Source organism: Callithrix jacchus, chromosome 18 (assembly GCF_049354715.1).
Source record: "Callithrix jacchus isolate 240 chromosome 18, calJac240_pri, whole genome shotgun sequence".
Lineage (NCBI taxonomy): Eukaryota > Metazoa > Chordata > Mammalia > Primates > Cebidae > Callithrix > Callithrix jacchus.
The window spans coordinates 17,772,255-17,916,433 of NC_133519.1; the positions used below are offsets into that span (position 1 = coordinate 17,772,255).

At 42.6% G+C, this 144,179-nt stretch overlaps 2 protein-coding genes and 2 long non-coding RNA genes across 4 annotated transcripts in view; 1 reads left to right on the plus strand and 3 right to left on the minus strand.

Moving 5' to 3' along the window:
• Positions 1–42,629: 42,629 nt before the first annotated feature.
• On the minus strand, positions 42,630–80,974 carry FCRL5 (Fc receptor like 5). The gene is made up of 17 exons (XM_054247354.2): positions 80,821–80,974; positions 77,625–77,645; positions 76,218–76,472; positions 74,166–74,414; positions 73,620–73,904; positions 72,213–72,491; positions 68,161–68,439; positions 65,071–65,349; positions 55,324–55,602; positions 52,033–52,311; positions 48,269–48,547; positions 47,688–47,804; positions 47,019–47,046; positions 46,004–46,080; positions 45,730–45,798; positions 43,082–43,113; positions 42,630–43,004 (listed from the first exon to the last, which is right to left on the minus strand). The coding sequence occupies exons 1-17, from the start codon at positions 80,960–80,962 to the stop codon at positions 42,915–42,917; spliced, it is 3,039 nt and encodes a 1,012-aa protein (XP_054103329.2). The 5' UTR covers positions 80,963–80,974; the 3' UTR covers positions 42,630–42,914.
• Positions 52,151–80,827, plus strand: LOC118149137 (uncharacterized). The gene is made up of 3 exons (XR_008477611.2): positions 52,151–52,286; positions 77,572–77,667; positions 79,362–80,827. It is a non-coding gene; the product is annotated as an uncharacterized LOC118149137 (long non-coding RNA).
• Positions 80,975–102,520: 21,546 nt separating the features above from the next.
• On the minus strand, positions 102,521–121,234 carry FCRL4 (Fc receptor like 4). The gene is made up of 12 exons (XM_078355185.1): positions 121,136–121,234; positions 120,047–120,158; positions 119,392–119,646; positions 118,040–118,294; positions 117,449–117,733; positions 116,355–116,642; positions 110,541–110,654; positions 109,389–109,416; positions 107,784–107,866; positions 107,488–107,556; positions 104,219–104,250; positions 102,521–104,130 (listed from the first exon to the last, which is right to left on the minus strand). The coding sequence occupies exons 1-12, from the start codon at positions 121,232–121,234 to the stop codon at positions 103,951–103,953; spliced, it is 1,800 nt and encodes a 599-aa protein (XP_078211311.1). The 3' UTR covers positions 102,521–103,950.
• A 15,167-nt stretch (positions 121,235–136,401) lies between these two features.
• The window catches only part of LOC144580159 (uncharacterized), a 9,510-nt gene continuing 1,732 nt past the window's right edge, over positions 136,402–144,179 (minus strand). The window contains exon 2 of the long non-coding RNA XR_013529209.1: positions 136,402–139,804. This is a non-coding gene — a long non-coding RNA (uncharacterized LOC144580159). The remainder of the gene's footprint in view (positions 139,805–144,179) is intronic.

Consider the following 144,179-nt stretch of genomic DNA (forward strand, 5'->3'; position numbering starts at 1 on the left):
GCCTGTAATCCCAGCTACTCAGGAGGCTGAGGCAGGAGAATTGCCTGAACCCAGGAGGCGGAGGTTGCTGTGAGCCGAGATGGCGCCATTGCACTCCAGCCTGGGTAACAAGAGCAAAACTCCGTCTCAAAAAAAAAAAAGGAAATGTCAACTTGTAGTCTCAAATACATGTCACATTGTCAACTCTTAGTGAATTTTACTTTTAGTGAAAACCTTGGTAAATTTGGGATTTAATTGTGTAGCAGGTGTGGGCCCTAGGACCTGGACAGAAGTGCAGATAAGGATTGACTTCTAGCATCTAGTGCCACGTGTCCCAGGCCTCCCTTAGCTTTAAAGCAGACACGTTGTACAGTTCAGAGTCATAGTTGCATTTTATGAAGCATTTAGGAAGCCGAATTTCCTTTAAATTGTACAGTGTTTTGTATAAATTCCTTCAGGACTTTCAGCCCTCTTCCAAACATCCCTCTTTCCAAAACAACCAGTCATTTTATTCTAGGACTAAATTTACCATACAAGATTCTCTTTTATGTAAAGCCATTTTTCTTTAAGCTTTTTATAAAAAATACCTCTTTTTTATAACTTTCTTTTTATCTCTTTCATTTTCTGGTTCCCTTTACCTTGTTTTATATATAACCTTTAAGCTTTGAATTCAACAGAAAAGGACAAAATTTTTAGAAAGAATGTTTTCCTACAATATGTTTTTATTGGAAAATACCCAAAGAATAAAATATCTATTGGTTAATTTCATACAACTTTAGGTTTTAGATTATGACAGGTTTGTCTATAAGTATCCCATTACATTTACCTAATTATTCATTGTAATTGTTTACCTAGACTATTCACAAAACTGTGAGAGTTGTTATTTAATGTTGTAAAACTGCCATTGCAAAACGATCACTGAGACAGTGAAAAAGATTTCATCTCGCTTCTGACCTCCAAGCTATTCTTGTTCATTAATGTAGTTTATAGTGTAACTTTGAAACAAAGATAACAAAACAACCCTCCCTCACATCTGTGACCCAGGCTGCCTAAAGCCACAAGATTAGAAGTTATGGTCTTTTACTAAATAATTCAAGACGCAGCTATCTTCAATAAACTACTATTAATGTTTTATTTATTAAAAATCACACAAGCAAAGATCATTCCTTTTTGGACTGAGTTTATAATTCTGTATCCTCTCTGCTAAATTTTGACACCTTATAGTCTCTGTCAGGGATAAGTATGAAATTGCTTGATCAGTAAATGCAAAGAAAAATGAATCCTGGCAATTCTAGTGTTACTTTACCAATAATTTTAAGGCTTGTTTATTGAAGATTTTGCTTAAGTCACGTAAACATGAAAAAAGCATTTGAATAGTCTCCTTTTTTCTGTTAAAACAGTTAAGAACTTTTAATTTTTCTTAAGCCAATTAATTAGAGCTTTTTTATATATTTTCAGTAGTAAAACACTGTACACAAGACATAAATACATAGACATATTAAGCATGTCAATAATAGTACAACTTACAGATTCATCAAATCTCCTTTTTTCCTATCTTAGACTTGATAACCTGCTTTATTACCCTGGTAGTTGTCAGCTAAGTAGCCCTAAATCTGCATATTGGAGAAAAAAAAAAAACACCTCTTAGGTGAACAATCAAATAGCAAAATTCTGGGTTTTCAAAAAAGGGAGAATTATTATGAGGCTAGAACATGTGATGATTTTACAGTCCGCTTAAAAAAAATTCCCAAAGACATTTCTAAGTCTCTAAACTACACTTTTTCTTAAAGATCCAGGCCGACGCTGTGTTGCAATAGCTATTAATGAAGAAAACAGAATTCACTCAACTGAGAAGAAAAGACCTTTTGCTTAAAAAAAGGCAAGGTCCTAGGAGAGGAGGATAAAAAAGCATAAAGGTTTTTTAAATACAAGCACACATACGCACACGCATTTTGGGTGACGGCTTCTAATCACGCCGACTCTTAACCACTGAGCTCCTGGAAACATCTTTTTTCTTCCCACAGGGCTCCCAGCAGGAATAGACCCAGTATCTTCCATTCTTAAGCTTACATGGTATCAAAAAGGACAAGAGAGAGGCACAAACGAGTGAAGACAGATTTCGAACAAACACAAGGTTGGATGCACTCAGGCAGAGCAGACTCAAAACGAACTTAAAACCTGATTTTAACCAAAATGCAAGGTGGGTGGGCATAGGAGTGAGCCCTATGTCTTCCCTAGTGGTACCAGACAAATGGCTTAACAAGTCCAGACGGAAAAACACTAGGCCAGCATACAATCCAGTTAAGTCAACCTTTGAGCACTCCTGATCTCCATTCTCTAGTAGTGAAAGGGAATTGCAATTTCATGCACAAGGTAGCCCTCCGGAGGGTCCCCAGAAAAATCTTACCTGGCAGCTGCTGGGATGCTCCTGAAGACTGTCTCATCACAAGCTGCTAGCCACTGAATACAGCACCATCTCAGTCGCTACCGGCTGCCTCACCAAATTTGTTCCCAGACCAAACCAAGGGTCCATCTGCTTAATCTTGAGGCTTAGTAATGAGATAAAGAATTGGGAAAGGATGGTGTTTGTTTCCGAAACTGGGTAAAAGGAGCAGGCTTGGAAATTATCCCTAGACCAGCTCAAAATTACAACGTTTTCTAGAGGTTATGTACCTTCTCAGCTATATGTCTGTATGAAAGTTGCATTTATCTAAAGACATAAGTGATTAACTTCTTCTAATCTATTACTAAGATCTGAGCCCTAAAGACCATTCTCTGGTGATTCAGTAAATTACTTAATCAAAATGGCTCCAGGTGCTGGAGTGATTACTCTTAGCTTGTCTTCTGCTAAATCAGGGATGTCTGGGGAGTTTCTTCAGACTCACAATAAACTTGTTTGTGGAGACCTGGAAGTTTCTTCAGACCCTCAGTGAAACTTGTTTAATTCTAAACAGGTCCTGTTAAGAATTATTTTATTATTTCAGCATGCTTCAAGGCCCAGGAAAGGCCTAGGCAAAACACTTCATGGGCTTCTGTTATATTTCAGCCTTTGTATAAGGGTACACTGAGTCTTTCATCTTTAAATATTTCACTTAACCACTCAGGCAGTGCTGAAACAGTTGTTATGGAGGCCTGCATTAGTGACACCTGGCCTGCCACACACCTGGTAGTCAGCGCCCAACTAGCCCAGCCTCACCCAGTTGACCTCTCTTCCCAGAGACCCCACCACTCACTGAAGAGACTGATAAATCTCTAGCACTGGGAGGTCCAGCAGAGGGGCCAGTCCTCAGAGCAAGACCTCAAGGCAGGCTGCCTGCCACCTGTTCACCTGCAGAGGAAACAGCAGAGGGGACAGGTAAGAAAAAAAGAAACCCTTGAACATTGGAGTCCTTACTCATTCTTCTAGGGTGAAACTAGCAGTTGTTGACCAAAAAAGCCAGACTCTGTAGAATATTTGAAAAACTTTATTCTAAGTCAAATGTGAAGACCATGACCCATGACATGGCCTCAGGCAGTCCTGAAAACAATGTCCAAGGTGTTTGGATTATAGCTTGTTTTATACATTTTAGGGGAACAGAAGTTACAGGCAGACACCAATCAATACATTTGAGGTAGACATTGGTTTGGTCCAGAAAGGTGGGACAACTCAAAGCAAGAGCTTGCAGGTCATAGATAGGTTCAAAGATTTTCTGATTGACAGTTGGTTGAAAGAATTAAATTATTATCTGAAAACAATAAGGGAGTAGATACTTTTTAAGAAAAGAAGTTGTGGAAGCCGGGCGCGGTGGCTCACACCTGTAATCCCAGCACTTTGGGAGGACGAGGTGGGTGGATCATGAGGTCAAGAGATCAAGACCATCCTGGTCAACAAGGTGAAACCCCGTCTCTACTAAAAATACAAAAAATTAGCTGGGCATGGTGATGTGTGCCTGTAATCCCAGGTACTCAGGAGGCTGAGGCAGGAGAATTGCCTGAACCCAGGAGGCGGAGGTTTCGGTGAGCCGAGATCGCACCATTGCACTCCAGCCTGGGAGATGGCAAATGTTCCTATTCAGACCTTTAAAAGGTGATAGACTCTCTCAGCTAATCTCAACAGGACCAGCAAAACACCCAGAAAGGGAAGGGGATTCTCTACATAATTTAACTTTTCCTCACAAGGGACAGTTTTGCCGGGCCATTTCAAAGTATGTAAAATAAATGAAAATGTTTTTTGGGGTAAAATATTTTTATTTCTTTCAAGCCCTGCCATCTGTCATTTTCTGATGTTTTTTATTGCTGCAAAGAGTTTGCTTTGTCATTCTTGAGATCTCTGTTTTAATATTGATCCCTGTGCGCCTGAATTCTCAAGGGAAAGAAGTACAACAAAGCATATCTAACCCCTGCTTCCCATCATGGCCTAACCTAGTTTTTTAGGGTTTTTTTTTTGGAATCCTCTTGGCTGAAAGGAGGGTGTCTACTCACTGCTTTGGGGGCTCAGAATTTTAATTTGGCTTACACAGGTTAATTCTTGTTTGACTTCTACCTAGTAAGTTAGTTCTGTGCTGACAGCCCACCACTTTAAAGAAAGCTCTTTCTGCTTATCCCAGCACCTACATACATGCTCAGTAGGTAACTATAGAATAAATGTGGAAATAATCTCACTCCATGATGTTGCCGGCACTGCACTGAACAACCCCCTCTTTCTGGGCAGCCAGGTGCTATTCTCCAACACACTTCCCCCCATTTGCCAGCTTTCCCGGTGATATAGTCCAGCTGTTTCCCTACCCAAAATATCATCTTGAACTCGAATCCCCATAAATCCTATTCTATTGATGTATCAAGGGAGAAACCAGGTGGAGGTGATTGAATCACGGGTGGGGTGGTTTCCCCTTTGCTGTTCTGTTGATATTGAATGAGTTCTCACGAGATCTGATTGTCTTATAACTGTTTGACAAGTTCCTTCTTTAATCCTTCTCCACTTGTGAAGAAGGTGCCTCACTTCCCCTTTGTCTTCTGCCATAGTTTTAAGTTTCCTGAGGCTCCCCAGCCATGTGGAACTGTGAGTCAAGTAAACCTTTTTCCTTTATAAATTATCCAGTCTAAGGAAGTTCTTTATAGCAGTGTGAAAATGGACTAATACACCTGGGTTCACAACTCTGCCCAAAGCAGCGCTGGTCACCAATGTCAGCCTATAGTCAGGCACAAAAGTTACATTCTTATGGCAAGGCTGGGCTAGGCCTATTTATTAATTTATTTATTGTTTTCCTTTGTCTCTATGTTACTATAAGGGGTTCCATATCCAGACCCCAAGAGAGGGTTCTTGGACATCACATGAGAAAAAATTTGAGGCAAATCCATAGAGTAAAATAAAAGCATGTTCATTAAAGTAGAGGAATACAGATTGCCAGAGCAGCCACAAGTGCTGATGGTTGCCCTTTTTTTTTTTTTTTTTTTGAGACAGAGTTTCGCTCTTGTTACCCAGGCTGGAGTGCAATGGCGCGATCTCGGCTCACCGCAACCTCCGCTTCCCGGGTTCAGGCAATTCTCCTGCCTCAGCCTCCTGAGTAGCTGGGATTACAGGCACGCGCCACCATGCCCAGCTAATTTTTTGTATTTTTAGTAGAGACGGGGTTTCACCATGTTGACCAGATGGTCTCGATCTCTTGACCTCATGATCCACCCGCCTCGGCCTCCCAAAGTGCTGGGATTACAGGCGTGAGCCACCGCGCCCGGCCGCAGTTCTTTTCAGTATATTTGCAAGGCTGTACAATCATTATCACTATTTAATTTCAGAACGTTTTCATCATCCCAAAAGGAACCCCACCTCCATTAGTAGTCGCTTTCACCTTCCCTCTCCTACATCACCTGGCAACTATTCATCTCCTTTTTGTGTCTATGGATTTGCCTTTGGTGGACACTTCGTATAAACAGAATCACACAATATGTGACCTCTCACGTATCATAATATTCTTAAGATTTGTTCGTGTTGCAGCACGTATCAGTGCTTCATTCCTTTTTGTGGATGCACAGTATTTTGGGCGATGCAGCTGAAGCCATGTGCATTCAATGCTGATTTAGGAGAGTAAGCAACCTCTCAAACCAATGATCTCAGCTTCCACCTTAACAGATTAGAAAAACGAGCGAATTACACCCAAAGTAAGCTGAAGAAAAAAATACAGAAAAGGACAGAGATCAATGGAAGAGAAAGTAGAAAAATAATGGAGAAAAAATTAACATACCAAACATCAATTTTTTTTTTTTGAGATGGAGTTTCGGTCTTGTTACCCAGGCTGGAGTGCAATGGCGCGATCTCGGCTCACTGCAACCTCCGCCTCCTGGGTTCAGGCAATTCTCCTGCCTCAGCCTCCTGAGTAGCTGGGATTACAGGAAGGCGCCACTATGCCCAGCTAATTTTTTGTATTTGTAGTAGAGACGGGGCTTCACCTTGTTGACCAGGATGGTCTCGATCTCTTGACCTCGTGATCCACCCACCTTGGCCTCCCAAAGTGCTGGGATTATAGGTGTGAGCCGCCGCGCCCGGCCGATGGTTGGCCATTTTTACAATTCTTTCTTTATTATATGCTAAGCAAGGGTAGATTATTTATGCCTCCCATTTTTAGACCATGTAAGATAACCTCCTGATGTTGCCATGGCCTTTGTAAACTGTCATGGCATTGGTGGGAGTGTAGCAGTGAGGAAGAACGGAGACCACTCTCATCACCATCTTGGTTTTGGTGTGTTTTATCTGGCTTCTTTACGGCAGTCTGTTTTGTCAGCAAGGTCTTTATGACTTGTATCTTGTGCTGACCTCCAGTGACATCCTATGATTTAGAATACCTAACCTACTGGGAATGCAGCCCAGCAGGTCTCAGCGGTATTTTACCCCGCCCGTATTCAAGATGGGGTTGCTTCACGATGGAGTTGCTCTTGTTCGGATGCTTCTGACACCTGCCCCAATGAATGAGTTGAATTTCTTTTCTGGTTTTGCATAAACTTCAACAGTCAGTTGTCTAAGTCACAAGCTGTGGGCCAAGGAACAAAGCTGTTTGTGGAAAGTGTTAACTCCCCATACACCCAGGGCAAATATTGGTATTTAACTTTTGCAGGGAATCAGTAACCAAAGTCCTATAGCCTGCAGGTTTAGCTCCACTCCCACACACTCAAGGTACTCAGGGCACTACTTATGAACCCATTTTAGGGATATGAGGCTTGAGATACAGATGGATTATGCAATGTGTAAAAGGTCACACAGCTAATTAAGGGGCAGGATCTGGCTTGGAACAACAAGCTTAAGACTCACAACCCCCCCACCCCCCCACCCCCCCACCCCCCCACCCCCCCCCCGCCCCGCCGTCTCACAGCTGCTAGCCTGTTTCACTGTGTGGCTCCATGTAGGTCACCTGGAGTCCAGTCTGTGCCCTCCCCCAAACAGCTCTGCAACATCTTAGACAAGGTAACACTTCATATTGGATTCATTTCCCTCCTATCCTAGCTACTGATAGGTAAAGATCTTCCAAAGGTGATTTGTGCCTCATGGCCACAAACTTTTTCTACTGGAGCAAACAGTGAGCAGCTCATCCGCTGGTCACCTTCAAGTCTTATGTGACCCATTCCAACACGTGTCACTGCACCTCTCCTGAGAGGTCTCCTTTACGGGGAACTGTTCGCAATGGAAATCATTTCGTGAGAGTAGGGAGGAGAAGCATGGAGAGAGGGAACTGGAGACATAGCTTAGTCTGGAGACAGGAAGAGAGAGTCAGACAATATACACTCCAAGCTGGCGAAACACCAGGAACTGACAAAAAACATCCAGAAGACTGATCTGTCTTCCAGTACCCCTTCCGTTCTGTATTGAGGCATGTCAACCTAAGAGGAGGAGGCTGAGGCACAACATGTCATTGAAAGCCTGTACCTAAGACAAAGTGAGGACAGCGGCCTGAAAGACTCAGACCCAAGCAACGCTGGACGTGCACTCTGTTCAGCCTTTGTAACAAGCAGCTTTTTAAAGGCAAAAGGGTCGACAGGGATGGGCTGATCCAAAGTTACTTGTCAGAAATTCTCCATGGTTTACAGAAATACCATTGTTCAGTGATTGCTCATGCACCGTTTACCTATAAGGTATGAGTTATGGTGTCTGGTGTGGCATTGTTGGGTTAATTTATGGCTACTTGTGCCAATAACAAGCAGTTTCAAGAGATGAATACATAGCTTAAGGTGAGTGAGACGTGAATGGCATCTTATTCTAATGTTTCTCCGTGCCTGATAACGTAAAAGGACTTGCATTCCTCAGATAAGAGTTTTTTTTTCCTTTCTCAGGCATATCAAATGCACTTTCACACACACCAACCACATGTCCTGTGTAAGAGTTTACTTTGATAACTTCCTGGTGCTGTTACAGGTACTTAGAGAGGCACGAGCAGGGCAGGAGAGGGCTCTTGCCCCACCAGCTTGGAGTGTCAGGTGATGGTTCCACAATTATCACACTGCCTTTCTAAAAATAGTATTTCAGCAGCCAGGGAGAGAAAATCTGATGGTCCGTACCTGTTAACATTAAAAGTGTTGATTGAATGCAGGCCCCAGGGAGAAGCAAATTTCTGGGCTTGCTTGTTAAGAGACAAAAATGAGGGAAGGATAATATTCCAGGCCCACTGCAGCAAAAAAAGGAAGAAAGCCTCAGACGTGCATGCATATAACACCCCACACACACTGCGGTGAGCTCAGTTCCAAAGGGTAAGGAGAGCACGGCCCGCGCAGCAAGCCCGCCCTAGGGGAACAGTCATGGGAAAGAGCCCAGCCTATAAAGTCCCAGGATCGAGGTTAAAGGCCCCTTTTGTGCTCCCTTTCTCTCTCTCGGACCTTCAGGTGCCCACTCCCGTCTCTTCCAGGTGAATTTTCCTTTCTTTCCTGTTCTAAAGCCTTTTTCAGTAAACTCCCACTCTGACTCTGAAACTTGCCTCAGTCCCTTTTCCTGCGTCATGCCCCTCAGTCCAGTTCTTTCCTCTGAGGAGGTAGGGCCTGAAGTCGCTCCCACTGCTCACTCCGGGTAACTGGGCTCTCTGCCACCACGAGCAGTGCTTGCTGGTAATGTTTTGGGGAATTAAAGGAAGACAGATCTGGAGCTGCGGAAGCAGAGCGAGTGTGCAGCAGCTGGGAAGTGCCGCGTGGGAGAGAAATGTTGATCCAGATACGACAGAGTCTAGGAAGAATAAGAGGTCTGCAGGACTTAGTGACCCTGGGAACCTAAATCCCTGGAATTCAGAGAAATTCTGGGAAAGGCTCTGGATGTCTCTGTGATATGGGGTGGGTGGTCATGTCTATTTTATTTGAAACCAGAACCAAGACAAATGCCAGAAGAGTGCCGGGTTGCATGAAGAATATAATTATTTAGATTAATGTATATGTATTACTTAGATTAATCCACAATGTGCATTAAATCATTTCTCAAAATAACCTTGTCTAAGCATTACTTGAACCTTCTAGGTGACACAGCATCCTAGATATCCAGAGACATTAAATAACTCACACCTATGGTAAGTGGCAGGGTGCTCACAGCTGTCAATTAAACCGTCCTCACAGCGTTAATAAGAATGACATTAATCAGGCATACTCTGCCCCACTCCCTTGTAACTGAAAGTCACGTAGCCCTAGATAATGAACATGTGCATCCTCATTATCCCTATAGATAGAATCACTGTCGTGAGACTCATAAGGGGCTTTCCTTTGAGAATTGCTTCAGATGTTTTCCAGATCCTGAATTCCAGCTGACACAAACCAGTTTTATGACTCCCTCATAGACAGTAAATCAGCATGAGAATGCAGCTTCTTCATCTCCCCACTCCATAATTTCATCTTGCATTCTTAGAGCAATCGATGATCCCCTTGCCTCGGTCCTTTCCAATCCCCGTAAAATTCCTACCCCCAGATTCCTCAGGGAGGTGTGTTGGAGGTTTGCTCCTATCTCCTCATTTGGCAACCTTACAAGTAAAACTCTTTCTCGCTGTACCTTCAGTGTCCTGTCTTGACTTGCTGCACCTGAGGCAACAGAACTCTCACCGTCACATCGGTATCAGCACAGCCATGGACGGGCCCCAGGAGAAAAGGAGGAATTTAAGACGGAATTGGAAGATACCTTAATAAAAGAAAGAATAGCTTTTTCTTGATGTGAGGAGGGCGTTGCAGCCTAAGAGGATAACTGCTAGTTCTGCAGGTGGATAAAACTCAGGAGCAGAAGCCCGAAGTTAGGGTCCTTTCCGTGACCAAAGTGCCTTAGGTGAAAAAGAGCCACCTGCCTAGCCTTGTGGGGTTTGTAGTAGAGAGTTGGGAGTCCCAGGCTGTGCTGGGGACAGGAGCTGCAGCCGAAGGAGCAGACTGACAGATAAGAGGATGGTTTCTGAATATCCGCTCTTCTCTCTCTCCTCCTCTAGACCCAACTGCCTATTTGCTGGTAAATAATACTAATACTAATACTGATATTTAAATTGAAATATGTTACAGCAAAATTTCAGAAAATAATAACAGAATAATTGGTGGTTGCAATGAATCATTAAGGGAAGGGTATACAAAACTAACATTAGCTTTAATATAAAAAGTTTATAATTCAACATGTGTATAGAAATGATGGAGTAAACAGCTCCAAAAATTTATCTTCTGAGTGATTTTCCTACCTAAGGTCTTAATTAGTCAAAACAAAAGCTACTCCTTCAGGCAGCCTCTATCCAGTTAGAATCTTGTAAATAAGGTCCCCTGGGAGAAACTAGCGGGGGGGGGGGGGGGGGGGTGTGGAGAACCAGGATGCTGCTTTAGAAGTTCTGAGGTATTCTCCAGAAATCTACAGGTACGTCTCCCTTCTGCCTACCTGAGATTCCTCCACTAGGCAGCACCTGCACAGGTTACAACAGTGTAAATAAGCTGGGCTCTGATCCCGTGAGTTCAGTTTGGGGGAGAGAATTGAGAATTTGGACGCCTCTTTCTCAAGACCAAGAGCATACCATATCAGGGAAAGGCTGGAGTGAGGTCAGACAAAAAAGCAATGGAATTCTAGAGCAATCTCCTATTTTGAATGTGGCTTTTTCTTGATTGGGCTGTCACTTTTAGTTGCTTGAGACCTGTGACTGTTTTCCAATAAAGTTGGCTCCCACTAAAAAATAAAAAAAATCCAGGCCAGGCACGATGGCTCACGCCTATAATCCCAACACTTTGGGAAGCCGAGGTGGGTGGATCACGAGGTCAAGAGATCGAGACCATCCTGGTCAACGAGGTGAAACCCTGTCTTTACTAAAAATACAAAAATTAGCTGTGCATGGTGGTGTGCCCCTGTAGTCCCAGCTACTCAGGGGGCTGAGGCAGGAGAATTGCCTGAACCCAGGAGGCAGAGGTTGCCGTGAGCCGAGATCGTGCCGTTAAACTCCAGTCTGGGTAACAAGAGCGAAACTCTGTCTCAAAATAAATAAATAAATAAATAAAAATCCCCTCTTCCATAAAGCAATGAGGAAACTTGCTAACTTTGTAGAGAACTTTATAGAGAACCTTTTCAGAATTCTGAAAATTATTCAACAACTTGTAGCAATTCAAGAAAAACTTCTAATCTTTTTCAGTTCTCTAATAAGAACCAAGAGCTTTGTGTTGTGTAACTTTCTTCCATTCTGCATGCCACTCTCCAGTTCCGTTTTAGCCTTGAAATATATCAGTGTGCATTCATGTTGAAAAACAGCAGTCTAGTAGCCACTCGGGAGCAGAAAAGAGTTGAAGCTTGTTTAAATGTTCATTCCCAAAGAAACATCATTATTTGACCTCTCTGTTATTCCCAGGAAGACCCTACTTGAAATGTCAGTATTTGATGTATCTTGAAGGTCTCCCAGTGCAAAAAGCCCTTTAATTGGACATTTGTTGAAAGCAACTATTAGTAATTGTTTAACTGTGAGTGTGTACAGCAGTGGATGACAGTAAATGCAAACAACAGAGTAGCCAAAAAGTTTAGTAGGAAAAGCTTTGCATGAGATGTTCACTGGGGCTTTGAAAGCTCTGACATAGTTCTCAGAACCTAGAAGACCACACACATTCCTGGGCTGGGTGCATTGCAGGTACTGTGCTGAGGTTTAATGAAGGCCTGACAGAGCCCTGCACTCTCACCCTTGCTGACCCTGGGGCTCTGTGAGGCAGGGGATGCGGACTAAGGAAGATGTCTCAACTACTCAGCTGACTATTGAAAATATGCCCCAACATGCACTTGGTGTCTCTCAGCAATGACTAGTGTCAATGAAAAGAGTCAAACTCTGTAAAATAGGAGATTTATTCTGAGCCAAATAGGAGCGACCATGGCCTGTGACACAGCCCTCAGGAGCCCCTGAGAAACTTTGCCCAGTGTAGTCAGGAAGCAGCTTGGTTTTATACATTTTAGGGAGACATGAGACATCAATCAAATACTTTTAAGATATACATTGGTTGTGTCCAGAAAGGTGGCACAAATTAAAGCAGGGGCTTCCAGGTTGTAGATAGATTTCACAGTTTTCTGATTGGCAATTCGTGGAAAGAGTTGTTGTCACTAGAAAGGAATGTCTGGGTTATGATAAGAGCTTGTGGAGGCCAAAGTTTTCTCATGCAGATGAAGCTTCCAGGAAACAGGCTTCAGAGGGAATAGAGTGTAAATATTTCTCATCAGACGTAAGGTCTGTGTTGATATTAAAGGCTGGTGACATTTTCCTGAATTTCAAAACAGGAAAGCCTAATTAGCCATGTCTGACCCCTACTACTTTCTGTCATGGCCTGCACCAGTCTGTGAGGTCAACTTTGGAGTGCCCTGGCCTAGGGAAGGAAGTCCATTCAGACGGTGTGGGGTCAGGAGTTTTGACTTTTATTTTTGGTTTACGCTGGGATAATTGTTTGCAGGTATGTGCAGTGAAGGGTTTAACCTTGCCGAAAGTGAGGTCTGGCTTTGCACGTGGCTGGGACATAACCTTTCATTCCTTGGAATGTCATGCCTGATATGAGTTTTTTTGATTCACTAGAGGTTTCGGATCACTGGACCGCTTAACCATATGGTATGGGTTGGATACTAGCCACACCAGATAGTCTTAGGGAAGCTGGCCGTGCCAAAAATACCAACAATGAGATTTAGGGCGGGAGTTTTGGTTCACATGGTGTTAGGTGAGCTCCAGAATGGCTGGAGACTGAGCTTGACCATGTAGGCAATTACTCATGCCTACGTGATGGGGCCCAAACAGTGACTCTGATCAGGGAGATTCAGGTTCGTGTTGATCAAAAAAGCCAGACTCTGTAAAATATTTAAAATGGCTTATTCTGAGACAAAGATGAGTGAGTGATCATGCCCAGGGCTCAGCCTCAAGAGATCCTGAGGACATGTGTCTGAGGGGGTTGGGTTATGGCTTTGCTCTATATATTTTAGGGAGACATAAGTCACAGAGAAAGACAGAAGTCAATACATGTAAAGTGTATATTGGTTCAGCCCAGAAAGATGGGACATCTAGAAGCAGGGGAACTTACAGGTCATAGGTGGATTTTCTGATTGGCAATTAGAAAAGTTAAGCCTTGACTAAAGAATTAAAATCAGCAGAAAGAAATGCTTGAGTTAAGATAAGGGAGGGTTGTGGAAGCCAAGGTTCTTGTTATATAGATGAAGCCTCTGAATATCAGGCTTCAGAGAAAGTAAATGGTAAATGCCTCTTTTTGAACTTAAAAGGTGTCAGACTTTTAGGTTAGCCTCTCCTGGATCAGGAAAAGACCTAGAAAGAAAAGGGCATTCTCTATAGAATGCAAATCTTCCCCCTAAAAGAGGAATTTGCAGGGCCATCTTCAAAACATGTCAACGAAATATATGTTGAGGGAAAAGACTTTGATTTTCTTCAGGGCCTGCTAACTGTCATGTGAGGCTATACCAGAGTCAGGTTGGAATTTGGTATCTTGTTGCTTCAAAAGTTGGTTTGTCAGTTTTAATGTGACTGCTGGTCAGTTGCGTCAAAACACTATAGGGAGAATGTATAGTGAGGTGTGTCCGACCTCCCTTCCCCTCAGGGCCTGACTTTGTTTTTCAAGTTTCTTTGGAATCCTCTTGGTCAGGTGGGGGTGGGAAGGGTCCATTCAGTCAGTTGGGGAGCATGGAATATTATTTCTGATTTACAGTGGCAAATGGCACATATGCCATCCAACATGCCACACACTACCGACATCGAGCTGATTTGTTCTTACCTTCTTCCAATAAAAGTGGCACCCTCCCAAAGGGGAGGCACCTTCTCATCTTGGAACCATTAAACAAGCCATTTATTAAGCAAGCAGATTGTTTCTCTTTCCTTGAGACAGCGTCTCACTTTGTCACTCAGGCTGGAGTAAAGTGTTTCAATCTCAGCTCACTGCAACCTCACCCTCCTGGACTCAAACTCAAACGGTCCTTCAATCTCAGCCTCCTGAGTAGCTGGGACTATAGGTATGAACTATTATGTTCAGCTAACTTTTGTATTTTTGTGTAGAGATGGGATTTTACCAAATTTCCCCGGCTGGTCTCAAACTCTTGGGCTCAAACAATCTGCTCTCCTTAGCCTCCCAAGGTGCTGACATTAGAGGTGTGAGCCACCATGCCTGGATTTTAATGAGATCTTTGTTGAAGGATAGAGGAGTTCATATGGCATTTTTCCATGTGATCCAAGTGGTCCTAGGTTCCAGCAGCTCCTCATGTGTTTGCAAATGTGGCTTCTACGGAAAAGAACCTACTTGCACAAGAGTATGCATGATGTTACCGTAGGTAGTCAGGCAGACAGGAGAGAGCAGGGGAGGACACCCCTAACCAGGAATGTTAGGTGACCATCAGGTGATGGCGAGGCCGCTGTTACCTTGACTCACTAAAATAATAGTTGGTCACAGCTGGCACCAGAGAAAGGCAGTCTCCCAATAGCTAGGAAAAACCTATCATTGGTGATAAGCAGCTTCCCAATAAGTTCACGGGGGTTGGGTGAGTGGGCTCAAGCTTGTGCAGTAAAAGGCAAAATGATTTCAGCTGGTATATGACCTTATGGGAACATTCAGACTGGAAGGGAAGAACAGCTCAAGTGAGCATGTGTACAGCTCCAATAAACATACTGCACATGTGGCCCCTCCCACGTGCTGACAGGCTACTGGGCATGTAGAGAGCTCCCCCCCCAAAAAAAGAAGAATCAGGGGAGAAGGAACAAAAGACCCCAGAAGCATGCCACCGTATAAAACTCCAAGTCAGTCTGGATGCAGTGGCTCATGCCTGTAATCCCTTGGGGAGGCCGAGGCAGGTAGATCACAAGGTCAGGAGATTGAGACCATCCTGGCTAACACGGTGAAAACCTCTCTACTAAAAATACAAAAAATTAGCCTGGCGTGGTGGTACGTGCCTGTAGTCCCAGCTACTTGGGAGGCTGAGGCAGGAGAATTGCTTGAACCTGGGAGGCGGAGATTGCAGTGAGCCAAGATAGCACCACTGCACTCCAGCCTGGGTGACAGAGTGAGACTTCGTCTCAAAACAAACAAACAAAAAAAACCCTCCTCCGAGTCAGTGGTCAAACTGGGTGCTTGGATCTCTCAAACCACCTGCTTGGCCCCTTCCAAATGTGCTTTACATCCTTTCCTTCTGCTCTAAAGTTTTTAATAAACTTAACCTCCTGCTCTAAAACTTGCCTTGGTCACTCACTCTGCTTTCTGTCCCACAGTGAGATTTTCTTTTTAGGAGGCAGAAATTTAGGTTGTTGCAGACCTGTTTGGATTTGCCACCGCTAAGAAGGATAACTCAATCTCTAGTGCCTTTCTCCTTCCCAGAGGAGAGTTAAACTCTACTCTACCCAGAGGGTTAGAGTTAAAATTGCCAACCCTCTAATCACACGCATGGTTCCTCAAGCAACCAGTCACTATCCTGAAGCTCTGCAGAAACCTGCCAAGAGTCAACGCATGAGTATACACTCAGCTATGGTCAAAAGGGGCTCATGTGAATAATAAAGACATTCCTATTCCTCAGGAAATTCTAAAGGGTTTGGAAGCTCCTGGCAAATTATAAACCTGGGGTTGATCCAACTGTCCATCTCTGCACAGCCCTCATGCTGCCTGCCACAATCCCCAGCCTCTCAGGTGACACCATTACACAGTCACACAGTCTAGTCTCAACCAAACTTTAAGACTACTCTGCAATGTTATGTGCATGACAGCTATTGAAAGATAATATAACGGACTCAAAGAGGGCCAAATCAAGAACAAACTGCCATTCACAATTGCTACAAAGAGAATAAAATACCTAGGAATACAACTCACAAGGAACGTAAGGGACCTCTTCAAGGAAAACTACAAACCACTGCTCAACGAAATAAGAGAGGACACAAACAGATGGAGAAACATTCCATGTTCATGGTTAGGAAGAATCAATATGGTGAAAATGGCCATACTGCCCAAAGTAATTTACGGACTCAACGCTATCCCCATCAAGCTACCATTGACTTTCTTCAAGCTGGAAAAAACCACCTTGAACTTCATATGGAACTAAAAAAGAGCCAGCATAGCCAAGTCATTCTAAGCAAAAAGAACACAGTGGGAGGCATCACACTACCAGACTTCAAACTATACTACAAGGCTACAGTAATCAAAACAGCATGGTACTGGTACCAAAACAGAGATATAGACCAATGGAACAGAACAGAGGCATTGGAGGTAACACAGCATATCTACAACCATACAATCTTTGATAAACCTGACAAAAACAAGCAATGGGGAAAGGACTCCCTGTTTAATAAATGGTGTTGGGAAAACTGGCTAGCCATGTGCAGAAAGCAGAAACTGGACCCCTTCCTGACACCTTATACTAAAATTAACTCCAGATGGATTAAAGACTTAAACATAAGACCTGGCACCATAAAAACCCTAGAAGAAAATCTAGGCAAAACCATTCAGGACATAGGAGTAGGCAAGGACTTCATGACCAAAACACCAAAAGCATTGGCAACAAAAGCAAAAATAGACAAATGGGACCTAATCAAACTCCTCAGCTTCTGCACAGCAAAAGAAACAGTCACTAGAGTGAATCGGCAACCAACAGAATGGGAAAACATTTTTGCAGTTTACCCATCTGACAAAGGGCTGATATCCAGAATTTACAAAGAACTCAAACAGATTTATAGGAAAAAACAAGCCCATTCAAAAATGGGCAAAGGATATGAACAGACACTTTACAAAAGAAGACATATATGAGGCCAACAATCATATGAAAAAATGCTCATCATCACTGGTCATTAGAGAGATGCAAATCAAAACCACATTAAGATACCATCTCATGCCAGTTAGAATGACTATCATTTAAAAATATGGAGACAACAGATGCTGGAGAGAATATGGAGAAATAGGAACACTTTTACACTGTTGGTGGGAGTGTAAATTAGTTCAACCATTGTGGAAGACAGTGTGGCAATTCCTCGAGGCCTTAGAAATAGAAATCCCAATTGACCCAGCAATCCCATTACTGGGTATATATCCAAAGGACTATAAATCGTTCTACTATAAGGACACATGTACACGAATGTTCATTGCAGCACTGTTTACAATAGCAAAGACCTGGAACCAACCCAAATGCCCATCGATTATAGACTGGACTGGGAAAATGTGGCACATATACACCATGGAATATTATGCGGCAATCATAAATGATGAGTTCGTGTCCTTTGTAGGGACATGGATGAATCTGGAGAACATCATTCTCAGCAAACTGACACAAGAGCAGAAAATGAAATACCGCATATTCTCACTCATAGGCGGGTGATGAAAAATGAGAACACATGGACACAGGGAAGGGAGCACTACATACTGGGGTCTATTGGGGGGAATAGGGGAGGGACAGCGGGGGGTGGGGAGCTGGGGAGGGATAGCCTGGGGAGAAATGCCAAAAGTGGGTGAAGGGGAGGAAGGCAGCAAAACACACTGCCACGTGTGTACCTATGCAACAATCTTGCATGTTCTGCACATGTACCCCCAAACCTAAAATGCAATAAAAAGCAAAAAAAAAAAAAAAAAAAAGAAAGAAAATATAAATTAATAATAGTGCTTATTTGATGCTTCCTGTGTGCCATGACTCTTCTAATCATTCTGCAGGTTTTAACTCATTTAATCCTGATAACCACTCTATGAAATAGGTATCGTTATCCTCATTTAGAAAATAGAAACAAGAGACGTAAGGACACTAAGTCAGTTGTTCAAGTTCACACAGCTGGGAAATATCAAAACCAGGATTTAAATCCAGGTAGTTTGAATCCAGAGTCCACATTTTCATCCCTCTGCCGACTCCCTTTCACATTCTCCCACGCTTCTCCCTATACTCATCAAAACATGAAACCGCCTTTGGAAAAATCGTATCACTAGGAAAATCATCACAGTAAGGTGAACTAACGATCCCCTCTACTCCCCTACAAAACTTGCCTTTCCCTTAACTATTTCCTGACTATTAGGCTGAGATAACTTTTGAGACGTTTTGGCTATAGTCAGGGGTTTCCAATCATTTGGCTTCCCTGGGCCACATTGGAAGAATTATCTTGGGCCCCACACAAAATAACACAACAATAGCGGCTGAGCTAAAAATACGTACTCATAATGTGTTAAGAAAGTTTACCAAATTGTGTTAGGCTGCATTCAATACATCTTGGGGGCCAAGGGTTGGACAAGCTTGGAATAATAGGCCTTGCCCAAAACTTAACTGCTTTTGTAAAGCTAATGGGAGGCCATGAGGCTGAGGGAAGGAGAGGATCCTGAGCCCTGGTGAGGTGCAGACATAAATGATTCCAGAGGGTATAAGACATGCAGCTTTCCCAATTACTCCTGCCAATAACACCACGATGGTAGACTGACCTTTTGAGATATCTTTCCAGGTTTTTTTTTTGCATGTCTGACACCCACGGCTCTACCTAAACCCAATGGCTCACCTGGATCATTATAAATAACAGTGATCTGAAGCGTGGTTGACAGGATTAAATGAGATCAACTAAGCAAACAAATACCTGTCGGTATTAGGACATCATCTGGGCTGTGTGAGTTTAGTTCACGCCACAACCTTCCTTTAAGGCTTAAAAACCTCAAACAGTATTTTATTCTTAATACAAGAACCAGTGTTTAAAGCATAAAGTCTTTAATTGGAGTGTTCAGCCCAGTTGATTATCCAAAGCTATTTATATACTATTTAAATACTGATGATATTAAAACAACCAAAACGTTGTAATCACGATGGTTTGGCTTCCTGGGTTACGGTCCAAAGTCCTTGGGACTGTGCGTGCCCAGCGAGCTCCCCTGCAGATGCTCAGCCAGTGCTCCTGTTTCATTCTGAACCCCACATCTAGGAGATTCTCCTCCATTAGGAAGGTGCTGGCCTTACTACCAGACCAGAGTCCAGGGAGCCCCCTTGTGGCTCTGCATTTTCCAGTTTTTCTCTTAAAATAAAACTGTTGGGCCAGCTCGGTGGTTCATAACCTGTAATCCCAGAACTTTGAGAGGCAGAGGCGGGAGGATGGCTTGAACCTAGGAGTTTGAAACCAGCATAGGCAACACAATGCGACCTTGTCTTTACAAAAAATCTAAAAATTACCTGGGCGTAGTGGTACACACCTGTGGTCCTAGTTGCTTGGGAGGCTGAGGTAGAAGGATGATTAGAGCCAGGGAGGTGGACCCCTTCAACCATCAACCCTTTTTCTCCTTTTCCCCATCTTTCCCCAGTCCTAAGTAACCACGAATCTAATTTCTGTCTCTATAGAGTTCCCTATTCTGGACTTTCACAGAAGTGAAATCAAATACATGTTGTCTTTTGTGACTGGCTTCAATTCAGTACATTTCAAGGTTCATCAGTGTTGTGGCATATATCAGTACCAATATCCCATTGAATGGATATTTCTTTTATCCATTCATTCATCCACTGGTTTCTGGGTTGTTTCCGTAATTTGGCTATTATGAGCAATGCCGCTGTAAACACCCATGTGCAAGTTGCTGTGTGAACATGTGTTTTCATTTCTCTTGGGTATATACCTAGAAGTGGAATTGCTGGATTATATGGTAAAACTCCACGTTCAATCATTTGGGGAACTGACAGACCGCTGCACCATTTCGCATCTCACTGTCAGTGTGCGAGGGTTTCAGTTTCTCCACCTTCCGCAACAGTGTGTGAGGGTTTCAGTTTCTCCACCTTCCGCAACAGTGTGCGAGGGTTTCAGTTTCTCCGCCCTCCGCATCTCACCGTCAGTGTGTGAGGGTTTCAGTTCCTCCACCTTTCGCATCTCACCGTCAGCGTGCGAGGGTTTCAGTTTCTCCGCCCTCCGCATGTCACCGTCAGCGTGCGAGGGTTTCAGTTTCTCCGCCCTCCGCATCTCACCGTCAGCGTGTGAGGGTTTCAGTTTCTCTACCTTTCGCATCTCACTGTCAGTGTGCGAGGATTTCAGTTTCTCCACCTTTGCCAACACTTGTTGTTACGCACTTTTTGGTTGTAGCTATCCTGATGGATATGAAGTGTTTCTCATGGTTTGGGTTTGCATTTTCCTGATGACTAATGATCTTGAGCATCTTTTCATGTGTTGATTGGCCATTTGTATATCTTCTTTGGAGAAATGTCTATTAGATCATTTGCCCTCTTGTAAATTAGGTTATTTCTCATTTTATTGTTCAGTGTGAGGTGCAAATACCTCATCATACATACAAATGCAAATATTTTCTCCCATTTGTGGGTTATCTTTCCACTGCCTTTTAAAAATGATTTCAGGACTTTATTTTTACATTTCCTTTCATTAAAATAAATAATTTCAACTTTTATCTTAGATTCAGCAGGTACATGTACAGGTTTACCCAATAGTTAGTTTTTCAACTCTTTCCCCCTCCCCTTGCTCCCCACTCTAGTATTTATTGTTGCCATCTTTATGTCCATGAGTGTCACTTATAAGGACATGCATTTGGTTTATCCTGCTTGGGATAATGACCTCCACCTGTAACCATGTTGCTGCCAAAGACATGATTTCATTCTTTTTCTGGTTGCATAGTATTCCATGGAGAACGTGTACCACATTTTCTTTTACCAGTCCACCATAGATGGGCACCTAGGTTGATTCCATGTCTTTGCTCTTGTGAATTGCGCTGTGATGAATATAGATCTATTCAGGTTGTCCATTTCTTTTCGTTTCACTTTTGTAGTCTGTGTCTTTCTAGGACTTAGTTCATTTCACCAATGTCATCTAATGCATTGGTTGGTGTTCAATTATTTATAGTATCCCTTTATAACTTTTCTTATTTCTGCAAAGTCAGTAGTAATGTCCCCTCTTTCATTTCTGATTGGTGGCACTGTTTCCTCTGACACATCAGACACAGATTCCTATCAATCCCTGACTTTGCTGGGGCTCTAACCCCAATCACCTCATTTCACTGCAAGTCAGCAAACATTTCTGGGCACCTTCCAGAAACTGGCTGATAAAACCTTTTGACTTACAAAAGGTGTGTAAGACACATGCAAATAGGGCCAGGCGCGGTGACTCACGCCTGTAATCCCAGTACTTTGGGAGGCCGAGGCGGGTGGATCATGAGGTCAAGAGATCGAGACCATCCTGGTCAACATGGTGAAACCCCGTCTCTACTAAAAATACAAAAATTAGCTGGGCATGGTGGCACGTGCCTGTAATCCCAGCTACTCAGGAGGCTGAGGGAGGAGAATTGCCTGAACCCAGGAGGCAGAGGTTGCAGTGAGCCGAGATCGTGCCATTGCACTCCAGCCTGGGTAACAATGGCGAAACTCTGTCTCAAAAAAAAAAAAAAAAAAACACATGCAAATGTAAAAGACTATGTATAATTTTGGTTTTATTCTGTTGATTTATGAAAAATGCATTTGATTGTTTAAAGGAAACATAACACTGTATCCAGACTTTTGTACATTTTTGTCAGGAATTGTTAGAGTAATTAGACAAAAATCAGTTAGTAAGAATATAGATGATCTGATTGACATAATGATCCCTCTTAACCTAACTGACATTTCTAGAACTCTTACACGCAATGACTGCAGGACCTTCTTTTCAAGGGTATGTATAGAATGTTCATTCAGACAGACAATAATTGGGGTCATAAACAAGTCTCAATAGTTTTCCAAATATTGAAATACTATAGAGTATGTTTTCTCACCACAAAAAATTAAATTAGAAATGTAAACATATAAAACATCTGAATAAAATTCCATAAATATTTGGTAACTAAACAAATAACTCATAAGTCAAGAAGAAATCACAAAGAAAATTAAGCAGTATTTTTGAAGTAAGTGATAATAAACAGACAACGGTATTTTGGGGGATGCAGCTGAAGCCGTGTGGCATTCAATGCTGATTCAGGAGAGTAAGCAACCTCTCAAAGCAATGATCTCAGCTTCCACCTTAGCAGATTAGAAAAACGAGTGAATTATACCCAAAGTAAGCAGGAGAAAAAAATACAGCAAAGGACAGAGATCAATGGAAGAGAAAGTAGAAAAATAATGGAGAAAAAATTAACATACCAAACATCAAAATTTTTTTTTTTTTTTTGAGACGGAGTTTCGCTGTTGTTACCCAGGCTGGAGTGCAATGGTGCCATCTCGGCTCACTGCAACCTCCGCCTCCTGGGTTCAGGCAATTCTCCTGCCTCAGCCTCCGGAGTAGCTGGGATTACACGCGCACGCCACCATGCCCAGCTAATTTTTGTATTTTTAGTAGAGACGGGGCTTCACCTTGTTGACCAGGATGGTCTCGATCTCTTGACCTCATGATCCACCCACCTCGGCCTCCCAAAAGTGCTGGGATTATAGGCATGAGCCACCGTGCCCGGCCCCAAACATCAATTTGTTAAAGATTATTAAAGCTGTTTAACATCTAGCTAGATGATAAGTAAAAAAATGGAGAGAGTAATTACCAACATCAGAAGAGAGGACATTATTACAGACCCAACATACATTAAAATGATACTAAAACAAATGCACAATTTTATCAGTAAATTTGACTACGTTGATGATACGACAAATTCCTTGAAAGACACAAATTATCAGGGCTTACTTAGAAAAAAAGGAATAATTTGAAAAGCTCTATCTCTGGTAAAGAAATTGAATCTATGGTTTAAAAACTTCCCACAAAGAAAATCCCAGGCCCATATGGCTCACTGGTAAATTTTGCCAAACCTTGAAGGCAGAAATAACATGAACCCTGTGTAAATGCTTTCAGAAAATAGGAGAGGTGGTAAAACCTCCTGATTTACTGTACGAAGCCAGCAATACCCAGATACCTGAACCAAACAAAGACTAGACAGAAAAAAATCCTCTGACCAATATTCCTAATGAACATAAATGCAAAATCCATCATCAAAATATCATCATCAAAATGTTGCAATATATAAAAAGGATAATATATTTTGCCCAAGTGGGATTCATCCCAAGAATGCAAAGTGGGTTGAACATTCAAATCAAGGAACATAATTCACCATATTACCATGTAATCATTTCAATGGTTCCAGAAAAAGTATATGACAAAAGTCAATGCTATGATGAAAATTCCTAGTAATTTAGGCACAGAAGATAATTTCTTCAAGCCGATAAAAGACATTTATAAAAAATTATCAGGGAAGCACAAAGTTAGGTAAAATATTTGCAAAACACATTTGGATGAAAGGCTTACATATAGAATATATAGAGAACAGTTAAAACTCAATAAGATACATCAGATGAGGTGGCTCATGCCTGTAATCCCAGCACTTTGGGAGGCTGAGGTGGGTAGATCATGAGGTCAAGAGATTGAGACCATCCTGGCCAACATGGTGAGACCCTGTCTCTACTAAAAATACAAAAATTAGCTGGGCGTGGCAGCGTGTGCCTGTAATTCCAGCTACACGGGAGGCTGAGGCAGGAGAATTGCTTGAACCCGGGAGGCAAGATTGCAGTGAGCTGCGATTGTGCCACTGCACTCCAGCCTGGTGACAGAGTGAGACTGTCTCAAAAAAAAAAACAAAAACAAAAACAAACCAAACAACAATGAAAAACAAGCAAAAAACTCCAAGAAAAACAATCCATAAAAAATTAACAGTTTAAACAGACCCTTTGCCAAAGAAGATAGACAAGTTGAAAAGAAGCACATAAAAGCAATAAAAAATTGAACAGCATTAATCATTAGGAATATGCAAATTTAATTCATAAAGAGATACCACTATGAGTGCTGGAATAGCTAACATAACAAGACTGAAAATACCAAGTACTGGAGAGGATTTGGAGAAAGTGGAATTCTTACACACTGCTGGAAGTAATGTAAAAACGTTACAGTCATTTTGGGAAGTCGTTTGGCCATTTCTCATAATTTTAAATGCACACTTAACACATGACCCAGTAACAATACCCTTAGATATTGACTCAACCACCGCATTCCTAAAGAAATGAAAAGTAGGGCTGAGATTAGGTGGGGCAAGACTTGCATGACCGTGAGTGTGAGTGCCCCCTTCAATGTTGTACCCTAGGTTGCCTGCTTGCCTCACCACAGTCTAAGCCCAGAGAACGCATGTCTAACAAAGCCATGTGTGCTCACAGTGGCGTTCTTAGTAACAGCCAAAAACTGGAAACCAAATGTCTGCCAACTAAGTGGATAATCACATTTGGTGCATCCATACAATGGAGTAGTACTCAGCAATGAAAAGGGGTGGACTACCAACACACACCGTAACACGGAGGACTCTCAAAGGCATCACATGAAAATGAAACAAGTGAGACTCAATCGAGTACATGCTATATGATCCCATTTATGGAAATTTCTAGAAAATGCAAAACTCCAGTGTCAGAAAGCAGGTCAGTGTTGCCTGGATCCAGGGGAATCCAAAGAGAAGGAGACTGATGGGAAATGGGCACAAGGAAACTTTTTTGAAGTGATGAAAATATTCCATATCTTGATCGTTGTGGTTGTTTGAATGAATATATGAATGAGTGCATCTTTCAAAGCCAAACAGAGCTTATCAGATCTCTAAGAGGCCTGGGGGCCTTGGAGGCTCAAGGACAATATAGACCCTGGTGGGGACTGACCACAGATGCCAAAAAAGGATTTGCTCAGAATCTTCTTAGAGAGATCTTCTGTTTTTCAGAATCCGAGGATGGGGAACAGGTGGTAGTTTCACTCCGCATTCCCTCCTGGGCTCATCTGTTGATGAGAAAACAGCCCTTCGTGGGGCATATGTATGCAGAGAGAACCACACGTTCAAAGCAACAGGCACACCTAATCTTTCATTACAAATAACAGATGCTTCGGAAGCAGAAGCACTGCAAACCAGATGTAGTATGAAAGAGCTGGGAGCTGGGAGGAAATGGACGTGACGTTCCAGGCAGAGGGAGTGGTGTGCGAAAAGCTCCGAGGTAGGAGGGAGCAAGTCTGCTTCAGGGGCTGATGACTTCTATTGAGGTCCAGTTTACATCCAGTATCATTCATCAGTTTAAAGTATATTAACACACTTTCCTTGTGTTTCTTAGAGAAAAATTTTAAGTTTTCTACAGCTGCATGTTAGATCCACGTACTATTTTTCTTCCAATATGGGAATGAGTGACAGCCTGGTCTGTCATTTTTCTGACGATAGCATGAGTCAAACTGTCCTCCTGGAACGTAAGTGAGAGAGTCACAGGTTGATGTTTTCTGCTTAGCTACTGTATTGACACAGGGGCGTTAGAGACTGGACTGTGGGTAGCTACATTCTGAGAGCTTCCAGTGGGTGTAGTGCCCAGTGATGTTCAATCTGTGAGTGTGCACGTGTATTTTAATTTCTGCAAGGTCCACCGCCTCAGTAAACAGTATCGTTTCTCTTACTATCTCTAGGAGCAGAGCCTAATGCAAACAGCATGCTCATTGCAGATGCTTCTAGAAGAATTACTTGGGTGAGGATGAAGAACTTTCCAGAAGCTACAAAGTTTGTTTCTTGGGAAAAAAGGCAGAGTGGGATATCTGGGCTGTCGTAGGGCTGAGATGTGGGTTTACTTGGAATTGAGCAATTCTTCACTCTTGAGCTCTTACTCAGTGCAGATCAGCTCCCACTGCAGGTGTTAGAGAGACTTGTAGTTACAAAAGAATATTTGGGAATTTTTCTAAAAGATGTCTAGCCTTATCTTCACATTTCTTTTTGTGTGCAGCACCCTGTGGGAAATACCTGGTAGCTTGGGTGAATTAATGGAACTCTTCTCCTTATATGTTAATTTGCAGAGGCTAGGGATGGGTGGAATCCTCATATGGATTCCCAGCTTCCTGGTTGTGCTCCCAGGATATGGTGCTGTTCTGCTTAAGACTCCATTCAGAGCTTGCACCCAAAGGCCCAGAACTGTGATGGTTGAGCTGAGCTGAGCTGAGCAGGGAAGGGAGGGTAACCCACGTATTTGGCCTCATAGTGGAGACCCAGTGTCAGCAGCTCATGGTTCTGGGGTATGTTGCCTCTAATGACAAAGCTGCTGGAGGCAGGTGTGTTGGGGCCTTATCACAAGGACCTCCAGGATAGGGGTGAAGCAGCTGCACCTTTTGACCCAAGTGGCATCTGGTGGTGGTGTCAGGAAGGATGGAGCAAACCTGGTAGTTTCTGCTCCGCAAGGTCTGGCTAGCTCTCATTCACTGAAGGACACAAAGAAAATATTAATAGCTACTGTAATAGTTTGTATTTATATGTAACTCTTTTAGGGAAATAATTCAAAGGTAATTAGCATTATTATGAATCAGTTCAGCAAGGGATTGTGTAAAATGGGGTAAGTGAATTGAATGATTGGAGTTGTATTCTTCAGTTTATTGGCCCATGAAAAGGATGATTTGATAGTTAAGAAATTAGTGAATTTTTAAGTAGGAGTTTAAAAAATGACTTAAACGATGGTCCATCATATGTACAGTAAATAGGGGTTAAGTCCATCATGTACAGTAAATAGGCGTAAGTCCAATTCAGCAAAAAGTGTGAATGCTCATTTGTGATGTTAAAAACTCCACATCACCCATATAGTTACAGTAGAATAGCATTACTTCCCACATTAAATTAACTTGGATTTTATTGCTTTGTTTCTATTTCTATACTTTTAATTTTGTTGTTTGGAGATAAGCATACAGCGTATAGATTTTGTGTTTGTATGCCTTTGAGTAATGTGGTACTAAAACAATTTAAGTTGAAATTGGGGTTCAAAGTGCATGTTTCACTTTTAAAAGGGGTCTCATTCTCAGCCCGCACAGTAGTGTCTGCCACGCATAGTGTCAGTGCCACCTAGTGGTTCAAAGCAGAACTGCAGCTTCATTGAACGGTGACCGATTTCAATGAAAAACAGATTCTCCCTTAGATAAGCCTCTGGATTCCTCTAATGAGGTGTTGAAATGAGGGACTACCAGTCCCTGGTGTCTCCCATATTGGCCTGATTCCACACTGTGGCTCTTTAGCTATTTGAAACACCTGTTTGGAGTAGGGAATAAAATTTCCTATACTGGGAACAGAATGCAGATATAAATGATGACTTTAAGAGTGACAAAGTTGGCCAGGCGCGGTGGCTCAAGCCTGTAATCCCAGCACTTTGGGAGGCCGAGGCGGGTGGATCACGAGGTCAAGAGATCGAGACCATCCTGGTCAACATGGTGAAACCCCGTCTCTACTAAAAATACAAAAATTAGCTGGGCATGGTGGCGCGTGCCTGTAATCCCAGCTACTCAGGAGGCTGAGGCAGGAGAATTGCCTGAACCCAGGAGGTGGAGGTTGCGGTGAGCCGAGATCGCGCCATTGCACTCCAGCCTGGGTAACAAGGGTGAAACTCCATCTCAAAAAAAAAAAAAAAAAAAAAAAAAAAAAGAGTGGCAAAGTTTTCAGAAAGACATTTCTAACAATTAGAGTGGTTCAACACTGTGCCCCACTCGAGAGCCACTAAGCCATGGTTTTAGGGTCACTTGACAGTCTGCTAGTGTCACTCACTAGCTAAGCCATTTGCAATACACCGACCTCAGGGAACTGCAAGATTCAATATTTTGTATCTGTAAATTTATGAATTGCTACATGCTAGAGAACTTCAGGCCATCCATGAATGGTCAAATCCACTGATCACAGAATTCTAAAGGTCATCACGGCCTTTACAATGCTCTCTCCTCAGCAGCCGGTGCCCGACCCATTCCCATCACCAGGCCAGCTTTACCACCCAAGTTCAAGGCCATCCTGAAAAGGTTGCTTGCAGTATCACAAAGGCACCAACACCTCTAGATTGTCATGATTGCCTTTCTGCAGCCTGGGACTGGGGACAGGGAAAAGAAGGCAGTGGTCTCCATTGCCTTCCTATATTTTAAATATCTCAACAATTTTTATATTCCAAACAATTTAACAACATTTATAGCGTAAGCCCCTCCCATGAAATCCCTGTACAGCCAAGTGGTCCACTCACCCTTGTCTGTCTCACCCACAGGAGTCACAGTCACTGTAGCTCACCAGTGTGGAGGTCCCAACATGCACCTGGACCTGAACCAGGTCTCCATTATTCCATTCAGTTCAATGGGGTAGTGAAAACTTCTCTATCAATTTTATAAAAGCGGTCAGGGAAGAAGGAAAAAGGGAGGGAAAGAGGCCAAAACGAACGGAGCTTGCAGCACCTGTGGCACTAATCATGCGATCAGCTTGCTCTCTGACTGCTTCCCCACAGCTGTTTGGTGACTATTGCCTCAGAATCACGTAGACCCTCTTATCAGATTACAGTTCCCCTTAACTGTTCTATAAAGTTTAAGTTCTCCCTTTGAGATAATCCCTAAGGTCCTGCAGGCTGAGGGACTTTATCAATAGCGGACTCACTAAAATATGCATTTTCCAAATGTTGATGATTTTCCACCTTCCCCTGACCAATCAACATCCCCAATTTTCCATCCCCTCGCCCTCCACAATCCCCTTGAAACCTCCGCCCAGAACGCTTCTGGGAGACGGATTTGAGGGTCTTCTATCTCCTCACTCAGTGCCGCTGTGACCATGAAGCCCTTTCTGGGCTGCAAGCCCTGCTCACCTGCTGTAATTGGTGTGTTACTGCACAGCGGGCACAGGAGCCTACTGGTCCTACAAGAGTAGGCACCATGAATATATTCATATTCCCATTTTAGAAAGATGTGAAACTAGGTTTCATCACTTGTCCAGACTCACCCAGCTAGAAAGTAACAGCTGGATATCTGTCTGCAGAGCCTGCACACTCAACTTCTGTTCTTAGAGTGTGTCTCTAGATGGTGCTCACAGTTGGGACCCACAAACCTGTCATTATCCCCAGGCCACACAAAACCCTTCCCAGTCCTTGGAAGTACATCGGCCCACTTGTGTCTCCAGAGGGACCATCCCTGCCTCCAAATGGAATGCCTGGGATTTCATTCAATTGTACTGCCATGTTGTCGGAGGCTCCTCAAATGGACCCAAACGTTAGCATGCTCCCGGGAAAAAGGGCGCAGTGTCACTTGATTCCAAGGAAGGCTCTTGTCAAGTTTAGCAGGTCGCACACCGGCAGGAAATCAAACATGAAGAGGATGGTCAGGTCCCCCAGCACAACATGTTCAGGGGGACAGCACCTGCCACAGACAGCTCAGGTCCAGGGTCTGCAGTGTGGAGACCATAAGGCCAGGTACCTGATTCTGAGGAAAGGCCTCAAATTATGGCTGAAAAGCATAAGGTAGAAACCATTTGCATCTGATCTTTTCCAATTCTGGAAAACCTGAAACCTGGAGGCCTCATGATTCTCTTAATTTATTAGACTGCTTCCTTCACTGAATGAGAACTGTCTTGTTAACCCCATGCTCAGGTCTGTAGAACCATGACGGTCATTTTTAAAGCTCTCTTTTGAACACAGGTTCTTCTTATCTCAGGATCCCCATAAATCTCCTCTTTGTAAACAGGAACTTAGTCATAGTCCTTCTCGTGATGAGTATCTCGTAACCTCCTAGCTGCGTGTTGCCCATGACCTTGCTAATCTTATCACACTGTGTGAAACAACTTTATGTTGCCATCGCTCTTCTTCCTGGACTCTGTGGCTGTTTCCCGAAGGCATCACAGTTGAAGGGCTTCACCCTTGTGAGCGTGTTTTGGGTGCTGCCCCTATGTTCTCATTGAGTTTGCTCTGTAAATCTATGGCTTGAACTCCCGAGCCTCCAACTGCACATATTGCTAAGTACACATACGTTAAGTACAAGGCCACCTTTTCCCTTTCCTCACCACAAAGGTGCGATTCTTTCCCTCTCTGTCTGCTCTTTTCTCTAGGGCAAAGACTCTCAAACTCTAGGCTCTCGGACTCACCTGGAAGACCTGTTCAACAACCAGATTCCTGGGCTCCTCCCACAGAAAAGAAGATAACAGAGAGGGGAGGAGGGCATAGGACAAGAAGGGAGGAGCTAAGGGAAAAGAAATGACTGGAGTTACCACGTGTCATAGGGTCAGGGGTGAAATATGTATTTATTGTCTGTCCATGGTAAAAGCTTTCAGGACTGTGTCTCCTCTCTGCTAAGAATTCCTCCAGCCTCTGCTTGGTTACTTCCAGGGAAGGAGAAGCCCACTGCTTCCCAGGATGGCACCTTCAGCCCTGGGGAGCCGAGAAGAGGCACACCCTGTGTGGGAGGCAGGAGTGACAACCAGGAAGACATCTACTTCTTCTGCATCCCTTGGTTGTGAACCTCTTACCCTATCCCAGTCTCTGGCAGCCGCCGATGTGTTTGCTGTCCCACAGTTTTGCCTTGTGAGAGTGTCATCAAAATGGAATCACGCAGTTTGCAGTCTTTTGAGAGGAGCTTCTTTTGCTTGGCACAGTGCCTTTGCGAGTTACCTATGTTGCTGTGTGTTCCTGGAGTTCGCTCCTCTTTTTATTGCTGAATAGGATAACGTTGTATGGAATTTGTCTAATTTGTTTATCCATTTCCCTATTCAGGGATATTTGGCTTGTCTCTGGTTCTGGGTAAACAAAGCTGTTAAAAATATACATGTATAGGTTCTTCTGTAAATCTCACATTACATTTCATTTGCGTAAAACCTGGGGGGACTTTCTGGGTCGTATAGTAAGTGTATACTTAACTTTGTAAGAAATTGACAAACTGCAAAGCAGTTTCTAAAATGTTTGTGGATATTTCAGTCCTCACAACTGCTTGGGGTGGGTACTGCTATTATCCCATTCTCAGATGAGGATGCTCAGCTCACCTGGGCTAAGCAGCTTGCCTCAGGAACAAAGTTGGCACGTGGCGGATCTAGGTAATGTGGACTCAGGCACTCTCTCTTGATGCAAGTACTCCTCTCTGCTTCAGTTTCTGTTCTCTCCTGACTGGCTTCCTTTGCTTTCTCACAGTCTCTGCCCTCCTAATGCAGGTTGGTGCGGCCCAGCCTCTCTGTGCTCCTCCTCCATCGAGACATTTTCCCCATGGTGGTGCCATCTGGGGCTGCCCTTGCACTAAGAACTGCAGCTGTGTGCAGAATGCCAGCTCTGCTGCTGGCAAGCCACCGGCCTCCAGCTACTGCCTACCTTTGCCCCATTCCCTGTCAGGGTCCCAAAGAGACAGAGCAGTCAGCTCTCCTGGCTACTCTGCTCCCAGCCTGGCACAGCCAGGGGACCTAGTGACACCTACTGGCTATCACTTAGAACTGCAGCTTCTCTGGAGTACAGCAAGAAGGCTCTGATGCTGCTCCGTCTCAAAAACGTGAGCACCTATTCTTTACCCACGTATACAAATTCAGACGGCTGGTACAGACACGCAATAAAAGGTAAAGTTTCTCCTCCCTAGAGCTTGCATTTACTCCTGTGATTAACATTTTCTGGTTTCAGTTATTCGGTCAGCACGTGAATATAAGTAACTTGATGTACATGTAAATTCTTGATTTATCCACTTTAGATAGTGTGATAGTCCATTCTCTCTGGCTACAGTGACATACCTGAGACTGGGGAATTTATAAAGAAAAGAGGTTTAATCGGCTTATGATTCTGCAGGTTGCACAGGAGGCACGATGCTGGTATCTGCTTATCTTCTGGAGAGGCCTCCGGAAACTCACCATCATGACCAAAGGCAAAGTGGGAGCAGGTACATCATGTGGCCATAGTGAGAGCAAAGGAAAGAGGGAGAGTGTAGGGGGAGTTTCCACACACTTGTAAACAACCAGATCTCACAATAACTCACTATTGTGAGGACAGTACCAAGAGGGATGGTGCTAAACCATTCATGAGAAATCTGCCCCAGAGATCCAATCACCTCCCCACTGGGCCCTGACTGCAACACTGGGGATTACATTTTAAAATGAGATTTGGGCAGAAACATAAATCTAAATTATATGAGACGGCATCTATTAACTACATTGCAGGAAAGATCAAGAATTTAGGGCATCATATGACTTTTCTTTCTTCCTGCCTCCTTTACTTCATCTTTTTACTCTGTAATATTACTAGTTTTTTAGTAGATTTATGCTTTAAAAGAATGTATGTAAATCTGAATTTCTTGATGTATTTTTTTTTTTTGAGATGGAGTTTTGCTTTGTCACCTAGGCTGGAGTGCAATGGCGCAATCTCGGCTCACTGCGACCTCTGCCTCCCGGGCTCAAGTGATTCTCATGCCTCAGCCTCCCAAGTAGCTGGGATTACAAGCACACCACCACACCTAGCTAATTTTGTAGTTTAGTACAGACAGGATTTCACCAAACTCCTGACCTCAGGTGATACACCCACCCTGACCTTCCAAAGTGCTGGGATTACAGGCGTGAGCCACCGTGCCCAGCCTCTTGATGTATTAATATTAGAAAGATTCTATATCAATTCTCCACTACATGAAAAAAGGAAATTAGTGCATGTAGGCTTTCCTTTGCTCTCCACCTCCAGATTTCTGTGAGCCATAATATCACTGTTGTTGATTATGTTTATAGAATTTAAATACTGAAGTAGCCATAATTAAGTGTTCTGTTTTTGGAGTTGATTCTAAAAATTAAAAACCCTTAAACAGTAGTTAAGGCATTATGATTATGTAAACATGACTTACTGTAGAACCAAGTACTGTGATTAGGCTCACAGAAAAAGAAATAAAATACTATGTAATTAAACCTTAGGCACTGAAAGGAGAATGTTCTATGAATGAAGGTCTCTTTTTCCACTCCATTAATTATCCACAGTCACCACACTTCAGCTGCATCAAATTTGAACTACGAGGTTTTTAGACTGTCTTGTTTTCCCTGGGTTTCTAATTGTCATTCTATTTGCTGTAATTGTTATTGAAGAATATCATAGCTCATCTGATTGTTTAGAGCCGACCTGGACCTGCTTAGAATCTTTATTTTGTGTTCTCATTTCCATAATTTCTGTAGGGGATGCGACTTGCTCTGGTGGAAGCCGCACAATCTTCACGGGGTCTTCTGAGTTTCTTTGGATGCATTGCTTTCTAGCGCTGCCGTGTAGCTGTCAGCTTGGATTTGTTTCGTTACACACCTGAGTCCTACAGTCTCATGGATCTTGTGACATTTCCCTTTTGGGTTTTGTTTTTATTGCTAAAGTTCAGGTTTGCTGGAGCACATGCTACATCAGCATAACACAGTGGTTAAGAGCTGACCTCCCGACTTTGAAACCTTGCTTCATATGAATCCTGTGGTCTTGGATAACTGGGTCTCGGCACTGTGGCATCTTCATCTGTAAAACGGGCACAATACAGCCCTCTCATAAGTTAATTTGAGATGGGGTGACACAATACATGTAGTACTGTTAGGGCAGTGACCATGAAATGATAAGCCTAACATTTTTTTTTTTTTGAGATGGAGTTTCGCTCTTGTTACCCAGGCTGGAGTGCAATGGCGTGATCTCAGCTCACCGCAACCTCCACCTCCTGGGTTCAGGCAGTTCTCCTGCCTCAGCCTTCTGAGCAGCTGGGATTACAGGCAGACGCCACCATGCCCAGCTAATTTTTTGTAGTTTTAGTAGAGATGGGGTTTCACCATGTTGACCAGGATGGTCTCAATCTCTTGACCTCATGATCCACCCGCCTCGGCCTCCCTAAATGCTGGGATTACAGGCTTGAGCCACCAAGCCCGGCCACGCCCAACGTTTTGGTGGATTTTGCAAGGGGGAGAAGTAAAGGGTGTGCTCATTTGGCCACCCTGAACTGGAAGACAAAACATGTTTCTGAAGTAGTCAAGGCCCACCCTCGATGCCCTTGTGCCATCCTCCATGCCAATGACTGACATGTATGTCTCCAGAGCTCCCTCCTGAATCCACTCTTCCATCGCTGACTGTCTCCTTGACATCTCCACGTGCATGTGCAATGCACATCTCAAGTGCAACTTACTCAAACCCAAACTCCTGATCTTCTCTGCCAACTTGTTCCACTCACAGCGTTCTCCACCTCAGGATGGAGTTGCCATTCTTTTGGAATCTCAGGCCAAATATTTTGGTGTCATGTTGATTCTTTTCTTTTTCTTGAATCTTCATTTCAACTATCAGAAAATTCTGGGTACTCTAGCTTCAAGATATGCCCAGTATCCCACCACTTCTGATGCCACCACTTTCACCCTCATCTCAACTCTCATAATCTCTCACCTGGATCATGCAGTAGTCTCCCAACTGGCCCCCCTGCCTCCACGTGGCTCCCTGCTGTCTAGCCTCAAACTTGTGGAATGTGATGCTATTTTATGCCCTCTTCCTGGAGCATCCTCCCTCTGACACCCGTAGGCTGCCCATATAGCCACGGAACCTTTCATGCCTTTGTTCACATCCCCTTCTCTGTAAGGACTTCCCCGACCACTCTCTTTATTGCTGCAGTGTCCCCTGGGCCTCCTAATCACTTATTTGGCTCTACTTCCTCTTTTTCATGGCACATGCCACCTTCTAAATTATGACATAAGTTACATATTTATCATGTTTAGTGTTCACTGTTTCTCTGCCGGAATGTCAGCTCCTTGAGGGCAAAATTATTTATAACTGCCTTGTTTACCAAGTATTTATATACCAATTTTTTTTGTGTGTGTGTGATGGAGTTTCACTCTTGTTACCCAGGCTGGAGTGCAATGGCGCCATCTCGGCTCACTGCAACCTCCGCCTCCTGGGTTCAGGCAATTCTCCCCCCTCAGCCTCCTGAGTAGCTGGGTTACAGGCACGCGCCACCATGCCCAGCTAATTTTTTGTATTTTTAGTAGAGACGGGGTTTCACCATGTTGACCAGGATGGTCTCGATCTCTTGACCTCGTGATCCACCCGCCTCGGCCTCCCAAAGTGCTGGAATTTCAGGCGTGAGCCACAGTGCCTGGCCCTATATACCAATTTTTTTATCTGCTTTGTTTACCAATTATTTATATCTGCCTTGTTTACCAATGTATTCCAAGTGCAAGCACCTGGCTCAGTCATAGGCACAGAATATGAATACATGTTTCATATGAATGTGAATTCTCAGTTGTGGGCAAAACTGAGGATGGGCATAGTGGCAAGGTGGGTCTTTCTTGATGACTTGTCACCAATCCTCAGTTGTAGGCACTGAATATGCATTCACACTAAATAAGAACACATACTTAGAGAAGGAATTTGCAAATGGTGGTGAGGAGAGTGGAGGAGCTCCCACGCTGCTTTGCCCCACAGTTTAGCTATTGACGGTGACACCTGAAGGAGGCACTGTGGCTGATAAGTACAGGGAGCACACTCTTCTTAAGGGTAAGAGTGACAGAGAGGTCGCTTTCAGAGTGCAAGAAGAGTGACAGGACACATTAGCATGCACAGGGCCTGACAGTCTCAAGGGCCCCTTCCAGTTCTAACCTTCAGGGATTTCAGGCCTGGGGAGGTGCTGAGCTCACTGGCCCAGGAGGCATTCCAGCATAGGCTGCCTGATGTCTCAGCAGGGATGCTGTGGAGGGGCCCAAGCGTGAGAAAAGTACAAGAAGTGGGTGCCCTTCAAAGTCTTTTCTAATAGTAAGACTTAAAAATTAGCCAACTCGCACCTCCCTGACCACTCCCACACCCTAAAGCCTGGAGCCTGGAGCCCCTGGGTCAGCTGAGGAGGGTCCTCCTGAGCCATTCCCTGGCCCTCCCTATACCCCTGTTACCCCACGGTTATGGCCAGAGCCCCCTCCTCCTCCCTCCCTTCCCACGCAGAGCTCATTCTATTTTTGGTGAGGCCAGGTGACAGTGACTTTGACAGAGCGCAGCCTGGACGTATGGAAGAAAGGCAAGTGAGGGGCACCTGCCTCTCAGCCTTACTCTCCCATGCCTTCCTTCTCCCAACTCTCCCCAAGTCACCAATGTAGGCACAAGGCCGGCTCTGCACCAGACCCATCCACTGGGTTTGTTCTGTGGTGCGCTCCACTTAAAGACACAGGTGGACGTGGCATTCGGAGGTGTGGGGTAAACACAAAAGATGGAGAGAGCCATGGCGGAGAGGCGGGAAGGGAGGCTGAGGCTGGGCATGGAGGGATGGCCCTGAGGTACCCGGCAGCCTGAACACTCTCACTTCATCTCTTTCCATCAGAGTCCTTCATCTCTTCAACTGCCTGATGCCAGAAATGTAGAGCTGCAGGATATCCTGGGCCCCACCCAGGAAGTTCATATTTATTCAAAGCCTGCTTGTAAGCAAACATGTTCTTTTGTCAATAAGCGACCTGGAAGAGTGTCTCTGGGGACATCACCCCTTTGCTTTTATTTCTCTGGAAAATGACTGAAGGACATTGAAATCAGAAAGATTTTATGAAGTTATGTAATCCCTGACATGCTGAATGTCTATTCCCACACCTCCCATTCCCCTCACATTAAAAAGAATACCAGATTATTTTCCATCATTTTCTCCTGCTCTTGCAATTCAGCAGCTGCTCCACTGTAATGATAGGAGAGGGGCCAAGGAAGGCAAACAGAAAGCAATGCAAACTTTGTAACAACACAGGCACCTCCTCACCTGCTTCCATGAACATCTGCGTGGTGTTTACGCAAACCTTGTCTCCTTCCAGATGTAATCCAAGCAGCTGTTATTTCTTTCCCAGTTTGACAGACCAGGTAACCAGAGCTGAGAGAGCTTAACAGCAACGGGCAGTGGCCTGTTCAGGAAGCAGGCCTTCCGGCCCCAAGTCTCATGTGCTCTTTTCCTGCTTCGCAAATGCCTCTGCCCAAACAGGACTCGGTGGCCCATGATACCCACTGAGGACATTTGGTGAATTAACTAAGCTTGGACTCTGGGATGCACAGTTCTAGCTCTGACTTGCTGTTGTGTGGCCTTAGGCTAAACTAATTCCTTTAAGTCTCACTCCCCTCATCTGTAAAATAGGAATGCGGCAGGCCAGTTCTCCCTGACAGTCACACAGACAGGCCCGCGTAGCACCCAGCTACACAGACACATTTCCACCATGCTGCCTTAACATGAGCAAAGAGATAAACCTAGGGAAATCGGCGCCCAGACCTCAAAGCTGGAAATGAAACATAAGGTGAGTAGGAGCCTTGCATGGGCTTCTCCCTAACCTGGAGCAAGCGAAAAGAAAAGGAACAGTTTTACATTCCTAGTGCCAGGACCTCTCTCTGGTCAGTGAAATCTAAGATGAGTCAAGGAAACAGAGAAAACTGTTTGAATAGATTCACTGGAGAGGCTAAGGCAGTTCTCCAGACCAAGGTGTAAAGGAGAGAAGATAGAAATATCACTCTAATACCATAGGAGACAGGCCTTGAAGGTACTGGGGTCCTTTTAATCAAACTTAGCAAGCTTTTTTTTTTGCCTCTGACCTTCTAGTTGAAACAAAATTAGTTACCAATAGATCTAGGCGAATGCTATACTGCACATAGGCACGTGACCCCAATCTATATAAGCACTAAGAAAATGATAACACTGAGTTGGTCTGGTGGAATGATCTCTGGCCTTCTCACCATATCCGGTTAAAGCAATGCATTCCCTTTTTCCTGGTTTATCTGCTTCTCGTTATAGGCCCTTGAGATAACACAGCCGGACCCAGCTTGGTTCCAGGAACAGGGACAGTAATAGATACGTATTGCATAGGCCTGTTGTGCCTATAAGATGATTTATGCAAAACGCCTAGCACAAGGTCTGACACATTCATTCTTTAATAAGTGGTGGTCATTCCTATGGCGAGCTCTCGGTTGAGCGGGCAGTATTCATCAGGGGAGACTGGAGGAGGGGAAAGACAATAAGGTTGGCTAGTTGAGGTGAACTTGGGAGACACGGAACAGGTCAGCTAGAGGTCAAAGAGACAGGTGGACTTTGCGGAACAGGTCAGCTAGAGGTCAAAGAGACAGGTGGACTTTGCGGAGTGACGAAAGACAAAACAAAAAGAGGAAGTGGGCGTAATCCTGGAATAGCTTTATTTTAACCACAAACTTGGGGGAAGCTGGGCCTCTCTTCTCTTTGAGGAGACCCTGAAAGTAACAGCTCAGAGTTCTGAACCAACACAGAAGCAACCCCCCCAAAAAATGTGTGGAGCCTAGACCACCTTTATTTATGATCGTGATGGAGAAGTTTATGTGTCAACTTGACTGGGCCACAGTGTCCAGACATTTGGCAAACGTGATTGTGAGTGTTTGTGAGGGTCTATCTCGATGAGAGGAACGTGTGAGTAATTAGACCAAATAGAGCAGATTCCCCTCCCTAATGTGGATGGGTACATCCAGTCCATTGTTGCCTGAAGAAAACAAAAGGGCTGATTCTTCCTCTAGAAAGGGAGAACTCTTCTCGCCTTGGGGTGGGACGTAAGTTTTTCTGCCTTCAGACTCAAACTGAAAAAACAGCTCTTCTTGGGTCTTGAGCTTGCTGCCATTTGGACTGAAAGAAACTACACTACTGGCTCTCTGGGATCTCCAGCTTGCTGACTGCAGATCATGGGCTGTATCAGCCTCCACAGTCACAAGAGCTGTACTGCTCTCCTAGTATGTGGGGCTCTTCCCCCAAAGAAGACATTCTGATTCTCAGCAAACTGACATAAGAAAATCAAACACCGCATGTTCTCACTCATAGGCAGGTGTTGAACAATGAGAACACATGGACACAGGGAGGGGAGCATCACACACTGGGTTCTGTGGGGGGAAACTAGGGAAGGGACAGCAGGGAGTGGGGAGTTGGGGAGGGATAACGTGGGGAGAAATGCCAGATATAGGTGATGGGGAGGAAGGCCACAAACCACATTGCCATGTGTGTACCTATGCAACAATCTTGCATGTCCTTCACAGGTACCCCAAAACCTAAAATGCAATAAAATATATATTTAAAAAAGAAGAAGACATTCTGCCTCTTGAAGCCTCCTGAGACCACTGCTTGGCAGTCGAGATTTTGTCCTTTGAGAACTCGAGTCCACTCCAGGCCACACTCTATTTGAGGCTGAGGTTTGCTCTTTGTTGTATTACCCATTCTAAATTCTAGATAGACCCATTTCACTGGGTCTGTCCTATTTCAGGCTAGAGCATGGGGAATTTGTTCACTTTCTCCTTCCTCTTCACTCAGGACCAGCACAAGGCTGCAAACTAGAAAAATGTGTCTGTCCTAAAGACTGAAGCCTTCCCTCAGGTGGGCTGTCTCAAGTCCAGCCTGGAGGGCAGACACTCAGCCGGCCCGTTTGGTTCTCACACCCTCATCAATCATTGTGTCGTCAGGGTTCTCTAGGGAAACAAAACCAACAGGATGTGTGTGCTTGTGTGTGTATATGTCTTTGTGTTTGTACACACATGCACCCATGAGGTAAGCATACAGATATATACCTCATCTGCATATACACACACATACACATACACACATAGAGAAAGACTGATCTATTAGGATAAATTGGCTCTTATGATTGTCGAGGCTGACGCAGCCCATGATCTACAGTCAGCAAGCTGGAGACCCAGGACAGCCAATAGTGTAGTTTCTTTCAGTCCAAATACCAGCAAGTTCAAGACCCAAGAAGAGCCGTTTTTCAGTTTGCATCTGAAAGCAGGAAAACTTATGTCCCAACTGAAAGCAGGAGGAGTTCCCCCTCACTAGAGGAGGAATCAGCCCTTTTGTTTTATTCAGGCCTTCAGCGGACCGGATGGGTCCACCCACATTAGGGTGGAGTTTGTTCTGCCACCGCGCAGTTTTCATTCTGCGATGGGGGTACCTTACTTTCCCAATGAGAAATTTTAAATTTCCTCTTTTGAGCCTGGAGCTTTTGCCTTCTCAGAGCTGCATGGGGTGTGAACTTTGTTGGTGATGTGGCCTCCAGCATAGACTGTGAGAAGATTTTTTTCTTTAATCCTCGAGAGAGGACACTGGTCTCGAGCTCCGAAGGGCTGGCCATGAAGCAGCATGATCTGTGCAAACTGAGTTCGGCCCTGGGCAGCCAGAGCACACACTGCCTCTCCACAGGCCTCTGCCGAGACCTACGGGGCCTCACACACACGCAGTGTGGTCCCAGGACCTACGCTTGCTGCTGTCCTCGCTTGACTTTCAACTAGGCCTAAAAAAGCGGCGTCAGTGGAAATGTGTTTTTCTTGCTCCATCTCTATGTTAGTTGCTCATCTGTGGTGAGGACAACTCAGAGCCTCGGGCCTCGTGCTCTGTGAGGCTGCACTGGGCTACAGTACCAGCTCCTGTCTCGGGTGTCTGGTTTCCTCCTTGAAACACTGGGACAGCAGACCCAGCCTGTCTATCTGGGCAAGGCCCTAACACCTGGAAGCATGAAAAGCCATGTGACAGCTGGAGTGGAGCTCTGCATGCCCTTGGAAGGATTTTATTTCAGGGCCATGGGCCTTAGAAGTGATCACTATACAATCCACTGGTGGCAAATGTAGGGATTCACTCAGGGTGGTTGGCAAAATATTAAGGGAAATATTAGGGAAAGTAATAAGATATAGTCTCAAACGTTTTGGTAGGCCAAAAGGTTTTGATAACTTGTAAAAATGGAACAGGCTGAAGGTTGCCAGTTCTTACCTTAGAGTATTAGGTCACAGGGTAAAGTTTAGGGATAACAGAAGCTGTCCCAGTTAAGTCTGTTTACCCCACATTCCTTTTTCTCTCCTCTATCTAGCTTGTTTACTCAGGTAACCTTTGAGCCGGATGGCCCTCTTGGGAGGAGGTTGACCAGGGAAATTACCCATTAATGGTGTTTGCTCTGGGCCCCAGAACCAAACCTTTTATCATTCATAAGCCAACTCTTTTAAGCATATTAATTATCCACAATTATGATGACTTAAAACCCCTGTTATTAAATCTATACTGAATAAACGTGAGGAGGAACAGCTAGTGAGGGGTGGCATAGCTGCAATTGCGCTGAGAGCAGCTGTCAACCTCCCTAGCCCACTCATTCACTGTACTCTGTGTTTGAGTGTTTTATTCATCTGTCACAGAGTCCCAGTTTGCAGGACAGACCCTCAGAGGTGGTGATCAACGTCTCAGGCAGAGGTCAAGATGAGGTGTGACGGACATCATAAAAGTGTAACAGAACATCCCATTGCTCAGAGATGGGAGAACAACTCTGAACTGAGAGGGCTAGGCTGTATTCATCTACTCTTTTCATGGGAAACTGTGAGGCCTGAGGTTGGGAAACAAAGATAGTGGCAGCTACTTTCCCCTTCCCAGGGTGGCTGAGGAAAGCCAGCATGTCACAGAGAAGCTCTCTCAGCAACAGCAGCTGATGGTGCTGTGGCCGAGGGCTGGCCAGGAAGCAGCATGATCCATGTGAATCGAGTTAGGCTCTGGGCAGCCAGAGCACACGCTGCCTCTCCACGGATCAGCAGCATCAGCATCCCCTGGGAGCATGTTAGACTCAGTCTCAGGCTCCACCAGACCCACTGAATCAGTATCTGTATTTTCACAGGATCCTTGGGTGATCCACAAGCACGTGAAAGTGTGAGAAGCCCTTCCTCTTGCTGAACAGTTTTCCTCACTCAGACTCCTTTTCTTACATTATTTCTTTTCTTTTTTTTTGAGACGGAGTTTCGCTCTTGTTACCCAGGCTGGAGTGCAATGGCGCGATCTCAGCTCATCACAACCTCCGCCTCATGGGTTCAGGCAATTCTCCTGCCTCAGCCTCCTGAGTAGCTGGGACTACAGGCACGCACCACCATGCCCAGCTAATTTTTTGTATTTTTAGTAGAGACGGGGTTTCATCATGTTGACCAGGATGGTCTCGATCTCTTGACCTCATGATCCACCTGCCTCGGCCTCCCTACATTATTTCTTACTAAGAGAAGCCAGGATACATCCTGGACTTCCTAGAGAGCACACTGGATTTTATGCCATTTTGATTACCCGCAGTTTTCTTCCTCATTCATTCAAATAGTCATTGACTACCTCCTATGTTCCAATAGTTTCCTTCCTCATTCATTCATTCATTCATTCATTCAGCCAAACAGTCATTGAGCACCTCCTATGTTCACATATGTGTTCTATCTGCACCCCGGTCCTCCTGGCCTTGACTTGCTAGGTTGCTTCTGTTAGGATGGGAGGTACCTGGGACCTGGTGTATGAAAGCCACTTACTTGGGCAGGTAGATATTGGCACGAGCAGGAGAGACGTTACCCTGGTGTCAAATGCTGACCTTACAGCGTGAGACAGGTGGAGGAGTGTAAAATGCAGCCCCTGTGGGCAGATCCATTCCAAGTCCTGTGCGCACAGGACGTGCGCTGTCTTGTTTGACAGCACACTGCAGTAGCTCCGCCAGCCTGATGACAATTGAGAAATGCAGGAATTCTGTGTCGAAGTTTAGGCCAGCCCCGCGGCTCCTCAAGGCCCCCTCTGGGGGGGTGCGATGGGAGCAGTACTCAGACTAGCAACCACAGCTGAAGCCCGCTAAGGAAGCCGGGAAACGTGCTGAGCCCTGGGATGGGAGTGCCTCGCCATTGGATGAAACAACCCGCCAGGCAGGGCCGTAACTAGGAAATAGGCGAGAGTGGGCAGGGCCCTGCGTTCTGGTCAGACTGAGAATGAGCACGTGGAAACAAAGGCCAGTGGATGTGGCCTGGGGCAGCCTAAATCTTCCCACTTCAGTGCTGCTTCTCCCACAAGGAGAACTTTGGGGTGTAGAGGCTGAGACAGCAGCTGGGGAGACATGTGGGCTCATCTGTGAGGAGCTGAGGAAGCGCAGAGCGGGGACCTGGCGGCCGGAGTTGACGCCACCTTCACTTCAGAGTAAATGACAAGGGAACCCTAGGAGACAAGAGCACCCGCGTGAGGACCAGGGCGGGCCTGGGGGTGGGGGAGGCTGGGCAGAGGGGGAGACTCACCGTGTTCCTGAGATGTCTGGGGTCAGAGGCCTCTGTGGAAAGAGGAAAGTGTTCAGCTGTGGAAGATTGGCGTGGAGCTCTCCCGTTGCGTCCGCGCCGTCAGGCCAGCCCTGAGGCTTCTGGAGACCCGCTCTCCCTCCGCGCGGTGAGTCTATCGCTGCTCTCGGTTGGTGCCCACCCTGTCCCCTGCCACTCCTAAGTCCCTCTCTTCAACACCCCTTCACACTTCATGGCCCACTTGGAGCTGCTTAGGGGCTCTCCAGAGAAAGACGTTTGTCTTTTATCTTGTTAGTTCTTTGAGCGTAATTGGTATTGTGTGTTCTGGAGAGGTGGCGTGGCAGGTGCGAGTTTTAGCACCCTCCATGTGGCTCTAGACCGCCCGAGACTGAGCTTGCAGCCCGCAGCCTGCCTTGCCACCTCTGCAGCTGGGGGACGTCACTCAACATTTCCTGCCTCGGTTGCCTCATCTCTATGATGGGAATAAAAATATTACCTGCCTGTATGGTTTTGGCGAAGCTATATGAGTTTACACCTAAGCGTATGCTCATGTGTCTGTGTGTCTGTGCATATACTATTTCTATCTATCATGTGTTGAGCAATTTTTATGTGTCAGGTACAGTCCGGATTGCTATATTCACTATTTCTCTATTATTATATGTATGTGTGCCATAGTTCTATATATGTGCTACAGGTACAGTTCTAAGAGCTATCCATACAAATATAGTGTATGTACTTATTGCACTTATAGAACTGTACCTGGCACATAATAAGAACTATTCAACACATGATAGATATTAGAAATTATTACTGTTATATTATCATCCAACTGGAGGAAAGTATGACATTCTCCAGACACGGCTCTCCCCTTTTGGGGAATGAGCCTTGGAATGGCTTGGAATGAGCATCAGGACTCCCTGGAATTGCACTGAGAAAAGCAGAGTTTGGTCCGGAGTTTGGACTCTGGAGACAGACTGCTTGGTGATTGTCTATATGATTTCAGGCAAGTCGTTTAAGGTATCTATTCCTTGGTTTCCTCATCTGTAAAAGGGGAGTAGTAACAGCATATACCTCAAAGGGGCTTGTGAGAGTGAATGAGTTGACATGTCTCAGAGGGGTGCTTTGGAACCGAGAATGAGGCACAAACACAATTCACTTGACTTTATATAAGAAAAATTGGAAAACCAGAGAGGGAAGGTCACTGGCTAAAACCACGCAGCACTTTTAATGAAGCAGAGGTAGAAAGAAAAGCCTGCCCCAGAAAACTTTGCTTCTCTTTCCTGCTCCTAGTAAGGAGGCAGCCAGGCTGGGATTCCCTCATTTCAAACCACTGACTGTGAGTGAGGGCTGATGACACAGCCAGACCTCCAGCGTGTAGTTACCATCACAGCTGCCCCACCCCTGCAGTTTCAGCAGCATTTCCACACCTATTTTCTCATAGTCCTCACGGTAACCCTAGGAAACAGCGTGGTAGCTGTAATAATGTGCCCCCAGAGATGTCACACCCTAATCACTGGAATCTGTGAATCTATTACCCTAAAAATGGAAAAGAGGACCTTTCAGACATGATGAGGATTACAGACCCTGAGATAGGGAGATTAGTCTGGGTTATCCAGGTGGGCCTAATATACTCACATTGAGAAAACCCAAGCGCTTTTCTCAGTTGAGGTCAGAGGGAGACCTGTCTATGGAAGAATGGTTAGGGAAATGTGACTTGGCTACTTGGCTGGCTTTGGGGAGAGAGGAAGGGGCTCCAGCCCAGGAAAGTGGGTGAGATCTAGAAGCTGAAAAGGCAAGAACACTTTCACCCCTGGAGCCTCCGGGGAGGAACACAGCCCTGCCAACACCCCGTGAGACATATGTCAGACTTCTGACCCACAGAGCTGTAAGATGATACATTTGTATTGCTTCATCCACCAAATTTATGGTAATTTGACACAGCAGCAATCAGAAACTAGTACAGGTAGGTAAGTGCTGTGGACTAAATATTTGTGTTGCTCTCCAAATTCATGGGTTAAAGAGCTAATCCCCAATGTGATGGCATTTGGAAGTGAGCCTAGGGTGACAATTACATCATGATCAATTACATGATCAGTTACAATTACATGATCAATTACAATTACATGATGAGATACGAGTGGTGATCTCTCCCTCTCTCTCTGCTGTATGGGGGATACAGCAAGGAGTCACCTGTCTGGAAACTGGGAATAGGGCCCTCACTAAGAACCTGACCATACTGGCACCTTCATCTTGGACTTCCAGCCTCCAGAACTGTGAGAAATAGATGTTTGTTCTTTAAGTCACCTAGTCTATGGTACTCTGTTAGAGGAGCCAGAGCTGACTAAGGCGGTAGGGAAGTAGTCACAGTTTATGGATAGAGATACTGAAGCTCTGAGAGATTAAGGGAATGCCCCAAAGGATGCTTTTGTTACTCACGTTATACTGAGGCCCTCTACAGAGAATGGAGAAAGGAGAGTGCAGGGGAGGCTTGGATTCGCCTGAAGAGGCTTAGGCGCAAATTAAGAAGCCCCATGACCCAGTGGGAGGGGCGGCTCTATGCCTGGCTGGCTCAGAGCTGCTGAGGGGGTGGAAATTGAGCTACACTATCTAAGTTGAGGGCTGGCCAGAGCAAAGACTTCCTTGGGTCTTACCGGCATGTTTCTTTTTCTTTTGGATGCTCCGTACTTCTGAGTAAACCACATCTTCTCTTCTGGGATTTACTTAGAAAGAAATTGAAGTTTCAGAGGATGCTGAGGTTCTTGCCTCTCCTTAGAGATACTTCCTCCTCCCCCAGCAAGAGTCTCTTCTCTGGAATGACTAGAGCCCTGCAGGCCTCGGCACAGTCCCTCCCCATCTCCTGCCCCACCCCGCCTTTCCCATACCAGCCCCCTGGCTTCTGCCAACTGCAGGGTCCTTGGGCCTCACCATTGCTGTACACTGGTTGCAGCTCTACCCAGGCTGGTACATTGTAGTAGGTGGGCTGTTGGGAGTCTGAAGGGCTCCTGTGAGACAGAAAAACGTGGATGTTTCTTAGGAATCCTGACAAAGTAGCTCTAATGATTACTCCTAGTAAGTGATTTCTTACTGCAACGGGGCTGCCAAGCCTGGAAACCTGGATGAGCACACAACAAGCGGCCTGTGGGCGTTTTATTATGAATCATGACCATAATAGCTGCGTTTCCAGGCTTTCTGTTCATCTAGTATGTAACAGGCATTGTGCTGATGCTTATAACAACATGATGTTAGTTCTGTTTCATCCTCATTTTGTAGCAAACAGAGGCTCCAAGAAGTGACTTATGAATATCATGTAACCAGAAAGGGGATGAGCCAAGGCTCAAAGCTGGCTTCAAAGCCTGCATGCTCAGTGATCAGAAGGCTTTGAGGCGCTCTGCATGGTTTGCATGTTGCTATCGTGGGCTTGCCCAGGTATAGCGGCGAGCCTTTGTGTCAACCTTTGGGATACAAGACAGTGACCCCTTCTTCATAGGGACTATGTCCTTCTGGCAGATTGACCTCTCTGGGTGGTCAAATCGTGTGGCTCCATCTTCTCAGTTGTTATCACAAGAGGTGCTGATGAGATCAGCATCTCTGGAGATTTCCAGGTTGACTGATCTAAAGTCATCTCAAGATATGGAACGACTTGGTGGTCATAGTGGTCACTCAGACAACCAAGCCAAGAATGGTCCAGGGATGTGGGTTAATAAATGCAAAAGCAATTAACACTTGATGAGAAAATAGCCTATACAGTTAAGGAGGTGGGTGCAAAGGTGTTGGGAATTGCCTCGAGATATCCCCAGGGAGGTACAACAGGAAGTGGGCACAGCCCATCTCAGCAGCACCTGGCAGAAACTGTGCTCTCTTGGTAGTCACCAGATTCAATTCAATTTTTCCACTCTGTGGACATTTCATTAATCACACAGGAATGCAGCTCAGGTCTTACCTGCCGGGGTCAGAGGCAGGCTTTCTCCCTGTAAAGGAAAGCAGAGGAGTATTGGATTCAGGAAGAGGAGACCCTCAGAGGGGCACAGATCAGAGAAGGCTCACTTAGAAACTGCCAGGAGTTGCTGTCACTGAAGGTTGAATCCTTCTTTGTTATGCCCCAGGGAGGCTGACCCTGCCAGAGCGGTATGTTATGATGTGAAATGCGAGTCCACAGTCTGTTATCCTTTAACCTGGTGGTGTTAAACATAATGATTGGTAGCCACAGGCAAGAAGGCACACCGATCAGCTGTAAAAAGAGTGTACATTTAAAATATCAGAAAACTACTGGATCCTATCTGGTTTCTATTTTCTATTTCTCAGAGTTTTTCTCCTCCCCTTCCCATGCCTTGGGGGTCTTGTAAGCGTCCAGAGGAAGATACTCTGCAGTTTATGATGTTAGATAAACTACATCTCCTCAAGACGTTTTCCACCTTATAGGTCTGTTTTGGAAACTTGTGTATTTGGTAAAAAGCAATTCTGGAGAACCCCGTGGAAAGGCAGAGGATTGAGGGACAGAACGGAGGAACACTTGTGAGCCTGGGGATGGCCATGAAGGCAGTATGAGGCCTAAGGGAGCATTGCTGCGAAGGGCATGAACTCAAGCCAAGGTGTACCCAGAGTCACCCACCTGCTTTTCTCGAGAGCCAGCAGTAGAGCAGCAGTACCCCAGCAGCAAGGCCTGCCATGCTGAGCAGGCCCCCGGCGATGCCTGTGGCAACAGAGCCACTTCTGTTTCCAGTTAACCCTGAGGGGGAGACCCCACACATGAGCCAGAGGAGAGGCTGTGGTCTCGAACTGCCCACCCCCAGTAGCTGCTGCCTGGGCCTGAGGGTTAACCTAGGTGAGCAGGGTCCCAGCAGCTAAGCAGGGGCTGATGTGGCACAGCAGATGGCTCCCGTCTTTGTGAGGAAGTTGTCTCTGCGCCTGAGGCAAGGGTCGAGGGTCAGGGTGGGTGGTGACTGGTGAGAGAAGAGGCAGCCAGGTAAGGAGCTCTAAAGTCAGTGGTGCTCTTTGCCCCTCTGCCACCCTGTGCTCCAAGCCCCCGCGTCATCATTCCAGAAGCACTTCACCAAATAGCAGTTTAGAGAGCTGCCAGCTGTGTTACTTGTCCCTGAGGAGTGCCATCTGGTCAAGCACCTTGAGGGTTATCAGAGGGTCCTTGGGGGAAACATTTTGTCTCCATCTGTGGCCCAGGCATGGGAAACTTACCTGTGATATAAAATGTCACCACCTCACTGCGCTGGGCCCCCAGGCCATTGTCGGCCTCACAGGAGTAGTTTCCAGAGTGTTCTGCAGTCAGAGAGAGGTTGAAGGAGGCTCCTCCTCCAGAGGGAGCCGTGCTATTCCCCAGGGTGACATCTTCATAATAAAACCAGTACAGGATCGGGGGAGAGCCTCTCAGGGCCTCACAGTGAAGCTCCAGCAGGTCCCCCACCACAGCCTGGGCCCTGGGAGCCCTGAGGGTGAGGACTGGGCGAGACACCAGAACTGAGGGAGAACAAAAAGTCAATAGCACTTTCTGCTTCTAACATATTTGTAAGAAACAAAAGGTATTAACAAATGTAAGAAGTCGTATCTCAGTCTTGGAAAGTAGATTAAAATACAGATGATAAAGCTAAGTAGTTTGACCCGTGAATAGTTTTCGGTGTACAAAAACATCCAAAAGAAAACCGTAAAAAGTATATAAATCACTGAAAGCTTCAAATAGACAATAAATATATAAAAAGATTATCATCTTCATTACTAATTAACGAAACACAACTAAAGACAACCACACAATACTATTCTTTTCTCTATTTTTTGGGTTGGCAAAGCTTACATAGACGGATCATCCTGATGAGCTTGTGGATAAACAGGCGTGTACATTTGCCCTAGGTGGTAACACAAATTTAACAAACTTCCTTGAATGACAATTTGTCAATAGCTACAAAATTTCAAGTGCCCATTAACTCTGACCCAACAAATCTGCTTGTAGCGGGCCAGGTGCAGTGGCCTAAACCTCTAATCCCAACGATTTGGGAGTCTGAGGCAGAAGGATCACTTGAGCCCAGGAGTTCAAGTCCTTCTTCTAGAGCCATCTCCTCTAAGGGATACCAGCATAAAATATGCCAATATGTTTGTACAAGAATTTCTATTGTAGCATTTTAATAAGAGCTGAAAATTAGAGGCAACCTACTGGATTGGGTAATGAAATACAAATGCTATCCAAGATGTGTTTCTTAAAAGTCGAGATATATATTTCAGTTAAAAAAATGCAACTGGCGTAACTATAGGTATAATATTATTCTAGCTTTCTAAAAATTAAATGCCTTGAGGTTGATACAGTATTCCTAGAAGCATGCACATGAAACAGTTAACAATGGTTATGTCTAGAGAGTATGTGCCTATGAATTGATTGTGAGCAGGTAGAAAGAGACTTTTACTTTTCAGTATTGGCCCTTTTGTATTATTTGATCTTTTTCATCGTGAAGATTCATGTGTTTTTTCAGAATAACAAATTGCTAAAAACTAAAAGGTTGTGTTAAAACGTTGCCACAGTGGATGAGGAAATGTCATCATGTCTCGGACTAATGTTAAGAATTAGAGAGGACCATGCTTCAACCTGGCTTTACCCTTGCTAGCTGTGTGTCTGCAAGCTAGTTACTTCACTGCTCTAAATCTCAGTTTCTTTTCTGAAAATAGGAGATAAAATGGCTTAAAATTTATCCTCACAGGTTTATTGTAATGATTAAATGAGATATTGGATATTAAGCACTAACCACAGAGTCTGGAGCCTGATGAAGGCTCAGTGAGGGTTGATGATGATGACATGGGTCATGATGACAAGAAGAAATAATATCTCCTTTTCTGGCAGTTTCTGGTCCCTACGACCTGTGTCCTAGTTCCAGAACTCAGACACAATTCATTCGGACTACACGGGAAGCCCTTTGCCTGTGATAACAGTAGCAGCAGAAATAACATGCATTTGTGACAGGGAGTTATAGAAACAAGGGAGTGAGGATGAGCAGAAAATCATGAAATCAAAAGTACAGAATGTGGGAGGTTGATGTGTTGGCTTGCTATGTTACAAGGAGAGACAGAGTAGCCCTCGGTCAGTGGAACATGCCTGGGTACTGGCTCTAAGGAACAGGTGGATGAACTGTGTGGCAAGAGTCCCTGAAAATCTCAGGAAAATTGGTTGAGGTTGGTGCTTCTGGTGGGGGAAGAATGAGCTTACCCGTTGGGAGCAAGTTGGGAGCAGGCCCTAAGCCTGGCATAAACAGGCCTTAAAGATACTGGCCATAAACAGGATATCTACAGCACTGTGACATCCTCGTGATGGCAGTGACACACATTGCTAGAGGTTGTTGGTTTACTGGAGCAAGGGAGCAAGGGAAAGAAAGACCTAACCCACTCTTGCTCGGGGACTTCTGAATCACAAACAATAGAATGAGTGACCCATGCCTTAACCACGTGTTCTAGCTGCAGTAGATAAACACACTAGAGCCTGTTTCTTGCCACTAGTAAAGAATGCTTTGTTCCTTGAGAAGAATGCTTTTAGGTAAATGATGATTATCACTTGCTTGCTGTCAATAAATGTATGGGTCAAACTCTATTTGAAGCTCTCAACTGGGAATGCTGTGGCCCCCTGTCATCCCACCTTTTGCTCTCTATCTCTGTGTCTGTTTTTTAATTCCTTCAGCTCAACCTGGGTTGGGGTCTTCATGACCAAGCTGGTCTTGGCACTTACAGAATAGGAAAATCTGAAGTCATCATCTCTTGGATGCCAATGAGATGGCTGCACTGGCTACCTTGTGAGATGCTGGATCCTAGGTTAGCATGCCCAGATCAACCTGCCTATGTGGCTCTGTCTCTATTCCTGTGATACCCAGGCATCTTGCCAAGGGGAATAAAAGCATCAATGTATGTTTTGCTTTACATGACTAGAATGGTGATTGCATACCATTGTATGGTCTCCTGTTTCTCCCGGATATATTCCAAAAGCAGGGACAACCCACTTTTACTTTTGCACATCTCCTCTAGGAACCTGTAAGTCTGCATAATCCATATTCGCTGTCTGCCAAAATCATAGAATTCTAGGATAGGGGATGATAGGATTTTCATCTAGTCTGATTTTCCCACTTTACGGGTGTGGAAACTGAGGCCAATATGGGAAAGGCATTTGGCCAATGTCACAAAGCTAGTTATCTTCAGAGCCAAGTCTAGAACATTCATCTCAACACCCCTTAGCATACTTTTGCTAAACCCCAGGTCTCTCTAAACAGGGGTTTCGAAGCTTGGCTTGTAGGAGGTAATCACCAAAATATTCAAAGCTAACTAGAAGCAGCTTTCCTTGGGTTATTACACTTAATTGCATGGGATCAAAGAACAGCTCTGAGAATGGAGGAGTTTGGTTGATAGGTGGCCGTTTCCATTCCATGTCATCCTGCTCCCCGTTTTCTGCCCTGGTCACCTGTGTCCCTTGCTTTAAAGATCACTGAGTGTGTCTCCTGAAGAGCTGTGCACATAGCTTATGTTAACATAGGATTTTTAATATGGAAATGTAAGGACCATTTACATCCCCAGTAATGCAAGAAACTCAAGAATAGAGGCTTGTTGGAAGTCAGTGAGAGAAGAATCTGGACAAGAAACAGCCTAATATTTTCTAGGGCAGAGAAACCTATATTTATAATTCTTTGGTTTCACTTTCATATAATAATTTCAGTTCAGAATATAGTTTATGTTCTAAAAAGTCTTATTTGCATTTTTAGTGAGGGGCTTTAATCACATTCAAGAAGACTTCAGGGAAACTTCAGATTCCTGGAACCATGCCACAGAGGATCCCAGACATTCACAGGGAGGTTCTGCAGGCAGAAAGTGTGCTGGGATGCCATACAAGCCAACAGCCCTGAGGAGCTCTGTGGCTCCACTGTCAGCTGCAGGAGAGCAGGCACGGTTCTGGGCTGTGTGGCTGGTGGGCTTGGCCCACTCACCTGCAACTTTCAGTGTCACCATCTCACTGCGCTGTGCCTCCAGACCATTGTCTGCCTCACAGGAGTAGATTCCAGAATGTTCTGTAGTCAGAGAGAGATTGAAGGAGGCTCCTCCTCCAGAGAGGGCCGAGATCTTTCCCAGGGTGACATCCTCATGATAAAATAGGTACAGGATCGGGGAGGAGCCTCTCAGGGCCTCACAATGAAGCTCCAGCAGGTCCCCCACCACAGCCTGGGCCCTGGGAGTCCTGATGGTGAGGATGGGGCGAGACACTGGAACTGAGGGAGGAAAAACAGTAACCATCAGCTGCTTCTGCTGAAACATATTCCTTCATGCTAAAGACATTTGAAATGGGACAATGTTTTTCTCAGTTTTTAATGCCCTTGGGATGTTACTTAAAACTCAGCAATATTTTCAGATCTCCAGAAAGAATAACATTTGTGTAGCGCTATACACAGTTTGGAATACTGAAGTACACAAACTCAGATGTGTTTGAGGACTGTGAAAACAAGGATTAAACTGACAGGTATCTTAGAAGTCAAAAGAGAGTTGGAGAAAGGAGGAATCAGTCCAACAGAAAAGGAAGGACAAGAGAGACTCGCGGCTTCTATCACCAGGGATGTAATTGCATCTGGGCTGCATCAGAAATGGGGCCCACAAGAGAAAGAGTATCGTTATGTTATTTGCTCATTTTTATATTCATTCACCCATCAAAAATTAATTGAACAAAAATTTTTATAAAATTGAGCAAAAATAAAAATTGAGCATTTCCTAAGTCCCAAGCATGGTATGATGTCCTAGGGAATCAATGGTGGGAAAGACAGTTCCTGCTCTCATAGAGCCTACAATATAGAAGGATGAGAGGCAGCAATTCAATAAAAAGGCAGTAAGTATAGAATTAAAACTGATAATTGATAAAGGACAGGGTACTATGAAATGTATGCGTTGTCAAGGAAAGCTTCCTCACAAAATGACCTTTGAAATTAGCATTGAAATTAGGCAGTTGAAAAGGGAGGTATAGAGTGCACTGGGCAGGCAAACTGTATGTGCAAAGGCCCTGAGTTGGGAATAAGACTGGCACATCTGAATTATTGAAATAAGGTAGCATCACACTGAGAAGAGTCTGCAAACTACCATGAAATAGGAGGCTGGAAATCTAGGCTGGACTTCACAAGCCATGCTAAGAATTTTGATCCTTCTTAGAGCAATGGGAAGCCTGTAAGTCCATCTATGCAGGGGTGTGAGATGATCAAATTTGTTGCTTTAAAAAGACTATTTTGACCATTGTGCACAAAATGGACTGTGGTGGAATGGAAGTGGAATTGAGGGGTAGAGCACATGAGTGGCATTGCAGTAGTCAAATGATGGTGGACTTGTCTAGATAGAGGTGGTAGAGATAAAGATTTGAGAACTATTTAGGAAGTCAAATCAGCAGGACTTAATGATTAACTGGCTATCAGCGGTGAGGAAGAGAAATGCTGAGGAAGATGCCTGTTTCTGCTTTGTGTATCTGATGAGGAGAGATGTGTTTCACAGAGGCAGGAACCTTTGAAAGAGGAGGGGAATGTCAGCAGTTAGGTTTTGGAGATACTCAGATTGATGAGCTTTTGAGATATTTGAGTAAAGATATGTCATGTGCAGATGCTCGAGTGGAAGGTCCCCTTTAGAGATAGAAGTTTTGAAATAATGATTTATAGATGCCATCCCCAGAATCATCCAGACAAAGGATTTAGATAAGAGAAGAGGGCATAAGTCAGAGTTCTGGGGCATGCCAACGCTTAAAGGTTTTCTGCAAAAGGAGAAGCCAATGAAGAAGACTGAGAAGAAGTGGCCAGGGAAAGAAGAGAAACAGAAGAAGATGGATTCCCTGAAGGGAGGGCTTCAAGAAGGAAGAAAGGTAAACAACATGGAATATATCTGAGATGTCGAGGAAGGTGAGGATTGAAAAATGGCCATTGGATTTAAAGCCTTGGAGGTCATCGATGACCTTGGTGAGAAACATTTTGGTGGAGAGGTTGGAAAAACCTAGTGGATTAGAGCCTAGTGGATAATGGGGACATGGGAGCAACCTGGGCAGCTATTTTTGGAAGTTTAGCCATGAAGCAGTAGTGTATGGAGGTATAAGTGGGATCAAGAGAGGGTTTTCCTTGGATATGGGAGAGATACAGGACATGAAATGCCAGTGGGAAGGATCCTACAGAGAGGGAGATGTCAGGGGCCATAGAGGAGAGAGGGATAATAGGTTGTATAGCTTCTGAGAATGCACAAAATGATGAAATCTGGAGTCCAGATGGCGATGTTCACCTGTAGGAAGGAGAGTCCTCTATAATTTAGGAAAAGGAGAGATGAGTTACTGGGTGGATACAGAGCTAGACACTCAATTTGTTGGTGGCAGTGGGGGAAGTTATTGTCTGATGAAGTAGGGAAGGAGTAGAGGTATTAATGACCTGGGAATTCTGTTCAGGTCTGAGAACAATAGTGACAGGAGAGGTTGATGCAAATAGAAGGATTGAGGGTTGTTGTCAGATAATAAGGGCTTAAAAATTGTCATTTTGGAGATGAAGTAGTATATGTATGTGGGAGTGGCTGACTGGTGTGGAGAGGACAGACCACGGTGTTCAGGGAGTCATACATGTGGCCATGAGAGTCATGAAATGATGACAGATTGTGGGGTAGGGAGGATGCAAACTGCAGTGCCAAAGTCTTCACTGAGAGTGGGCGTGACTAGGAGTCAGCCCATGACAATGATGCATAGAAGATCATGATGTTGTTGAATGGAACAGGAAAAGGTAATGAGGAAGGAGTAAGATGTCTTCTACAAGGGTCTTGGGTGGGAACCCAAACCACTCTGGGACAGGGGCCGGAGAGGCTAGAGAAAAATGTGTGAGCCAATAAGATAATTGTGTTGGTTTTTTTATTGATTGGCAGACAGAAAACCACAACTAAATCTCTTCTAAGATGAAGCACATGGAACTTTATAACTTTCTTTCTTACTATCACTGTTGGCAAGAATATAGTTTGTATTTTGAAAGCCTTTACTCCTATGTTAGGGGAATTTTGGTCACGGTGGCTGGACTGCTGCTAGCAGGAAAAGCACAGTAAGAGAAGGGAAGGTGCAAGTTCTTGAATGTGTAGGATACAAAACTCAGGGATGGAGGCTGTGTAGGTGCCAGGCCTAACAGGATCTCACACAGCAAATGGCTCTGGAAACCATAGCTCCGATCTTGGTTATTGGGAAATTTGGGGGACATGGTCTGTTTCTTTTTGTGCTGCTGACTGGGTCAACTTACCTATAACAGTGAGGGATACTCTGTCACTGTGCTGGGCCATCAGGCCATTGTTGGCCTCACAGGAGTAGTTTCCAGAATGTTCTGCAGTCAGAGAGAGATTGAAAGAGGCTTCTCCTCCAGAGGGGGCTGAGTTGCTCCCCAGGGTGACATCGTCATGATAAAACTGGTACAGGATCGGGGGAGAGCCTCTCAGGGCCTCACAGCGAAGCTCCAGCAGGTCCCCCACCACAGCCTGGGCCCTGGGAATCCTGAGGGTGAGGATGGGGCGAGACACTGGAACTGAGGGAGAAAATGAGTTAGGGACACATGTATTTTAAAATTAAAAACAGCTGTCTATCCTAGCCAGAACAGTCAGACAAGAGAAAGAAATAAAGGGCATCCAAATTGGTAAAGAGGAAGAAGTCAAACTGTTCCTATTCACTGATGATATGATTGTATACCTAGAAAACCCCAAAGACTCATCCAAAAAGCTCCTAGATCTGATAAATGAATTCTGTAAAGTTTTAGGATACAAAATCAATGTACACAAATCAGTAGAACTGCTATCCAGTTCTACTGATCAAGTGAGAATCAAATAAAAAAATTCAAACTTTTAAATGACATGAAAAAATAAAATAGACACTTAAGTAGGTAAAATATGTCTGTAAGAAAAACTACAGGACACTGTTGAAAAAATCATAGATTACACAATAAAATGAAAACATCCCATTCTCATGCACGGGTAGAAATAATATTGTGAAAATGGCCATTTACCAAAAGCAATCTATAAATTCAATGCAATTCCCATCAAAATACCATCACCATTCTTCACAGAACTAGAAAAACCAATCCTAATATTCACATGGAACAAAAGAGAACCCACATAGCCAAAGCAAAACTAAGGAAAAAGAGCAAATCTGGAGGCATCAAAATACCCAACTTCAAACTATACTACAAGGCTATAGTTACCAGAACAGCACGGTACTCACATAAAAACAGAAAGGAAGACCGGTGGAAGGAGAGAACCCCGAAATAAAACCAAATACTTATAGCCAACTGATTTTGACAAAGCAAACAAAAACAAAGTGAGGTAAGACACCCTGTGCAGCAAATGGTGTTAGGATCATTGGCAAGCTACATGTAGAAGAATGAAAGTGTACCCTTATCTCTCACCTTATACAAAAATCAACTCAAGATGGATCAAAGACATAAATCTAAGACCCAAAACCATAAAAACTCTAGAATATACCATCAAAAAAAGAAAAAAGTTCTTCTAGATGTTGGCTTAGGCAAAGAGTTCATGATCAACAAACCAAAGCAAATGCAACAAAAACAATAATAAATAGACGAATCTGAATTCAGCTAATAAACTTCTCCACAGGAAAAAAAAAAAAAAAGAAAAGAAAAGGAAAGAAAAAAGAAAGAAAATCAGCAGAGTAAACTGACAACCCACAGAGTGGGAGAAAATATTCACAAGCTATGCATCTGACAAGAGACCAGTATCCAGAATCAACAAGGAACTCAAACAAATCATCAAGAAATAAACAAATAATCACATCAAAGAGTGGGCAAAGGGCATGAATAGACAGTTTTCAAAAGAAGATATGCAAATTGCCAACAAACACATAAACATGTTCAACACCACTATCAAGGAAATGCAAATCAAAACCACAATGTGATACCACCTCATGCCAATTGCAATAATGGTGTATATGAGTTTCTGTTTCTTCTTTCCCTGATCATTTATGGTCATATCAGTGCACAGGTTTATTTTTATCATTTATTTATTTTGTCAGTCCTAATATCTATGGTTGCTCCACTTGAAGAATTCACTTGTTCTATCCTACAGGCTACTAGTTGGTTTTCCATGGAATTTTAGTCAAGTATAAACTATTAACAATGAGTTACTGCTGGCAAAGTATTCAGAAACAATTTACAAAATGGATATTTTGAAATCTGTCATTAATTTTTAAAAACTGTCAATTCTTTTTGAATTGTGAAATAATTCACAATTTACTCTGAAATAATAATAATCATGAGAAAATGATTGTTCCTTTACTTACTTTTCTTCCTCTCACCAACTGATTTTTCTGTTACAATTTTTTATATCTTCAGCATTTACACTAGTTACTTTCTATTCCATGACCATAATTCTCACAGTTGATTAGCCTTTGTTTCTATATCCAAATCAGTGCTTTCCAATCTTGTTCACACAATATTCTCACCCGAGGATGTGTCAAAAAATATGGATTCTGTGGCCCCATCTGTGAGATTCTGGATGAATTAGTCTGGAGAGGGGCTTAGTAATGTGTCTTTTACAAAGTTCTTGGGTGACTCTAATGTACAGCCAGGGTTGAGAACCAGTCATCTACATAGATTCAGAACTGGCTTTTCATAGCTGTTTCCTCATTATGAGTCCTATCTGTTCATTTGCATCTTGTTGGGCTGCATTTTGTCACTAGGTGATTTTTTCAAGAAGGCTTAGTGCATTCTCAGTTTCCTGAATCCCTGTATTTTTGACAATGCATTTTTGATTTGATATAAAATTCTCAGTTATTATTCCTCCCCCCCAGAGGTCCAAGTCTGGTTATCATTCTCTCTCTTTGGCATTGAGTGCTCTGCGAAGTCTAAGACTAACTTGATATTTTTCTTTCTGAGATGACTGCATTTTTCCCTATGATCACACACACACACACACACACACACACACACACACACACATGATTTTAATATATATATTTGTTGCCCTTTAGGTTCTTGGGTACATGTGAATACCATGCAAGATTGTTGCATAGGTACATACGTAGCAATGTGGTTTGCTGCCTCCATCCCCATCACCTATATCTGGCATTTCTCCTCATGTTATCCCTCCCCAACTTCCTACCCCCCACTGTCCCTCCCCTAGGCCCCCCCAACAGACCGCAGTGTGTGATGCTCCCCTTCCTGTGTCCATGTGTTCTCATTATTCAACACCTGCCTATGAGTGAGAACATGCGGTGTTTGATTTTCCGTTCTTGTGTCAGTTTGCTGAGAATGATGGTTTCCAGGTTCATCTATGTCCCTACAAAGGACACAAACTCATCATTTTTTATGGCTCCATAGTATTCCATGGTTTATATGTGCCACATTTTCCCTATCCAGTCTATCATTGATGGGCATTTGGGTTGGTTTCAAGTCTTTGCTATTGTAAACTGCTGCAATGAACATACATGTGCATGTGTCTTCATAAATAGAATGATTTATAATCCTTTGGATATATACCCAGTAATGGGATTCCTGGGTCAAATGGAATTTCTATTTCTAGGTCCTCAAGGAATTGCCACACTATTTTCTACAATGGTTAAACTAATTTATGCTCCCACTGACAGTGGGAGTAAAAGTGTTCCTGTTTCTCCACATCCTCTCCAGCATCTGTTGTCTCCAGATTTTTTAATGATCGCCATTCTAACTGGCATGAGATGGTATCTCAATGTAGTTTTGATTTGCATTTCTTTAATGACCAGTGATGATGAACATTTTTTCATATGTTTGTTGGCCTCATATATGTCTTCTTTTGAAAAGTATCTGTCCATATCCTTCACCCACTTTTGAATGGGTTTGTTTGTTTTTTTCTTGTAAATCTGTTTTAGTTTTTGTAGATTCTGGGTGTAAGTCCTTTGTCAGACAGGTAGATTGCAAAAATTTTTCCCATTCTGTTGGTTGCCAGTTCACTCTAATGATTGTTTATTTTGCTGTACAGAAGCTCTGGAGTTTAATTAGGTCCCATTTATCTATTTTAGTTTTTGTTGCCAATGCTTTTGGTGTTTTAGTCATGAAGTTCTTGCCTATGCCTATGTCCTGAATGGTTTTGCCTAGGTTTTTCTAGGGGTTTTTATGGTGTTAGGTCTTATGTTTAAATCTCTGATCCATCTGGAGTTAATTTTAGTGTAAGGTATCAGGAAGGGGTCCAGTTTCTGCTTTCTCCACATGGCTAGTCAGTTTTCCCAATACCATTTATTAAACAGGGAATCCTTTCCCCCATTGCTTGTTTTTGTCAGGTTTGTCAAAGATCAGAAGGTTGTAGATGTGTGGCATTGCTTCTGAGGCCTCTGTTCTGTTCCATTGGTCTATATCTCTGTTTTGGTACTAGTACCATGCTGTTTTGATTACTATAGCCTTGTAGTATAGTTTGAAATCAGGTAGTGTGATGCCTCCAGCTTTGTTCTTTTTGCTTAGAATTGAATTGGCTATGCGGGCTCTGTTTTGGTTCCATATGAAGTTAAAGGTGTTTTTTTTTTTTTTTCCAGTTCTGTAAAGAGGGTCATAGGTAGCTTGACGGGGATAGCATTGAATCTCTAAATTACTTTGGGAAATATGGCCATTTTCACAATATTGATTCTTCCTAACCATGGGCATGGAATATTTTTTCATCTGTTTGTGTCCTCTCTTATTAAATTGAGCAGTGGTCTGTAGGTCTCCTTGAAGAGGTCCTTTACATCCTTTGTTGGTTATATTCCTAGGTATTTTATTCTCTTTGTAGCAATTGTGAATAGCAGTTCCTTCTTGATTTGGGCCTCTTTAAGTCTGCTATTGGTGTATAGGAATGCTTGTGATTTTTGCACATTGATTTTGTATTCTGAGGCTTTGCTGAAGTTGCTTATCAGTTTCAGGAGATTTGGGGCTGAGACAATAGGGTCTTCTAAATATACTATCATGTCGTCTGCAAATAGAGACAATGTGACTTCCTCCTTTCCTAATTGAATACCCTTTATTTCTTTTTCTTGCCTGATTGCTCTGGCTAGAACCTCCAATACTATGTTGAATAGGAGTGGTGAGAGAGGGCATCCTTGTCTAGTGCCATATTTCAAAGGGAATACTTCCAGTTTTTGCCCATTCAGTATGATGTTGGCTGTAGGGTTGTCATAAATAGCTTTTATTATTTTGAGATACGTTCTGTCAATACCTAGTTTATTGAGAGTTTTTAGCATAAAGGGCTGTTGAATTTTGTCAAAGGCCTTCTCTGCATCAATTGAGATAATCATGTGGTTTTTGTTTTTGGTTCTGTTTATGTGGTGAGTTACATTTATAGTCTTGTGTATGTTGAACCAGCCTTGCATCCCTGGGATGAAGCCTACTTGATCATGATGGATAAGCTTTTTGATGTGCTGTTGCAATCAGTTTACCAGTATTTTATTGAAGATTTTTGCATTTATGTTCATCATGGATATTGGCCTGAAGTTTTCTTTTCTTGTTGAATCTCTGCTGGGTTTTGGTTTCAGGATGATGTTGGTCTCATAAAATGACTTTGGAAGGATTCCTTCTTTTTGGATTGTTTGGAATGGTTTCAGGAGTGGTAGCAGCTCCTCTTGTATGTCTGGCAGAGTTTGGTTGTGAACCCATCTGGGCCTGGGCTCTCTTTGGTTGGTAGGCTATTAATTGCTGCCTCCACTTCAGCCCTTGTTATTGGTCTATTCAGGGTTTTGACTTCTTCCTGATTTAGGCTTGGGAGGGTGTAAGTGTCCAGGAATTTATCCATTTCTTCCAGGGTTATTGGTTTATGTGCATAGAGTTGTTTGTAATAATCTCTGATGATGGTTTGTATTTCTGTGGAAACTGTGGTGATATCCCCTTTTTTGTTTTTTATTGTATCTATTTGATTCTTCTCCCTTTTCTTTTTTATTAATCTGTCTAGTGGTCTGTCTATTTTGTTGATCTTTTCACAAAACAAGCTCCTGGATTTATTGATTTTTTTTTGAAGGATATTTTGTATCTCTGTCTCCTTTAAAGTCTATTTTATCAGAGACGAGAATTGCAACTCCTGTTTTTTTTTTTTTTTTTCTCTCCATTTGCTTGGTAAATCTTCCTCCATCCCTTTATTTTGAGCCTATGTGTCCTTGCATGTGAGATGGCTTTTCTGAATACAGCACACCTATGTGTTGTAACTTTTTATCCAATTTGCCAGTCTGTGTCATTTGATTGGGGCATTTAGCCCATTCACATTTAAGGTTAATATTGTTATGTGTGAATTTGATCCTGCTGCTTTGATGCTAGCTGGTTGTTTTGCCCATTAGTTGATGCAGTCTTCATTGTGTCAATGCTCTTTACCATTTGGTTTGTTTTTGGAGTGGCTGGTACTGGTTGTTCCTTTCTATGTTTAGTGCTTCTTTCAGGAGCTCTTATAAAGCAGGCCTGGTGGTGATGAAATCTCTGAGTAATTGCTTGTTCATAAAGGATTTTATTTCTCCTTTGCTTATGAAGCTTGGTTTGGCTGGATATAAAATTCTAGGTTGAAAGTTCTTTACTTTAAGGATGTTGAATATTGGCTCCCACCCTCTTCTGGCTTGTAGGGTTTCTGTGGAGAGATCTGCTGTGAGTCTGATGGGCTTCCTTTTGTGGGTACCCCACCCTTTTTCTCTGGCAGCCCTTAGCATTTTTTCCTTCATTTCAACCCTGGTGAATCTGACTATTATATGCCTTGGGGTTGCTCTTCTCGAGGAATATCTTTGTGGTGTTCTCTCTATTTCCTGGACTTGAATATTGGCCTGCCTTGCTAGGTTAGGGAAGTTCTCCTGGACAATATCCTGAAGAGTGTTCTCCAGCTTGGATTCATTCTCTAGTTACATTCATGTACACCTATCAAACGTAGATTAGGTCTTTTCACATAGTCCCATATTTCTTGGAGGCTTTGTTCATTTCTTTTCACTCTTTTTTCTCTAATCTTGCCTTCTCATTTTATTTCATTGAGTTGATCTTCAATCTCTGATATCCTTTCTTCTGCTTAGTCGATTTGGCTATTGAAATTTGTGTATGCTTTGCGAAGTTCTTGTGTTGTGTTTTTCAGCTCCATCAAGTCATTTATATTCCTTTCTCAGCTGTTTATTCTCATTAGCATTTTCAAACCTTTTTTCAAGGTTCTTAGTTTCTTTGTATTGTGTTAAAACATGTTCTTTTAGCTCAGAGAAGTTTCTTACTACCCACTTTCTGAAGCCTGTTTCTGTCAATTCATCAGACTCATTCTCCATCCAGCCTTGTTTCCTTACTGGTAAGGAGTTGTGATTCCTTGGTGGAGGAGAGGTGTTTTGGTTTTGGGTGTTTTCATCCTTTTTGTACTGCTTTCTTCCCATCTTTGTGGATTTATCTACCTGTGGTCTTTGTAGTTGGTGACTTTTGGATGGGGTCTCTGAGTGGACGTCCTTTTTGTTGCTGATAAAGTTATTGCTTTCTGTTTTTTTAGTTTTCCTTCTAATAGTCAGGCTTCTCTGCTGTAGGGCTGTTGGACGTCCATTCCAGACCCTGCTTGCCTGGGGATCACCTGCAGCAGCTGCAGAACAGTAAGGGTTGCTGCCAGCTTCTTCTATCTTTGTCCCAGAAGGATACCCGCCAGATGTCAGCCTGAGCTCTCCTTTGTGAAGTGTCTCTTTGAACATACAGGGGTCAGGGAGCTGCTTGGGGAGACAGTCTGTCCCTTATAGGAGCTCAAATGCTGAGCTGTTAGCTCTGTTATTTCATTCAGAGCTGCTGGGCAGGTATGTTTACATCTGCTGCAGCAGAACTCATAGCCGCCTTTTCTTACCAGGTGCTCTGTCCTGGGAAGGTGGGGCTTCATTCATAAGTTCCTGATGTGCTGCTGCCTTTTGTCAGAGATGCCCTGCCCAGTGAGGAGGTAGCCTAGTCAAAGTCTGCCAGCAGAGGCATTGCTGAGCTGCTGTGGGCTCTGCCCAGCTGCTGTGTGAACTTCCTTATGGTTGTATTTATAGAGGTATGGTTAGAACTGCCTCAGTAATGGTAGTCTGCCTCAGTAATGGCAGACTGTCTCTGTAATGGCAGAATGCTTCAGCAATGGGATTGCCTTGGTAATGGCAGACTGCCTCAGTAATGGCAGACTGGCTCGGTAATGGTGGACTGCCTCAGTAATGGCAGACTGCCTTGGTAGCAGTGGACTGCCTCGGTAATGGCGGACGCCATTCCCCCCACAGAGCTGGATTGTCTTGGGTCCAGCTGTGCTTGCTGTGAAACTCTCAGTCCAGAGCTTTTCAGGTTGCTAGTCTTTGTCAGGGTGGGACTGGCTGTGCCAAATCACCTGGCTCCCTGTTTCAGCCCCCTTTTTTTCAGTTGAATGGGCGACTGTGTCTCCCAGGTGTTCCCAGTGCCAGTTGAAATGGTGCCCAGATTTGTGTGAGTTTTTGTGCAGAGACACGCTGCGCTGGCTGAAACAGCTGTGCTGGAGACTCATGGTGCTTTTCTGCCCAGGAATCTCCTGGTCTGTGGGTAGTAAAATTTCATTTGGAAATGCAGTGATCACTCACCATCTGCATTTTCACTGGGAACTGCAATCCAGAGCTGTTCCTATTCAGCCATCTTGGATTCCCATACATATATTTTTAACCTCAAAGGTCAATACTTCATCAACATACATCTTCTGATCTACATATTCAAATTTTCTTTACTTCCCAACAATGTCTACTACATCTTTGAGTTTCATTTTACTCTTCAGTTCAATTTTTCCAGGGTCTCCATTTTAATTATCCACATAACTGGATAATTGGGGGAGGCTCCAATGTCTGATTTCAATATTATAATTCTTGCCTTTATTTCTCTGCCTTTCTACTTTGCATTCTGTTTTATTTTCTCAAACTGATTTTTCATTCAATTAACTGTTTTCAAAGGTTTCCATTCTATTCTTCCTGCTTCAAATTGGTAATTCATTTCTAAAGTAGCTTGTTTTTGTTTCCTCTTGAGCTTTGCTAAATTTTTTTTAAATCCCCTCTTATCATCTTGTCGTATCATCTGTCCAGTAAATTACAGATGTTGACTGAGGATCTACTGTGTGCCAAACACTGAGTAGGCACAGGGAGGTTGTGGAGACCCAGATGGATGCAGTTCTGTTCCCATGAAGCTCACATTCCATTGGCATTAAGGGAGACAGTCAAGAAACCGAAAATAAAGAGGCTTAAGATGCTGTCAAATATGAGAAGAAAGTAAAACATGGATAAAAACATGGTAACGGGATATGCATGAAGTCCGGAAGCTTCCTAGATAGATTGTGCTCTGACTTTGGAGTAGCCCCAGAACATTTACATTTTAAAAGATTTTTCTATCATACCATTTTGCTTCTCTGTAAAGAAGATAAACTTTCACTTTCTACTAAACAAAGTTTCAATTAAAAACAGAAGCAACTTAGCCTCTAAGAAGACATCAAATCATACACATACAATTTGCACGTGTTTCTTGCATGTATGGCACACTTCAACAAAAATTTTTTAATAATGCAACAAAATGATACTGATTTGAGTGAGTTAGAAAACAAGGGATCATAAAAACTCTGGAAGTCTGAGGAGCTGGTTCCTAGGGAGCCATTTCCTCCTTTATTCGTAAGCAGCCTTCTCCAAATCTGCCATAAGAGTTCTGTTTGGAAATCCTTTGGAGAATTTAAGGCCTTGACCAATATTTATCTACAAGACTGTGCTTGTAGCTAAGTTAATATGTAAATGTCAGTAGAGAAATAGGACACGCTCTGTGCATCAAGAAAAATTGGCATATTGATAGAACATGCAAGGAATGAGAAGAAAATACAATCCATAAATTCATTTGGTAAAAGTTGGGGAATCTACTGAGCTATTTGGGGGTTCTGGCTGAGCCAGGACTGAATGAGGACTGAGAACCCCAGCTAGTTAGTTGATGAAGAAGCCAAGAAGGAGAGGAAACTGGACAGTGCAAGCAGATTTCTAAAGGAATGGGTGAGAGAGAACTCAGCCAGGGGTGGGTGATTGGCAGGAACCCAGCACTTACCAGTGACAAAGAGGCTCACCGCCTCACTGCGCTGGGGACCAAAGCCATTATCAGCTGTGCAGTAGTAGTTCCCTGAATGCCCTGAAGTCAGAGAGAAGCTGAAGGACACTCCTCCCACAGAAGGTGTTGAGCTGCTCCCTAGGGGCACATCCTCATGATAAAACTGGTATAGGATCCGGGGAGAACCTTTCTGAACTTCACAGTGAAGTGTCACAGTGGCTCCTTCAAAAGTCAGGGCCTCAGCAGAGCTGAGGGTGAGGACAGGACGAGACACAGGAACTGAGGGAGAGAAAAAATGAGCCAAGAGTTGCTTCTGCCTCTTACTGTAGATTTCAATGCTTGGCCATGCAGATGCCCAGTCTCCAGTCCAGGGTCTCCAGGCTTCACCTACTCTCAGGGCAGCCAAGCCACTTCCCAGGCTTCTCTCAGCAGCTCCCCCATCCCCCATGCTGGTCTTTCCCTGTCCGTTCATTTTCCACCAGACCTCTAGTCTCTTCTCTCATGGCTCCCCTTGTTGTGTGATCTGCCTGCCTTTTGCAGAGGAGATAATTTCAAGGAAGACATTCCTTGTCTTGCCACCACCAGACTCATGTGCACCAGCTCCTCACTCCTTCCTGCAACCATGCAGGGTGCTCTGCAACCATGGCAGAGCCATGCCTGGCCTGCCCAAGGGGGATTTTCCTATGTCTCTTGACCTCGTGCATACTGCCTCTGTCCTAGACATAAAGTCGTTACTTCTGTTGGCTTCTTCCAAACACCATTTTGATGTGTTTAACTATCTCCATGTAAGAAAAACTATCAGAAATACAAAAGCAACCCTATTTGCATTTGAAGTTCCTCAGTCTGTTTCTCCACTTTTCGGTGGTCATTCTTCTGGAAGAAGTGACTTACATTTATCACCTCTGCTTCCCTATCTCATATCTCATATGCACATTTTGTCCATTACAATTTGGTTTTTAGCCCTAATAATCTCTAAAGCTGATTTTTCATAATTACAAATGTAGTTATGAGAATAATGCTGGAAATAAAACAGACATCTGTTATAATGATACTATAGTGTCTGTAAGTTCTGGTGTGTGTATATCTGTTGGATGTAGTTCATAAATATTTGTACATATAGAGACACTAATTTAATCACCACAAGAATTCATTGAGGTAGGTGCTATTGTTGTCCCTGTTTCACAGATGCAGGTGCTGAGGTCCTAAGTGGCTGAGTCACACAGCTAGTAAGTGAAGAGGCAGCACTCAAACCCAGGTGTTCTGGTCCTAGTCTGTGTTCTTCTGCCAAAGAATACTCCTTGACTAAATTCACTGGATGTGACTCGGTTTTGATCTGTCATCATCTCTTAGCTTTGCCTTATCCAAACCAGCTCACTCTCTTCTGCTCAGAACACATTCTGCCCTTGGTGACAGTGGGACGCACTCTCATAGTGCCTCTTTTCTCGGCCAGAGTCCTTCCTTTTCATGTCCCATCTCCTCTACTGGGACTGGCCCGGGGGTTCTGTCCAACTGGACACTCTCTTGTTGGACCCTCTCCTTCACTCCTGGCTGCTCCGCAAACTGGCTGCTCTATGACCCGCTTCTCACTGTGCTGCTGGACTGGTTTTCCCCAACATTGAAACCATTCATGGAGCCCAGATTCCCCTGCAGAATATGGCCCAAGCCCCTGGTCTGCTTCTAAGTATGTTCTAACCATGTCTTCTTGCCCCACCTCATCCTGCGATTCTCCACTGTTCAGTCTACGCTGCCGTCATCAAGAACCGACCCCCACTCCGGTTCCTGGCTGGTGTCCTCCCTCCCTCACCACAATCCTCTTCTCCTGCAGGTCTCAACTCACATATGAGCTCTTCCAAAAAGTTTTTCTCACTTCCCAACTCAAATTGGCATGCCTTTCCATCTGCTCCTGCAGCCACCAGGGACTTCTATCCTCAGGTTGACGTTTTCTCTATTACTTATCTGCATTTGCTATTAGCCCCTAAGAACCATGTGGGCAGGGCCGGGTTGGCCTAGTCTTAGATGCATTCTTAGATGTCAGTACAGTCTGGCCCATGGAATATACGCAATCAGTATTTATTAGGTAAAGAAATGAGCCATTGAATAGACATCTCTGAGTCTGTTTGATCATGATGTCACTGTCTCCACTTTCCTTAGGCCTTTGGATGTCAGGGCCACTGTTGTCTTTCTCAGTCATTTAATATCTCCCTTCGGGTTCCCTGGTCCTCTCTTTTGTAATCTCACACATCCATATTGGGGGCGTCGGAGGAGGCAACTGGATTCTTGTTTGTCTCCAACCTGGTATTATTGTTTTATCAGAGAGAAAACTGAGGCTGCTTCTTTGCCCATCTAAGACCGGACACTATGTCACCAGCATAGGCCCAAATAACACTGTCTCCTTAAAACTTTGACCTGGCATTTAGCCACATATGGATGGTCCAAAACAGATCCAAGCTCAACGGAAACCTTGTTGACGTCCTATTTGACAGCTACCAGAATAGTCATGAGGGCATTAAGCCAAGCAAGCAGACACGAAGCTATCTCCTGGCCTGCCCCCAGCTCACCGCTGTCTGTGCCTTTCTTAATACTTTCCAATCAACTCTAAGGAAAGGCTTGAGCAAGAGGGATGTGCTGGGGTTATTGTGATCCAGCTACTTGTCATTGTATCTTACATGACTTTGCATGTGGTTATTCATTAATGACTGATATTAACCGGACAGGGGACATTTCTGTGCTCCTGGGAACTGAATCTGAGTCTATATCTACTAAGAACAATTTAGTGAATGAAAATCAGGCATCTGGTGGATGTAGAGGACAAGTGGAGAGCACAGGAAAAGCACTTGGCTGCTCTGAATTTGATGAGCAGGGAAGAGAAAGCTGCTGCATCATTAGGAAGGGATGGGAAGGCATCCAGAGTGCAATGGGACAAGGCTCAAAGGGGCAGACAGCTGGTTCAGTGAGCCAGAGAGTGAAGGAGGACATTAGGTTGTCCCAAGGAAGAAACCCAGGAAACTGGAAGGTACGTGCAGACTGAAGGGCTGGGTGAGACAGGACTCTTAGCCAGGGGCGGATGATTGGCAGGAACCCAGGGCTTACCAGTGATAAAGAGTTTCACAGCCTCACTGCGCTGGGGGCCACGGCCATTGTCAGCTGTGCAGTAGTAATTCCCTGAATGCTCTGCAGTCAGACAGAAATTGATGGCCACTCCTCCTGCATAGTGGGCCGACCTACTTTCCAGGATGACATCCTCGTGATAAAACTGGTACAGGATGGGGAGTGAACCTCTCTGGGCTTCACAATGAAGTGTTGCCTTGGCTCCCTCAAAATTCAGGTTCTCAGCAGAGCTGAAGGTGAAGACAGGACGAGACACGGGGACTGAGAGAGAGAAAAAAATTGGTCAAGATTTGATTCTGCCTCTTGCTATAGATTTGGTAAAAGGTAGATAAATCTTGGGAGCCCCAAATCACTAAGCCAGAGAGAAAAGTCAAGCTGGAAACTGTGTCAGGCAAATCTGCCTTTCATTTTATTCCTTAATAGGATCACCACAAAGACTTTTTAAAAAACTACATACCTCCCTCACAATTTGTCCACTAAAAAATTTCTTTGTGGACCCCAAGATCTTTACTCTAAATGGTTCTGTCTTAACTGGTCCTGTTTTACCCTAACAATGTAAATTGATAGCTGATTTTCACAGGTGCAGGACAAAGGACAGAACTCTAAGTCACCCCTGCTTACAGGAAACAAATACATACTGATCATTTCTTTGATTTTAAAATGCAGACTCACTGGGCTAGAGGAAGTCAGAAGTGACTATTCCTCTACCCTCTTCTTAAACATAAATTGTGTATTCTGCTAAAGGCTTATCAAAGACTCAAAAGAATGAACACTTTGTCTCCTATTTACCCATACCTTTAAAAATTTTTTCATCTTTCTCCAATATCTGTCATTTCCCCTTTAAATATTAAAGCCCTCAAAATCATCTTTGGAGAAGGCAGGGGGCTGAATCCGCGGCACATGTCTTTAACCGTGGCAAAATATACTTTACAAGTTGATTGAGACCTGTCTCAGATAGTTTTTGGTTCACACATTCGATGTTTGGCCAGTGCAGATGTTCAGTCTCCAGGCCACAGGCTCCACCCACCCACAGGGTGACCGAGCCACTTCCCAGGCTTCTCTCACCAGCTCTCCTGTCCTCCGTGCTGTTCTTTCCCTGTCTGTTCCTTTTCCATCAGACCTCTGTCTTTTCTCCTCTTCCAGCTCCCCTTGTTGTATGACCTGCCTATCTTTTGCAGAGGAGATGTTGCTTTCAAGGAAGAATTCCCTTGTCTTGCCACCAGCCGACCCACACCCTTACCTGCACCAGCTCCTCACTCCTTCCTGTGTCCTGAGACCACGGAACAGCCCTCCTTGCCCTGCCTGGGGGCGGGGATCTTCTTCTGTCTCTTGACCCTGTGCACACCTGCCTCTGTCCTAGATAAAACGTTCTTACCTCTACTGGCTTCTTGCAAACACCATTTGCATGTGTTTAACCCTCTCTATGAGAGAAAATAACCAGACAATAGAAAAACAACCCTATTTGCATTTGAAGTTCCTCAGTCTGTTTCTCCACTTTCCTGTTGTCATTCTTCTGGAAGAAGTGAGCTACATTTATCACCTCTACCTCCTTATCTCATATCTCATGTGCATAGTTTGTTCATTACAACTTGGTTTTTATCCCCAACAATCTACTAAAGCTGATTTTCATGTTTCTGAATATAATTATGATGATAATGATAAAAATAATAAAACAGACATCTGTTATAATGACACTATAGTGTCTGTAAGTTCTGGTGTGTGTATATCTGTTGGATGTAGTTCATAAATATTTGTACATATAGAGACACTAATTTAATCACCACAAGAATTCATTGAGGTAGGTGCTATTGTTGTCCCTGTTTCACAGATGCAGGTGCTGAGGTCCTAAGTGGCTGAGTCACACAGCTAGTAAGTGAAGAGGCAGCACTCAAACCCAGGTGTTCTGGTCCTAGTCTGTGTTCTTCTGCCAAAGAATACTCCTTGACTAAATTCACTGGATGTGACTCGGTTTTGATCTGTCATCATCTCTTAGCTTTGCCTTATCCAAACCAGCTCACTCTCTTCTGCTCAGAACACATTCTGCCCTTGGTGACAGTGGGACGCACTCTCATAGTGCCTCTTTTCTCGGCCAGAGTCCTTCCTTCTCATGTCCCATCTCCTCTACTGGGACTGGCCCGGGGGTTCTGTCCAACTGGACACTCTCTTGTTGGACCGTCTCCTTCACTCCTGGCTGCTCCGCAAACTGGCTGCTCTATGACCCGCTTCTCACTGTGCTGCTGGACTGGTTTTCCCCAACATTGAAACCATTCATGGAGCCCAGATTCCCCTGCAGAATATGGCCCAAGCCCCTGGTCTGCTTCTAAGTATGTTCTAACCATGTCTTCTTGCCCCACCTCATCCTGCGATTCTCCACTGTTCAGTCTATGCTGCCGTCATCAAGAACCGACCCCCACTCCGGTTCCTGGCTCATGTCCTCCCTCCCTCACCACGATCCTCTTCTCCTGATGTGTTTCCATTCATCCTCAGGTCTCAACTCACACATGAGCTCCTCTAAGAAATTTTTCTCACTTTCCAGTTCAGTTTGGTGTGTCTTTTCATCTGCTCCTGTAGCCACCAGGTGTTTTTATCCTCAGGTTGATGTTTTCCCTATTACTTGTCTGCATTTGATATTAGCCCCTAAGAACCATGTGGGCAGGGCCAGGTTCGTCTAGTCTTAGATGCATCCTTAGATGTTGGTACAGTCTGGTCCATGGAATATAGGCATCAGTATGTATTAGGTGAAGAAAAAAAATGAGCCATTGAATAGGACTTTGTACATCTCTGGGTGTGTTTGATCATGATGTCACTGTCTCCACTTAGGCCTCTGAATGTTAGGGGCACTGTTCTCTTTCTACATCATTTGATAACCGTCCCCACCCCCCCCACCCCGGCTTCCCTGGTCCTCTCCTTTATAATCTCATTTATTTCTGGTGGGGGGAGGGAACTGGATTCTTGCTTGTCTTCCAAGTTTGTGTTAATGTTTTACAGGAGAGGAAACTGAGGCTGCTTCCAGGCCCAGCCAAGACTGGACTCTCTGTCTTCAGTATAGGCCCAAATCATGCTGTCTCATGAAACAATGGACCTGGCATTTAGCCACCCATGGATGATTCAAAACTTAGATCCAAAGCTCAATGGAAACCTTCTTTATGTTATAACTATTTGACAGCTGCATGAATAGCCGTGAGGGCATTAAGCCAAGCAAGCAGAGGTGAAGCCCTCTCCTGGCCTGCCCCCAGCCCACTGCTGCCTGTGCTATTCTTACCTACTCCCAAATTAACTCTAAAAAAGGCTTGAGTAGCCTGTAATCCCAGCACTTTGGGAGGCCGAGGCGGGTGGATCACGAGGTCAAGAGATCGAGACCATCCTGGTCAACATGGTGAAACCCCGTCTCTACTCAAAATACAAAAAATTAGCTGGGCATGGTGGCGCGTGCCTGTAATCCCAGCTACTCGGGAGGCTGAGGCAGGAGAATTGCCTGAACCCAGGAGGCGGAGGTTGCGGTGAGCCGAGATCACGCCATTGCACTCCAGCCTGGGTAACGAGTGAAACTCCGTCTCAAAAAAAAAAGGCTTGAGTAAGAGGGACATGCTGGGGTAACTGTGATCCAGCTACTTGTCTTTGTCTTACATGTCTTTGCCTCTGGTTTATTGATTAATGTCTGATATTAACAGAACAGGAGATACTTCTGTGCTCCTGGAAATTGAGTCTGTGTCTATTGAGAATAATATAATGAGTGTAAATGGGGCCTCTGGGGAGCCACAAGACAAGTAGAGAACATGAGAAAAGGACTTGTCTTCTCAAAAATTGGGGACCAGGGGAGTGAAAGTCGCTGTACCATCAGGTAGGGGTGTGAGCAATGCAACAAGGCTCAGGAGGCAGACAGCTGGTTCAGTGAGCCAGAGAATGGAGGAGGACATTAGGTTGTCCCAAGGAAGAAGCAGAGGGAACTGGAAGGTACATGCCATCTTCTGAAGAGTTTAGTAAGAAAGAACTCTTGGCCAGGGGTGGATGATTGGCAGGAACCCAGGGCTTACCAGTGACGGAGAGTCTCACAGCCTCACTGCGCTCGGGGCCACGGCCATTGTCAGCTGTGCAGTAGTAGTTCCCCGAATGCTCTTCAGTCAGCAAGAAACTGATAGATGCTTCCTTTACAAAGTGGGCTGGCTTGTGCTTCAGTAGGACATGCTCATGATAAAACTTGTACGAAGTATCCCGAGAATATCCCTGTGTTTTACAGTGAAGTGTCACCTTGGTTCCCTCAAAATTCAGGGCCTCTTTAGGGCTGAGAGTGAGGACAGGATGAGACATGGGGACTGAGGAAGAGAAAAAATTAGTCAAGAGTTGCTTTTGCCTCTTACTGTAGATTTCAAGGTATGGTCAATGCAAATGTTCAGTCTCCAGTCTCCAGTCTCCACCCTGACCTTGCTGTCATCAGAATCACACACCCTTACTGCACCTGCTCCTTGCTCCTTCCCTCTGCCCTACGACTGTGGAAGGTTGTCCCCGGAGTGCCCAATTATTCTGAGTCCTCTTTTCCATCCCTGTTCATTTCTCCCTTGACTTGCATTGGCCTCAGGGATTTATTTGCCATTGACAGTTTTTCCTTAAAGATTAGCATAGTCCTCTAGAGCTTTTTCTTCAGCTCCTACTCTCTCCCTTGGCCCAGACTGACCTTCTTTATTTACAGGGGAGAAAACTGCATCAGAAAGAGACTAGGAGACCTGCCTGTGTAGGTTTTCAGGGCCGGCCAGGACCAGAGTTGGTGTCCTGACTCCCGGTCCGGAGATGATCACATTGTCTCCTTAGAAGTGAGCCTGGAGTTTGCCATGAGTGGAGGGGTGACACAGGGCTCCACAGAAGCTGTTTTACCCTCAGCACCGTAGTTACTACGTAGCTTTGCGGTAAGGATGGTGCTGTGTACTAGTAAGGGAGGTGATGTAATCTGGGGAGCATATTTACAACCCATAACTAGGGAATGGTACGCCTCCAGAGTAACGTATTCCAAGTAACTATGATGTTGCTGTCTGTCTTTGTATCCTACAGAAATTTTCACATTGGTTATTGCCGGTAAGCAATGTTAATTGGGACAACAGATACCTCTGTACCCCAAAGTCAGAGAGCTCTGCCACAGCCCACAGCTTATCCCTATGGGCCTAGAAGAAAAAAAAAATGATGTCACAGAAGAGAGCCCTAAGAAAGAAAAGAAAGAGTAGTGTTCAATGGCATTGAAAGAAATAACATAGACGTTTCTTTCCTTGGATTTTCCTGGGTCTAAGCTCTTTTAAGATGTCCACAAGAGTAGGGGTCTCTTTGCGTGCACAACTCCCATTCTCACAGGTAAGAGTTCTTTCTAGAGAGGCTGGTGACCCAAGCTGATGTGCAGCTCTGCCCCACTTTTCCAGCCCTATCCTCAGCAAGCCTCAGATCCCACCAACACTTACTCTGCACCTGTATCCAGGATCTCAGGCTGTCAGATATGATGCTGTGAGTCACTGTTGCTGCCTTACACGAGTAGAACCCTGAGTCTGCCCTCCACATGGCAGCAATCTGAAAGTTTGGGGATCTGCTCCAGCCTGATCCCAGGGTCTGGCCATTTCTGAAGAAGTGGTACTGGAGCTGGGCATCTGACCTCTCTAGAGAGAGCTGGGTCTCACAGGTCAGGGTCACTGGGCTCCCGCTGATGGGCTGGGTGGAGCTTGCTCTCAACACTGGGCGTGAAAACAACTCTAGAGAGAAGAACCACAATAGTCCCAGAGCAATGAATTGCTTTGGAGAAAAACACATTTCAAGCAGCAGCACATCCAGAAGTAGGGAAAGAGAGGGATGCTATCCATCTCTAGCTTCCTTTTGCCCAAAGCACTGCTGTACTTCCTCTGGTCCTTGCAGGAATGTGCCCTGTGGCACACCCTTTTTCTCCTCTTCTACCTCTGTGAACCCAGGGAGTCTCCTTTTGACCAACTCACTTCACAAAATAATGAAGGATTTACCTTGGACTTGGATTTTGACTGTGTTGGAAGAAACAGGGCAACAACTTCCCTTATGTCCAGTACAGTGATATGCACCATTGTCCTTGAGACTTGCATGATGAATATGGAAGTTGGAGCTTTTATTAAGAAGTGCTAGGGCATTACCATCCTTGTAAATAGTACTCAGTGTTACTTCTGCCTTTGCCCGGCACCTCAGAACCACGGAGTCTCCTTCAAACACAGAAAGCGGGGCCTGCAGGATCAGCGAAGCTGTGGGAAACACAACCACAGTTACTTGGTTCATCTCATTCGTTCCCTTTTTATTGTTTTTCCAAGTAGATTTTATTTTAAAAGATGGGTTGGGAAAAAGAATTCTTAAAGTAATGATCATTTCTTTATTTTTCTGATTTAAAAATGAAAGCATACACCTTGAGAAAAGTTGAAAAGCAGAAATGTAAGTAAAGTCACCTACCACCTCACCACCTGTATTTTGGCACATGTTTTTCCAGTTTTCTCTTCCACTTTCAAGTATTGAGAGTCCCTGTGTACTTTTTTATTAAATATCAAATCGTACTTTTAGATTTGATGACCGTCCTTTCACTTACTATGCTATGAACACTTTCCTACGTCATTAGTATCGTTACTGAACCTGATTTTTAATGTTCAGAGTTTTTCTTCACTGGCGGTAACATAATTTTTTTAAATGAGTATTCCTTATTTATTTATTTATTTATTTATTTATTTTGAGACGGAGTTTCGCTGTTGTTACCCAGGCTGGAGTGCAATGGCAGGATCTCGGCTCACCGCAACCTCCGCCTCCTGGGTTCAAGCAATTCTCCTGCCTCAGCCTCCCGAGTAGCTGGGACTACAGGCGCGCACCACCATGCCCAGCTAATTTTTGTATTTTTAGTAGAGATGAGATTTCACTTTGTTGACCAGGAGGGTCTCGATCTCTTGACCTCATGATCCACCTGCCTCGGCCTCCCAAAGTGCTGGGATTATAGGCGTGAGCCACCGCGCCCGGCCGAGTATTCATTTTTTTAAAACCATTTTAGGGTCTATCATTTTCAGGGATGTACGTCTATGATTGTTTCAGCAGGCAAATTCTTAAGAGAGGCTGTGTTAAGTCAAGGAGCTTAAGCATTTTATTTACTCCTTGCTAGTACAGTGCTTCCGCTACGTTCAAGGATGCTATGACTTCAATTTCAAAACAAGTGGCTTTAGGGCAAAAAAGGAAATGTCTCTTACTTCATCTTTCTTTCTCTGTATAGTTATCTACCTGTGCATGATCTACCCATAAGAGTGAACAACCCTTCTGCCACGTATTATTCCAAGTAAATAATATGACTTAAAACTATATATAGAGACCGGGTGCAGTGGCTCATACTTTTAATTCCAGCAATTTAAGAGGCCCCAGCAAGCAGATAGCTTGAGCCCAGGAGTTCAAGATTAGCCGGGGCAACATGGGTAACCCCGTCTCTACTAGAAACACAAAAATTAGCCAGGCATTATGGTGGGCTCCTGTAGTCACTCCTACTAAGGAGACTGAGGTGGGAGAATCACTTGAACCAGGGAGATGGAGGTTGCAGTGAGCCAAGATAGTGACACTGCACTCCAGCCTGGGTGACAGAGCGAGTCTGCATCTCAAAAAACAAAACAGAAAAACTATACATAGATTCAGGAACCATTCAAATGAATTACTCCTCAGACTTTCTGTTACCTGAGAAGCTTGTAAAAAATACAAATTGCTGGGCCCCACTCCCATAGATTTTGACTCCATAAACATAGGGCAGGCCCTGAGTTTCTGTATGATGAAAAAGCTGCCCAAATCAAACTTTAAGAACCACAGGTTTAGAGACATTAATCCACTCAAAAATTTTCATTTTAATGTTCAAAGTTAAGCAGCCAATCCCATTCCCTGTCTGGTTGTATTCCAAATTTTTTACTCTCTCCCTGCCTTAACACAGTGTGAAATTAAATTATCCACTCACGAAGGGTCTGAAGCCATAACAGCTAGAGGGAAACATGGGCTGAATTGATTTCTAAAGCCGTGCATCTTTCACTCTCTCTCACCTGAAGAGAAGACCAAGCGCACAGGGCTACTGAGCGAGGAGCCCCGGGCCTGGCATCTGTACTCTCCAGATTCCCGGACCTCGAGGGTGTTTGCTGGGGTTTCTCTTGTTATTTCTTTCCCAAAGTACAAACGGAACCATTTTGTTTTCTGCGGTGAGTAGAAGTGAAATTCCTTGCAAGTCAGAGTCACTCTGTCTCCTTGGAAGACTGTGGTCCATGGAGGCTGGAGGGAAATAATGGACCTGTGTGTCCTTGCTGAGGAGGAAAGAGAAAAGGAGTCTGAGGTGGAGGCGCCCGCAGGCCCAGCCTCAGGGCCTCCTGCTGCACAGCCTGGCCCTCACCTCACCCAAGGGAGAAATTGCCCAGGAGATGACAGTGAGCAAAATGATTTCGGGAGGGTGACACCAGCAGGATTCACCATCAAACGTCACAGTCAGGTAGCCTTGCATGGAAGGGGGTCCCAGAGAAAACCACCACTGCACTGCCATTTCATCATGTTCAAATACTCACCAGAACCTCCAAAGGTGGTGTTAAAATTATATTTTTGTACTTTCCCTAAGAGAATAAATCATATTATCTTAAGATTTGTTACTGAGAAAACCTTGGCAGCTCAGCTTATCTAACATCTTCATTTTGTAGATGATGATTCAAATGCCCAGAAAAAATCCCATCGTAGCTAATTGTGGCAGAGCAAGGAAGGGACAAGTCACACACTGGCATCCAGGAGTGAGCAGGACAAGGTTACAGCTGCGGCCACTGATTTGAACAAGGAGAGGGGTTGTAGAGGGTTCTTGCTCTTCATAGGTTCTCAATTATTCACTCTGAGCCAAAGGAATGGCAGTGAGAGCCAGAACTAATTGAATGTGGGATGCAGATAACTTGTCTTCTCCCCTATCTCCCCTTTCTGTGCCTTTCTTTTTTTTCAAGAACCCAATTGTTGGATTTTCTGTTCCCCATACATTTCCTGGAGCATTTTATTCCCAAGCTGCAGAGAATGCAGCATTCCTGCTGACATCAGCACAGTGGGATGTTTTCAGAGGGGTTTTTCTGGCTTGCTGATTGGATAGGATCCTATTCTGAGTCCAGCACAATTGCCATGGAGTTGAAGATGTCCTTCCTGGCTAATGGGGTCTGTTGGCAATAACAGTAAATGCAGAGCCCAGCAAAGGCCAGGAGCTGCTTGTGCATTCACCACTTCACCCAGGGAGGGTCAGAGGGTGACCAGGGCACTATCCTGGCCCTTGGGCAATGCCAAAAAACCAGGCATCACTTTGAAATCCCTGCTGACCTCAGCAAGAAAACAGGAGATATTAGAGATCTCAGGCAACCATCACAAATATTTTCTATTCATTAGGAAGAGACACTCTTATCCAGAGACACTGAAGAGCTAAAGACAGGAGAACTCACCAAGCTGTCCACTGAGAGGAGCTGCAAAAAATAAGAGCCAGAGGTGAGCACAGAGCCAAGATTCTTTTGCTTTAAGACAATTCTCTTTTTTCCACATGCATGTATTACTTCTCCCATTAAAAATGCATTTTAAAAAATCTAATAATTTTTCATCAAATGTTTATATATAAATACTAAGGCATGGTGTTTGGACTTTTAAAATAAACGTTAAAAATGGTATCTGCTGTTGAGAAGTTGACTGGTGGAAAAACAGAAACACGATGTAAAGTAATATAATTCTATCACAGGGTGTAAGTGCAATAACAGAAATACACATGTGTATCTTGGGGGCAGAAGGGCCACATAGTCCAGTGTGTAGGATATGTGTGTGTGTGTATAAAGTGTATGTTTGTGTGTATATATGTTGAAGAGGGTGGATGGATCTTGGAAGGTATCTGAAGGAGATGATACTTCAGAAAACTGCAAGTGAGAACATAAGAGCCTGCAGGTGGATGTTAGCATTTGTGTGTGGTGAGAGGCGATGGGAAGGGTAATCAGGGCAGAAAGGGCACAGAGGTGGAGAAACAACATTGGTTCTCAGGAGTTGGGAGTGTTGGGGGAAATAAGATCAGAGAGGCATACAGAGCCCCAGTAAGTGGCTCTAATTTTATTTAAAAAGCTATAAGGAGTCATGGAAAGGTTTCAAGGAGGAGATTGACAAGGTTAGAAGTTGAACTTGGATGGAACACTCCGTCACAGGACAGACCAGTGGGATACAATACGAAGGAGGGAGATTGATTACAAGGCAGGGCAAGGAAATGGTCATGCATTACTTTGAGAGGCCCAGGTGAGCAGATCACTTGTGCCTAGGAATTCAAGATTAGCCTGGGCAACATGAGGTAACCCCATCTCTACTAAAAATACAAAAATAGCCAGGCATTATGGCAGGCTCCTGTAGTCCCACCTGTTAGGGAGATTAGTAACAGAGTCTAAGCTATACTCTCTTCATGAAATCATTGACTCCAACGGCTTGTTATCATCATGCCTACTTTTTTTTTTTTTGAGACGAAGTTTCACTCTGTCGCCCAGGCAGGAGTGCAGTGGCACGATCTTGGCTCACCGCAACCTCCGCCTCCCAGGTTCAGGCAATTCTCCTGCCTCAGCCTCCTGAGTAGCTGGGATTACAGGCGTGTGCCACCACACTCAGCTAAGTTTTGTATTTTTAGTAGAGACAAGGTTTCACCATGTTGGTCAGGCTGGTCTCAAACTCCTGTCCTCGTGATCTACCTGCCTCGGCCTCCCAAAGTGCTGGGATTAAAGGCGTGAGCCACCGCGCCTGGCCCATGCCTAATTTTTGAACAATCAACTGAGGCTCAGGTCGTTTAGATCTGATGCTCTGCCCAAGAGATGGTAATGTTTAATTTTTTTTTCAGAGTATTTCTAAAAAATGATCTTCATTATCAGTTTATTTTCCTGTCTCTAGAATGCAAGCTCTGTGAGATCTAGGACTTTTCTTGTGTTCACCATATATCCTCTAGGACCTGTAACAGTGCCTGGTATATAAAAGATATTCCTTTAATATTCCCTAAATATATTTTTGTTGTGTAATGAATTAATTAAAGAACTAGGTTAGTAATACGGAGATAGAAGGATAGAGATTTGAGAGCTGGGTAATGAAGAGAGGACAGAAAACTGGCAGGTTTATAAATTGAGTAGATATTCTGCATAAGATTCATGTTTGATTTATTTATTCAACAGAGATTTTTGGAATGCCAGTCATACTCCAGGGCAAGGCAATAGAAATCCAGCAGTGAGTGAGAGACACATCATCCCTGTCCACATGAGGCTGTTGGAGACTTACCCAAACTTAAGTGTTTTACTGAGAACAACAAATGATTCACCATTCACCTGAATATTTTGATTTCCTTAGTCTTTGTATTGTTTTAAATGAAGCTAATATTTTTGTGAGTGCTTTCTATATGGTATGCGTTTACATGGGTTATTTTATATAACCTTGTCAATAACCCTATGAGGTAAGTACTAGGATTAACCCCATTTTATAGGCCAGGAATCTGGGAGCTAGCAGGTGGCAGAATGAAGTTTTGAACCTAGATCCTGTTTGACCCCAGAGCCCATGTTGTAAACTCTGCCCTCTCATTGAAAGGACCTGGCTAATGCTCATATTATATTGGTGCCACAGTGAGATGTGTTCCTACCTCAGGAATTAGAGTCTATGCACCTTACAACTTTGGGGTCCTCTTTTCTTATATCATGCCTGCTCCATTTCTGCTCCTCTAGCTCCTAACTTGCCTCTAAGTTTCATGAAGTCTTTACTAGCTATTTTGCTTGTAGTTTATTGTCTGCCTACAGCATTCATTGGTAACTTTTCCTGGACAATTATTTAACTGGGATCTTGTTGCATAGCTGTTTGAAAGCACACTGGCCTTGTGGGGAGCCCTTCTATGTCATGACCTTCCTGAGCATAGACATGGTGCCTCCTGTGGACTTACTGTTCAGCACCTGGTACAATACTGTGCATAGCTATTACTAAACACATTTGCTGAACGAATAAATAAACATATTTCATTCTAATATTTAAACTTTAGTAAAAACCAACCAGTTGGCACCTATGAACTGATAGAGACTTATCCATACCCACAGGCACCAAGAGAAAGTCATATGCTTTAGATTTGTCCTTGCTTTGCTCACCTACCCCTCTCCAACCTCCCCCTCTCCATTTCTTAATCAGCCAATCGCTGCAGTGGTTTGCAATTGTGTCCAAAAGAAACAGGTGTCTTTCGTGTTAGAAACCTTGCCCTCTCAAGGATCTGGCCTTGTCATACAAGGAGTAAATACATCTCCTCTGCAGAGAGGAGAGCAGGCTCTTCTATAAATAAGAAAATATGAAAAACAAACATGAAACATTTTCCAGCCTTTATGAAGTACTTTTTGAAGAAAAAAATTAATGAAATTTTAAGTGTCATGGTTACTATTGTTTCCTACTCTGTAAGATTGAAGATTTCTTCCAGCTGTGACCATTTTCTTCTGCCTCAGTAGAAAGCCCTGAGCTACAGAGTAAAGTTCAAAAATCTAGCCTCTTCATGTAGGAAAGAGTCTATCAGCAGGGGCTGAGCCCCAGGAAAGTACCAGACCTGCGGTGGAGAGAAGCTGTCTCGACCCCACCCAGGCAGGGCCCATGTTGAGCCCGTTTACTCACCCAGGAGCAGTAATATCACCCGCAGCAGCATGAAGACCTGGACCACCAAGGGCTGAGACCAAAAGAGAAGTTTCATCAGGAATAACCGGTTTGGACTTGATCTTACAGTCAGGACACTGCACACCAGCTCCAGGGAGCACATCTGAGAAGCTACACTTTCAAAAAGAGCAGAATGCATTAGTGAATTAGAAAAAAGGAAGTGGGAGTACTCATATTCAACTACTAATCAAAGTTTCCTGCCCGATGATCAAAGAAGGAAAAAAGAAGTTAAGGTTTTAAAAAATCACATACCCTTGACCCCACGTTTCTGCTAGTGGGAAATTACCCTGAAGGAAGTATCTGAAGAGAGTTCTATAAGAACGTTTATTGTAGCATTCGTTATTGCCTAAACACTGGGCACAAAACTTAAAAACCATGCTACGGGAACTGTTTAAGAATATTCTGCTTCATCTGTGCAATGACAGGCAATCATTAAAAAATAAGGTAAATCGGGATATACTAAGAAGGCAAGACCACCCTGTTTGATGTGAAGAGGAAAAAAGTAAGATATAGATTGGTTTTGTAGTATTATCCCATTGGGTAGATATAAAAAATAGGATACATGTGTACATCAACTCTTTTAAGTATACTTTCTTCTTTTTCTGGAAAGTACACACAAAAATATTGATTATGCTTGAAGAGCAATAGGTGGGAAAAAGACATTTAATTTTATGTATTTCTGTACTGTTTGATTTTTTTTTAAATTACTATGTGAATGTATAGCTCTTAGAATTTTCTAAAAGTCAAGTTTCCATCCTGGTATACTGGTCAACAGAGGTTTCTAAGACATTAGCTGCCACGAGGAGTGCCAGTTTCTTTCAAAAATTTCCCCCACCGTTTCTCTCTGGGCCCATACCTTGGTCTTCCTAAGGGGGCATTTAATTTTATATCTACAAATTTTACATCACTTTAGGTGTGTTATGTCACATGTGACCCACTGCATCCTGAGGCAAGAAAGCCATACAGGGGTTACAGGGGTGAATAGAGATTAATCCGACTAAGTCCAGGAGGAGAACTTCAAAGGGAACACAGTCTTTACCTACTTTTGGTGCTAAAACAAATAGTGCTGCTATGAACATTCTTGTATACATTTCTTGGGGCATATGCGCATACAATTCTATTGGGTATATAGCTGGGAGTGGAATTCCTGGCTCATAAGGAATGGATATTTTCAGTTTAGCAAGTACAACCAAATTATTTTCCAACGTGGTTGTGTCAATTCACACCACCCCCGCCAACCAACGTATGAGAGCTATCATTGTTCTGAAATTCTTGCAGATACTGATGGCATCTAGTAAAATCCGGCCATTCTGCTAGCATTATCTCAATGTGGTTTTAATTTTTATGTCTGGTGAATTTGAGACTGAGCATTTTTTCATAGTCTAGTTGGTGATGTAGATATCCTTTTTATGTGCAATCTCTGTTCAAATCTTTCCTCATTTTTCTCTTAACTTAAGTCTTTCTTTTCCTGTTTTGTAGTTATTTTAAACTGTGAATATAAACCCTTCGTTGGATATGTGTATTGCAGACGCCTTCCCTCGGTCCGTAGCTTGCTTCCTTGCTCACCGACAGTGCCTTTTGAGGAACAACTGTTCTAATTTTGACACAGTTCAGTTTATCAACTTTTTCCTTTACGGTTAGAGATTTTTGCATCCCTTTTAAGAAATTTTGTCCACTCCAAAGTCATAAAGATGTTCTCCCAGGTTATCTTCTAGAAACTTTATTTATTTTTTTTTACCATTTAGTTTATATTTATAATAACATTGCAGTTGATTTTTGTGTAGAGTATGAATGTTTCTATTCACTTTTAATGTAAATATAGGGAATTGACCCAGCCCTATTGATTGAAAGTTCATTTTTTCCCACGGTACCGTGCCATTTCACCTTTGTTATAAAACAAAAAGCCATGTAAGTCTGTTCTCGGAAACTATTTTCTTGCTCATTATTCTATTTTGGCTCTCCTCATGCCAATAGGACGCTGTTCTGATTATTGCTGTTTTATAAAACTCTTATTAACTGGTAGTGTAAGTCATAAAATGCTGTTCCTCAAAATTGTTGTGGCTATTTTTGGCTCTTTGAATTTTTCCAGACATTTGGAAATCACCTTGTCAATTCCTGCCCCCTCTCTCCCAAAAGCCTAGCAGACTTTTAATAACTGGGATTACACTGGATTTATAAATTAATTTGTATAAATTAGAAAAGGTTGAGTCTCCCAATCCATAAACATAAAATATACCATCATTTCTTTAGGTCAATTTGACATTCTTTCAGTCCTTTTCTGGAGCTTTGTCTGCAGAAAGTACAAGTACATCTTTTGTTAGGTTTATCCTGAGGTTATTGATATGTTTTTCATGAGATTGTAAGTGACATTATCAGATTTTTTTCTAAATGGATATTGGTATGTAGAAATATAATAGTTTTTTGTTTTATTGACCTTCATTTTTATTTTTTTGAGATGGAGTTTCCCTCTTATCCCCCAGGCTGGGGTGCAGTGGCATGATCTTGGCTCATTGCAACCTCCACTTCCCAGTTCAAGCGATTCTTCTGCCACAGCCTCCCGAGTAGCTGGGATTACAGGCATCTGCCACCACGCTCAGCTAATTTTTGTATATTTAGTAGAGATGGGGTTTCACCATGTTGGTCAGGCTGGTCTTGAACTCCTGACCTCAAGTGATCTGCTCACCTTGGCCTCCCAAAGTGCTAGGATTACAGGCATGAGCCACCGTTCCTGGCCTTGCTGACCTTTTAATATCTACTAAAATTGCTGAATTTACTTATTGATTCTCATAGTTTAGGTTCTTTTAGATTTCATGCATACACAATCATAATGGTAGTTGTATTCATTATTTTTAAAACTTAAATGTCCTTTTCCCTCACTTATTACACTGACGAGGAACTCAAACATGATACTCAAGAGAAATGGTAATATCACACATCCTGTCTTAGTCTCACAGAAAAAGCTCTTAATATTTCAGTATTAAATATGGTATTTTTGTAAGTTTTTTAGGTAAATACTGTTTATCAGATTAAATACCTTTCCTTATATTTCTAATTTGCTAAGATTTTTGCATTTTTTAAAAACGAATGGATGCTGTTTCAGTAACTATCTTAATTGCCTCTATTAATATGATCATATGATTATTTACTTTGATTGTCAATGTGGTAAATTACATTGATGGTTACGAATGCAAAATCAGCTGTGCATTACAACTTGGCCGTGATGTGTTACCTTTTTTATATATTCTTGAATTTGACTTATACATTTGCTGTGCTTTTTAGCATTTGTGTTCATGAGAAAGATGGACCAATTTATTTTCTTGATGAATTTTAGTAACAAAATCATATTGGTGTTGTAAGCAAGCTCCTCTTTTTCTATTCTTGTGATGTTTGTTTAAGATTGATGTTATTTCTTCTTTAAATGTTTGGAAGATTTTACTGGTAAAGATATTTAAGCTTGAAATTTTCTCTTGGGAGGGGCAACTTACATATTTGATTTTTAAAACTGATAGGAGATTATTTAGATACTTTATTTCTTCTTGTGCCAGCTTTGATATATTGTATGTTTTAAAAATTTGTTTATCAATATTTCCAAGTCTATTGACACAACATTATTTACAAGGTCCTCATTTATTTTTTAATATCTTTGAGATCCATAGTAATGATTTTTATTTTTTCACTTATTAATAACTGTCTTCTCTTTATCATTCTCTCTTTTTTTCTTCATCAGTCTCTAGAGGGAATCATCAGTTGAATAACCCCTTTCAAAGAATCTTTTGGCTTTGTTGATTTTTCTCTATTGTATGTTCATTTCTCTTTTATTAATTTCTCCTCTTTAATATTTTATTCTTCAAGTTATTTTATGAAGTGCTTACACATTTAGAATTGTTACCTCCTCCAGATAGTTTGACATATTTGCTAGTATTAAATATCTCTCTTTATCTCTGTTTCTTGTCTGAAAGCCGCCCTGGAGAGTCTGATCTACCTTTAGACTTGATTCAGTTGATTGGATGCTATACTTAAAAACCCAAATCTGATGCTGTGTTTGCTGTAATTTTATTAATGACCTTTAGCTAACCTCAGTTTCTGGTAGAGCATGGTCCATTTGGGTTTTTATTTGTTTCTTTTTTGTTTGAGACCGAGTCTCACTCTGTCACCAGGCTGAAGTACAATGGCTCAATCTTGGCTCACTGCAACCTCCGCCTCCTGGGTTCAAGGATTCTCCTGCCTCAGCTTTCTGAGTAGCTGGGACCACAGGTGCGTGCCACTACACACAGCTAATTTTTGTATTTTTAGTAAAGACAGGGTTTCACCATGTTGGCCAGGCTGGTCTTGATCTGCTGACCTCGTGATCTAACCGCCTCGGCCTCCCAAAGTGCTGGGATTACAGGCGTGAGCCCTTGAGTTGGGCTTATTCTATCATGCTTAGGAATGTTCTTTTTATCATTAAGTAATAATACAGTTATCTCTAGTAATGTTTGTTTTAAAATTTATTTTTCTTATTAGATCAAACTTGTGGCTCATGTTGTTCAAATAAACATCTTTTCTAATTTTAGTCTATCTCACCTCTTGATTTCTTTTATAGCATAGCTTTTGCATGCTTTAATTTTATCTCCTTCTTTGCAATTTTTGTAATTGTATCGTTTTCTTTCTCTTGACTATTATCCATTGGCTAGTACTATGCGGTAAAGGCATTTACTGCTCACGGAATAGCCATGTGCTCCACATTTTCCAGCTTCCATATAGTAGGGAACCATATGACTAGATGTGTCCTATAGGCTGTTAGTAGAAGTAGTATAAGCTTCTTCCAGGATAACATATCAAGAGCAGGCATGAAATGCCCATGTATCACTTCCCTTGCTATCGGCACCAAATAGCTTATGTGATTCAGGCAGTACAGGTACAAAATGGTAAAGCCTCTATGAGCCTGGGTCAGTTGCCAATTCATGTTGGACATGTAACTTGAATTAAAATAAGCTATTATGTGTTGAGTTGCTCAACTTTTAGAGTTGTTTCAAACTGTCTTCTTCTTACTAAAACATACTACCAGAAAAATTCTAAATTACCATTTTTTCAGCCTTTCTGGAAGCTATTTTGGTGCAAATCTAATCTTTGGCTTGAGATACATAATTGTTATCATATTAAGAAAAAGATCCTTCTAGTTTTAATTTTTGTGTGCCTCAGGACCATCTAAGTAGCTTGTAATTATTCATTCTTTGAAAGTGAGAAAGATTTATCTGTGAAACTATCTTGTATTGATAGGTTTCTTAAATTGGATTATTCCTTTGAAACTGTTTAAAATTTTACTATGATAATTTATCTGTTTAAATTTTCTATCTTATTCCAGGACAATTCTGTTTTCTGTTCCTTGGCATTAAAAAAAAAAGCTCTTTAATTACCAGCTCAGTTTTTTTGTTTTCTAATATATACATTTCTGCTTTACTTAGGCATGTTTTCGCTTATCTAAATTCTTAAATTAAATGTTTATGTATTTTCTGTTTTTTCTACTCAGAAATTTAAACGTTCAAGGCTATGAATTTTCTTCAGTGCTTTAATCATGTTCTATAGGTTCTGATATATTCTTTTCATTACAATATGTTGCATATAGTTTATTATTTCAGTTCTGATTTCTTCTTTAATGCAGGAATTTTTAAAATATTAAAAAAATATCTAGATGGTAGATTTTACTTTTTCTGATTTTGCTATTAATAGTGACATTTTACTGTGCATTGCATTTTAATACAACAACGTGATATATGTAGTTTCTGGAATTTACTACTTTCTGGAGTTTATTGAGATTTTCTTTGTGAGCTAATATGGTCTTTTTCCCCCTCTTTTTTAAATAAGTATTCCATGGACCTTTCAAAAGGAAAGAAGATATATTCTTTATCATCAGGATAGGGTGTTTAGCCAGTTATTGAATATTAAATAAATCTTCTATCACCTCATATAATACTTAATTTTCACTGATTTATAAATTTTTAAAGTACAGGATCTGATGTACAGAAATTGATACCCAATATTTGTTGCAGATTGTATTCTCTATAATTGTAGAGTCATTTTCTGGGTCTGATTTAATATATCATTTTAGCCAAATTAGACTTGTTTGATATTAATGTGATGATTATTGTTCTTATTTGTTTGCTTTGTCATTTTATCACCTCTTAGGCTACTTTGTTTTAGAATTATTTCTTGCATATAATATATGCTTGGGTTTTGTTTTTACATTACAAATCAATTTCTTTGATACAATGATCACATTTCCATATTCATAAGACAAAGGTGGTTGGTCTTAACTCTGTTATCTAATTCATGTTATCAAACTTATTCTTTTAAATGTTTTATTTTCTTTCATTTCTTTGTATTTTTAAAAAGGACATAGCATTGCTCATGTTTTGAAAGAATTGCAGTTTGTTCTTAGTCAAACTCGTAACTCTAGTATTCTTGTAGCTATGTTTCTTGGTTTGAAAATATCTACTTATTTCCTATTAAAGAAAGGAATTAACCTGCTATTATTTTGTTCCATGTTTTCATATGTTCTACTCCTGATTTTTATTTTAATAATATAATTTCTGTATTTTCAGGGTTTGTAACATTTACACTGTGTTCTATTCATAATACTCATAATTGCCTAATTTTAGTGTCATATTTAATTAAATACTCATCATAGGTTTTAAGTCATGTTTTGTCTTAAGGTGGCACTGTCATGGAGTTCTTGCATGTTAGAAAGTATGACTTTATTCCTCAGATATAGCTGGATTTAAAATTCTTGGGTTAATCTTTCTTCTTCTGAGGTCTTTAAACATTAGACTATTGCCTTCTAGTGTTGAATGCAGCTATGAGTTTAAAGTAAGCTTTTTCCCCTTCTCCACATAACTTGACTTTTTCCTGTCTGCCCTCCAAATTCTTCAATTTTTTTTTTTTTTTTTTTGGAGACAGAGTCCATCTCTGTCACCCAGTCTGGAGGGCAGTGGTACCATCTTAGCTCACTGCAACTTCTACTTCCCAGGTTCAAGTGATTTTCCTGCCTCAGCCTCCCAAGTAGCTGGGATTACAGGCATGTGCCACCACATCCAGCTAATTTTGTATTTTTAGTGGAGACGGGGTTTCACCATGTTGGCCAGGCTGGTCTCAAGCTCTTGACCTTAGGTGATCTGTCCACCTTTCGGCCTCCCAAAGGGAACCAAATTGTTTTTTTAAAAATCTCTGAAGTATAGTAATTTTATTCAGATATGTCATGTTGCTAATTCTGTATCAGTTTTCTGGATGCTTTCTTGTATTATCTCTTTAAATATTTTTCATTTGCATTTATTCTGAAGGGTTCTTTCAGAATACCACTTATGGGAATATTGAATATGTTTTATCTGTCACTCATATCAACTATTTTCTCTTTAATAATTTAAAACTTTGTTCTTTCCTATTTTATTTTGTTTAGTTTTATCAAATCCATCTTTCATTATATTTTCAGCAGATTTTATTCTTTTTCTGTTTTCTAATTTTATTATGGTTGATTTTTCTCTTCTGTTTTTTGAGCTTTATTAATTTACTCTCAATATTCTTCTGTTTCTGCTACATTTTTTTCAAGCCCAAAGAGTCATTATATGAAAAGGAGACTTTATTTTTTAAATTTCTCTGATGTCATGGAGAAGAGGTTATCTGATTTTTTCTGGGTGGCTGGGTAGCGTTGTGCTTCTTCTGTCTATACTCTCTGCCTGCCCATGCTTTTTCATTCTGTCTACATGCCCGAAGCCCATGCTAGTGACTATGGCTCACCTCTCAACAAGGGTCACACTTTCCCTGCTCTCTATTGACTGAAGAGGAGTGTGTGGGACAAACGGGTGTGAGCTGAGACAGCAAACAGTTCAGACTTAGGTATTTGGCTTCAGAACATTTCCTCACCATCTCTGCCATGTTTTCTTTCTTGAGAATCAAGAGGTGGGTTTCCTGGCTTAACGTGACGTCCTGTATTTCACAGGTTTTTCCATGTGGTGATTTAGCATGTACTTCTTTTCAGCGAATAACATTCACACCTGCAGAGCCAGTATTGTATACCATCTCTCTTCATGTCTGCAAAGTGCCTTATTCGGCCTGGATCTTTCTGCTTTTCTGTGGGGTTCAGTGGGACTTGAGGATGCTCCTACAGTCTCCATACTCCCACACCTTGTCTTCTGATATGGGCTTACTGGTTTGGGGTTTTAGGGCTTTGCCCCTTACTTTTGGAAAACTTGGAGCTTTTCCTGTACATATGTATTGGAGCCTGTGTTTCCCATCACCTCATTTCTTCCCTTGTTTGGATTTGAATTTCCATTTCACTGTTATTAGAAGCTGCTCTCCAGAGTTTATAAATTGAGGATGTAACTTTTCAAAAGTTTCACTGAAGATAGAGTTTCTTTTTTTTCTTTTACTTTTTTTTTTTTTTTTTTTTTTGGTCATTTGTGGTTGGTTTCAGAAAGTAAAATGTGGTAGATATGCCTTTTTCTCAACTGAAGGAGATCCTTATCCTTATTTCAATAATAGTAGCCATACATTGGATGATTACTGCAACACAGCATCTCACCAGGTACTTCATAAATATGACCTTATTTAACCTTTGAATCAATGGGAAAAACACAGGCAATATTCTTGTAGGCAGGTATTTTTATTCTTATTTTATAGATGAGAAAAACGGAAGCTCAAGGAAATTATATACTTTACTTTCAAGCACCTTATAAGCCAAAAGACACAATTAGTGGTAAGAGTGGTCTGACCATGAGCCTAAAAAATTCATTAAAGGGATTCAACAGTCACAGGCGTCTAAACAGGAATCTAGATGCAAGGGCTTCTAGTCACAGGCGTCTAAACAGGAATCTAGATGCAAGGGCTTCTAGTCACAGGCGTCTAAACAGGAATCTAGATGCAAGGGCTTCTCATCACAGGAGTTTAAACAGGAATCTAGATGCAAGGGCTTCTAGTCACAGGCGTCTAAACAGGAATCTAGATGCAAGGGCTTCTAGTCACAGGCGTCTAAACAGGAATCTAGATGCAAGGGCTTCTCATCACAGGAGTTTAAACAGGAATCTAGATGCAAGGGCTTCTAGTCACAGGCGTCTAAACAGGAATCTAGATGCAAGCTAGCTGTAGCAGCAGCAGGGGCCATGGTTTAATGGTTACCTCTCAAGAGTAGTTACTAAGGGCCTATTCTGGTGACAGGAAGTGGAAACTCAGTGATCTGAAGTTTATAAATAAACACTGTGCTATTTACAGCTCAGAAAGACCAAAACTAAAGGTTCTTGGAGGGCATATTTAAACAGGCAGTGGGGAATTAACCACAGTAATCTCATGATCACGGAGTGGGCTTGGAGTAGCTCTCCGGCTGCGTCAGTCAGTTTGGAGAGTGGGCAGAGCCTCTCAGGAGCTCCAGGAGAGACATGGAGAATTTTGTATGCTGACAAGCAAGATGCTATGGCCACAGTAATTAGGAGAAAAATGTCCTATGGTAAATGGGGAGAGAGAGCTGATACAGGGGAAGAGAAAGTGTTCGCAGTGAAAACAAATCTGGGCAAAACGAAGATTTAACTTCTTAAATGTTAATATTAGATTTTCCTGAGGGAAAGTCTTACGGGCAATGCTCTGTCACAATGGAGAGGTGAAGGAGCATAGGCCCTGTTACCAGAAAAACTCAGGGTTCTGCCACTCACCAGCTGGGTGACCCTGAGCGAATTATTAAACTTGAGCTGAAGTTTCTTCATCCTTAAAATGCAGACCTCAATGCCTTTCTCATTAGGCTGGTGTAAAAAAAAAATCACGGGACATAATTCAATATATTCAAAACCCCAGTCTGTATGACACCAAACTCTGTTGCTTTTTTAAAGTTCTATTCACTTTCTACACTTTGGCCTTTCTACCAGTTATCTTTACCTGTGGTAATGGATGCTTATTAAAAATCTCTGGGTGACTGTTTATATATTTAACAGCTCTATTGAGGTACAATATTTAATAATAGTATTCACTTGTTTTATCATCATAACCTAGTTTCAGAACATTTTCACTACCCCAGAAAGAAATCTGTCATCCACCTGCAGTCACTCTCAATTCCCATTCACAACCCCAGGCAAGTGACTGATTACCAGTTGACTTTATTTCTCTATAGAGTTGCCTCTTCTGAACACAGAAATGAATTCATATAACTTGTGCCCTTTTGCATCTGTCTTCTTTCACTGAGTATAATGTTTCTGAGGCTCATCCATGTAATAGCATACATCATTACTTTGTGAACTTGTATTTTGCAGTTTAAATCTTCTAGAGTATAATAAGGTTTATTAAGAATCTACTGGAGGCCAGGCACAGTGGCTCACGCCTGTAATCCCAGCACTTTGGGAGGTATAGGCAGGAGGATCGCTTGAGTCCAGGAATTTGAAACCAGCCTGGGCAGCATAGTTAAACCTTGTCTCCACAGAAAATACAAAAAGTAGCCAGGCATGGTGGTGCATGTCTGTAGTCCCAACTAATTGGGAGGCTGTGGCAGGAGAATCTCTTGGGCTTGGGAGGTTGAGGCTGCAGTGGGCTGAGACTGTACCACAGTACTCCAGCCTGAGCAACAGAGGGAAATCTTATCTCAGAAAAGGAAGAAAAAAAAAATATCTACTGTAATATTTTGCAGTTTTCTTAGGGTACTGCCTATACCAACCTGAGTGTGATAAATAAGGGCAACAGCTAGAGATAATGAGGAAAGATATCTCGATGTCCACCGTAAGCAGCAGCTCAGACTTCCTGGGCAAGCCGCCCATGCTTTGGGTTACTTTGCATTCTTGCTACTAATTTCGCAACTACATTCAAAAGGAATATTTGATCTGATTAAATTTGCCCCTTGACCTTTGACCCTGAATGCTGGCCACCCTCTTTTTGTGTGCTGTGGCTTTGCTTACTTGCAAAGGGTTCTAGGAACAAAAGTTCTTTAGCCTTCAAACTCTGTTAGTTCTCCAATGCATGCCCATTTCTCCACCTAAATCAACTCCTGGATATCTCCTGTTATTTTGTTGGTATTGATTTTTTTCTTCGGTATTAATTTAGCTATCTGCTTATATTTAGGAAAACAATAATTGAAACTGGGACCTATCATTAGGTTTGTTAAGCAAATCTCCTCCTGTCTTAGGATACATGTTGGGCCTGCCAAGGTGATTCTCATCTGAAGTCTCTGCATTAAGGCTCTTCTCTACTCTGTGGTCCTTCTCCCTCTTAGCCGTCTCAATTCAGTATTAGCCTTGTTTATTCAGACGCTGAGCCTTGGCAAGGGAGAAAGCTTGTCATATGTAAAGAAAATAGGTATTGGTCGGGGAGGGCATGTTAGCCCATGTCTGTAATCCTAGCACTTTGGGAGGCCGAGGTGGGCAGATTGCTTAAGCCCAGGAGTTCAAGACCAGCCTGGGCAAAATGGCAAAACCCCATCCCCACAAAAGATTTAAAAAATAAACAATTAGCCAAGTGTGGTGGTGTGTGCCTGTAGTTCCAGCTACTTGGGAGACTGAGCTGGGAGGATCACTTGAGCCTGAGAGGTGGAAGTTGCAGTGAGCCAGGATTGCACCACTGCACTCCAGCCTGGGTGACAGAATGAGACCCTGTCTCCGAAATAAATAAATAATAAATAAGAGCATAGATTTTTTAATCAGACAGACATAAAACTAAATCTTAGCTCTGTCACCATCTGGGTGACTGTGGGAAAATTTTTGCAAGATTTCGATCCCAGTTTTTTTCATCTATAAAGCAAGTATTAGTTATACTTGCCTTCTAATTGTTGTCAGGATGAAGTGGAATGTTTGTAAAGCATGTATTACAAGCACATGGCAGAAGCTGCGTAAATGGCGGTCATACACGTTATCAGCCCACCGCCCTGAACTCTGGCCTCAGCTCTCCTTTCCATTCACACAATTACTATTTTATCAAGGTGTTCTTAGTCCAGCGCTTTCAGACTTAGTAGCCCCCTAAGCCCAGCACAGTCATGGTCAGAAATTCCAATGATAGGTTGAAATAGTTACAAAGAATTTATTCAAAGAGAGTAAGATCTTGTTTGGGGCCTGTTTGATTCTAAAAGATCAGTTCTCCATTAAAGAGCCCTCCTACCAGTCTCTTGTGACTTGATGAAAATATCCGCCTATGGCTGGCTTCCTGGGATATGATCGGTGTGGTCACACAGGGCCCAGAACCCAGAAGCGCTCTGAGCTTGGTTTAATGCTTTGTCGTGGCCGTGTTGAAACTTGTAATAATTCTGTCTTTGAACTTGTGTTTGTTACGTAAAGTCTAACGGGACAAGAGTCTGTGCATGAGCTGAGGAGATACTTACAATAGGCATGTCTACATTTTCAATATCACATGATCACGGAATTCCTAGTGCACCCACTATGAGTGGGGCTTCTGTGAGACTCAGAGCAAGTACAAAGGGAGTGTATGATGTCAATGACTGACAGCTCCAAGAAGGCATCACTTTCCATTTGATGCAGGTCTTGCTTCTCATATAGGAGGAAGGCAGTGGTGTTCTGAGAAACATGAAACGTCAAGGAACTCTGTCATATTTCTCTTACATTACGTCCCTATATTAGCTAACCACTTTTGTTGAAAATAACAGAAGGAAAGGGAAAGATAGGGCAACCTGGAGTTGTTTTACCTTTCACTACTTCCATTCTCATTAATAAACCAAAGGTAGAAAGTGTTGGTAGAAGGTGTACATATCAAGAAATAAAAGCAATTACATTAAAAAAATTTTTTGTAGCATTTCCACTGTTCTGATAAGAACAAAATGCATGCATGTATGTATAAGCTATGAAATATGGATTGTCTAATTTTAATAATCCTGCATATCTAAATGCTTTTTAGCAGGGCAACTTACAAAGATAAACAATAAAATCCACACTGATGATTTATGATGTCATTTTTTTTCTTCTTTTAGAATGACATTAAATAGCAAATAAAAGCATCATGACAAGTCAAGGGAGAGACCATGGAATAAAGGAAAAAGTACCTTTAATGGCACCTTTTTCTTGCTTTTTGAACAAAAGGCCCTGCATTTTCTTTTTGCGCTGAGTCTCGCAAATCATGTAGCCAGTTTTGCATCTAACTGTTCTCTTTTCTGCAGTCCCTGGGTAACTGCCAGGGGAGAACTTTGGCTTTTTTAAAAGGTTGTAGAATAGATGTGCTCTCAGAGAAGGAAGGCCCGATACATATGAACTTTCTTCCTTTTGTAATGAAACCCCTCATTATTAAACCAGAAAATAGAAGCCAACTGGTTTGAGGCTTTCCCCTTGTCCCCTCAGCTTATGTAAATGTTTGAGGTGTTACTTTTCCATGCATCTGGGAAGTCCAATGACCCAACACACTTTTGCATAAACATAAATGATATATTTATCTTGAGGTTCCTCTTTCTGCAAGTCTAGAACTAACATTTGGGTGGGGACGGTTTTTAAATCTTATCTTAAGTTCATGCCAGCTTTGGAGATTTCGTTAAACATGTTAAGTGAGAATCGGATGGAGCTGATGTGTACTGAAGGCTGATGGTGTGCACAGGGGAATCACAGACTACATGACACAGGTCACAGAGATTATATAGGTAAACTTTCTACCTTGACTCAAGAACAAAGGCAAGAAATTATCAAAGGCAGTTTTTTGTTTTAAATTCAGACATACAGTGATATTCTGGGAGAATGAAAGCCAGTATGAATCTCAAAGTTTCTGGAAATTGTTTTGGGAACAGATTTGGAAAATTAAATTCTGGTGCATAAAATGCAGCATTAATAGAAAAAGAATGAAACCTCAGTATGGCCAAGGAGCTTTTAGATTATGCTACAGTCTCTTTCCATTTATGGCCCATCATTCCCCTTGGTTCCGCTAAGCCAAATTCCTGGGAATCAACCTAGAAGGTCTCCTTCACTCCCAGTCAGTCACTACTTTAACTGAGTTTCCTACAAAACAAGTTTTGCACCCCTCTTCTCTAGCACATCTGTGGCTCTGGCCCTCTTTACCTAACCTAGATGATAGTCACAGTAACCAAGCACTCTCCTAGTCTCTCCTACCTTAAAGTTATCTTTTACACAACCACCAGGAGGATCTATCTGAAACGCAAACCTGAACATGTTGCTTGATTAAACACTTCAGTGGCTTTCAGTGGTTACAAGATAAAGCCCCTGATTATGGCACCAAGGCCTACTAGGGTCTCACCCTCCCTGGACTGACATGATTTTCCAGTAAAGAGAATTTTATTTTGCAGTATACTAAACTGCTTGTAATTTCTTGAACACATATTATTGTCTTATGCCTCTGTATATTTTCTGTTTCAGTCTAAAGCCATTTCTTCATTCCCCTGCCCATCCTCTCTGTGTCTAGTCTTCCAACTCCATCTCCTTTTGCTCTTCTTCCTGTTCCCTCTTCCCTTCTCATATTTCCTCCTCTTCCTGAGCACTAACATTTAATAATGCTTACAACCTTCCAGATGCTGTGCTTAAGATTTCACACATTTACTCCTCATAAGTTTATAGATTGAAGTTTATTATATTTTACTGTTAGTCCCACTATTCAGAGATTGAAAATAGGTTAGAGAGTGTGAGTGACTCAACTAAGGTTACATAGCTACTAATTCTCTCTCTCTTTTTTTTTTTTTTTTTTTGGTGACAGAGTGTTACTCTGTTGCCCAGGTTGGAGTACAATGGTGCGATCTTGACTCCTGGGTTCAAGTGATTCTTCCGCCTCAGCCTCCTAAGTAGCTGGGATTACAGGCACCCATCACCACACCCAGCTAATTTTTGTATTTTTAGTAGAGACAGGGTTCTGTCATGTTAGCTGGGCTGGTCTCGAACTCCTGACCTCAGGTAATCCACCCACCTCAGCCTCCCAAGGTGCTGGGATTACAGCTGTGAGCCACCATTCCCGGCCGAAAGCTACTGATTCTTACCTGAATTTGAACTCAGCTTTTCATGACTCCACATGTCACTGTCTTAATGTCTGTGTGCTATCTCCTCCAGTAAAATTTCCCTGAATGTTTCCCTTTGCTGAGTATGGTAGTCACTTTCCAGGATGATAATCAGATCTGTATCCTCTGCTTCTTGGGCCATAGCTAGACTATTTTTCCCACTCCTTGAGATAGGCAAGGAACTGTGACAGAATTCTGGTAGATGAAAGGTGGGAAAGCTGAATGCATGTTACTTTCAGGAATGGCCCCTAGAGCCTCCTGGATCATTTGCCACACACTCTCTCCTTTTGTAGAGAATTTGGAAGCCTTGAAGATGGTGATACCATGAAATGTGAGGAGCCTGGGATCCTGAATGACCATGTGGAGCAGAGCCTTGCCCTTTACCCTAGGAGCAAGTGATGGGTTGTTTTGTTTTGGAGAGCTCCTAAGATTTCTAGGATCATCTGTTACAACTGCTAGTGTTATCTTCCCTAGCACATAGGCTTAGCACCTGTTAGTTCTAATGTTGCCTTCATATTACATTGAAATTATCTCTTTATGTACAAAGAGAGACACTTTTACCCCTGTATGTTAGTCAAGAGAGAGACACTTTTTCTGATCAAACTTTGCATTTGGTATACTAAGTGCTCAATAAATGTTAGTTGACCTAGAAACATATTAGTAGTAAATACTAATATTAATAATTAAATATATTGAGTGCTCATATGAGAAAGGCACATTATCAGGCACTTACACTTATTGCTTTATATAATCCTTATGACTCATGAATGTTACTTAAGTGCTTACCATATATTGGTTTCTCTAAGATGCAGTGGGCATACATTAGTGAAAAAACATAAAAGTCCCTGCCTTCCAAATGGGATCTAATTAAACTTCTGAACTTCTGTACAGCAAAAGAAACAATCATTAGAGTGAACCAGCAACCAACAGAATGGGAAGAAATTTTTGCAATCTACCCATCTAACAAAGGGCTAATATCCAGAATCTACAAAGAACTAAAACAGATATACAAGAAAAAAACCCATTCAAAAGTGGGTGAAGGATATGAACAGACACTTCTGAAAAGAAGACATATACGAGACCAACAAACATATGAAAAAATGCTCATCATCACTGGTCATTAGACAAATGCAAATGAGGTATCATCTCATGCCAGTTAGAATGGCGATCATTAAAACATCTGGAGACAACAGATGCTGGAGAGGATGTGGAGAAATAGGAACACTTTTACACTGTTGGTGGGAGTGTAAATTAGTTTAACCATTGTGGAAGACAGTGTGACGATTCCTCAAGGATCTAGAAATAGAAATTCCACTTGACGCAGCAATCCCATTACTGGGTGTATATACCCAAAGGATTATAAATCATTCTGTTATAAAGACACATGCACACATATGTTCGTTGTGGCACTGTGTACTATATAGCAAAGACCTGGAACCAACCCAAATGCCCATCTATGATAGATTGGACAGGGAAAATGTGGCACATATACACCATGGAATACTACGCAGCCCTAAAAATGATGAGTTTGTGTTCTTTATAGGGACTTGGATGAATCTGGAAACCATCACTCTCAGCAAACTGACACAAGAACAGAAAACCAAACACTGCATGTTCTCACTGATAGGCGAGTGTTGAACAATGAGAACACATGGACTCAGGGAGAGGAGCATCATACCCTGAGGTCAGTTGAGGGGGGCTAGAGGAGGGACATCAGGGAATAGGGAGGGTGGGGAGGTATAATGTGGGGAGAAATGCTGGATATAGATGAAGGGGGAATGGAGGCAGCAAACCACCTGGTTATGTATGCACCTATGCAACAACCCTGCATGATCTGCACATGTACCCCAGAACCTAAAGTCCAATAATTTCAAAAAAAGTCCCTATCTTCATAAAGCATAAATTATAGGTGAAACAGTCAGATAAAGACATGAGAAAAAAATTAGAATATCAGATGGTGACAAGTGTATTGGAGAAATATGAAGTATAGTAAGATGAAGGAGGATGATAAGGGTTGGGGCATGTTGCTATTCTAAACAGGTGGCAACAGAAGACCTCCTAAAAAAGTTGGCATTTGAACAGGCACTGAAGGCTGTGGCTGCCAGGGGAAGGGCATTACAGCCAGAGAGAACAGCAAGTGCAGAAGTGTGGAGGAAGAAATGTGCTCACAGCAGCTGTACAAGGTAGGTGTTCTCTTCATTTTGCCCAGAAGAAAATTAAAACCAGAAAACGTAAGTAACTTGTCTAAGGGCTTATACTAGTATAATGGTACATTATGGACTTGAACTAAAATCTCCTGAATTTAAAAATCTATATTCTATTTCAATACACTTCCTCTATGCAACTTTTACTAATTACAATAAAAGAATACAAAAAGAACACACACACACACACACACACACACACACACACACACACACACACACACATCTATTCTAAAAGAAACATGGTGGTAGATACTGAAGAGTAACTGTTTCCATAGCAATTTAGGCTCTTTCTAGAGTGACTTCTTGTTCGGTAGGAAGCAGAGAGGTAAAACCAGGGTCTTTGCGTGTAGTCTCTTTTCCACTAAGCAGACCACCTACACGACTCAGAGATGAGCTGGAGTGTAATGAAGTCATGACGGTGCGGCTCTTCTGGAAACTGGGTGATGCCGGTGGAAACGTTGCCTCTTCTAGGCTATGGCCTTTGGTCAGTCTAACCTTGTAGCACTGAGTGGCAGTTACGCAGCTTGTTGACTTGGGAACTTTTGCAGTAGCAGCAGAGTCCCCATGGATCTTGAGTCAGCTGTGGTGACAGCAGCTGCCCTCTTCTCGGGCCAGTTTGGCAGTTCGCTTCTGGAAGTTGTCCCTAGAGGCTCAGCCTAGAGCCTTACTCTCTAGTCTTTCCACTAATACCCTAAACAAATTCCTTTCTTCATAAATTAGTTAGGATGGCCTCTGTTGTCTGCCACTGAACCCTGACTGGTACCGCAGCTGGCACAAAAATGGGGTGAACACGATTCTCTTTGATGACTTTGAGCAGGCATCCAGTTTACTTCCAGCTGTATGCGTGTGGCCTGCTCACCTGTTTTGCTCCCATGATCCACGTTCTTGTCCATTGCAGTTGTGTGAGTACCATTTTCTTATTATTGTAGCCATGCCTTCTTTTGTCTCTGCTACTCTGAGGCTCCATCATAATCAGGGAGTCTACTTCTGATGCAATGTCCTCACCTTTGTCCTTGACCTGTTTCTGTTATACTTTCCGAACGTGATGGTGCTTTCGTCACTAAAGTGTTTTTCAATGCTCTGTGGAAATACCCTCTTAAGAGATATAGGATACATGTGAATGTAACGTGTGTGATGAATCTAATCTCAGCAGCAATCCCATCTCTAGAAATCTTTGAATTCTTCCTCTACATTATACCAAAGAATTGTTATTATCTCAACTTTATTTTTCCAAGGCCATTGTTGCCTACAGATTTTGATCCACCAAGAGAGAAACTAATTAGAATCACTTCTAGCAGCCTGATCTAGTCCATTGAGTTGAGAGTCTCTTCCAAGTGTAGCTGCATCAATTTATTTAGCTTCAAATGGAATTACGTTCCTCTATCCTTGGTCTACTATTCTCAGCAAAATATACAGAATTGTGAATTAAAATTAATAATTTAAAGAAATTCTATTAAATCTAATTCTTCCTTTTTTGGGGATTTATTGTGCAATTGGCTGTCTACAACACGTTGGGATAGTAAATTGAATTGTTGCTTCTATACTTTTAAGGAAGAAGCCCAACATTTGATAGGCCTCTGGATCTTGGAAGCAACAGACATCACATTTTGTTGCCTTTTCTGATTTAATAACTGCATAATTCATGAACCTACCATCTTTGAGTGGGCCCCTGAGCAATCAAGGGGTCTTGAGCTTGTCTAGGCTGCAGTGCAAACAGCACTGACCTTGGCTTTTAGGATCCAGCATATCCCAAGAGCCCAAAAGTGCTGTAGCTGATCAGGGTGTTGTGTAAATGTTACAGTAAGGCTCCACAGGAGAATCACAGTTGAGAACTGTAGGATTTTGGAGCGAAGCTATGTTCTCTTCAAGCAGCGCTTTTTTTTTTCACTGAACACTTGAACATGGCCCACCAGAGACCTGAGCTATTCCCCATGAACTGAAAGCTGTCTGATCCACTAAGCAAAAATTCATGACATATTGAGGATTATTCCATCATTCAGTGGAAGTGATTTGCAGGAGGTCTCACTCCAGAATGGTCTGAAAGCAATGGTAAGTTGAATAAACACTGAATAGCTCATATCCTGCTGCTCTTTCACCTCTCTGAACCAGAACTATGACCTGGTGGTGAGTTCCCTATGACCAATTGAAAGAGGAGGAAAAAAACTGTCCGGTTTTATATATGCCCTCATATCAGCTAAGGGTGACAATTGCAGTACCACAGCCACATTCGGGAATCCCTGGAGGATTGTGACAAAAACGGGTATTCCCAGTGGTCCACTTTGCCTGGAAGCTGAGATACCCAGAGGTGAGGATCTACTCTGATTCATGAACAGTGGCTAGTGTTTGGAGCTGTATGGTCGGGAATTTGGAAAGAATAAAACTGGAAAATTCGGGAAGAATCATATTGTTGGATGTCTTTGAATGGATCCAGTGTAAGACAATATTTGTATTTTATGAACATACTCACCCAAGGCCTTACTGAGGAAGATGTCAGTAATCAGGAGACTGATCACCTGCTCTGGCTGAATGTCAGGCAACCTCTTTCTCCACTTACTCCACCGATTGTTCAAAGGGTTCATGAATGAAGCAGCCTTGGTGGAAGGTGCAGAGGTTACGTAAGGATTCGGTAACATAATTTCACCCAGGCCACTCTGACCACTGCTGAGTGCCCAATTGACAGACATAGAGGCCAAATCAGATCCTCAGAAGCCCATGTGCTCTGTGGTAGTAGATTGTTTACACTGGATCCCGTCCGTCAGGGAGAGAGCAATGATTTTTCCCACTGACACAGATGATTCATTCATTTTAAAATATCGATTAGGCCAGGCGCGGTGGCTCAAGCCTGTAATCCCAGCACTTTGGGAGGCCGAGGCGGGTGGATCACGAGGTCAAGAAATCGAGATCATCCTGGTCAACAAGGTGAAACCCCGTCTCTACTAAAAATATAAAAAAAATTAGCTGGTCATGGTGGCGGGTGCCTGTAATCCCAGCTACTCAGGAAGCTGAGGCAGGAGAATTGCCTGAACCCAGGAGGCGGAGGTTGCGGTGAGCCGAGATCGCGCCATTGCACTCCAGCCTGGGTAACAAGAGCGAAACTCCGTCTCAAAAAAAAACAACAACAACAAAAAATCAGTTAAACACCTAATATGTACTAGGCAGAGTTCTGGATACCTGTGGTATGTCAATGAACAAAGAGAACAAAGGTTGTTGCCCTTAAGAGTGAAAGGTAAATCTGGGTAATGGAGACTGGAGGTACTGAAGATGGGGGGAAGTAGTTTCCAAATTTACATATGACTGAAAGCCTTGAGTCACCAGGGCAGACCTCAAAGCCTGGTGGTTTTCTGGGAGGAAGAGCACTATAAGCAGAGAGCAGCCTGTGCAAAGGTCTCAAGCAGGCATTTACCTGGTGTGCGTAAGAAGCAATGCAGAAGGCAGGGCATCCTCAGTGAAGTGCTAAGGGGAAGAGTGGCAGGAGACTGGAGGCAATGGGGGTGATCGGGTGGAGACTTTTGGGCACTTTGGGCCTCTGGCTTTCACCCTAAGAGGGATGGGAGGCACTGCAGGGTTTTGAGCACAGTGGCCCTAGTGCTGAGAATGGGTTGTAGGGAGGAAAGGGACAAAGAAGGGAGACACGAAGCCACCGCTGTAACAGAAGTGAGTGGCACCTCAGACAAGGGTAGAAGCCTGGGGTGGTTAAATGAGGTGGTCTTCTGGGTGTAGATATTTTAACTATTATGGAAAATTAAAAGCATCCGAAAGTAAAGAATACTATAAACTTCCTCTTCTTCCCATAACATACCCATCACCCAGCTCCAGAAATGGTGCACACATGACTGATCCTGCTACATCTATACCTATCCACTTCCTACCCACCCTCCACCCTCACCTCATCAGGTTATTTCAAACCAAATCACACCATTTTATCTACTAATTTAATGTACACTGAATAATCTACATTAATAACCTTTCATCTAATACTTCAGTATAAGCTCTAAAAATGAGTATCCTTTTGTTTTTATGAAAACATCATTAAAATAAACTATCGCATCCAAAACATATAACAATTTCTTAATATTAGTGTACAAATTTTCCTTAGTATTTCATGGGTAATTTTTTTCTTAATTTGATTTGAGTCAGGATCCAAACAAGGCCCATGCATTCCTTTTGGTTGATATGTCTCAAGTCTCATTTAATTTATATGTCTTCTCCTTTTCTTTTTCTCTTTCTCTTTTTTAGGGTGATACATGTGACAAATTCATACATTCATATAATTTGTAAAGATCAAATCAGCGTAACTGGGATATCTATCACCTTATATATTTTTATGTCTCTTATGTTGGAAATATTCTAATTAATTTTCTTCATTTTTCTTCTCTCTTGCTTTCTTTCTCTGTTTCTTTCTTTCTTTTTTTTTTCTTTTTTTTTTTTTTTTTTTTGCTATGTATTTGTTAACAAATACAGAAGCGAGGTCATTTGCCCTATAGAACTTTTTCTCAGTTTGTGTTTTGCTGGTTGCGATCCCATAATGTTATTTAAACAAGTTCCTTTTTTTTCCATGCATTTTCTATAAACAAGTATTTAGTAAGAAAGACATGAATGGATTCGGTTTTAAGATTGGGGGCATGGATGCTTTGCAGGTGGTATTGTCAGGAGACCTAGAACATTTGGCTGCTAGTTTTTGTCAATTATTCAACCAGTAGGTGTTATCATGAAATAACCATACAAAATCGTGGTCTCCTATTTCTTTCATTCTTTCTTCATTTATTGCAGGAATGATTCTCACATAACCTAATCAGTAACTCAAAGACACAGTTCCCACAAGAAAAGCAACTTTATTTCCTTTGAGTAGGGAATGGTATTTAGAGAATGAAACCTCTGCAAAGAGTGCTTATTGCTAACGGGTTGGTTATTTCTAGGCCTTTACAGTGGACAAATGTAGGAAACACTTATCTTTTTTTTTTTTTAAGGCAGAGCTCATTATGAGTTTCTACTAATATTTTCAATTCAAATTTAGGTTTGCAGAGTTGTTACTTAAGTTTGTAATTTTATATGTGTGTCTCTTTTCTCTAATGTTGCAAGTCTTTGCCCCAATGACATTAACATAATTATCATTTGCTTTTGGAAATGCAACCTAGAGCTTGCATCTATAGCTCTTCTGATGTCCTCTTTTAAATTCCTCTCTCCGTAAACCACTTCAGGTGGGTTATTTTATCTGCAACTGAATCCTGACAGTGTAAGCTGAGGGCAGAAGTGAAGGGGCTTTGCACTGTCTGTGTAGTACCCGTGCAGCCACTCGGTTAAACAAACGATGCAAGTGAGTCTCCAGTGAGAGAATGTTGTAGACGTATTAAGCAGAGATCCAGGTCACCCAGCCCTTTTCATCTCTGTGCAAATCCTAGTTCACCAAAATTCACACTTGTTTTTCAAACCAGTCCTTCTTTCTCTTTATCTTTTGTTTCTAAAGCAGACTCTAGGGACTATATTAGGTCAGGTGTCCACAGCAAAGTAATACAGGGTCTTCTCTTTTTTTTTTTTGAGACAGAGTTTCGCTCTTGTTACCCAGGCTGGAGTGCAATGGCGCAATCTCGGCTCACCGCAACCTCCGCCTCCTGGGTTCAGGCAATTCTCCTGCCTCAGCCTCCTGAGTAGCTGGGACGCACCACCATGCCCAGCTAATTTTTTGTATTTTTAGTAGAGACGGGGTTTCACCATGTTGACCAGGAGGGTCTCGATCTCTTGACCTCATGATCCACCCGCCTCGGCCTCCCAAAGTGCTGGGATTACAGGCTTGAGCCACTGCGCCCGGCCACTAGGGTCTTCTCTTAACTGTGGATCTTGGCCATTTTAGTGAAGTCTTTCAGAGGCCATCCCATTCCAACTTCAGAGTAAATGAAAGAGTACTCCTGGGAGTTAATGCATATGGGTGAGAAGAATTGGAAAGCTGGAATGAGTTGATCATTCCAGGGGCCGTGAGGACTTCACTGGGCCTGGGGCTTTGGATAAGGGACAAATCACATGAGTAGGACATTCTCCTAACTTTTCATTCTCATAACGTTCTTTATCCTTAGAGCTGACCTTTCCAGCTGAGTTATCTGGGTGTTGTGCCTTCACCTCAGCGTAGACGACTGAGGCAGCCTGGAATGGAAGAAAGAAGTGGAAACAGAGAGGGAGCGTGAGGCAGCAAGTAATGGCGGAGATAAAACAGTAGGGAAATCAAACTCACCTCATTCTCTAGAAGTGTCCTGGAGATACTAGCTGTGGAGAGAAAGAGAATCACTCAACTGTGGGCATAAGGATGAAGTGAGAACTCAGTCTGAGCTGATTCCCTAGAGTCTGGGAGCCACTGGGCCCTGTCCATTGATCATCGTGTTTCCCCACCTCATCCCTTAACATGTCCTTCAATACATTTGACTTTCCATTCTATCAGTTCTTAACCCAGCCCTCTGCAAGTTCTTTTCAAGCTCCATTGATCTGTTAAGTCCTCCCTCAATACTACACTAAGAAACCTCACACCCTTCCTCTACCAGCTATTGAGAGATTATTTTTCTCTTAGTTTTAGTTCTTGCTTGTCTTATCTTACAATATAGTCATCTCACTATCCTCAGTGGTTTGGCAAGTTCTCATTACAGTGCTCCATATGTATGCCCTGTGAGGAGAAACTCTCTCCTACATGAGCAAGTTCTAGTTCTTGATTTTACTGCCCTGGTTTTCTAGAGATGGAGCCAGAGTGAGGGGAAAGTTCAGCAGACGTGATTTGTTGAACCATGCCTATTAGAGTCTCAGAGTAAAAGGTAGAATGATCAGAGCAGTGTAGTAATTTTATGGAGATAGAGCCTGAAAAAAAAACATACACTCTGGGGCACTAGACGTTTCTCTGTTTCTTACTGTCTTGTTACCATATTCTTTCCCCAAACCTTTTGGGGTTACAGATATGTTTAATTATATGATGAAAACTATGTACTCTCCCCAGAAAAATGGTCATATGCACAAAATTTTGCATATGATTTCAGGGGCTTCATGTAAACTTTGAGGAACAGGTGAGGAAACCATTCTACAGATCATTAATATTTCAAGTTTCTGAAATAGAATGAGTCCATCAACAGAATGCTTGGCTTAAATGGTGTTTTGATAAATATGTCAAGGAAAGAGTGTAATTTGTATTTCTACTAAAAATACGAAAATTTGCTAGATGTGGTGGCTCATGGCTGTAATCTCAACTACTTGGGAAGCTGGGGCACAAGCACTGCTTGAACCAGAGAGGCCTAGGTTGCTGTGAGCTAAGATCGCACCACTGTACTTTACATTGTAATGTCTGCACGAGCCAAGAAGGAATTAGACAGAATCCATACTCCAATTCCTAACACTGAGACACTGACACAGAAAGAGGAAGAGGGCCGTATTTTCCAAATGGAAGTTAAGGTCATAAAGTTGAATGAGTATATATGCATGCATGGTGCAAAAAAGAAGATTATTAGAAACATCCACTTCCCTGGAAAACCTAGAAAATTTGTAGAAAATCTAGTCTGTAGTCATTGTGTGCATAGTTACGTGAACACATTGTCTAACTTAATTAGACAAGACACATGCTGTGCCAACCCAGAAAATTTATAACCTTTGGTATTATCCATTTAGATGAACAGACTAATGAAAAGCAAAATGACCAAGGTAGCTCTGTAAGATAAGATGTACTCAGTCAACCCAAGAAAGGTGGTGGCCATTCTAATTCTCCCATTCAAAGGGGATCCTGATTCCTGGAGGTGGCTCAGGGAACCAAGTGAAAGACAAGCAGGGGATCAGGTGATCTATGTTGGTCACATATAGTAAAAGAGTGTTCATGCAGCAGATATAGCGAGACAGAAGACTTGGTCTTAGCTTTGTCTTTCACTGGCTTTGTGACCTTCAGAAAGTCCTTCACCTCTCTGAGTCTTCTGTATAATATTTCATTCCCATAGGATAGCTTCGGCATCAGTTTACAACTGAAGTTCCTAGGAGATTTTAACTTCCCAAGTGAGGTGTCATGGGTAGATTTGTACAAGAAATAGAATTGTTTGTTTCCTTGACTCTAAGGACCCAGGTTAATCAATCAAAGCAAGGAAGTGTGGGGAGGAAAATTATTAAAAGGTTTGTTGAAGAGGTGTCTTTAGAAGGATTGATCAGCTGATGTCCACTGTGTCTCCACTTTGGCTTTCTGAGGTCACAGTAACAAGGTGGAGTTTGCTATTTGATGGCCCCCAGCCAGGTGAAGGAGGTCTCAGAAATTCCTCTTGAACTTCGGAAGTGATTTTGAAGTGATTTCCCTGATACTGGGATACAGACCTCCTGCCTCAGAAAGGCAAAGTGGACCATCGTTTGCAGTTACTTAGAGTAGTGTTTTTCTAATAACAGATCTCAATTCATCAGTGGGTCTTAAAATGGATCTGAATAGGATTAAAGAAGTGAAGTAGAATTTCAAGAGACAGCTCAGCTTGTTCTGACCAAAATGGACTAACAGGGACTGGCTATATCTTCCCATTTTAAACAATGAGAATAAAGGACAAAACGGTGGTTTTCACATATTGTACCAGTTTACCACCGAGCTCTGCATGGACTGGGGAGTTCAGACAGAGCCTGGCTTCTGGTTGGAAGCTTTGCTGACTTGAAGCAACAGAGACCAACAGTTCTGTTTTACTGAAGCAGCTACAATTTGTAGGACAGTACCAGAGAGATAGGAGGGATGCAGATTGAAAGCTCCAGAGGTCTGCAGAGAGTTCTCCTTAAGTCTTCGGCTGAATACTGATAGGCATATTTGTAAGAGGAAAGTACCTTAGGCCAGGGTAAGATCTGCCAGAAAAGAAGAGGCAAAATAATACCAGAAACTGACGCAGATCTTGTAATTCATGGACCATCTGATGTAGAATCCCCAGAAATGCATCACTTTACTATTAGGCTAGATTAAACCTACTGTGAAGGTTGTTTGAGACTCACCTTTATAAACCTTAAAAGCAAGCCTCAAAAGGATCCAATTCATTCCAAATAACTTACTTGCTCCAGAATAAAATTTAAAAATTGACAGTAATTAGAGGAATACAATACCATAAAAATCACATTTTTCAGGACTTAATTAAAAAATGCCATGCCTATGTACATATATATGATACATATGTATAAATATTCTCAGCAGAATGCCTACCACATAGTAGACATCTTACAAACATTTATTCATTCAGACCTAAGGGCGACCTTAGTACATACACTATAATGATCACGGTATCTATCAGAAGGAAGCTTAATTTTCATTCTGATCATCAGCGAAAGTATACCATGTGTATTTCAGTGTCTATCTTTCCTCCTTAGAATGTAAGCTCCCCACTGCAGGGACTTTTGTCTGCTTTGTTTGCTAGTTAACTTCCAATACTTGCAATAGTACCTAGCACATAGGAGGTCCTCAGTAAATATTTGTTGAATAAATGAATGAATGTAGTTTGCTGCCAGAACCTCTTCCCAGAGACGTACCTTCCCCTTCTTCTCCCAGTCGAATAATCTCGATCTCAGAGTATATCAAATCTTCCTCTTTGAGATGTACTGGAAAGAAAAGACATTTTCAAGGCTGTTTCTGTTAGTATGAAAGTGCTACAGATGCCTCTTCCTAAGCATCACCTCCACTCTTCTTGGACATACAATGGAACAATTATCTGGAAATATCTGGATTTGGGACACTTTAGGGAGTCCAGGGGCATTTCTCAGGACTGAAAGCATACTACCTTTCCATGGCTGGGGCCAGGAACAGCTTCCTAGAGGGGAACCCTCACCATTGACATACAGCCGCTGAAGCTCCACCTGGGCAGGGCAAATGGAATGGGAGGACTCTCCTGGCCCTGGAGTGGGAGGTATCCTGTGAGACACAGAAACACATAATAATCCCTGGAACATTGTAATATGCAGGATAGTGAGAAGCCCAGGGAAAGAGACAGAGGAGAAAGAGGATTTGGGGAAAGTCAGCAGCCAAGAGGGCACTGGAAACCCTGGATGGTTTAGAGTTTCAATAGGTCTATTTAGAGTGAGATTGTTCTTTTGAAACAAACCCTGGACCTCTGGAAACAAGGATAGAGAGTCTCTGACATCATAGCAACAATCATTTTCTCATAGTTAGAATGATCACTCTTGGTTGGTTACAAAATAGTGGCTTCCCAGCCTGGCCAGCATAGTGGAATCTTGTCTCTACACAAAATAAAATGAAGTTGGCCAGGCATGGTGGCATGTGCCAGTAGTCCTAGATACTTGGGAGGCTGAGGTGAGAGGATTGCTTGAGCCTGGAAGGTCAAGGCTGCAGTGAGCTGAAATGATGCTATTGCACTCCAGCCTGGGTCACAGAGCGAGATCCTGTCTCAAATATACATACACTGCCTTCTTCATCATCAGGAAAGAGTGATTAAATATCTTCACTCTATTGTTGGCCTGGTGAGGTGGCTCATACCTGTAATCCCGGCACTTTAGGAAGCTGAGGTGGGCAGATCATTTGAGGCCAGGAGTTCCAGAGCAACCGGGCCAATATGGTGAAACTCTGTCTATACTAAAATACAAAAATTAGCTAGATGCACTGGCTCATGGCTGTAATCTCAGCTACTTGGGAAGCTGAGGCACAAGAACTGCTTGAACCTGAGAGGCGCAGGTTGCCGTGAGCTAAGATCGCACCACTGTACTTTACATTGTAATGTCTGTACAATCCAGAAGGAATTAGACAGAATCCATACTCCAATTCCTAAGACACTGGCATAGAAAGAGGAAGAGGGCCATATTTTCCAAACGGAAGTTAAGGACATAAAGTTGAATGAGTATATATGCATGCATGGTGCAGAAAGAAAATTATTAGAAACATCGACTTCCCTGGAAAACCTAGAAAATTTGCAGAAAATCTAGTCTGTAGTCATTGTGTGCATAGTTACATGAATTATAATTATATAATTATAATTGTCCTAACTTAATTATAGGACAAGACAGGAGGCTGAGGCAGGAGAATTGCCTGAACCCAGGAGGCGGAGGTCGCAGTGAGCCGAGATCGCGCCATTGCACTCCAGCCTGGGTAACGAGCGAAACTCCATATCAAAAAAAAAAAAAAAAAATTATAGGACAAGAAATATTCTGTGCCAACCCAGAAAATTTGTAAACTTTGGTATTATCCATGTAGATGAATAGACTAATGTGAAATAAGAAATCTATTATTTTGCATGTTGCAAACTATCAGCTGACAAGCAGTTCTAGGAAGCTTCATTTTTGACAATTCAAGAAATGTGAAAATGGGGGTATCTAGCCACAGGGCCAAAGAGAAATAATTTGACCTAATTTTGTAACCCCACAGTTTTGCATATTGTGTACTTGGGAAACAAAAAAGGAACTGGTAGAAGCTGAGGTCTCACCTGGTTTCATCTCCCAAGAAACCATCTCCTGCAAAATAAAGCAGACGCATTTGTGTCAACAAAGAAAGCCCTTTCTCAAATACTTCACATACAGGAGCTATCTAAGAGAGGTCATCAGGAAAGTATATTCAAACAACTGCCCAGTCCTGAATTTTCTTGAAAATGATGTGAAGAAAGATTGAACAAAGCATATAACTTGTTGAGGCCAGGACTACACACTCCTGAGTTAAATATGCAATTGCTTGAGAATTTATTAAGACTCAAGTCTGTGTTGAAATCCTTCAGGAAATATTACATATAACCAAATTGTTACTTGCAGAGTAGTGAGCTGTGGGTGAACTTCAAGGAACATCTGTGGCCATGCTCAGAGGAGCATCAGGGTCTGACTGAGGCTCGCTAAGGAGATTTGGCCAGAGATCCAAAGCTCCCTACATCTAACCCAATGCAGGACACACAGAAGGTGCTGTCAGGAATCTGGAAAGTTGAAATTGAATTAAGAGACAGAGTTAAGGATGTGGGGAGTTATTCTAGAGCTGAAAAAGGTTCTGTGCCTGTCTTCTATACCACGTTTCTTGGCATCCAAAGCTAGCCTGAACTGGGCTGAGGTAAGAAGCCTTTGGAAGTATGCCACAGTGCCTGGGACAAAAGTCTCTGTAAGGCAGGGGAGGCTGACCTGGGGAGAGAGGGGCTGCTGGAGCATAAGACAGGAGGCTCAAGCTCTGACCCAGAAAATTCTCTTAGGGGAGAGAAGGAAAGAAATTAGCCAGCTCTTATTCTCAGTCATTTCTGCAGAGCCCTTCAGTTCATTTTGAATCTCCATTTATGGTGGATTTAGGATAGGCTGAGGTATTCAACTGGCCAGTCCGTATGAACCAAAGAAACTGCCTCAGTAAACAGTTCAGATAAAGTTTTTGGAACTTTACATTAAAAATTCCACTCTTCCTTCCTTTCACTTGATACTTAATCAGACTAGATATGGGCAGCTCTCATTCATGGCCTCTATTTCCCTTAAGGAAGGGACAGACATGAATGTGTGTGAGTGATGGGGGTGGCGACTTGGGAGTGGTGGCCTGGTGGCTACTGAGGCTGGCTGCATGCTGAGTTCAGGGGAAGGGACAGGGCAGGAACTCTGGCAAAGAGAAGAACACAAACCTGACTTCCTCTGGCGCCAGCAGTGAAACAGCAGGACCACAGCCAGGAGAAGAGCACTGAGCAGCCCCCCAATGGCTCCTGCGGTGACAAGGCCATCTCTGTTGCCTGGAGTCGCTAAGGGAAAAGGACCTGAGTGAATCTCAGTGGAGAGGTTCAGGGCTTGGGATTGCCTTTCCCTCGGCTTGGTTGGGTACTGAGCCCTGGAAGAGAGAAGAATCTAAAGGATTAGGACTCATAAAGACATCTTGGGCCAGGTTATGGCCAGAAAAGCTCACCGTGGGTGGGCCAGGGCCTGAGTGGAAAAGGAAAGAGCTCCCTCTACCTTCAGTGAATCATTTTAGAAACTAGCAATTTAGGGGAAATCCTAATGTATTCTGGTAACCTGGCTTCCTACGAATTTCCCCCAGACACCTGGAGAGCTACCATGGGATGGTGGCTTGGCAGCACCTAACTTAGGAAGCAAACTGTCCGAGAAAGAATGAAAATTCATCACTGATTAGGGCGCCAATTGAACCAACAGAGACTCTGTTTTAAAGCTCTGCATTAAAAAAGCACATCGGAACACACGATGAAATGACATCAGCTTCCTTCCTCATAGAAGCCTGTGCCTTGTGTGCTCTGAAGGGCAGGAGAGAAAAAAACTGATGGAAAAGTACAAACAATAAATTGTTAGGGGCTTTTGATATTTCCATGGGGTCCCTTCTCCTATCCTTTCATCCACAGAAAGGGAGGTTTCATTCAATTTACTCATTTATACAGCAAATATTTACTGAGGCTACCCTGTGCCAGGCACTGACCTAACCCTCGAAGGTACAGCAGTGAATAAGACAGTAAAGTCCCTGTTCTTCTGGAGTTTATAACCCAGGGAGGGGAGACAAGGAGTAAACAAATAAATGTATACCATGCCCTGTGGTGATGAGCTAAGGAGCAAAAGCAGGAGAGAGGGACAGAGGTTGGGGGGGGGGTGCTTTTCATACGTATTCTTGGTTCCCAGGTAAACTAATTCAGACCTCAGACACAGGTACCACAGAATTGACAGAGAACATGCAACACTGACCATGATTTCCATTTATTTTCATCTGTGATTTCTGGCACAGAGGGGCCATTGGCCAGGAGTGGCTGGTCTGACATTACCCTTCCCTTCCTGACAACACCAACAAACCTGCCCTTTGACCTATGAGTGGTTCTACCTTTAGACAGTGTTCAGTGGGCAGCCAGCTCAGCCTCCCAACCACAACAGCTGAAGGAGTAGGGTGGAGAGCAGGGGAGAAATCTAAGGACAGAGAAGCTTGGCCACTGCATCCTGTATTGGATCTTTCCCCATTGCCTGCTGGGGCAACCGCTTGTACAAAATCAGAATCAGCCATGCCCAGGTCTAGGATTCTGAACTCAACGGGCAGAAAGCAAGTTACTCTACGTTCCTGTTAACCCTGTTTCCTAGAAGAAATGGCTACTTTGGGGAATGTAATTGAAATCTGCCTCAGTTAGAAAGGCACAGATTCTAAATCCAGATTGTGTGGTTAGAATTCCAGCTCCTCCATTTACTCACTGTGTGGCCAGGGAAAATTATTTAATCTCCCTTTGCCTCAGTTTTCTCAGTGAACTGGGGATAATTCTAACTATTTACTGTTGTAAATTAGTTAATACATGTAAAGTGCTTTGAACAGTGCCTGGCACCTAAGTGTTATGTCTAGGCAGGTACTAGCTCTTACTTGTTGTCCTAACACCATGCCCTAGGCTCTCAGGAACTTCAGGCTGCTCTCTGATTAGCTTAGAGGACTCCTCCATAGGTTAAGCTTGCTCCCCATGGTCCTACCCCAGGCAACCTCAGTCCATGGATTGAACTGTGCCCTTCTCCCCCAGATTCATATGTTGAAACTCTAACCCCAATGTGATGGTATTTGGAGATGGGACCTTTAAGAGATATTAGATTTAGATGAAGTCCTGAGGGTGGGGCCACAAAGATAGGATTAGTGCCCCTCTAAGAAGAAACACCAGAAAGGTTGTCCTGCTCTCTCTTTCTGCCACTTCAGGACACAGCAAGCAGGTAGCCTTCTGTAAGCCAGAAGGAGAGCCCTCACAAGAATCCAAATTATGTAAGTGCACCAATCTCAGACTTCCAGCCTCTAGAACTATGAGGAAATACATTTGTGTTGTTTAAGCCCCCCAGTGCATGGCATTTGGTTGTGGCAGTTCAAGCTGACCAAGACAGCCCACCTTAGACCAGTGCATGCGGCTACAGCAGAGTTTCTCTCCTGTTATAAATTCTCCTATTTCTAAGCACAGGGATTTTGCATAAAGCCCATAAATAAAAAAGATTTAGGGTGCTCATTCTAAATCTATATTCATATTCCAGCAATATTCCATCAAATATTATTTGATCCTTGATGTCCGTTTAATTTCCGAGATCCTCAGTATTCTTAACAGATATTGATACCTGCTTTCCAGGGCTGTCAAGGGAATAAAATGAAACAATATGTGTGGAATGGCCAGTTCACTGCCTGGATCAGGAGAAGCTGATCCATTCTAATGACCTTAACCCCCAAGAGGGAGAGGAATAATTTGTACTTACCAACAGATTCACTGTTATCTCCTCAGAGATTATAATCTTTGAGCTTCCTGGGGTAAACTTTTCAGAATAAGAGCCTTCCTGTAGAAGAAACACCCTCTACCATCAGTGTTATTCTGGATTTCAGGGCATTCAGGAGTCTTCAGAGGGTGCCCTTGGCAGCTTGCAATTTTGCTGATGCCTTCTTTTCCTTCCCTAATCTGATTCTTGAAATGCCATTGAGCCCTGGAATTCAAGACCAGACTGGGCAACATAGTGAGAACCTTTCTCTATGAAAAAATAAATTTAAAAATAATAGCTGGGCATGGTGGCACATGTCTGTAGTCCCAGCTACTTGAGAGGGTGAGGTGGGAGGACTGCTTCAGCCCAGGAGGTCAAGGCTGCAGTGAGCTAAGATCATGCCACTGAACTCCAGTCTGGACAACAGAGGGAGACCTCGTCTTTAAAAAAAAAAAAAAAAATTATTAAAATTACATTAGCTCACTCTCAGTCCTTCTCTGCTGGGAATTACCCCCATTGTTCCCAGACTGAGAGGCAGACTGCTGTGGCACTTAGTTCTTCTGGGGAAACACCTCAGTCTCTTAACCTGGTAGGGCCTGCTTGATCACAAGACTTGCCTCGAGGGAGCTGAAGGGGAAGTTGAGCAGCATCTGGGCGGTTAGCATAGCAACCCCTTGCCAGAGCCTCTGACCAAACTGTTCAGGTTTATGTCTCTGACCATCAGAGGTGACCTTGTATAAACAGTGCAGCTCTCTGCTTATTTAGCATGGTTGACAGTGGGTACCTGACTGCATGATATTTCTTTGGAGAGCTTTGACATGGCTCTCTGGATCTCTGAGCTAAATGACTGGATCAAGGTTCAAATCTAGGCTGCCATGTGTAAGCTCTGTGGCTTTATACAAATCACCAAACCTTTCTGAGTTTTTCTTTCCCTTCTGTAGAATGGAGATAATAATATCTTCAGAGGATTGTTACGATGATCAACAGAGATGATATGCTCAACGCTCATTTATTCAGCAGACGTTTACTGAATGCCTGCGTCAAGCACTATTCCAGGCACTCGGGATACAAAAGTAGTAAAAAGAAGGATCCACCCGCATGAGGCTGATATGAGACACCTGGGAGAAGGCAACAAACAGATAAGGGCATTCATGGCCTGGGAGTTATTGATAAATGCTGCGATGGGAGGATTAAGCAGGACCAGGAGAGCGAGAGCTGGAAAGAGGACTGCCATGTTACAGAGTGGTTGGGAAGACTGACGAAGTGAGTAGAGTTCTGGAGGAAGTGAAGAAGTGAGCATGAGGATATCAGGGAGGTTGCAGTGTAAAGGCCCTGAGGTGGGGTTGTGCCTGGAAAGTTTGAGGAAGAGACAGAGGGTCAGCATGGTGGGAGTAGAGAAGGCAAGACAAAGTGGTGGGAGATGAGGCCAGGGAGACAGGAGGGTTAGATCATGCAGGGCCTGGATGATCTAGGTGAGTCATTGAGAGGGTACTGGCTATCTGCCGAAGGACATGGGAAGCCAAGGAAGGAGTCTAAGCTGAAGAGTAACATGATCTGACTTACGATTTAAGAGTTCCCTCTGATGCTGCATTGAGAATAGACATACAGAAGACCAGTTAGGATGTCATTGCCATGATCCAGCCAAGGAATGCCGGTGACTTGGACCAGGTGGCAGCAGTGGAGATTGTGAGAAGTAGTCAGATTCTAGCTGTATTTTGAAGGTAGAGCCATTAGCACTTGGAGGTGGATTAAATATGGGGGATGAAATAAGAAGAGGCAAGGCTGATGCTTAGATTTTTGGCCTAAGCAACTAGAAGGGAGTTTTGTATTTACTGAGTGGAGGATTTGGGCAGGAATCTTCTGAAGTAAAAACCAACAGCTTGGTTTTAGATGAGTTGTTTGAGACGCTAACTAGCTGTTCGGATGCACTTGATTTAAATACTTGAATATATGAGCCTCAAGTTCAGACTAGAGGTCTAAGTTTTAGTTCAGTTTGGGAGTCACACACAGGTAGAAATCATACGTGCATTTAAAGTCACGGGACTAAATGAGATGATATGGAAAGTAGGCACCGCTCGTCTGAGGACAGATGCCTGGTAGTCCCCAAAACGTAGAAGTTGGAAATATAAAGATCGGGAAAGAAAACTTGAAAAAGTGTCTGCTGAATAGGTAAAATACCAACAGGTGATGTCCCAGAAATTGAGGAGGAAAATGTTTCAAGAAGGACGGAGGGATTAATTCTATCAAAAGCTGGAGGTAGATCAAATAAAATGAAAACAGTTTTCCACTGGTCTTAGAAACATGGAGATCATTAGTAAATTTGGTGGAATGAGGCAAGCCTGGTGGTGAAGGGTTTAAGAAAAAAGTAGGTGAAGTAAGGAGAGTGAATAGAGACAACTCTTTTGAGTTTTATTATATAGGAAAGCAGGGAAATTTAACTTTGCAGTAACTTAATAAAAGCTTGCTTTTTTTCTTTTTCTTTTTTTCCTTTTACTGTACTTTACTTTTTTTTTGAGAGCCAGGGATGCACCTAAACCTGAGATTGAGAAGGGATCGAAGCCCAGCAGAGACCATTTCCTTAGTGCCAAGGTAGCTGAGTGAGAACACAGCTTGGCCCAGTGTGGCTTCTCGGGGATGGAGGAAGAGACATAATTGAGCTAAAACTGCGAGATCCCAAAGTAAGGCTTCTCTTTTCAATGGACAAAAGTGGGCTCTGTATCTGCTCTCCATGCTTTTGAGTTTCTTGACCCATCTACAAGTGGGCTGCCGAGAATCCTTCAGGATCCTCTTACAGTAATGAAGTCAAGGAATGCCTTGTGCTTTTGGTTCTGTGGACCTGAAGCTGCTGGTCTGATGTGTGTGGATGATTGACTGAGAGGTGGATGATTGACTGACTGCAGGGTGACACTGTGGGGTGACAGAGCTGTGCCCCACCCAGAAACACTGCTGATGAGATAAGGCTCCTCTTGAAGATTAACATGCAATGGATCTAAGCACAGAGAAACAAAATCACCTCCAAAAGGCAAAATGGCTCCCGACCAGGCCAGCGTTACCTCACTACAGGAACTTACTCTGACCTGACCGAGTTATTAATATTCTCATGGAAGAAACTGTTTATCACGGTGGAGTGTGGCAAAATGGAAACACGAACAGCAGAGTCACAGGGTAATGTTCTTTATCCCCACCCTTAATTTGAGGAAGTCTGCTGAGAGTAAATAATTAGGTCAGTAGAGATAAAAACTCACCTCTCACAGTGACGTTCAGCACCGCGCTCCAGACGGGGCCGTAGCTGTTGTCCGCTGTACAGTAGTATCCTCCCGCGTGGCTCTCTCTGATGGTAGGGAGCTCCAGCTCTGCTCTCGGGGAACGCTGAATTTTCCTCCCCAGACTCTCCTGCTTGTCCTCTCTGTACCAGGAGAACGTGGTGTCCCCTGTGCCTTCAGCCATGGAGCAGATAAGGACCAGCGTCTCCCCTTCAACCGCCTGGCCCCCTGAGGGCTGGCTCTCCAGGAGCACCCCAGACACAGGGATCCCTATGTGAAAATGAGACCACAGGTGGGGCCAGGTGTGAAGGAGGGCAGGGCTGGGTAGCTGGGGTGTTGAGCAGGGTCACTTTTTATGTGACTTCAAGATATACTCTTCAGCAGGTACTAGCATGGTGGCCAACAGACCATGAATTTAGGGCTGAGAATTATCACTAAATATGACAAGCTTTCCATCCTGATATACAAGGCCCTAGGAAAGAAAAAAGGACTAACCCAGAGGAAGCATTTGGGTTTTGTCTGACATCTTGACTGGAGGTCTGAGTTGTTTTGAGGGAGAGGTAATAGCAATAGTGACCATCATGGCATTTGGCTGGACCACATCTGTTTTTAAAAGTCCTGATTTGGTACCTAAGTGATATTTATTGGGTCTATCTCCCGTTCTCTTCTGCTGTACACATCATCAGCACTCACGTTGTTTGTAGCTACTGAATAGGAAAAGGTAATGCTTGCCTTCTAAATAGTTTCCCCCAAGATCTAGCATTCTAGAATCTGCCAACTCACTATCAGGGAACCTTGTTTTCCTGTTTTGTTTTGTTTTCCATAGCTCTCAAACCTAACTCCATGAGTCAGCTGTGATTCTGAAGTGATAGAGTTTCAAAGGAAGACTGAGTTTATAGGAAAATGGAGGTAGAAAAGTAGTCACGTATTTCCTGTATTATAGTACTTCATTTTTCAGCCTAAGTCTGGTGCCTCTGTCAGGATGATAAAATCCATCTCTTCTACATAGTCCCCATTCCTACAGAGCCCAAGGTGCAGAGAGAGTCAGGGAAGATGCCTGGCCCTCCAACACTCACGTTGCACGTGGATCTGTAGCGAGGGACTACGCTTGTGGACGCCACCAATCACTGTTTCAGCACCACACCAATAGGATCCCGAGTTTTCTTTCCAGATGGTTGGGATCTGGAGTTCCGGGGACTTGCTCCAGTTTGACAGGATGACCCTGCCATCTCTGAAGAAGATGAAGTGAAGTGGGGTGTCCGACCGCTCTGGAGGAAGCTGTGTTTCACAGCTCAGGTTTACAGAACTCCCCTCTGTCGGCTGAGAGTCTGTGGCTTTCAGCTCTGGATGTGGAAATAGTTCTAGAGAGAAGAGGTAAATCAATTTCTGAGCACAAGAGTATTTAACACTCTGTGAGAGACAGGTTTGGATGCTCAGTCCCAGGATTTTTCAGACACACAGCAAGACAAACTTATCAAGCCCCCTCTACCACATTTTTCTTCCACAGGTTTATTCAGATCCAATTACCCAACTTTCTCTGCCTCTTAGAGGACTTGTACCTCTCATCTATTCAGAGTTTCAATAGTAATCCATAAATTCCTTCCTTACACGCTCAGTTTCCTAACCCTGACATTACTAACAAAATTTACATGAGATGAAAGATTTACCTTGAATTTTAATCATTTTGTTATTTGATTTAAATACAACATTTTTGTCTCCATATCCAAAGCATCGATAATTGCCACTGTTATTTGAACTTGCTTGTGGGATAAGAAGATCCCAGCTTTGATTAGATTTGGAAAGAAGTTTTTCATTCCAAGTGTATTTCACAGCAGTCAATTTCTCGTACTTCCTTTTCCGGCATCTCAGAACCAATGTGTCGCCTTCAAACACAGAATATGGGGCCTGCAGGATTAAGGAGCCTGGAAAAGACACAGAGAGAAGAGGTGATCATTCAAAGCACTCCTGCTGCCTCCTTCCTCTGTGTCTCTTAAATTACAAAGGTTTTATTGTTTTCTTCTTTCTTCCACAGGATGAAATCTCCTGATCCAAGCTCAAAAACTCCTTCTGAATCAGTGTAACATGTTTCAAGTACAATTCCTAAATAAATCCCAGACACGTCTATTTAAGCATTCATGGTCAGATTCCAAAGATAAGGATTCTAATGTGGAGAATAGAAGCTGAGAGGAGGTGTGATCAGAATCCCTGACGTGAGAGAGTATGGCAGCATTTAACATCAACCTGCTCACCGAGTCTCAGAGCAGGAGCTATGAAGGAAGTAGCACTGGGAGAACTATGCACGGAACTCTTCCCATGCATTGGAGTGTGTTTTATAGCAGGATTCTTGTCAGAGACACAGTCTAGTTATCAGGGACAGTGGATGTGGTCCTATGGAAATTCCATGCTGTTCAGATTGTAATGATTTTAATTTGAGATTAGCTATAACCCTTCTGTCTTAGATGACTGTGTTGAATGGCTACTCCTATAGACCATGCCCTTGGACGTGACAAAAATCCTTATCGGTCAGGTAAAACTGGACAGGAGAAGATGTGGGAACTTGATGCCAAGCAGGAGGAAAACTAGGAATGAGGAGGGCACACATCACAACAGGTGGGGATGAAAAGCCTCAGATTGGAGATTTCCCGCCTCTGAGCTCCTTCAATGGCACTTTTGTCCTCAGCACATTTATGTCTGTTTAATTTCTCCCTTATGAGGCTAGTGAAGCCCTGCAGGCAGGATCTGAGACAGCTTTATTTTTGTGATCCCTAAAGCTAACTCATCTCCTTGACTGTGTAAGTGTGTGGGGATGGTGTGTGGGGATGTTAATTAATATTAACTATTTAAACCCAAGTTTCAATAGTAGTTTGAAAACATTTGTAGGCACTGAGGGAAAATGTGATAGTGAAGTAGCTGGGATTGAGTGTTAGAGAGGAATAAAAGACCCCAGTTCGTAGAACCTCCAGGGAGCTAAGATAAACCGAACCCATGTATAAAGTTTCAACTAATTCTTCTTTCTCACCTGAAGAAAAGGCCAAGTGCACAGGGTCACTTTGTGGGGAGCCCTGGGCCTGGCATCTGTAATCTCCGGATTCCTGAACTTCGAGGGTGTTTCCTGGGGTTAGGGTCAAAGTTTCTTTCCTCAAGTACAAGCGACGCCATATTGTTTTCTCTGTTGCACTGAGGTGAAATCCATTGCAAGTCAGAGTCACTTTGTCTCCTTTGAAGACTGTGGTCCATGGAGGATGGAGGGAAATCACAGGTTTGTGTGCAGCTGCTGAGGAGGAAAGAGTAATGGGTCTGAGGTGGAGGTGCCTGCAGTCCCAGCTTCAGTGGCTTGTGTGGGTTACCCTGGAGGACATGGCATGGGAAATCCTTAAGAGGCCCAAGGACGACTTCTATTTCCCCAGGTTGCAGGTGAGCTGTGTTCACCTCCTCCTGGGTGCAGTGACTGCTCAGTAGTCTACAGAAGCAGATTGGCCTTTCAGAGAGAGGGCAGCTCTAGCAGGATCCACTCAGCAGTGATGGATGATGGGAGGCTCACAAACTCTCTTACTTGTTTCAGTGAACCAGGTCCTCAGGCAGATAGCTGGAAATTGCATTTCTCCTGGGCTCCCACCTGGGATCCTGGTGTTACAGAGACCTCTCTAAGATGAGTTCTTGTGTGTGAAGGGTACCAGAAAATGCCATCTCCAGGTTTGTCTCTTTGGCATATAAATTATTTTGAGCTAAAGGCCATGGAGAATCACCAGAAATAGGAAAAGTTCTAAAAACAAGGCACACGTTTTCCTTTATAAATGAAAAAAGAAATTTTCACTTATAAATGAAATTTCCTTTTGTAAATGTGTCTCCCTCTCCCATACCAGGAGGAGGAATAAGCTTAACAACTTTCATCTATAGGGAAGGCATTCACTTAAATATGCATAAAAACCCTTGTTTACCAGGGTTTTCCTAGTCAACCTGCCACACCTTGCCTCTCCCACCCAGAAGCCGAAAACTCCTTTTCCTTTGTTTAGTCTAAGACGGTGTGCAGGTTGAGTATACCTCATTCAAAATACTTGGGAACAGAAGGGTTTTGGAGTTTGAGTTTGTTTCAGATTTTGGAACATATGCAGAAACCAAAACTCTGAAATCTGAAATGCTCCGGTGACCATTTCTTTTGATCCTCATGTCAGTGCTTAAAACGTTTCAGATTTTGGAGCATTTTGGATTCCCGATTTTCGAATGAGGGATATTCAACCTGTGTAAATCTCAATCATCTGGCTGCCTCCCTGAGCCATGTTTTTCTTTGCAAACTCCCCTGTGTATGTACACTTGTTAATCTGTCCTTTATCAAGATAATTCATGGATCCCAGAAAATTAGCCTGTAGGAATCAAGAGAAAACTTCTTCTTTGCCCTCTTAAGGTCTGCTGAAATATCGACTGATGAAAAGCACATTCATTGGAGAAATGGCCTACAGATTTATCAACATGTACAGGGAAGAATTACAGAGTGATTCCCCAAGTATGCCAGGGGGGCCCAGATACTTACCCAGCCATTTTAGAGGGGTATGGGGAGGGGGGAATGTAGGTAACTCTTTTGAGGGGCAACACATAATGACTAGGGTGAATTAATGGATAAATGGTTTTATTTGGAAGCTGAATGAGCCTGAAGGATAGACATTTTCTTACGATAGGGTCTGTTCATCTGTGGTTACACCCTTCAGTCTTCTTTTCTACATTAGAGGATGATAGCAGGGAGGGGAGGAAAAAACAACTGTTCTTACTGGTGGGTTGGTTTGGTCTTTAGGTAGATAGGGGAAAAGTTTCTTCTGTTGATCTTTAAGGGCCTTTAATTTAAAATACTCGTTATACCAGGTGGCCATATTTGGGGGTGAAATATTTTGGTTCTCTTCAAAACTAAGATAGGGAGAGAGAAATTTACCCCTCCTCTACATGTGGCATGAACATGAGATGGGATAGGAGTTGTAGATGGAGTGAGTATAGAAATTTGGGGGTCAATTAGACAGTTATGAAAAGGGGCCTAAGTAACATTTTTACTGACAAGAAGTATGTATGGGAGAGGCGGGCAGGCTGTGTCTGACATAAGAAATATATCCAGATAGCTGCAGAAGACAAGAATGCAGGGAGCTGGATGCTTCTGACTCCCCAGACTTCAAAGGCACTCTCATGGCAGTAAAACACTAACCCTACATGAAATTAGGGTGAGTATTTTTGAAGCATTCATGTAAAGAAGCTGAAGAAGGCAAGGATAATACAAATTAAAAATAAGAGGCTTAATTCTCCCTGCCAAAAAATTCTCCCTGCCCCTTTTCATAACTGTCTAATTGACCCTAAAATTTCTTTCTCTGTCCTTTTCAAATGCATACAAATGTTTACATTGGTTAAATAAGCCTATTGCCTGATTCCCAACCCAGGAAAGTCCTGGGAACCGCCTTTCTGAATACAAGCATCTAGAGAGATAGTTACCCTGTCTCTCAGTTCCTATGGGAGGGCAAGAACCTAACTTTGATGGGCTTTCGCCAATGTGCAAAACTACCTGCTGTTATAAAGATAGAGGTTTGTTTCCGCATGTTTTCACTCATAGGTGAGTGATGAACAATGAGAACACTTGGGCACAGGGAAGAGAACAACACTGACTGGGCTAGATGGGGTGGGTAGGGGGGATGGAGACAGCAAACCACCATGGCATGTGTGCACCTATGCAACAATCCTGCAGGATGTGGGATGTGCACCTGTACCCCAGAGTACAATAAAAAAAAATTAACTCAAAATAGATAAATGACCTAAATATAAGAGCTAAAACCATAAAACTCTTTAAAGAAAACACAAGAATAAGTCTTCATGACCTTGGATTTAACAATGTGGTTTTAAAATGACACTAAAGCATAAAGAACAACAACCACCACAAAGTTTGTTTCCTTTCAGTTACTTAAGACAGGTTGCCTCCCCAGTTATCAAGATAAAGTTAAAATGAACTAGTGGGAGAAAAGGTGTTGTCAGGCCTTCTTCCTTGAGGCCTAGTTATTGTTTATCTTGAAAACATGTATGAATGGGCTGTATCTAATTGGCTGTTTGAGGGGGTGGAATTCCTTTCTGTCTTTGCAGCTTCTTAGTGGATTGCCTGTGATGCTCATCATATTCTGGCTTATTGCTTATTCAGTAATACAAATGTTTCCTTTCTCTACTACCCGTGTGGAGAGGATTTCTGAGTTGGGAGAAGATTCTGTTTTTAATTATATATCTTCTAACAAGAAGCTGTTGCTGAGGCTCTTTTTAATCTGAATGTTTGTTTTCTGAGTTTTGTAGCTCTGACTTTGTGCCGGCTAACAATACCAGCAATTACAACACAAATTATTCACTATTGGAAACATCGCTCAAACAACCTGCCCAGTTTAATACTACTAGCTAGCCTTCTCCAAGATCAGTGCCTTGGTAGGCTCATCTTTCAATGGACATACAAATGAAAATTGATTGCTATTTTTAAATTCTGCTGAAGATGCAGTAATTCATAAACTTGTTAAAAGTTCTGTGGAACCACTGCTCTGATGACTCACAAAATCACTAAAGAGTATGGCAGAGTAAGACCTATTTTTTTTTGAGACGGAGTTTCTTTCTTGTTACCCAGGCTGGAGTGCAATGGCGCGATCTCGGCTCACCGCAACCTCCGCCTCCTGGGTTCAGGCAATTCTCCTGCCTCAGCCTCCTGAGTAGCTGGGATTACAGGCATGCACCACCATGCCCCGCTAATTTTTTGTATTTTTAGTACAGACGGGGTTTCACCATGTTGAGCAGGAGGGTCTCGATCTCTTGACCTTGTGATCCACCCGCCTCGGCTTCCCAAAGTGCTGGGATTACAGGCTTGAGACACCACGCCCGGCCAAGACCTATTAACAATTACGAAGGAGAAATCAATCATAGGGAAAACACTTGCTTGGCTTTCAAAAGTCGGTCCCAATCCTCTTCTCTCTAACCTGTCACTCACTAACATGTTTGAAAAAATGAAGTACTAACTTTCCCACCTACAGGATCTAGGTCTGAATAAAGGAATGTCAGAGAAATGATGTGAGGGATGGACTAAGGAATAGGGGTTCTGGGAAAAGGTTTTCTTTTATTTGAAAGAAGGCATGCGCACTGGGAGCTCTTTCACAGCTTCTCTTCCCTACTCCACCTGCCTCCCCACTTCTCCCCACTTTCTGCCTTGAACAAAGTCATAATGGCTGGAGCTGTGGCAGCTACCGCATTTTTAAAAAATCGATATTAGATTCATGCTTTGTCCTACAAATTGCCTACAGTAATGTAACTTCTGTTTTCATTTGTATTAATTTTAAACAATAAAATATTTGTATTTCATTTGTATTAACCTTAAACATTGCAATCTCTATTTTGGGAATTGCTATTTACTACAGAATTTTAAATAGATTCACTTTCAATTATTTGCTTCCTGGAACCTTTCTTACTTAGACTAGGACTGTCTACATTTAAGGACTTACAGAAAATTGCTTTTTCAAGCTTAAAACTTTAAACCTTCTTGCCTTTGTCCAGAAGAACTTCCCAGATAGATCTTTTAGTTACAGCTAAGTGTGAAGAAAATGCCCTTTCTCTGTTTGGGAGTAAAAAAAAAAAGAAAACTAAAATAACCCGACTGCATGTTTTACAGGAAGAAGCTAAATGTTCTATTGGGTAAGGTAGAACATCTGTGTGTCTCTGCAGACTTTTTTTTTTTTTTCAGACAGACTCTCGCTCTCACCCAGGCTGGGTGCAGTGGCCTCAGCTCAGCTTATTGCAACCTCTGCGTCCTGGGTTTAAGTAATTCTCCTGCCTCAGCCTCCCAGGTAGCTGGCATTACAGGCACACACCACCATGCCCAGCTAATTTTTTGCATTTTTAGTAGAGATGAGGTTTCACCATGTCGGCCAGGCTCGTCATAAATTCCTGACCTCAAGTGGTCCACCCACCTTAACCTCCCAAAGTGCTGGGATTACAGGCATGAGCCACCATGCCCGGCCTCTGCAGACACTTTTTAAAAATAAAATTCTGTCTTTAAAAATTTGGACTGAATCCCCTATGTCTTCAGTGGGGATGGGGCTGTGTTTCTGCTGAGAGACTAGAAATCCCTACCAGCTATGTTCCTGAGAAGCATCTGGATGTGGGGGCAGTTGGGACTTAGACAATAGGTCTTCTACTGGGGGTAAGGAGAATTTATTTCCTTTGTTGTATGCAACTAGACTTCTTTGCTCTGAGGAAGCTGTCCCTGCCATGTGCATGTGGCTGTGTGGCCAGGAATGGATGTAACTTTTCAGGGCCTTCGTGTGTTTGGGACTGAGTTGGTGGGCTCCGAGATTAACCACATCGGTAGCTGTAGCTAATACCAGACGCTTTTTTTGTATTTCATTTCCCCATTCTAAAACAATTAGCAAAGTCTGCCAGGTTATAATCTTGTCCTAGGAAGGATGTGTGGGAAATAGCCTGTGTCCGTGGCACCGACGAGGGGAAGAACAGCAGAGTTCAGAGCTGCACGTGACAGTACACCTCAAGGGGCCAAGGCTCTCGCTTGGCTCCAGCAGCTCCCAGGGTGCTCTACAGGAATGGCCAAAACACCCGTGAGGTGGCTCCCTATGGAGGATGGGACTTTCTGCTGACCGGTAGGATAGATGGGGACTCAGAGTCATCATGATTTGAGCTATTAACAGAGAAGTGTGTCTCCATGGGATGTGGAAGTTTGGGATAAATTTGTTACACCTGGTTAGCGGAAAAGCTGCTGGAGACCCCGCCTGCCCCTCTGAAGTGTTGGCTCATTTCTTCCCTTTTCCTCTCCGATGCTATGCATTCCATCAGGTTTGGCCAGAATCCCACCAAAGAGGGGGGGCAGTGGCAGCTCCTCCTCCTGTGGATTCTGTGATGCATATCTCAGACCCTGCCATGTTTATCCAGCACAATGGCAGTTTTTGTTTAAGAGCGTGACCCCCAAATAACCTGATTCTTAAGAGTCCGGGTCACCACATCAGCAGGTGTTTCCACATCTCTGCAGCCCTCAGGAAAAGGATGAAAGGGACAAAAAGGACCCTTGTGAGTATTTGAGATAAAATATAGGATATTATTAGGATATCTAGAGACACAACGGAGCAAAGAAAATAAGGACTTACCAGATTGGCCACAGACTGGAGCTGCAAGAGAGTCAAGAGCCAGACGTCAGCACAGGCAGAGTCCCGAACTATTCACCCTTGAGAGCCCCACGCTCAGATGCTACTTCCAACCAAGAGAAAGAGAAACATGCTCTGTTCCACCCATCCCAGAGAAGTCGGGGATCACAGCGGCCAGACGCTGTGGACTCAGACAGCGTGGTTTGAATTTTAGCTGTATGACCCGGGGCAAACCACATGAACTTTCAATTCTTAGATTTCTCATTTGAAAAATGAGGCTCGTAAAAGCAGCCTCATAGTATGACTGTAATGAGTTAGATTAGTAAGATTTTAATTAATTGCTGCTGCCATTTATTTTTTAGTATGGGGCTGCTGCTGATCCCTCTTCTCTTGATTCAGAACACTTAGTATCATAGCTAATTTGGAACTCAAAATAAGACAGACAGTAGGGGGTAGTAGTTGAAAACATAGTTTGCAAAGTTAGATTATGGGTTTGAATCCTGACTCTGCTACTATCCTAGCTGCATAAATCTTAGGAATAAGACCAACATCTTTGTGCCTTCATTTCCCCATTTGTCATTGGGAGTTATAAGAGTTCCACCTGATCAATTGTTAGAGAACTGGATAAATGTATACGTGGGGAACCCTTAGAAAAGTGAAATGTAAGGCCAGGCATGGTGGCTCACGCCTGTAATCCCAATTAAAGGTCTAGGCGGGTGGATCACAAGGTCAGGAGTTCAAGACCAACCTGGCCAAGGTGGTGAAACCCTGTTTCTTCTAAAAATACAAAAATTACTCAGGCATGGTGACGGGTGCCTGTCATCCCAGCTACCCAGGAGGCCGAGGCAGTAGAATCACTTGAACCCACAAGGTGGAGATTGCAGTGAGCTGAGATCATGCCACTGCACTCCAGCCTGGCCAACAAAAGCGAGACTTCATCTCAGAAAAAAGGAAACAAAAAAAGAAAAGTGAGCTGGAGTCAGGGCTCAGCAAAAATTCATTGACATCCTTACACATTAACTATAACTATTTGTGTAATATTTTTCTCATATTGTCAAGACAGATGTTCTTGCAGGTGTAGGTTGATGTTCTTCTATTCAGAATGTCACCTCTTGAGGGCAGAATCTGTGTCCTTCAGGTCTCCGTATCCTCTGTGGTGCCCGGCAGTGTGGTATGGGGTATGCCATGTATACCCGTCCATTCACTCCTTAGTTCTTATCATGTGCCAGTCACACTAACAGAACCTCCCTTAGTTGGGGTCTGGGAATTAGGTGGGAACTAGACAAATACACTTAATAAATATTTAATGTACAACAGACTGACTGTTCTTTAACTCCCTAGCTTGAGCTGCTAGGAAATCAGTGCCTCATTTGGACAAACACAGGTAGTACAAAAGCAGGAAAAAAAGCATCAATGGAAAGCCATCTTATTTCTTCTCATGCTCTTTGCAAACATCAGAGCAGGTTTGATCTCAGAATACAGAGAAGGAAATAACTATTCTCAGCATATGATCCCTTCTACCTGAGTTCACAATTAGGATATGGTCCTTCACAAGGAGCTCGGTTAATCTTTTCCTCTGGGTCCTCATGATCTGGGTGACTTACGAACTGAACCTAGCCATAGGATTGTTTTTACATAAGCCCATTTTGGGGTAAAAATGATTTTCCATAGGCAATTAATAGCAAAAGCAGATGAGAAATGCATCTTTGGAAATCAGTTCTTATCATTTTCCCCCTTCTACCAGTGAATCATTATCTTTCCTTTTTGTTCATTTTCTGCTGTTCTGAAATGGGAGTAAAAATCCATGATTTCAGCAGTTCAGAAAAGAGGCCTTTTGCTCATGGCAAGGCTCAGCTTTGCAGCAAGCAGAGGCCTCTTCTACATTACTTACCGAGGACCAGCAAGAATGCCCACAGCAGCATGGAAGCCTGCTCCAGGTAGTCAGAGAAGGAGGAGTTCTTAGGAGACAAGGCAGGCCAGCTCAGATTGCCCAAGTATCACTTGGCTACAACTGCACCAGGCAGTGAGTTCAGTAAGCTTCTTCTTTGCATAAAGCTGATTGAGATAATGAAGTGAAAGGGGAAGTAGAGGACTCTTTCTGAAAACACCAGGTAGCAATGTTGCCCAGTGTGAGAGAATCCAGACCACGACAATCCAAATTTAATAGAATTATTTAAGTACTGCTGTGACATTCTAGTGTGAGTCACTTCTCAAGGCTAAAGTCACTCTATTTGCAGAACTCTCTAGCCTCTGTCTTTCAAGGAAATCACAACCTATTCTCACTGATGATGTGAGATTGCAGGCCTGTTGAAATGCACATAATCCAAGGATGTCCCTGAGTCTCCCCGGAGATGAAGAATTTGTCATTCAACCCAGAAAAGCCCTCCTCTGAGCCCTGATCCATCTACTGGAACATATCCAGCAGGCCATCTATATACCTGATGAAACATCTCAATCACAAGACAACTCACACGTTGTCTGACATATATGAAAATATCCTGACTCATCAGTCTCAGGGGAAGCCACAACTTTTGATCTGACTAGAAGGCAAGTAGTAAATTATAGCCCCATTTTACTCCTCCTAGATAATATACCATAATATTTTTACTTAATGTCCTAGAATGCAAAAGTTGCTACAGGAATGTCTTGGCAAATGTATATTGATTGAAATATGTAGGCCTGGTATCTGGTAGCAGAGAGAATACGTTGTGATTTCCTTGAAAGAGAGAGGCTAGAGGGTTCTAAGAATGTGATTTTAACTTCATCACTTACAAGCTATGTCACTTACAAGCCATGTAGGTCAAGGCAAATCCGTTTGTTACTTGGAGACTTTAACATCAAAACTTTAAAAAAAAAAAGTTTCTCAGCTACTTGGAAGGCTAAGGCAGGAGAATCACGTGAACCCAGAAGGCAGAGGTTGCAGTGAGCTGAGGTCGCACCATTGCCCTGCAACTGGTGACAGTGCAAGACTCCATCTCAAAACAAAACAAACAAAAACTTGACATCTCTTCTTTTCCACCAAGAAATCAATGGCAAAACGTATATTTCACAGTGTATGTGCAACACAAGATTCAGCTTTGTATCCTTTGAATGGTTGCAATATTTAGTTTTATTGTTTTATAAACTGCTATTTGCAAATGTAGGCAATCTGACCATGGATAGAAACTTTGCACAATAGTTTTATATTTAGGATAACCTTTTCTGAGATATTTGTAGAATTTTGGCATTCCTACATTGCCATATTGTTTTTCAGTATTGTCTTCCCTACTTCAATTATTGCTATTTGTAACTCTTCAGCCCTGCTCTCAGCATTAATTGAAAAAAGCCAATTCAACCATGCTGGTTTATTTTTAGGTTTTTACTTTCTGAATTCACTTTTCAATTCAGCAATTTAGGACATGCAGTTCAATCCATTCCTTTTATTTCTGGAAACTGATTTTGGTGAATAGGATTATGATTTTCAGTAATTGCTCATAAATGTTTATCTGATAAAGATTCAAAGTGTTTAAATGGATTTTATTGTTTAATAAAAAGGCCAAGTATTTGATCTAATCTTTGGTAAGAAGCCAAGACTAAGATTGTTCATTGGATGAAATGAACAAGTTATTTTCTTTTCATTCACCATGCCACAAGCAAGCCACCTAAAATTAATGTATAGCTGATTGCCATACTTTGCATCTAATTCATCAAGTAAAGTGTTAACTTGTCTGTGCCTCTAATCTCAGAAACCTATCTAACTCATCATTTTAATTACTGCGTTTGAGATATTTCTGTTTTTAACTCTTTAGCACAGAGTGATTCTGATAAATAATATGAGATTTAAGTTCTCTGTCATTACAAAACATTACCATCTAGAATTTAAATTTCAAAACAAGTTCAATGTTAGCACCAATCACAATAGGGTCACCTCTTTATTCTGTGTACGAAGTTGTCCAGACTACATTCAGTTCTTCAGGACCTGTGGTAGATTACAAAAATGGTCACAAAGTCTTCCCTTCCCTAAATCCATATATTTGTAATGTGATTTTGTAGCTGTTTACATAGAGAGGTGGAATTTATTTCTCTAGCTCTTGAATATGCATTGGCCTGTGTCTTTGTGACATGATAAGCAATATGTCTTTGATCTCTGTCAATGGTAATCAACTTTGGTGAGTGAAATCAATATCACTTGTCATCATTCAGGTCCTGAGAAAATCAGCAGGGCTTAAGTGGTAAGTACACACCTCCAGTCCTCAACCCCTGGTCCCTTACCCACATGTCTTCTCCCACTTGGTCTAGTCTGGAAACATAAACCCAAAGGAAATAATTATCATTGCAATACACTGGCTACAGCTGGGCTAACTAGAGTAAATAGCTTAGAGAGGAATATAAATGACTGAATGTAGCTGAAAAACATGCACAAGAACTTCACAAAGCATACACAAGTTTCAATAGCCAAATCAACCAAGCAGAAGAAAAGATATTAGAGATTTTGAAGATATTGAAGACCAATTCAATGAAATAAAATGAGAAGGCAAGAATAGAGAAAAAAACGTGAAAATAAATTAACAAAGCCTCCAAGAAATATGGGATTATGTGAAAATACCTAATCAACATTTGATAGGTATACCTGAATGTGACAGAGAGAATTAATCCAAGCTAGAAAACACTTCAGGATATTATCCAAGAGAATTTCCCCAACATAGCAAGGCAGGCCAACATTCAAGTCCAGGAAATACAGAGAACACCACAAAGATATTCCTCAAGAAGAGCAACCCCAAGGCACATAATCGTCAGATTCACCAGGGTTGAGATGAAGGAAAAAATGCTAAGGGCAGCCAGAGAAAAAGGTCGGGTTACCCACAAAGGGAAGTCCATTAGACTCACAGCAGGTCTTGCCACAGAAACCCTACAAGCCAGAAGAGAGTGGGGGCCAATATTCAGCATTCTTAAAGAAAAGAACTTTCAACCTAGAATTTCATATCCAGCCAAACTAAACTTCATAAGCAAAGGAGAAAGAAAATCCTTTATGGACAAGCAATTGCTGAGAGATTTTGCCACCACCAGGCCTACCTTACAAGAGCTCCTGAAAGAAGCACTAAACAAGGAAAGGAACAACCAGTACAAGCCACTCGAAAAACATACCAAATGGTAAAGAGCATCGACACAATGAAGAAAATGTGCCAACCAATGGTCAAAACATCCAGCGAGCATCAAAATGGCAGAATCAAATTCACATATAACAATATTAACCTTACATGTAAATGGACTAAATGCCCCAATCAAAAGACAAAGACTGGCAAATTGGATAAAAAGTCAAAACCCATTGACGTGCTGTATTCAGGAAACCCATCTCATGTGCAAGGACACACATAGGCTAAAAATGAAGGGATGGAGGAACCAAAGACAAAAACCACATGATTATCTCAATAGATGCAGAGAAGGCCTTCGACAAAATTAAACAGCCCTTCTTGCTAAAAACTCTCAATAAACTAGGTATTGAGGGAACATATCTCAAAATAATAAAAGCTATTTAAAACAAACCCACAGCCAATATCAAACTGAATGGGCAAAAACTGGAAGCATTACCTTTGAAATTTGGCACTAGACAAGGATGCCCTTTCTCACCACTCCTATTTAATATAGTATTGGAAGTTCTAGCCAGAGCAATTAGGCAAGAAAAAAAATAAAGCGTATTCAGTTAGGAAGAGGAAGTCAAATTGTCTCTATTTGCAGACGACATGATTGTATATTTAGAAGACCCCAGTGTCTCAGCCCAAAATCTCCTTAAAGTGATAAGCAACTTCAGCAAAGTCTCAGGATACAAAATCAATGTGCAGAAATCACAAGCATTATATACACCAATAACAGACTAACAGAGACCAAATCATGAGTGAACTCCCATTCACAATTGCTACAACGAGAATAAAATACCTAGGAATATAACTAATGCAGAATGTAAAGGACCTCTTCAAGGAGAACTACAAACCACTGCTCAAGGAAATAAGAGAGGACACATACAAATGGAGAAACATTCCATGCTCATGGTTAGGAAGAATCAATATTGTGAAAATGGCCACACACCCAAAGTAATTTATAGATTCAGTGCTATCCCCATCAAGCTCCCAATGACCTTCTTAACAGAACTGGAAAAAACCACCTTACACTTTATATGGAAACAAAAGAGAGCCCACATAACCAAGACAATCCTAAGCAAAAAGAACAAGGCCATTGGCATCATACGACCTGATTTCAAACTATACTACAAAGCTACAGTAATCAGAACAGCATGGTACTGGTACCAAAACAGAGATATAGACCAATGGAACAGAACAGAGGCCTCGGAGGCAACACAACATATATACAACCATCTGATCTTTGACAAACCTGACAAAAACAAGAAATGGGGAAAGGATTCCCTGTTTAATAAATGGTGTAGGAAAAACTGCTTAGAAGTGTTCAGAAAGCAGAAACTGGACCCCTTCCTGACACCTTACTCCAAAATTAACTCCAGATGAATTAAAGACTTAAACATAAGACCTAACACCATTAAAACCCTAGAAGAAAACCTAGGCAAAACCATTCAGGACATAGGCATAGGCAAAAACTTCATGACTAAAACACCAAAAGCATTGGCAACAAAAGACAAAATAGACAAATGGGGCCAAATTAAACTCCAGAGCTTCTGCACAGCAAAAGAAATAATCATTAGAGTGAATAGGCAACAACAGAATGGAAAAAATTTTGCAATCTACCTATCTGACAAAGGGCTAATATCCAGAATTTGCAAAGAACTAAAACAGTTTTAAAGAAAAAAACAAACCCATCCAAAAGTGGGAGAAGGATGTGAACAGACACTTCTCAAAAGAAGACATATATGAGGCCAAAAAACATATGAAAAAATGCTCATCATCACTGATTATTAGAGAAATGCAAATCAAAACCACATTGAGATACCATCTCACACCAGTTAGAATGGTGATCTTTAAAAAATCTGGAGACAACAGATACTGGAGTGGATGTGGATGAATAGAAACACTTTTACACTGTTGGTGGGAGTGTAAACTAGTTCAACCATTGTGGAAGACAGTGTGGTGATTCCTCAAGGACCTAGAAATAGCAATTCCCTTTGACCCAGCAATCCCAATACGGGGTATATACCCAAAGGATTATAAATCATTCTATTATAGAAACACATGCACATGTATGTTCATAGCAGCACTGTTTACAATAGCAAAGACCTGGAACCAACCCAAATGCCCATCGATTATGATAGACAAGACAAGGAAAATGTGGCACATATACACCATGGAATACTATGCAGCCATAAAAAATGATGAGTTCCTGTCCTTAGTAGGGACATGGATGAACCTGGAAACCATCATTCTCAGCAAACTGATACAAGAATGAAAAATCAAACACCGCATGTTCTCACTCATAGGTGGGTGTTGAACAATGAGAACACATGGAGACAGGGAGGGAAGCATCACACACTCGGGTCTGTTTGTGGGGGCTAAGGGAGGGACAGCAGGGAGATGGGGAGGTCATGGAAGGATAACATGGGGAGAAATGCCAGATGTAGGTGATGGAGGGATGGAGGCAGCAAACCACATTGCCATTTGTGTACCTATGCAACCATCCTGCATGATCTGTACATGAACCCCAGAACACAAAGTACAATAAAAAAAAGAAAAGTCATGGTGCATGGGAAGCAATCAATATGTGGTATTATTAGTTTATATTATCTTTAGCTGTCATGCACTTAACTGATTGTTGAATAGTGTTAACATTTTGTTGCTCTTACGTATTGTGAATTTGTGATTGATCATCCAGAAGACTGGGGATTCTGTTAGGCAGTGTGAGTGTTGTGCAGAGGTTGGATTAATCCAAGGTTCATGATTTGCTAAGTAGGTGAGAGCTGGTGGTAGTGAAAGGAAGGTATTTAGGAGCCTGGCTGGAGCATTTGATGTGCTTATCCATGGGGTTTTAGCAGGGTAATAAAAGAGGTGTGGTAGATACGGTGAGCAGGTACCCAGTGGAATTCCTCTACCCTAGAGGCAATAAAGCAAACCCCACATTTACCAAGCTCTTTGGCAGCTGGTGCTCTGAATGTGATTTACGTTTCATTGTCAGTGGTGGGCTTAGAGGTTGGAAGTCAGGCAGAAGTCACCCTTTTGCTTTTTCTGCCTTTCTGTGTTAAGGACAGCGATGATGTCATTGGATTTTCTGTAGTAGCAGAGGCCCACATGTGTCTCTCTATATCTGTGGGTGTTCGGAAAAAAGGTTGGCCTTTGATTTTTTCTGAATCAATGTGTATTTAGAAGGCATGGCATGGCTCTGCTGCCAGCAGTACTGGTGGTAACTTCCCGACCCTGAATCAGAGCCGGTTATTTGCAGCCAAGTATCCTAGTTGATGCACTCATGGGGGCTAATCCCATGCAGGGTGAGTACAGGAATCTGTCTAGAGAAAATGTCTGAGTTTGCTTTTGGTGAGAAAGCATACAAAACGGTGCCACACAAAATGGTACCAGGAGGTTGGTAGATAGATGACTGCAATAAGGAGGTGTCGAGTGTGATATAGTCAGATACTTCCTCACAGGACTAAGTATCAAACATTTTGTGGAGCAGTTGTGACCTGGATAAAACAGAGAAAAGAAGGCTTGACTACTTTTCTATCCTAAAATATGTGAGTGTGATAAGATGATTGACAATCTCATGAGACGTTCAAGAGAGAGAGGGAGAGACAGTTTTTACTTAAGGACAACCTTTTTTACATTTATTTTTAAAAAATTTAGTTTTGGGCATCATATCTTTTCTTCTTCAGTTATGTTTTATATTTGTTTGTAATGTATAATGTATTTTGATATGTCAACCTTAAATCCAGCACAGTTAAATTAATTTTCTATGTAAATATATAATATTGTTAATGTTTACATTCAGCTGATATTAATACAATCCAGGTATTTATAAATTAATATGTCAATTGTAATCCCCAGGAAAACCACTTAGAAAATAACTGCAAAATACACAGTATAAGAAGGGAACTAAAATCGTACCATACAAAATCGTTTAATATGAAAAAGGTGGAAATGTAGGAATAAAGAATTATAATCATGATAAACATACATCTATGCAACTAACAAAAGAGCCTTAAAAGATGAGGCAGAAACTGACAGAACTGAAAGTATGAATAGATAATTCAACAATAGCAGTTAAAGATTTTAATACCAGAATTTCAACAATGGCTAGAAAAATCTATTCAGAAAATAGAAGACAATAGAATACAATAAACCAGTTAGACCTAACAGAAGTTTATTGAACCCTTCATGTTCCATCTTTTGAACTGCTGGTTCGCTATTGAGGTAATCACACATTCTTTTCAACTGTACATGGAGCGTTCTTCAACAAGACAACATATTAGGCCATAAAACTTTATTCCATAAGCTTCAATTAACTTAAGTGTGAAACCATGTGAAGTGTGCTCTCCAAAGCCAATGGAATGAAATTAGAAATCAGTAACAATAAGATATTTGGAAAAATCACACATCTATGAAAATTTTTAAATGCACTCTTCAACAACTAAAGTATCAAAGAAGAAATAATAACAGGATTAGAAAATACTTTGAAATGAAAAAGTCTGAAAACACAATATACCAAAACTTACAGGCTATATTGAAAGCAGTATGCAGAGGGAAGTTTAGAGTTATTAATGCCTATGTTAAAAAGGAAGAGAGATCTTAGCTCAATAACTTAACCTTCCAACTTAAGAATTTAGAAGGGCCGGGCGCAGTGGCTCAAGCCTGTAATCCCAGCACTTTGGGAGGCCGAGGCGGGTGGATCACGAGGTCAAGAGATCGAGACCATCCTGGTCAACATGGTGAAACCCCATCTCTACTAAAAATACAAAAAATTAGCTGGGCATGGTGGCACAAGCCTGTAGTCCCAGCTACTCGGGAGGCTGAGGCAGGATAATTGCCTGAACCCAGGAGGCGGAGGTTGCGGTGAGCCGAGATCGCGCCATTGCACTCCAGCCTGGGTAACAAGAGCGAAACTCTGCCTCAAAAAAAAAAAAAAAGAAAAAAAAAATTTAGAAAAGGAATAGCAAATCAAACCTAAAGCAAGCAGAAGGAAGACAATAATAAAGATTAAATATTCCATTATAGGCATACACTACATTTTGTTCATTCATTTATTAGATGAAGAACAGTTAAGTTATTTTTACCTTATTATGAATAATGTCATGTTTTTGTATGAATATGTTTTCAATTTTTTTGGAAGTTGCCTGGGAGTGGAATTGCTTGGTCATGTGGTAGCTATGTGATTAACATTTTGAGAAACCACCAAACTGCTTTCCAATGTGACTGCACCATTTCACATTCCCTCAAGCACTAAATCAGGGTTCTGATTTTCCCATATCCTTGTCAGCAGGTGGTATTGTGTGACTTTTTTAAATTATAATATCATGGTAGATATGAAGAGGCATCTCATTGTGACTTCAATTTTCATTTCTTTAATGGCTAATGATGTGAAATATTTTTCCACATCATTTGCGATATGTCTATTCAAATTCTTTGCTCATTAAACAAACTGAGTTATTTGTCTTTTTATCATTTAGATAGAAGGGCTCTTCATGTTTTCTGGATAGTAGGCACTTATAAAACATACGATTTGCAAACATTTTATTCCATTTCCTGGGTCATCATTCACTTTCTTGATAATGTTTTTTTGCTGCATGATAAATGTTTCAAATTTAACTGTTTTATTTCTTTGGTTGTTTGTGTTTTAGATGTGGTATCTAAGAAACTATTGCTTGATAAATAATTTCATTCATGAATGTTTTCAGCTACGTTTTTCCCAAAGTTTTTTAGTTTGAGCGCTTACAATCCAGTCTTTGATACATTTTGAATTAGTTTTTGTTTATGGTATGAGGTATGTTGTATTTTCAAAGTTTTTTTTTTTATTTTAAAGTGTTTTCTAACTCCACTGTGATTTCTTCTTTGGCACTTTGGTTGCTGAAGAGTACCTTTTTAAGTTTTCACAGATTTGTAATTTTTCCAAACTTCTTATCATTATTGATTTCTAATTTCATCCCATTAAATTGTCCTGGAACACTCCTTGTTGAAAATCAATTGACTATTGATGGGTGGATTTATTTCTGGGCTTCAATTTTATTCCTCATTCAATTCAATCCTCACGTCGGTGCTACATCATCTTGATTATTTTAGCTTTCTGTTAAGTTTTGAAATTGTGAAGTGTGTCTCTGGTCTTTATTCATACGTTTACGTGAGCATAAGGAAAGTCCAAAAGTTGAAGCAGTTAACAGTGGTTATTTTCTGACGTCTGTTTTTTGTGTGTGTGTGTGTATGATCAGATTATTTGTAATATTATCAGAAAAAGATACCATCTATTACAGTTTTTTAGCACGCAAGTGATATGCTCAGTGCTCTGCTCCAAATAGATAAAGGCACATTATGCCAACAAAAGGCTTGTCATCTTGGTAACCAACTACAGTTTTTGTGTTCATGTTTGCCTTTTGTATTCTATTGTGTTGAAACAACCCCTTAAGATTCTTTATTGAAACCACTCCTAATCATCTCTGGATCTGTGTAGACAGTAAAGACAAAGTGAACTTTTGGTCTAACTGATCCAGATGGACAATCCTTTGAATTGCTCACAACCCTAGCTGTTCATTAGACCACATGCAGAGCTTTTAAAAACACAGATGCCTGGGCCCTATTTCCAAAGTATGGATTATCTGTCTTTCTTAAAAAGTCAATATGTAATTCTCATGCATAATTGCATTTGAGAACTCAAACATTTGGTTTTTATGAAATCTTCATAAAATTCAGATGGAATATATGTGTCAAAGAGAGGCTGAGAGCCTGTCTTTCAAGACAATCCTCAGCATGTCCTCAGTGTACAGCACAATAATTAATGACTGAGGAAGAAATGAATGAATGATGAGACTCCACAGGCTGGCTTTACACAGGTGTGTTCAGCAAGTTCTGCGTCTGACCCTCAGACTCAGCCTCAGCCTAGTGGCTCCATGTTCCATCAAACATTGTCCAAAGCTGACTTGTGTTGGGGATGCAAAATCTTGGTAGCAGATATCATAAACTATGAATAGACACATCCAGAATGCATATTTATTAATTGACAGTAAGAAGTATACTTGTCAACCGGACTGGATATTTCTGTTACCCTGACCAGTGCACCCTCTTTCCAGATGTGAAACCAAGACATCCATAAGTTGCTTGGGGAGCTTGGAGTCAGGGCCAGTGAGCAGATGCTGCTAGTGTGGATTCTGCCCGCAATGTGGAGTCTGAGCTTTTCTTGTACATTGCAGGACTTACCGGATCAGGGCAATAGACTTAATCTCCAGCTTAACAGAGCACTTCATTTGTTTCTGTCACTTACCTTTCTTTGTGCTTCATTTCTCATTATCTGTCTTTCTGATTGACATATTGTTTCTTAGGTCACCTGAGGTTAAGTCTTGCCCTGGATGGTAAACTAGAATTTCTATACCTCTCCTGTGATCTGGGTATACAGAATTACATTTAACTACTAAAACACAAACAAACAAAACCACCCAAACTTAATTCTCTTACTTCCAAGTTCTTAGGAGGGGGAGTGGAGGAAGAGGACATCCCTCAGAATACCACATTCTAGGCAGTACCTGCTGAATCAGCAAACTGCATTGGTAAACAGACCCAGTGTGAAAAACTGTGAACTGGTAAATGAGATTCTGTAGCTCTTCAGGTTAGAATCTTCACCAGATTTATCACTTAGCCATTCAGCAAGCTGCTGTCACATATAAAATAGCAAAACAACAGCAAGAGAAAAACTCTAAAAGATATAATACATAATTAACATCTATTTAATTTAAAATATTCACGAAATGCACAATTTCTAGAAAAACATAAATTATTTGCATTGATTTACATGTGTGTATAACCCTCAAAAAACCAACACAGAAAATCTTATAAAACATATATTAGTCTTTTCTCTTTCAAGGGCTTAACGATCAAATCCTATTGACAGTGGATTCACTCAAACTAGCAATGAATAGATCATTTTTGTAATAACAAATACAATGTACATCTTGACAGAAGATAGAAAGCTCTCATTTATGGTTCAGAAAACTAGATAAAAAAGGAAATAAAGTCTGCTTGGACAGTTCTCACTTCCTTTCTTCTGCTGGAAATTTTTTCCTGGTGAATTCAACTCCCAGCTTTCCAAGGAGCCCAAGGAGCAGAAGGCCTTTCGCAAGCATCGTACACAGTAATGGGAATAAGAGTGAAGCTCCAATCCCTGTTGGGTCAGACACAGAGCAGGGAGAGAAAGGCCACTGGGTGGCTGACTCCTGGGGCGGCTGCGCTTCCTTCAGGGGACTAGCTCAATGCCAGGTACTCTGCTCCACCTGACAGTTTGTGGCTGGGAATAAGCCTATGTGATTTTGTCAAAGAGAGTTACCTAGAATCTAAGAATGTGCCATTGCAAGGAAACTGACCATAGAGTCCTTCCCCTCCTGCACTTATAACACCCCCCCACCAAGTGGCTACGGCTGTACTTACATGCCACCAATGGCCAGGACCTCATGTTGTCCTAAGGCTTCCATTTCATTTCTGTATGACTCTGACCTTAGAAAGCTCTTCTCTAATATTGTGAGTCAAAACTTGCCTTTCTCTAACTTCTTCATGTTTCCCAGTTGAAATCACTTGCTACAAATGTAACTCCTCACACACTCCGTGGCTGTTCAAGCAGGATTCAGAGCAGAGCAGAAGTAAATGCCTAGTATAGCTCTTCTTTTCTCTTCTAAAAATCCCTGATTCCATCCCTTCCCTGGATAGTTTCCTGGAGCATATACAATTTTTTACTGGATCTTCCCAGCTTGCATTTATTGTCAAGAGGCGGCAAGGTTGGCATGGGCTGATCAGCACAACTCCCCTTCCCCCAATCTCCAGGAAAAGAAGTGTCTTCTGAGCTGAGCATACTCACCTTTCCGGACACTTTTTTGAGCCCAGCATACTTCCCCAAGGTCTTTGGTGGCAGTTTTCTGGTCCACATTGTTGCTGACCACACAGGTGAGGCTGGCATTGCGCTGGCTCGGGGACAGGCTCACAGCCAGAGTCCATGAGTTGGGGGCTGGTCCTAGTGTCCCTCTCTGCTCCAGCTCCCTGGGGAGACCCTGGGTCTCCCAGAGTACGTTCAGGTCCTCTGTGGTCCCTAGAACCCTACACTTCATGGTGAGGTTGCACCAGCCTGGCGTGATGGATGATGACTCAGTCAGGATCTGTGGGAGGGGCACAGGCTCTGGGAAGGAGGGAACAAAATAATGATAATTATTATTGTAAGGCATATTCCTCATTGATTATCTAATTTAGTTTCAGAGCACCTTGCTGAGCAGGCAAAATATTTCACAGCCAAAGAAACTGAGATTTGAAGAAGTAAAACAGTTTGCCCGAACTCACATCCTGAGAAAGTGGGAGAGAAGAATCCCAGATTTAGAGTAGCAGCCAGAGTCTCTCAGCTTCCTCCACCAATTGTGTGTCCCCTGCCTGTACTACATGAAGCCAAACCCACATTCATTGCCCTTCACACACTTCATCAGATCCTTACAATCAAGAGAACTTGGCGGGTACAATAAAACCTCTTGGGAAAATACCTTTCACCAAAGAATGTGCAAAGCTGTTTCTGAAAACTAGGTTTGAGACTCAAGCTCTCATTTATACTGCAGGCATACCAACTTAGGATCTGGAGATCACAGGAAATTAATTCCTTTATAAAGAGCTATGCTGTGAGTCCCCTCCAAACCTCATGTGACCTGCCCTTCACCTCAAGCTTGGTGAGAGGAGCATCAATGAGAACATTCAGAGAGCTTGATGTGTGTTCCCTGCAGCTTAAGGATGCACTGGACAGGTTCCTGACTCACATCTGAGAAACTCAAAGTGGGAGATGTTGCTGAGACAGCCCAGGGCCGCAGAGTCAGGACTGCCAGTAGGGAAACTGCATCCCCATTGAGGATTCAAAGGAACCTGGTTTTCATCTGCTGAACATGGGACCTTAAAAGAATTTGTCAAGAGAGCCACTTGAAGAAGCAATAGAACCCTAGTAGGGAAAGGCTGTATGGAAATGGACCACCCAGGAAGCAGGGGCCAAAGAGAGAGTCATCAATGGTCACCCTGAGAATGCATTGTGAATGACAAAGTAGGTGACAGATTCCTACTGTCAGATAAGAGGCTATCTATCCAGAGAAGCTAGGAAAATGCCCCGGGGGAGAAAGAATCAACCTGGACACTATAAAGTTCAGAGAACCCAGTGATGCCCATGGAGAACTACACAGGAAGGCCTTTCCCGTCTTTGCTACCTCCATCCTCTTTACTGCTTCTCCCTCCCTGCCCTCATGGATTTGGGAAAGGAGTTCCATCTTCTGGCTCTTCTGTTATCTTTGTGGGTGTTTTCAGGGAATTTTCTCCTGATCTTTGGATATCGCTCTCCACATCTGTTGGTAATAGGACTGGTCCTGCTTGTCTGGGGCTGGGGTGGGCAGGTGTAACTGACACCTGTGGTTCCTGCCACAGCCTCCATAATGAGGTCTACACACTCTGACCTTCCTTATTTTGACCTTGGGCATCTTCTGGCCCATGACCCCTCTCAGTAATTCATTTCCCTATGGAGGCCCATGAGAAGAACTGCAGAATCTCCCAGCATCAGTGCACAGGCTGAGGAGAGCTTGTAGCACTTCTAGATGCCCTTGCTCTGCTGAAACATACTATGCCCCAGTTTCTGCTCAACAGGGCTCCCTTGAAGGAGGCCCTGCCCTCCCTTGCTCAAAGGTAAGTGGGACCTAATCCCCCTTCCTTTGTTTTTCTGGTCAACCTATCGGGAGATCCTATCACCTGGCCTGCTCTGCTCCCTTCTGCCTCACAGCCCCCTCTGTTGAGCCCTAGGAAATGGTGATATCAAGTCCCTTCTAAGTTGTAATCAGAGTTTCAACTTTAGGCATTTCTTCAATGCTTACTTAGTTCCAGAATGTTATATACAGATGGTGGAAAATTACCCACATATCTTACCTGGCCTTTTTTTAGTTCGTGACTTGGAAGAACTCTATCCTCTCAATCTACAGTCTTTGATTTGGAACACACAAATCTATTTTTTTCTAGCAATACAATTTGGTTCTTGCCTATTTTGGCAGTCAAGAGGTGGACCCTGCATTCTGCATTCTCAGCAGGGTTCTAACCTCTGCCTGAAATAATAGCTGCCTGCACCCCAAATGTCGGATGTTTGTGGGCAACAAGGATTATGGAAAAGGAGAAGATACTTTGGAAACTTCCAGAGAAGAAGGCACTTGAACTGACTCAGCAAGCCTCTCCTAACACTCTGACCACACAATAGTGCTTGATAAAAACATAACAAAAATGTTTTAATTATATAACTTAGGTTCAGAAAAACTCCAGGTACAGAAACAAGAGGTAACTCAATGCTAAGCAGGTGAGTGGGATTTGAAGTTCTGGAGACCCAAGAAGTTATCAGAACCAGAAACCGACCTTAGAGGCCCATGTTGTAATATCCCTATATAAGGATGAAATCTAGGCTGTGCTTGTGCTTGTAGTGAGGCTGCACAAAGCCAGATGAGGGGTTGGGGTGGTTATAGTCTGTCTTCTCATTTGGGAAATCAGATTGGGGAATGCCACCTGTCCTGTCTTAAAGATAGGATCTGTGAGGAATTGGAATCCAATCCTGCACAGCGAATTAGTGTGGACATTAAGTCTCACTCCGTGCTAGAACTTTGAGCTTAGAAACTACCTTAAAAATAGATTAAACCTATAGGACCCCAGCAGAGGAAACAGTAAATCCATGAGGAGACTTCCTCAGCTCAGGACACAGTTTGGACTCTTGTAAAGAACAATTACTGCTGAAAATATGATAACAGTAAAAAAATTACCAACATGTTAGGAAATGCACGAGCTTCTGATAGAGAGTTAGCAAAGGCCACTAACCAGAAGTCACAGTCTGAGAACCACAGTTAACAGAGAAATTTGCAATGGAGCTTCGGAGAACTGTGCTTAAACTCTAGAAAGAGCTAAGGGGGGATGTCAAGCCTGTAATACAAAACAAAACATTTTGAAGAAACAACAGGCAGGAGGAAATGAGAAGGAAAAATCTTAAGCAAAGAAACAGATAAAAGACGTCAGCAAATATAAAAAAGTATTGATGGCATATATATATAGCTATATAGTCAGATAATATTTCAAACTTATTACGTAGGAAAGTAAATCCAGGGAGTTATAATCTTGGGTGCCTGTGCCTGTCAGAAGTGGACCTCCACTGACTAAGAATATCTCATTAAGGGCCACAGTGGGATCAGGTGCCTTCAGGAACCTGATGGAGGTGCTCTATCCACAGCAGTGGAAGCATAAGGCTTGGTTAGCCCCAGACACCTACTGTAGACATGGGCTGCCCACTTTCCCCAAAGGTCTTTAATCATTTCTTATATACGTTGTTTTCTTGGAAGCATTGATTGTATCATAAATATTATATTGTTAATTTTCTGTTTTTAAATGTATTCATTGGTCTAACTCAGATCTTCATTTGGCACTGGTGTCATCTGTGATTGGGTGAGCTATCAACCCAAATAAATGTACTACAAATTTACCACACACTATAGACAAGGATAAAATTTTGCAATAAACAGAGGTAGAAAAGATGGATTATCTACAAAAGAATGAAAGGAAAATTACAACATAGCAGGATTATTAATCATTAATTAAATTATTAGTTAATTTTATTAATCTTTGAATTATCTATTCAATGGAACTATTATTCAACAAGGATAAAATAAAGATATTCCCGGGCAAATGAGAACTGAGAATGCACGCCACCATTAGACAAGCACTAAAGAAGTACTTCATGAAGAAGGAAGATGGTCCTGGAAGGAAAGTTTGAAAATGGATAAGAAATAGTGAGCAGAGAAATTGGCAAATGGAATAAATCTGGACACTGATTTCAATAAAAAATGGTAACTTATTGTGGCGGTGGAAATATAGAAAAATAATATTGGATAAGACAAGAAGAAGAAAAGTTTGAAAGTGCTCAAAAGCCCTTTAATTTTTAGGAAGTTGATATAAAGAGATATTTATGTAGGGTTTGTGTTAGATACACATGTAAAAATTTTGAGTCAAATCTCTACATGAATAGAAATAGAGTATAAATTCCAAAAAAGTAGAGAAAAAGTAGAATAAATATTTAAACTCGAATGAATGAAGGAAAGAAGAAAATAGATTAAACACAACAAATAGAAGGAAATAATAAGGTGATAGAAATAATTCCATATACGTCAGCAGTTACATTACCTTAAATGGGAGAAACCTCACCAATTAGACACTAGAAATGAAGAGATTTGAGAGAAAGCTAAATCCAGCTAGTGTTTATAAGAGACAAGACAGGGAGCAAGGAGATTGTCTGAGTCCATTTGGGCTGCAGTAATAAAATACCGTAGACTGGGTGCCTTATAAACAACGGAAATTTATTTTTCACAGTTGAAGGCTGGAAAATCTAAGGTCAATGCACCAGCAGATGCAATGTCTGCTGAGGACTTGCTTTCTGTTTCATAGATGGTATCTTCTCACCACATCCTCGCATGATGAAGAGGGGAAGTAGCTCTTTAGTGTCTCCTTTATAAGGGCAC

Coding starts and splice junctions, on each gene's coding strand:
- FCRL4 (XM_078355185.1), bottom strand. CDS start 121,234: ATGGCCACCTGGTATAACGAGTATTTTAAATTAAAGGCCCTTAAAGAT. Junction 107,867..109,388: donor TTCTTGGGAGATGAAACCAG/GTGAGACCTCAG, acceptor TGTGTCTCACAG/GATACCTCCCACTCCAGGGC. Junction 104,251..107,487: donor ACTGGGAGAAGAAGGGGAAG/GTACGTCTCTGG, acceptor TTCTCTCCACAG/CTAGTATCTCCAGGACACTT.
- FCRL5 (XM_054247354.2), bottom strand. CDS start 80,962: ATGTGCTCCCTGGAGCTGGTGTGCAGTGTCCTGACTGTAAGATCAAGT. Junction 47,047..47,687: donor CTGGCTCTCGAGAAAAGCAG/GTGGGTGACTCT, acceptor TTTCCTTTACAG/GGAGAAAGCCTGCCTCTGAC. Junction 43,114..45,729: donor AAAGAAAAAGAAACATGCCG/GTAAGACCCAAG, acceptor CTCTTTCCACAG/AGGCCTCTGACCCCAGACAT.